A 144,179-nucleotide genomic window follows, 5' to 3' on the forward strand; every position below is an offset into this window, starting at 1 on the left:
AAAATCTCAACACTCAAATACCATTTACTATATTTTTCTCAAGTGTATATGTGTGTGTGTGTGTGTGTGTGTGTGTGTGTGTGTGTGTGTATTTAAAGTAGCAAATTAACTTGCCACTTGACTTCTTTCACTTAGTAAGAAACTGGGTATAGCTTTCCATGCCAGAAAATGTACTTTTATGAAATTACTTATTTTTCCATGTACAAGTGTGTAACAACTTTCGCAGTCAGTTTTGTACTGTTGGACTCTCAAATCACTTCTAGGATTTCTGTGTGTAATAAACCATGCTCCTTGTGGCAAAACCTTTAGAAATGTCCATGTGTATTTATTGCTTCACCATTTGATTTTAATCCTCTAGGAAGAAAAAAAAAAGGGGGGTGGGGAGTTTTCCTTTAAACAGTATATGCTTCTATGAAAGATCAGCAACATCAAGTTAGCGTAGTTTTCATTTCTGAAATTGCCCAGCTTCTAAGGCCCATTGCTTGCAAGATAATTAGCTAAAAATACATAGTCCTTGAGGAGATTATTATCTAGATGCAGGAATAATACATGGTAGTTAATGCCAGATAAAATTTCCCTAGCAAGATATAAAATTCCTTGAAGACAAGCTCCATTTCTTCTGTTATTTCCCAGCCTCAGTAAGAAATGTTTTTGTTACAAGTTACAGAAAGCCAGGCACCAAAACTAAAGCACAAAAGAAAGTTGTTGGCTTGTATTAACTCTCAAAGAATAGATCCAGCTTCAGGCAGGGCTGAGCACAGGCTCCTTACCCCACATCATTTGGTGCTGGTCCTGCTCTTTGGCTCTAGGTTAGCTTCTCTTCTATTGCCTCCTTCTCAGGTAGGTCTTTCTTCACAAAGGCAAAAACAATCACATTAACTCTAGGCAACACGGTTTCAGTTCTAGTCCAGCTGCCACCCTGGAATCTCCTTCGCCGTCATCCTGGGGATTTCCTTTGATGCACTCTTGGGTCAAGATTATTCAATGTTTTCTTCTCCTTCAATTTGCTCCCTCATTTTGGCAGAGCATCCCCTCCATGAACTTCCTGAGAGACGATGTCTTGGAGTTAAATGTTTTGAGACTTTGTATGACCAAAACATTTTTTGTTTGTTTTAGTTTACCCTCATGCTTACTTAATAGTTTTACTGGTGTGAAATCAAATCCCTGTATTATTTGTATCTGGTTCCCCTCTCTTTTCTGGATATAGAAGGGGATTATCCTTACAGTCCCTTTGTAGTCAGGTGGTCTTGTGATGAGTTCTGCCACTGAAATGATGAAAGAAGTACATCACCTGGAGACCTAGGGCATTTAGGATCTTTGGTGCTCCTCCATGCTCTCCTCCCCTGCCACAGGAACGCGGGAGGCCATGATTTTAAAAGGAACATCTCAGGATGGAAAGAGCCTAAATACCTGAGTCACAGGATGGAGCAGAGCCACCTGCCAACCTGCCTTTGAGTAAGCAAGAAGTAAACATTGTGCTCAACTGCTGAGATGTCAGGATTTCTTACTTTTTTCAGTTGTGACATAACATATCTCAGTAAAATAAATATTTCTTAGGTGCACAATTTAGATGAAGAAAAATTCAAAACACTCCTGAGGGACATAAAGAAAACTCAAACATATGGAAATCTTTATTTTTAGAAAAGAAGATTCACAACTAAAGCAATATCAGTAGTGGAAAGTTTTAATTATAAAGGTAATGCAATTCTAATAAGAATCCTGGGAAAATTTTCCTTTTTTTCAGGGAAAACTAAACACTGTGATTCTAAAGTTAAAATGGAAAAGAAAGTATCCAAGAAAATAAAGTTAAGTTCACAACTCACTCCATGATAAAATCTAGTTGATTAAATGGTTAAATGTAAAAAATGAAAGTGTAAAATGTTGGAGCAAAAAATAATTGTTTAGAATCAAATAGGGGAGAGGTCCCTTCTAGATAGGATATAAAACCTAAGATTATCAGAGAAGAGATTGAGTCTGTTTGTGCTACTATAACAAGATACCTGGGAGAGGGTAACATAATGAATGAATTATTACCTCATGTATATATATGATTGCATGACCAATGTGATCCTACAATATGTACAATCAGAAAAATGAGAAATTATACTCCATTTATGTATGATATATCAAAATGCATGAATGCATTCAACTGTCATGTATAGCTAACTACAACAAATTTTTAATTTTTTTTTAAAAGAAGCCTTATGGGGGGCTGGGGAGATAGCTCAGTCGGTAGAGTGCTTGCCTTGTAAGCACAAGGCCCTGGGTTCGATCCCCAGCACCCAAAAAAAAAAAAGTCTATCGGTTAACAGTTTAAGAGGTTTGGATATCCAAAATTGAGGGGCTGTCATTTGGCAGGAGACTTAGTGTTTGCATTATCCCAAAGTGGAAGGCATAAGGGCAAGGGTGACGAGGTTGAACTTGCCCTTTTGTAACAGCTCCAAACCTAATCATAAGGGTGGACCTCTCATGAGCAAATCACCTATTAGAAGTTCCACTTCTTAATCCTATTACAATGGCAATTAAATTTCAATATGAGTTTTGTAGGGTACAAACATTCAAACATAGCACTATACAAAGTGGTCCTAAAATTATGTAAGAAAAAGACCAATAACTTACCAAAAAATGTGCAAAGGATATGAACAGGGAGAAAAGGAAACATATCTGGATCTTCAAAGATGAAATAATGTACAATGTCACTCATAGTAAGTAATTTCACATTGAAACTACCATAAGACATCATTTTCATGCACCAAACTGTGAGTGAAAGATTCCAAAGAGTAATAACACCCTGTATTATTGAGGATACCATGTATTATTGAGGATACCAAGAAAAAGAACAACCATAAAGTACGTGTGGAAGTGTAAATGGGGGCAATCCTTACAGAGCACAATTCAAAAATATCTGCAAAAACTATGCATCAAATATCTTCTGAACCAGCATTTCTCCTTTAGAGATTTACCTATATTTACAGACCTGTGAAAAGATACAAGCATAAGTCTCTTCATGGCAACATGAAAACAACAAAGAAATAAGCTAAATTTCAGTCAATAGGGATGACTTAAATAAATTACAGATACACAGTGAAATATTCACAGCTATTAAAAAAACTCCTTTTGAACACATGTGGATTCATCTTTAATGTAACTGTTTTTTTTTTTTTTTCAGTTGAGAACACGTGCACAATATGCTAATGATTATTCAGGGTTTTTTTTTTTCTTTCGGAGGAAAATTTGTATGACTTTTTATATGTAGAAAAGAATCTCTGAAATGAAGTATTAAAATCTGGTGATTGTGACTGTTCTTAGGAAGGGAACTGGATAGAGGAGGAAGAGGGAGGGAGAGTTTTCATCACTAATACCTGGAATTCTGAGCCAAGTGAATAGATTATCTTTAAAAAATTAAAATAGTTAAATTTACATAGAAAATTGGAAGGGGACATCTTGGGCACTTGCAACCCACCTTTCAGCATCATTGGTTGTGGAACCCCTGGGGCTGAGTCAGTTTTAGGTCACACATGTGAGGAGGGCCACTCCATAGTCCTGTCTCATTTGGCAGTGTTAGGGACACTAATTTCACTGAGGGTAGTGAAACCGCCCCTGCCCACCATAGGACAAGAGTATGGGTTTCGGTTCCCCTTTGCAATATTTGAGGCAATATTTGGCTGTTAAAGCCAGGGAACTAGAGCAATTCCCTCACAATGGCTTAGCTCACCGCAGCTGTAACTAGTAAGAAGGAATGGAAAGACTTCCAGTTGAAGATGGCGGACCAGATGCATGAATTTTCCCCTCCTCCCATGTTAAGTCTTATTGTAGTGACCAAAGAGATCGACAAGGGGGAATGGGTCCTCAGCCACACTGGAAATCTGGAAAGAGTATTTTTAAGAAAGATCAAAATTCCCCCAAATTCTTAAGATTGAAGCAGATGGAATCAGGCTGGTAGCAACTCCAGCATTTATGTCCAGGGCAACTCTGCCAGCGTTACTTCAAAATGAAAGAAGAAATTGTTCTAAAGGTGCTATTCAGAATGGATAATGGGGCTGGAGAAAAGGGTCAGTGCCCTGAGTTAACACCTGCTTCGGGGGGACAAGGAGGATATATTCTAAGTCAAGTGACTCAAAGTAGCTAATGGTCAGCCAGTTCAGTCATACGTCCTGCTCAAAGTCAGCAGGTTTCTATGTGAGTAAAACAGTTAGTTCCAGGAAGTTGAAAACAATTTCTTGAATTAAAAATTGGGTGGATGTGTTTTCACAGAGAATGGCCCTGACTGAACTTCACATCAGAGAGCTGAAAGACCTAGCAAAGGAATGCTTCCAGATCACAATGTGAAACTGGGCGTCAAGGTGAAGGCTAAACAGGTCAGCAATGTGATGAAGGTGATAAGGGTGGAGTAGCTCACACAGGGCTTGGACTGGACTCCTGCCTGATATTCCATTAGCCTTCTGATCTGGGGAGGTCATGAAACCACTCAAATCCTCAGCTTTTCCAGCTGTCAATGGAGACAAGCAGAGGAACTACCTGTAGGGTAGGTTTGAGCATTATGAGGTGACATAAGAAGCTGACTGAACAGAGTAGGACTCAACACTGTCAGCTACTTTTCTATCACTGCTAATATTACAAGAAGACCATTAGACATGTTAGAAATAAGTATGCAGCCACATTCCACTAATAAAGGTAAATTTCAAACAAAATGATGCAGAACGGTTGAAGAATAAATGTCAAAGATAGTCACAAGGAATAGGGAGATCAGAAAAATAGAACTCAAAGTCAAAAGTATTAAGACAAATTTTATACGTAAATAAAAACACAAACACAATAGGGCAGCAACAAGATGTCTGAACAACATTTATTAAAATATATACAGAAAAATGAATTGCTAGTCAATAGTCAAAATGAGAAAGAACTTGGCAACTTTCTCAGAAGAGAACTGATTGAATAGATCAGAACAAGTCCTAGAGGTTTTCATTATGAGAGTATAAACTTGACTCTATAGTAACATATATAACAATTTGAATCCAACATAGAATATACATTCTTGGCTGGGGAGATAGCTCAGCTGGTAGGGTGCTTGCCTTGCAATCACAAGGTCCTGAGTTCGATCCCCAGTACCACAAAAAAAAAAAAAAAAAAAAAAAATACATTCTTTTGTGGGTGTTTTTTGGTTTGCTTTTGCAGTGCTGGGGATGGAACTCAGGACCTGGCACCTGCTAGGCAAGTGCTCTAGCACTGAGCTACCCCCTCAACCCCAGAACACACATTCTTCCTAAGTGCACATGGAATATCTACAGAAATTGACATAGCATTAAACCAGAGAGACTCCCAAAATTCCAAAAAGTAGAAACATTCAGACTAATTTTCTAACTATAATGCAATAAGACCAGAAATTAGACATAACACAGAAAGAAATATCCCCAATCAAAAAAAAAAAAAAAAAAAAAGAAAGAAAGAAAAGTTGTGGGAGATCATCCTTATGTAGCAGAATCAGATTAGGTTGAACCTCAGGACACAGAGGACTGACTTCTTGGAACTGGTAGACTCGGCGGTCTGTCCCAGATTGAGGGGGCTGGGTAAGAAGTGGGGATGTGGCACTGTGGGACTGGTTCCCTGCATGGTTATATGATAGTTTCCCTGAGCAAATTGGCTCCCATAACTCCACCCCATCCTGTTCATCACAGAAGAAGCCCCTCCCATTCTGGGCCCCTTTACCTGTGTGAAAAGAGTGCTGGGCTACTCCATGTTGTTAGAGGCCAGATCTGGTGTGACCCGTCACGTCCCCTCTCATTTAAAAAGTCGTCTTGGCTCTTGTGTGTTTATAAATTGGATAAGTTTATGAGTAATTGATTGATTTATAGCCAACATCATTTTCCAGCAGTTAACCCTTTTATCATCCATTGGGACTGTGGCTGAGAAATCCCCACAGAAAGTTATAAGCATTTTAAGATAAAAAAATAAATAAATAAACAGACTTGGGTTATAGCTTAATGGTAGGTTGCTGTTTAACACCCTGGGTTTTATCCCCAGTACCAAAAAATAAAACAAACAACCACCACACTTCAAAAACCAAAGAGGCATTTTATTACTTGTGGGTAAAATAAGACGCCACAAGTTGGAATTGCCAAGAGTTTGTGCTGGGGCAACAAGTTTTCTGAGCAGATTTGGCACATTTTGGGTGTGGCCAAAATACATGAACAAAGGAAAAGAAAGGAAGAACTCCAAAAGAAAGCAGGACAAAACGTGGAAAATAAACATCTTAAATGATAAATGAAGAAGTTAAACAGACAGGGAAAACAATAGAAATTGATAATCCCCAAATAAAATTCTTTGAAAATAACTAAGAAAAGTCTAAGGGAAAGATTGGTAGCAGCTGTGGGCCTTGCCCCCCCACCTCCCCAGGAATCAAAAGACTAGGCGCCTTAGAAACTTAAAGAAAGCCTGTAGTGGAGAGGCTACTTTGGGGTCCAACACAGAGCCATGATTTAAGCAGTTTTTTCCATCTGTATATAGAAACAAAACCAATAGGATGGAGATATGCACATCAAATATATATGTTTAAATGATATATGGCTTATGTATGATATGATTTCACACACTCACATGAGAAAGAGAAAGAGAGAGAGAGAGAGAGATTTTTATGCAATTGCAGAGGCTTAGTAAATTCAAACTCTGCAGGGCAGGCAGCAGCCTCAGACAGAGGGAGTGAAGGGTTACACTTAGAATACAAATGTAGCCTGAGGCAGAATTCCTTCTTTCTAAGGGGGTCAGTCTTTGGTCTTTGTTCATTTAAGGCCTTCAACCAATCTGATGAGGTTCACTCATATTATGGAGCTTTATCTCCTTTTAGTCAAAATTCACCAATTCAAGTATTTATCTCATCCAAAAAACACTTGGCAGAAACATCCAGAATAAGTTTTGACCAAAATCTGGGCACTGTGATCCAGCGAAGCTGACACAAGCATCGTAACATTCTTACATTGCCCCTAGATACGGGGCTGGAAAAGAAAAGAAAGACAGAAATGGGGACATAGCTTGGTGGTAGAATGCTTGCCTGGTATGCACAAGGCCCTGGGCTTGATCCTTAGCACCAGAGGAGGAGGAGGAGGAGGAGGAGGAGGAGGAGGAGGAGGAGGAGGAGGAGGAGGAGGAGGAATACAGAAAGAGGTGAAGGGAGAGGAAAAAGAAGAGGATCTAAGACCCAGGGATAGGTAGCGTGTGCAAAGGAATGACAATTGAGGTACCCTGTTTCCACCCAGGACAGAAAGTCAAAACCAAGGAAGATCCACTGCACTTGTCAGTTCAGGATAAGTCTCAGGTAGGTGGAGGTGCAGGAACAGGCAGACTGAGGGTGCAGAGGGGGAGGGGGATGAGTTTAGTCAGCAGGCCTGGTATGCATGGATAAGTTGCATAGAGTAAGTGCTGGAAGCCTTGGAATGGATCATTGTTGCCTTAATGATCGGTGTAAAGAAGAGTTAAGCAGAAACACACAGTGTGTATGCTGCTTGGCATGCTTTGAGTCCCAGTGGTATACTAGGTCTAGAGTAGTGTGGGGCACAGAAAGGAAAGAATGGATCAGATGAGGCTGCACTTAAGCCTCAAATGACCTTATGAGGTGGTACTGTTCATTATCCTCACTTTCCAGATGAAAATCTGAGGCACAGAAATGTTACACAGATTTCCCAAGACAACACAATGCTTGATGGTGGTTTCTAGATACCATTAGTATTTAAATCAGTAGATTTCCAATAAAGCAGATTGTTCTCCATATTGTGGATGAGCCTCACCTAATCAGTTGAAGATTTTAAGAGTACAAACTGAGGTTTCCTGCTGAAAAGGAATTCTCTTTAAGATTGCCCCATAGAAACCCAGCCTGGGCCCCCTGGATTCACACTGAGGACTGCGACATTGACTCTTACTCAATTTCTAGTCTGCCAGCTTGCCTGACAAATTAGGGGCTCACCAGCTTCCACAATCATGTGAGACAATTCCTTAAAACAAATCTGTCTCTCTTTCTATAGATCAGCCTATTATATTTATATCTAAATGAGGCTCTGTCCCTTTTTTCTTACTGAAAGTGAGAAGCAGCAAAGAAAAAGACAAAAATCACCATTTTGCAAACTCCAGAGGCACCTGTAGCTTCGGATCTTGTACCAGGAAGGACTTTGAGCAATGGGAGCCAGATCTCACCCTCTGGATAGGCTAGGGGGAGGTCCTGTTCCCAATGGAGAGGGCAACCCCTGAACCACCAACCCAGCCCCAGAGATAGTTTCCTGACCTTGCAGGGAACCTGAGCTACCCAGTCAGGCTCAGAGCCCCCTGCGAGTCTTGCTGCAAGGCACATGGTTCTCCACCCAGCAAAAGACCTGGCAGAAAGCAGGAAATGGACTTTCAGTGAATAGATTATTATAATTGGAGCTTATTACTTTTATAATAAGCCAAATGAGAGGTAAACTTAATTATACATGCTATTTAAGCATAGCAAATGTTGGCTTGTGTATTTTTCTACCATAGTTATTGATTGTCCTGTCTGAGATACTTGTAAGCCATAAGCAAATTACAGAACTCTGGTGGCTAATGCACCAGCTATCAACATCCCATTTCATGGGTTTAGTGGAAAGAAGGACATTGACTGGAGTAGGGACCATATTTATGAGTGCCTTGAGTTCTCATTTTATGCAAATTCTTTCTATGAGAAAGGCTGCAAGAAATGGCATAAAGTCTTACCACAATTCAAGTTTTATTCTTGCCCATGAAACATGCAAGAACCAAAAGAACACAAGAAGGTCATATGTGTTGAGCAATCCCAGAATATTCTGCAAGCAATTAAGAGTGTTTTCTTCGGGAGAAGCATTAGCACACATTTTAGAGGACCACTGCTCAATTTGTAATCTTCTAATTCAGATTTTAAAATATTATTCCTGAAGTAGATTGTTTTTGGGGTCCTCTGAATGAATAGCATTAACCCGCTTTAGGTTCCAAAACAGAACGAAAACTAAGACTGGTCACCAGGCACATACTTCAACATCATCATCTTCCTACAACCAAATGGTAGTCTCCAAGTACCATTCTTCTCATACCGTGGAACAACTAAGAAATCACACAGTGACTTGAGAATGCCCAGAAAATATGCATACCACCAAAACTATTTGTAATTGGCCAAAGGACACAGTGAAACAAGGAGGAAAATGAAACTAGCAAGATAGTACTTTTTAAAGCTTGTAAACACTGAGAATGTTAACATACTTGTTAAATAATTGAAGACTTTGTTCTTGATCTTCAGTGTCAAGGGCACTGCTAGGTTCATGTTGAGTTCCACACCTTGCTTTTTCTTCTGCAATGTATAGGTCTTGTAAGATCCTGTGGGTTTGTTCTGCATTATAACACAATCAGTTAATCATACTTTCTGCAAGTGAGTAAGTTCACCCATTGGTTGCTGCCATTCTTTTATCCTCTAAAGTTAGAACACTGTTTCTGGAAGTTTGGCTATCCTAAATTGTATACAAAAGGATGAACATTACTTGGTTCACATTTTTTCTAAAGAAAATATGAATTATTACTAATTGTTGAAAATAGATAATTGCTTGTCTTGACTAGTAGAGTGACTGGTTTTTCAAAAATGCAAGCTGGTATTGTTCTGAATATAGGAGTTTAGGAGTAAATATCTTTTTTCTTTGCTGTGTTTAAAATGGTTTTCAGGGAAACATGAAGAAGGAAAAGGAGTCACTGTATCCCTTTCAAATGTGGCTTCTTCTTGAGCTCTAAGGGTTGAGCCTCTCCCCTCCCAGTGAGGTGGCTCTTTCCCTGTAATTAAGAATGTCAGGCATCTGTTCATCCCTATTGGCACAAACTGTTTTAACAAGTGGTGTTGTCCATAAGCAACAATAAAATGTGGCTGAAAACATGAGGAAATAGCATAGCACGTCCAGATCCCATGAGCAGCATCACTAGCTGGTGATACTAAACAAAATACCCTCACTTTTGTGTGTGTGTGTGTGTGTGTGTGTGTGTGTGTGTGTGTGTGTGTGTATGTGTGTTTGAGATTGAACCCAGGGCCTCATGCATGCTAAGCAAACTACCAGAGCTACAGCCCCAGTTCCTTACCTCTGCCTTTTACTGAATAAATCACTGGGTATTCCCCAGAGTGCTCTGCAGCATAACTGCTAGGTTTGCACCTTCCTTGCTCTATTTTGCTGGGATGCCTCTGTTTAATAGTATGGGTTCTAAAAATGGTAGGTGGCCTTTTTGTATTGTAAAAAATGCAAGGCTTCTTTGGTGGTTTAGGAGCTGATTTTAAACCCACACAGTGACAGGAAATGGATTTCCTCCTGGAGACAGATGTCGTTACAGTCTATCATAAAGTTTCCCCTCCTGGACACTCTAAAAGGATGAGCTCCATTGAACACAGATGGATGGTCCAATGCTGGAGGGACCTGAGCCTTTGCAAAGAACTTAACATCCTGGAATTAACTAAAAGTTAGTCTTAAACTCTAAATTCTGATCATTGATATAATATTCAGGTGGCAAAAGAATGTGAACATTTTAGAATTTTATTTTTCAAAGCTAATCTTAAAAACAATCTCTCCAATTAAAATTTTATCATATCCTTGCTATTATCTTTCTTTTTACAACTTTTTGACATCATTTTAGAGTCACAGAGAAGTTGCAAAAAAAATAGTACAGCAAATTCCCAGGCAAGGTTTTCTCAATGATAACATCCCACACAACATTCATACGAGGATCAAAACCAGGAAATTGATGTTGGCACAATACTAAACTACAGATGTTATTCGAATTGCACTGGTTTTCACAGCCACTCATTTCTTTTTATGGTGGTTTTGTATTTCTACAAAATTCTGTCATGTGTGTAGATTTGTATAACCACATCAGATTACTTCCTTATCAAATAAAGGAAATAACTTGTACTTAGTAACATTTTACAGTACATAGGAAAGTATTGAAAATAGTAGAAGATTATAGAATAACAGTAGAAACCCACATTTCAACTCTAGATTTAAGAAATGTCAATGTTGTGACACTCATGCTTCAGAATTTTTTAGAGAATTAAATATTTAATATACAGTTATTGCCTAGTATGTATAAGACCCTGGACTCAATCTCCAGCACCTCTTCCCCCAAAGAGAAATAGCTAAAACCCCAGTTCTTCTATTTCCTCTCCCTCTTCAGCCAAGGTAATTTCTTTAAAAAGAAAAATTAAGAAAACAAACAAAACTCAACCTGTGATGGTTCCTTATCTAAAAAGTAAAGTGGTTCCTACAATAGACATTCAACCTGGTTTTTTACTTATCAATATTTTAAATTACAAGGTAAAAAAAATTATCAATTTTTAAGTGCATTATATATTTCTATTGCATAATATATAAAATACAGTATTTTAATTGCATAATATATATTTATATATATCAATATACTGATACATTATGCCTGGCACCTATATTACTGTATTTATTTTTGAATGCATAATATATTTAATTAAATATATAAAAACTAAAGGATTTATTAAAAATAAAGGATTGCATTTGTCTTGTTTACCATAGTGCACAAGGAACTTTGAAGTTGGACAGGACTAACAAATGAATAGGTGAATATTCTCTGATTTGTAAATTTATATTATATTGCAGCCTACAGTAGTATAAGAAATCATTTATAAATATTCATTTTTGCTTATTTGACCTTTTCAGTAGATAGACCACTTTACTGAATGTTATAGGGGCCATGGGATGGGAGTTTACAACAAATCTATGATTCACAACTATCCTAAACACCAAGGATAATTTTTCCACTGAAACAAATCTTAAAATAAATGTAACTGTCATCAAGCTGGAACTCTATGCTTCCATCTTGGAGAAGTGTTGAAGGCAAATGAAGACCAGCAACGAAACACTACTTCAAAATAATTCAAATATTTTTCTTACGATGCCCCAAAACTTGAATGGGTACCCATATACACGGGCCACAGCATTGCAAACAGGGTCCCTCCTTTGCCTCTGTTGCCCTCATTCTTACCACCCCCCACCAACATGTGCTGCCACGCTCCCAGCCCTCTCCCTCTCTTCCTTCCTGTATTGAGCTGACCAGCCCAAACCCACTCTTAGCAACAATAAATCCTTTCTATTTGGAAGGAAGGAGGCTGGGAAATTAGGAGAGGCCATTATAGGGCCCTTTTAGAAGACTGGAAGGAGGGAAACAGCTGAGAAGATTTGCATGCTAATTTTTTTAAATAACAGCTTTATTAAAATATATAGGTCACATACCATAAAATTCACCCTTTGAAGTTACACAATTCAGTACTTCTTTGTATATTCTCTGACACATGAACCATCACAACTATCTAATATCAGTATATTTTCATCCTTCCCCCCCTAAAAAAGTTTGTACATTTCCCCTCTTTCCCTCTGGTTCTAGCTTATGGCCACCACTATTCAGCTTTCTGTCTCTATGGACTTACCTACTGTGGACATTTCATATGAATGAAATCATATAGTATGTGGCTTGGGGGACAGGCTTCTTTCTCTTTCATGAGGGTTTTAAGTTCATCTGTGTTGTAGCATGTATCATTCCTTCATTTCTTTTTATGGCAGAATAAAATTCCTTTGTATGAACATATCACATTTTTAAAAAAATATTTTTAATTTGTAAATGGATACAATACCTTTATTTTACTGATTTATTTTTATGTGGTGCTGAGGATTGAACCCCGGGCCTCACATGTGGTAGTCAAGTGCCCTACCACTGAGCTACAACTCCAGACCTGAATATGCCACATTTCATTTATTCATCCATTGATTGATGGACACTTGGGTTTTTTTTTTTTTTTTTTTTTTCCTACTTTTTGGCTACTATGAATAAGGCTGCTATGGATATCTTACACAGGTCTTTGTGTGGATACATGCTTCCATTTCTCTTAGGCATACACCTAGGAGTGGAATTGCTGGATCATATGGTAATTTTGACATTCTGAAGAGCCATGATCCTTTTTGTGTCTTTGTCTGCAGAATGAAAGCCCAGTTCAATGTTCTATAACCTATTGACACATTATGCCTGGCACCTGAAAATCCTCATTAAAACAAGAAAGATACAAATCTTTCTATTAGACGATTAGAAATCATCCCGCACATTGTGCCAGGGGCTGTGCCAGGATTTCTGCAGCATGACAGACATTTACTTCTGCTTTGTGAGAATTAGGAGAGAAGCACTGCAGGTTTTTAGTAAGATAAAGATCAATGCTGTGTTGAGACTCATTCTTCCATAGTGTGGCTAGGGAGCCTGATATTTTGATTCAACTGTCATTAAGCTTACTACATTTCAGAACAAACCATATTCTTACCTTGGTAATAAAGAAAAATGGAGGTGAGCAGGTAAGGGCAGAACTCCTCCAGATGAGAGCAGAAAGCACAGAAAGCACTTGGGCCTTTGGAAAAAAGCTTCAGGAAAAAATAATCCACTCTCCTCGGATAGCAATCCTGCAAGAGGATCTCTCTGTACTCCTTCAGGGAGAACACCCCGTCATACACCAAGTAGGGGAGCACCTGGCCCAGTCTGAATTCCTTAAGGATCTGCTCTTTGTATCTCACCAGTATTTCTGAGAGCCACTGTTTTCTCTTCTCCTTTTCTTTCTGTGTCCTTGTCTCACAATAATAAAACCAAGACTTAGCTCCTGTCTCAAACATCCTGGCCTATGAAGAGCTGGGGAAGTGTTTCCCTCCTGGCCCTTGCCACTCGGTGGCCTTTGCTGGCAGTGTCCACACCACATGGACACCTGGAAGCAAAGTCACACTGCCACTTGGAATTATTACAGATCTGCAAGGAGAAGGAAGGTATCGGATTAAACCCAGGGAGAAATGCAGTGCTGACTGTCTTGGCTCAAGAGGATTGTGCTATATTAATTAACCCCTGCATTAGTAAACTTTGAAAGATAAACAAGAAACAAAGCTTAGCTAACTGATGTTCAATTTAAATTCCTCTTTTCATCCCCAAATAATCATTTCTCTAGCACCCACATTATTATTTTCATCATTATGAATATACCATGCTCAATCTATATTAAATGGTCACATCATACTGTAGGAAGCTGTATCAGGAAATATGCTGCTCATCTCTGCTCCCCAAAATTGCAGTTTGGAGTTAGACACCTCATTGCAGTAAAGCTACAGACAGCAACAAAAGTAGCCCAAGACAGTTGTTCCATAATAGTGTCTCTCTTTTATTAAACAACCTACTGCATGTTATTTCTTAGCATAGCCCTTTAAAAGGAAAGCAAGGGGGGCGGGGAGGGAAGTTTGACAACTTCAAAATGATGACTTGGACATCTTCTTCTGTGAAGTGTCTGTTCATTTCCTTAGCCCATTTGCAGGCAAATGGATGAAATTGGAGGATATCATGCTAAGTGAGATAAGCCAATCTCAAAAAACTAAAGGACGAATGATCTCGCTGATAAGCGGATGAGGACATATAATGGGGGGTAGGAGGGGTTAGCGTTAGGGTTAGGGTTAGGTTTAGGGTTAGGATAAGGAGGGTGGTAAGAATGGAGGAAGGAAGGACTGTATAGAGGGAAAAGAGGGGTGGGAGGGGTGGGGGGAAGGGAAAAAATAACAGAATGAATCAAACAAAATTGCCCTATGTAAATTTATGATTTTTAATTAAAATAAATAAATAAATAAATAAAAAATGATGACTTGGTTAAATAATGCAATTGCAAAAATGATCCCTCTCCTCTGATCTAAGTCTGGTGTCCACTTAATGAAACCAGATTAGAAGAAGGGATTCTTGCTGACTCTGCGGAGCTGCTGCCACGAATAATGGCTCACTGCAGATTGCATGGCTATAATACGATTGCTCCAAGACAGCCTTCAGGTGTACACTTGCCTGGATCTGCTCAGACCCTGGAGTCACCTCAGGACATCCTCTGGCCAGGTCTGCAATTGTACTGTTCTTTTCTCCGGTGTACTCTCTGCCCTGTTCCTCTGCACCTGCTGATGCAAGTGAGTTATGGCAGCAGAGTCCTTCCCTGCTCATATCTTGTGTGTCTTCTCTTTAAAAGTCACCAGGTGCAGGTAACAAGGAGCGGTTTAAAGGAACTCAAATGTTTTGACTTTTTTTTCCAGTTAGGAAATTGATGGGAAAAAAAGCAATCCATGGTTATCATAATATTCCTCCCAGTTTGGTTAATAGAAGAAAGCAGAGCTTTTTCTATAGCATCTGTGTGGAAGAGTTACTTTTCAAGAAATCAAAAATCCTTGGAGTGCTCTGATAGTAGCCACAAGAAAAATTTTCCTGGCTTTGCTTCTGACCTTGTGTGTGACCTGAGAAAATAACCCAATGTCCTGTACTTCATTGTATTAACCATGTGGTTCTGAGGCTTGAAAGTTTTGGAGCTTTGCTGACTCTGAAAAGACTGCCCCTCCTAGAGTTAGCCAACACTCAAGAACTCTCTGAAAAACTGGCTTTTCATATGCAAACCAACCAACCCAGAGCTGATACCCCTGCTCACATACCCTTTAAAAGGTATATGGGAAATCTCTGTACTTTCTGCTCAATTTTTCCTGTGAAGATAAAATAGCTCTAAAAAATAAAATCTACTTTTAAAGAAAAGAATAAAATGGTCTAAGTAAGACTACAAAATAGCAGTGTTCTTCTTAGAAGTATCCATGAGAGACTCACTATTCCCCGGTCCTGATCATCTTAGGGCTAGGTACCAGACCACTAGGTACAGCGCCTGCTCCCCAAGAACCCACTGAGATGATCAAACTAACCAGTCCTAAACTCCTTGCCCTGCCTCACCTGTTCTTCCCAGGAAACCACAACAAAGGCTCTTCTCGCGCAGCTCTGCCTCCTGACTGACTGGGTGCTCCTCCTCTTGGTAACTGAGTTTGAGCTATCTTCCCAATGGCCATCGTCCGTTGACTTGTTGGCCCCACCACACCTGAGTAATAATAAAATCTGCCTTTACAAACACCCATTGAAAGTACAAACCTGGGGCCGGGCTGTGACAATACTGTGATGCACTCTGAACTTCCTGAAGAAACAGGACACAGGCAATCAGAATCAACTTCCCTAGGTGGATTCCTCACTGGCACTTCTGAGAGAAATACTGCCATCTTGTGGTATTTTGTGATTTCTTAGAACACTTTTAAAAGTAAAAAAAAAATTTTTTTTTTTTAACTATTTTAGGTTCACAGCAAAGTTAAGCAGAAAGAGGGGCTGGGGTTGTGGCTCAGTGGTAGAGCACTTGTCTGGCATGTGTGAGGCACTGGGTTCCATTCTCAGCACCACATAAAATAAATAAATAAATAAATAAATAAATAAAGGCATTGTGTCCATCTACAACTAAAAAAATTTTTAATGAAAAATTTTTAAAAAGTTAAGCAGAAAGGATAGTCTCTGAGAGTGCAGAGACTTCCTATATGACCTTTCCCCTGCATAACATCTCCAGGTATTAACATCTTGCACCAGAGTAGCAGATTTGTGCAACAGATGACCTTACATCACACACCATTATTACCCAAAGCCCATGGTTAATGTTAGGGTTCACTTTAGGTGAGTTATACATTCTATGGCTTTCTAAGGATACATAATGATATTCATCTACCTTTATAGTATACAGAGTAATTTCACGGTCATAAAAATCTGTTCTCTGCCTACTCATTCCCTTTTTCCCCAATCTTTGTCAACCACTGATCTTTTTTTTTTTTTTTTTTTTCTTCCTGTCCTATAATGTCATTAGAGGCATTATTACTCTAAAATTTTCTTTGTTTGGTCTCCTACTTTGTACTGGATGGGTGATATAGAATAATGGTGAATAATAGAGTCAACCCCCCTATTCCAGGTAAGAGGTATAGGTAGGGACAGAAAAAAATACAAGTAGACAAATAAGTGAAATAGTTACAATATAACTGAAAGAGATGCTGAGAGAGAAGGGAGGCAAGGCTACTTTACAGGGAGTGTGGAGATGACACACAAGCTAAAACCTCAGGATGAAGAGAAGTCAGGTATTAAGAGTGATAGAGATTAAACAAGCTGAGACTCGGAATGTATAAAATCCCAGAGGCAGAAAGGAGTTGGATGTATCTGAGGATCTGAGAGCTCCAGGAACTAGTACATGGGGTTTCAGGGTGGGGGGGCGTGTCTTTGTATAATGCTAGACAGACCATGGGGAGTTCAGTTTTGCTAGCCTGGTAGGTCCTGATAAGAAATTGGGATTTTACTCCATTTGCTGTAGAAAGTGCCTAAAGACTTTCCCAAAAGGAGTCGCATCATCTGATCATGTTCTAAGAAGCCTACATTAAGGTTTCATTTTACTCTTTGCTACATCATTTATCCTCACTCCCTCTACAATTTTTTTCCACAAGGATATAAGTTACATACAACTTGACTAAATAATCTAGCTTGCTTTTACGAATAATGGAGACTCTCTGATTTTTTTTAATGATAAGTGTCTTTTTATTTAAAATATGGTATAACAAAAATTTTATAGCTGACACATATATAAAAGTAAAATGTTTGTATATATGGACTAAGAATTAGGTCATAGGTTTTCCGTAAATTCTTTTTTTTATTATTATTTAAACAAATGGGACACATGTTGTTTCTCTATTTGTACATGGAGTCAAGGCATACCATTTGTGTAATCATAAATTTACATAGGGTAATGTTTCATTCATTCTGTTATTTTTTTCCCTTCCCCCCACCCCTCCCACCCCTCTTTTCCCTCTATACAGTCCTTCCTTCCTCCATTCTTACCACCCTTTTTATCCCTAACCCTAAACCTAACCCTAACCCTAACGCTAACCAGTCCTACCCCCCATTATATGTCCTCATCTGCTTATCAGCGAGATCATTTGTCCTCTAGTTTTTTGAGATTGGCTTATCTCACTTAGCATGATATCCTCCAATTTCATCCATTTGCCTGCAAATGCCATAATTTTATCATTCTTCATGGCAGAGTAATATTCCATTGTATATATATGTCACGGTTTCTTTATCCATTCATCAACTGAAGGGCATCTAGGTTGGTTCCACAATCTGGCTATGGTGAATTGAGCAGCTATGAACATTGATGTGGCTGTATCTCTGTAGTATGCTGATTTTAAGTCCTTTGGGTATAGGCCAAGGAGTGGGATAGCTGGGTCAAATGGTGGTTCCATTCCAAGCTTTCTGAGGAATCTCCATACTGCTTTCCAGAGTGGCTGCACTAGTTTGCAACCCCACCAGCAATGTATGAGTGTACCTTTTTCCCCACATCCTCGCCAACATCTATTGTTGTTTGTGTTCTTGATAATCGCCATTCTAATTGGGGTGAGATGAAATCTTAGGGTAGTTTTGAATTGCATTTCTCTTATTACTAGAGATGTTGAACATTTTTTCATATATCTGTTGATTGCTTGTACATCTTCTTCTGTGAAGTGTCTGTTCATTTCCTTAGCCCATTTGTTGATTGGATTATTTGTATTCTTGGTGTAGAGTTTTTTGAGATCTTTATAGATTCTGGAAATTAGCGCTCTATCTGAAGTATGAGTGGCAAAGATATTCTCCCACTCTGTAGGCTCTCTCTTCACATTACTGATAGTTTCCTTTGCTGAGAGAAAGCTTTTTAGTTTGAATCCATCCCAGTTGTTGATTCTTGCTTTTATTTCTTGTGCTATGGGAGTCCTGTTAAGGAAGTCTGATTCTGGACCCACATCTTAAAGAATTGGACCTACTTTTTATTCTATAAGATGCAGGGTCTCTGGTCTGATTCTGAGGTCCTTGATCCATTGTGAGTTGGTTTTTGTGCAGGGTGAGAGATAGGGGATTAGTTTCATTCTGCTGCATATGGATTTCCAGTTTTCTCAGCACCATTTGTTGAAGAGGCTATCTTTTTTCCATTGCATGTTTTTGGCACCTTTTTCTAGAATGAGAAATTGTATTTGTATTTATTTCCATGTCCTCTATTCTGTACCATTGATCTACCTGTCTATTTTGGTACCAATACCATGCCGTTTTTGTTACTATTGCTTTGCAGTAGAGTTGAAGATCTGGTATTGCGATACCCACTGCTTTGCTCTTTCTACTGAGGATTGCTTTAGCTATTCTGGGTTTCTTGTTCTTCCAGATGAATTTCATAATTGCTTGCTCTATTTCTGTAAGGTACGTCATTGGGATTTTAATTGGAATTGCATTGAATTTGTATAGCACTTTAGGTAGTATGGCCATTTTGACAATATTAATTCTTCCTATCCAAGAACATGGAAGATCTTTCCATCTTCTAAGGTGTTCTTTAATTTCTTTCTTTAGTGTTCTGTAGTTCTCAATGTAGAGGTCTTTCATCTCTTTTGTGAGATTGATTCCCAAGTATTTTATTTTTTTCAATGATATTGTGAATGGGTAGTTTTCCTAATTTCTCTTTCTGAAGATTCATCACTTATGTATAAAAATGCATTGGATTTATGAGCATTGATCTTGTAACCTGCTACTTTACTGAATTCACTTATGAGTTCTAAGAGTTTTCTGGTGGTATTTCCAGGTTCCTCTAAATATATAATCATGTCATCAGCGAACAGGGATAGTTTGAGTTCTTCTTTTCCAATTCGTATCCCTTTAATTTCTTTGGTCTGTCTAATTGCTCTGGCTAGAGTGTCAAGGACGATGTTGAATAGAAGTGGTGAAAGAGGGCATCCCTGCCTTGTTCCAGTTTTTAGGGGGAATGCTTTCAGTTTTTCACCATTTAGAATGATATTGGCCATGGGCTTAGCGTAGATGGCCTTTACAATGTTAAGGAATGTTCCCACTACCCCAGTTTTCTCTAGTGTTTTGAGCATGAAGGGATGCTGTATTTTATCAAATGCTTTTTCTGCATCTATTGAAATAATCATGTGATTCTAAACTTTAAGTCTGTTGATATGGTGAATGACATTTACTGATTTCCTGATGTTGAACCAACCTTGCATGCCTGGGATAAAACCCACTTGATCGTGGTGCACTATCTTTTTAATATATTTTTGTCTGCGATTTGCTAAAATTTTGTTGAGAATTTTTGCATCGATGTTCATTAAGGATATTGGTCTGAAATTTTCTTTCCTTGATGAGTCTCTGTCTGGTTTAGGTATCAGGGTAATATTGGCTTCATAGAATGAGTTTGGGAGGGTTCCCTCCTCTTCTATTTTATGGAATACTTTGAGGAGTATTAGAATGAGCTCTTCTTCAAAGGCTGAGAACCTATCTGGTCCCGGACTTTTCTTTGTTGGTAGGCTTTTGATGACATCTTCTAATTCATCACTTGAAATTGATTTATTTAAGTTGTGTATGTCCTCCTCGTTCAGTTTAGGTAATTCATATGTCTCCAGAAACTTGTTGATGTCTTCAAGGTTTTCTGTTTTGTTGGCGTATAGGTTTTCAAAATAGCTTCTAATTATATTTCGTATTTCACTCGTGTCTGTTGTGATATTTCCTTGTTCATTCCGAATTTTAGTAATTTGAGTTTTCTCCCTCTTTCTCGTTGTTAGTGTAGCTAAGGGTTTACCAATTTTGTTTATTTTTTCAAAGAACCAACTATTTATTTTGTCAATTTTTCTGATTGTTTCTTTTGTTTCAATTTCGTTGATTTCGGCTCTGATTTTCACTATTTCCTGTCTTCTACTACTTTTGGTGTTGGTCTGCTCTTCTTTTTCTAGGGCTTTGAGCTGTAGTGTTAAGTCGTTTATTTGTTGATTTCTACTTCTTTTGTTGAATGCGCCCCATGAAATAAATCTTCCTCTCAGTACTGCTTTCATAGTGTCCCAGAGAATTTGATATGATGTGTCTTTGTTCTTGTTTACTTCTAAGAATTTTTTAATTTCCCTCCTGATGTCTTCTGTTATCCATTCATCATATAATAGTGTATTATTTAATCTCCAAGTGTTGGAGAAGTTTCTGTTTTTTATTCTGTCATTTATTTCTAATTACAATCCATTATGATCTGATAGAGTACAAGGTAGTATCTCTATCTTCTTGTATTTGCTAACAGTAGCTTTGTGGCATAAAATATGGTCTATTTTAGAGAAGGATCCATGTGCTGCTGAGAAGAAAGTGTATTTGTTCTTTGTTGGATGATATATTCTATATATGTCGGTTAAGTTTAAACTGTTGATTGTGTTGTTGAGATCTATGGTTTCTTTATTCAATTTTTGTTTGGAGGATCTATCCAGCAGTGAGAGAGGTATGTTAAAATCACCTAGTATTATTGTGTTGTGGTCTATTTGATTTCTGGAATTAAGAAGGATTTGTTTGACGTACATGGATGAGCCAATGTTCGGGCATAGATATTTATGATTGTTATATCTTGCTGATTTATGCTTCCCTTAAGCAGTATGTAATGTCCTTCTTTATCCCTTCTGACTAGTATGGCTTGAAGTCTACATTATCTGAAATGAGGACGGATACTCCAGTTTTTTTTGCTGTGTCCATGTGCATGGTAATTTTTTTCCCATTCTTTCACCTTTAGTCTATGGGTATGTCTTTGAATGAGATGAGTTTCTTGCAGGCAGCATATTGTTGGATTTTTCTTTTTAATCCAATCTGCCAGTCTATGTCTTTTGATTGATGAGTTCAGGCCATTAACATTCAGGGTTATTATGGTGATATGATTTGTATTCCCAGTTATTTGACTCATTTTTGTTTTTCTGGACATGATTTGGTTTCTCCTTTATTTGGCTATTCCTTAGGCTAGTTCCTCCCGTTGCTGATTTGCATTGTTATTTTTCATCTCTTCCTCATGGAATATTTTGCTGAGAATGTTCTGTAATGCCGGCTTTCTTTTTGTAAATTCCTTTAGCTTTTGTTTATCATGGAAGGATCTTATTTCGTCATCAAGTCTGAAAGTAAGTTTTGCTGGGTATAAGATTCTTGGTTGGCATCTGTTTTCTTTCAGGGCTTGGTAAATGTTTTTCCAGGCCCTTCTAGCTTTTAGGGTCTGGATTGAAAAATCTGCTGATATTCTTATTGGTTTCCCCCTGAATTTAATTCGACTTTTTTCTCTTGCGGCCTTTAAAATTCTGTCTTTATTTTGTATGTTAGGTATTTTATTTTTTTATGTTAGGTATTTTTGTATGTTAGGTATTTTTATTTATTTTGTATGTTAGGTATAATAATGTGCCTTGGTGTGGATCTGTTGTAATTTTGTATATTTGGAGTCCTATAAGCCTCTTGTACTTGGTTTTCCATTTCATTCTTCAGATTTGGAAAATTTTCTGATATTATTTCATTGAATAGATTGTTCATTCCTTTGGTTTGTTTCTCTAAGCCTTCCTCAATCCCAATAATTCTTAAATTTGGCCTTTTCATGATATCCCATAATTCTCGTAGATTCTGTTCATGATTTCTTACCATCTTGTCTGTTTGGTCAACTTTGTTTTCAAGATTAAATATTTTGTCTTCAATGTCTGGTGTTCTATCCTGTTGGTTATGCTTTCTATGGAGTTTTTAACTTAGTTTATTGTTTCCTTCATTTCAAGGATTTCTGTTTTTGTTTTTTTTTTGTTCAGTATCTCTAACTCTTTATTGAAATGATCTCTTGCTTCCCGTATTTGCTCTTTTAACTGTTGATTGGTGCTATCATTTAATGCCTGAATTTGCTCTTCCATCTCCTCCTTCAATGCCTGCATTTGCTCTTTCATCTCATCGTTTGCTTCCCTGATTGTTTTAATTATACATTCTGAACTCCCTTTCTGACATTTCTTCTGCTGTGTTGTCATTGGGTTTTATTGATATAGTATGTAGGTTTGTTTGGGACATTTTCTTCCCTTGTTTTCTCATATTGGTCAGATGTCAGTGGGACTCTGAGATATTGCAGATTTCCTCTATTGGCTTATAGTATCCCTGTAGATTTCCAGTATATCACCTGCCAGCCTTCAGTAGCCTGAAATCTTGGAGGAACTTGATAATGCAGTGCTTCTGAAGAAAGCTGCCCCTAGCCCGCTACTGGTTCCAGGGCTTGGAGCTGGCTCTGTGTGGAAAGGCTCTCACTGGGGGGCCTGCTCTGAGAAGCTGGCCGTATGGGAGGAGCCCACCGCCGGAGTGCGCAGGGCTGTCTGGGGAAGACTCTAGCTGCCCTGCCCTGCTCTGATAAGCCACCCCTATCCGGGCTTGCCGCCCAGGCAGAGCTTCACCAGGTGGGGGAGACTCACCCCGTGGCTCTATTTTAGTCCGAGTCTCTCAATGCCTCCCCTTCTTGAATCCTGGGTTCTGGAGCGACTGGAGATGCAATCACCCTCTAGTCCACCATCTTGGATCCCTCTGATTTTGAATATTTTTCAATATCACAAATTCATATTAACACAATATTTTTATCTAATATACGATCCATTTTTCAGTTTTGTCAGTTAGTCTAATTATGCTTTTGTAAAAGTATGTTACCCCCATCAGGATGTAATATGGGGTCAGGTATTGCATTTAATTGTCATGGTTATTTAACTTTCTTTACTCTGGAACATTTCTAGAGACTGTATTTTATGATGTCGACATTTTTGAAGAATAGTTTCTTCCCTTCACTATTTAAACAATATGTACCTTATTTTGGGTTTGTGTGACATTTCTCTGGGATCACACTGGGGTTACAAATTCTAGGTATGAATTCTGCATAATGGATAATATGCCTTCTTTGGAATGTCACATCTGGAGTGTCATGAAGCCCACCTGTTCCTCAGATGACCTTGATTTTGACCACCTGATCAAGGTATGCCTGATTTCTCCATTGTGTGATTAAGCTTTGGTTTTCCCTTGTGACTAACAGTCTGAGGGAAAATGTTTTATAACCATGCAAATATCCTACTACTTTTCAAAACTGGCCCCCACATTGAGTAAGACTGATGTAATCTTTACTCTGATGGTGGCAAACTGATGATTTTCTAATGCTCAAATTCTACTTTTATCTCTGCCATTTAGTCTTTGGCATTAGTCTAAACACTGAGCTTCTTGCGTCTCTCCTGTTTTTCTTCTATTCTTGGTCTGATTCATGAATTTCTAAATTTTTTGTAGTTTATAATTCATTTTCATACTAATTATTTTTGGTTTTTAAATGGTACCAATTTGGCCAGTGGAAATGTCTTCAGGGACATTCCTGTGTCCTTGTGACATGTTCCTACCATTTTTGTAGGGAGTCCTTCCCTAATTTCCAGCAAGACAAGCTGTTCCATGTTTAACTTGAATCTGTGTGGTCCCAGTCTTGTAGTAACCTTTCTCTCAGGACCCTGGTTCTTTATTGGGTAAAGGTCTTAGAGATGAAGACCTTGATGCTAGGTTCTCACTGTTACTGGGTATCTTTTCTTAACTCCTTCAGTATGGAGAATCAGTGGATATATTCACATGTGTACACATGTACATACATATATTTGCCTTTGTATGTATGTGCATCCTTACATGTGTATATAAGAATACAAAGAAGCTTATTTGCAAATGTATTATAAATCATAGGTTTACACAAATCCATCTCAATCCAAACTACCCCATAGGGTTGTTTCTTTCCTTTTCTCATTCCATATTCGTATCTTTCTTGTACAATGAAAACCCTAGATCCCAGTATTGACACATTTACACTCAGTCTTAGAACACATCAAAATAGCTTCAGGATTCTTTTTCCCCCACATCACTACAATACAAAAACCTTCCAAAAAGACTTCAACATTCATTCACAATGCTTTGCCCACCCCATCCAAGACTGGATATACAGTCATTTTTTTTTCTCCCTCTCCATCCCCTTTATTTAAAAAAAATTTTTTTAGTTGTAGGTGGACACCTATATTTTTATGGGGTGCTGAGAATCGAACCCAGTGCCTCACATGCACTAGGTGAGCACTCTACTGCTGAGCCCATCCCCTTTTGTTTGGGTAACTATGTTTCTTTCAGTTTGCTTTCTACTTTAACTTACTCTCTTTTCAAGTCTATAGATTTAGTTTCTGAATATGCAGAAAATTTATATACCTTCAAAAGTCAAAGCTATTCAAAAGAATACACCCAGAGAAGTCCCTCAGGTGTCCCTCACAGTTCATTTCTCCACTCCTGACCCCTTGTAGATAGCCATCATTGTTCTATATATTTTTCTATTTCTTTTGGTAATAATCAGTAGATATATGCATTTCCCTTTGCTTGGTCCCTCATAGATGACCATCATTGCTTTCTAATTTATTTTTCTATTTCTTTTGTAATGATGAGTAAGTATATGCAGGCTTTCTTCTTTTTCTTACATAACATGTAACATACTAACTATATGTGTTCTCTTCACTTCGCAGTATTTCCTAGAAACCACCCCGTGTCAGTTTGTAGTGATATTCCTAATTCTTTTTTGACTCCAGCATAGTTCTCCATTGTGTTTGCACCACATTTTATTGAACCAATATCCTATATGGTATTTTACAATTACAAATAATCCTCCATTGAATTTTGTGATATGCATTTTTATTCTTGGCAAGGCATCTTCAGAATAAATTCCTACAAGTGGAATTGCTGGGTTAAAGGAGAAAAGCCCTTCATATGGCCCTTCACATGGGTGGGTTTTGTATCCATGGATTCAACCAATCTTGGATCAAAAATATCTGAAAAGAGTTGCATCTGTACTAAACATGTACAGACTTTTTTCTTGTAATTATTCCCTAAACAATATAATGACTATTTACATAGCATTTACATTGTATTAGAGATGATGGGTAGATCATATGCAAATACTACACCATACTAAATAAGACTTAAGTCTTTATAGGATATCTGTGGAGGAGGAGGATCCTGGAACACAAACCACCATGGATATAGAAGGACAACTCCATGTAGTTTCATTAGATATTGTTATTGGTTTATCTTGATGTCCTTTCTCTATATTCTTCATTGAGAATTTATTTTCTTTCTTCTGTCTTTATCAAAATAGGCATTGGTAATGAATTTTCCTCTAATTCATAGAATTGTAGTATTTTCATTATTATTATCTTAATTAAAGTCTGTACTTTCTCTGCTTTTCCTTTCAACAGAGTTCTTTAACAGATGGTTTTAAAATTTCCACTTGGAAGGTTATGGAACCTCCTCCTGGGAGCTACTCCGAATTCCAGTTAATCTGATTAGCTCATTCCTCTCAGCTTTTTCTCCCAAACTGATTCTGCTCCTAGGGTGACCTTTGTCTACCTTTCCATCTTTCTGATATCACCCAATCTTTATTTTTTGGAGTAATTTCTCCCTTCCTTAACTACACCAGTCTAAGCTAACTCTCTCATTTCAGAATTCTTATGGTATTTATCACCTGTATCACATCATCCGACATGTTCAGTTACATTTATCAAGGTCTAAAGGCACTGTGGTGTTAGTACATAATCACTGGCATCAGATTGTTTGGGGGGTTGAATCCCAACTGTCATGCAGTTATTGTGTGACCTTGGTCAAGTGACATAGTCTCTCTGTGCCTCAATTTCTTCACCTACAAATGGATATAATAAGAGTATCTGTTGTTGTGTGTTGTTGCGAGAATTTTAAGAAGTTATTATTTGCAAGGATCTTAGAACAGTGTGTTTGCCAAAATTCTAAACCTTAAGAACAGCAATAAAAATCAATTCATGTTCCTGCTCATAGTTGTAAAGCATACAAAGGATATGTGGCCTTTGACCTAGACTGAAGGAGCTAGCAATTTTGTGCTGGTCAGATTTAAATTTTTGTAGAGATCTTCTACGTGCTCTAGTAGGGAGGCCTTTGCCCTGGCCCTGGCATGAAGGCCAAGGAGATCGATTCTCAATGGCTACTTTTTAGAACTTATTTGCAAGGTGAAAACAGTGGTGACTGCAAGAATTCAAGAGAGGAAAGGGAGAAATCCATTGGAAGAGGGAGATGTTGGCCTTGCTAAAGTATTGGACGATTTTGCCAAATGACATAGCCTCTCTGCCTCAATTTCTCCAGCTATAAACGGAAATAGTTTCATCATAAAAAAACAGCGACTGCAGGTAGCACCTGGACATGCTCTGAAGGTTAGAGGAGCCCATTCAGTGGCCCCATTGCCACTGTCCTGGCTCAGGCCATAGTCCCCAACCCTGCAGGGCTTCGAGACTCGGCCCCGCCCCTCTCACTGCCCCGCCCCCGGCAGTGTGTCCAGCCTCGGCCCCACCTCTCGACCCGCCTCCCGCGGCGCGCGGAGCTGCGGCCCTGCCCTGTGGCCTGTACGGGGCTGTGTCGCCCTGTCGCCCTCGAGCAACCGCTAACTCCCCGCGGGGCGTGGGTGTCTGAAGCAGTCGGGCGCCATGGCTGCTGAGGCCCTGGCGGCGGAGGCCGTGGCTTCGCGCCTGGAGAGGCAGGAGGAGGATATCCGCTGGCTGTGGACCGAGGTCCAGCGCCTGAGGGATGAGCTGCTGAATGCGCCCGACCGGTGCCAGGCCGAGGGGCCATGCCTCACGCGCGAGGTGGCGCAGCTCCGGGCGGAGAACCGCGACCTGCGCCACCGGCTCTACCGCCTGCGGCTGTGCCTAGCCGAGGAACTGAGCCACCAGGCCAAGCTGGAGAGCGCGGCGCGGGCGGCGGCGGCGCACGGGGAGGTCGAGCGCGCGGCTGCGGGCGTGCAGGTAGCGGGGCGGCCCGGGCTCGGGGCGGGGATAGTGGGCTGCCGCCTTAGCACTGCGACCTGCGACCTGCGACGGTGCTCACTTAGCGGTCTTCAACACTGCAGGGGGGAGAGCTGCAGGGTGTGTCCACCGTGGCGTACTGCCCGGTCGGCCCAGCTCCCTGCCCCGGTGCCCCCAACCAGTGTGTCCAGGCCTGACCCGAGCCCCAGCAGCGTGTGCTGAGCTCTGGTGCTCTACCCTGGCCTGCTGCGGCCCGGGAACTGCTCGATATCCAGCAATCGTCAAATTGACCCGAGGGTTTAATTTCTCAGCCATTCTGTTAAATAGCCTGCTACACATTTTTTCCGATAGCAGAAATAGCATTTTCATTTGTTTGAAAAAAGGGCCGTGGTGCTTGAGATTCATTGTTCTTTCCTTGGGCATAAAGATCAACAGTTCTGTTCCCTGTGATGGCAGGTGGTTTTGATGTTTTATTTGCTTGTTTGGGGAGTCTATCTTGAGAGAGCTCTATATTTAACATTATTGAATACAGTATTTTATTATTTTAGTTCATAAAAGGACAGATTATTTTCCTGTAAAACAATAAACTTAGTGAGTTCTGAAGGATTTCTGAAACTGTGAGATGTTCTTCAGTTCTACTCTGGAAGATGACTTGCCCATTGCAGGTTGTAAGTTGTGGTCAGGAGAGCCCAGTTCTGAACCTTTAAACATGGGGCACTTGAAGCCTGCTGGCATGTCCCCCTTCTTCCTCAGGTTTCAATGTGTTGTTCTTACTTGTCATTGACATGAGTTGTTTATAACTTATCTTTCAGCCTCCTTCTAGTCAAAGCCAAGAAAAGGACACTAAAAAGAAGAAGTTGAAGGAACATGAACCTGACAGTGAGGTAACATTGCTATGGAAATAATATAAAATACTACCTGTAATTTAAAATATGTACATGCAGATTTTTTATAAGAACATAATTATTAGTTAAATTAATATTTGAGATGTATTAGTGTATTTAAAACTTTTGAGCCTTACATGTGAGATGTAAGAAGTGTGAGAAGTCACACTGTATTTATAGGGCACTTAGTCTAAGTGGAAATAGTAGAGCTCTTACTTTGTATTAAGGAAACCAGCTACTCTGCTTTTTAAATATAAATCATTAAAACAATGAGAAAACATTCATTGAGCATTAACGTTTGATAGATGCAAAGGAGGAATTCCTGGCCTCAAAGAGAGCAGTCTGGTTCACAAGTTGAGATAAACAAAGGAGAAACAACTAGCAAATGAAGTGAGATGGTACATTTGTCCCCTCTGTATCCACAGGTTCTGCATCCATGGATTCAACAAACTAGATTGAAAATGCTTAGGGAAAAAGTTGCGTCTGTATTAAACATGTACAGACTTTTTTGGTCATTATTTTCTAATGTACAACCACTATTTATATGGTATTTATATTGTAAGGTATATTTTAAGTAATCTACAGAGGATTTAAAGTATATAGGAGGATATATGTAGGTTATAATGCTATTTGATTTAAGGGACTTGAACATCCTCAGATTTTGGAATCCATGGGGCTCCTGGAATCAAATCCCCCTGAATACTGAGGGATGACTATATATTAATGAGTGCTGTATTGTGTGCCTCTTCATAAATGTGCTGTAAATACTGGAAAAGGGAGATGCTGGTAGGTGTAGGAGTTCAAGGTGGCTGACTTAGAACTGGACCTGTAGAGCTAAGCAGTTAGATAGTGGAAATGAATCTTCTGAAAGGGGAAGTAAAGAGACAAGGGAGTATGTATGTATGCTGAGAAGGCAGTGGGGTGGGGGTGGTTGGAAATGATTTAGAACTGAGCAGCTAGCAATAAATAGTCTATATGTGTTAATCTCATTGTATTCTAATGATTTTCAGGTGAAACACCCAAATTTTATAAAAGAAAGGCTGGAGCTCTTTGAAACATTGAAAAAAGATCATCAGCTCTTGCATGCTATCGATGAAAAAAAGAAGAATGCAAGCAATGTGATAGCAGTAAGACTGGCTGATGGGAAAACAGTGGAAGGGGAAATTTGGAAAACAACACCTTATCATGTGGCTGCTGAGATTAGGTAAAAAAATTGCATGTGTGCTGGACACGGTGGCACGTGCCTATAATCCTAGCGGCTCCGGAGTCTGAGGCAAGAGGATCTCGAGTTTAAAGCCAGCCTCAGCAAAATTGAGGTGCTAAGCAACTCAGTGAGACCCTGTCTCTAAATAAAATACAAAATAGGGCTGGGAATGTGGCTCAGTGGTCGAGTGCCCCTGAGTTCAATCCCCAAAATAAATATACCAAATAAATAATATACCAAAATAAATAAATAAATAAAATTCTATTATTAAAAAAATACATGTATGTATCTAATATATAGATAGATATGAATAGAAAAATAGTTTGGAGAAGATATTTAGTATTAAGCAATTGTACCAGAGCCTGATAGAAATGTTTTCCTAGAAATAAAAAAAAAAAAAGAAGTGTTTTCCTAGAGATTGCTAAAATATTTTTTTTCCTCATTCAGTTGAATGAATTAAATGTAATGAAATTTTTCCTACTGGCTTCTAAAAAGGTCACTTGAATAAATTTATGAATATCAGAATACAATCTGTTCTTTTCTAAAAGATCCAAATTTTAAAGTTCTAATAAAAATATATAGTAGAAAAAAAATCTGTAATCCTTGACAGGCCACATCATACTGACTTTATTCATCAGCCAAGTAATTTCCATGAATTTTTACAGGTCCTTTAATTTTAGATTGAAGATGTACATGTTAGAGCTGCTTTTAGTCCTGGAATAGTTCTTGGTCTTTTTAGAAATTAGGAAAATTACTGAAGTTATACTGTTTTGATTAATGTTAATTTCTAGCATTAAATACAATTATATGGAAACCATAACCCAAAACTTCCATGTTAATATACTTTTATTATTTAACAAACAAATTGTGCCAGGCACCATGGTGCACGTCTGTAATCTCAGTGGTTCAGGAGGCTGAGGCTGGAGGATTGCGAATTCAAAGCCAACCTCAGCAACTTAGTGAGACCCTAAGCAATTTAGTGAGATCCTGTCTTAAAATAAAATATAAAAAAAAGGGCTGGGGATAGGATTCAGTGGTTAAGCACCCCTGCATTCAATCCCTGGTACCAAAACAAACATTTCAGCAGTTAAAATCCTTAGATTTCTTTTGAAAGCTCTGCATGGCTAGGGCATTTCTGTTTCAGCCTTTATCATGTCCCCTAAATACCCTCCTAACCCAATTCCATGTTTTCCAGGGGAGATGATGCGTTAGAGAAAAATGGATTTTGAGGCAGAAATAAGTTTGTATTTTCTCATGAGGAGTCAGGTTTCATGTTAAATGTGTTTCAGCAGTTCTCAAGTGTGATCCCCAGACCAGCAGAATTGGCATTACCTGGGAACTTGTTAGAACAGCAAATTCTTCCAACCCACTTTCAACCTCTTCATTCAATCAGCTGTCTTGTTTTTATAAGCCCTCCAGTAGCTTCTGATGCAAGCTAAAGTTTAAGAACCATTGAATTTGGCTGCACTGTTGTTAACAGAGACCCCTAAAGACAATGTCTTAAATAAAGTAAGGTGTTGCATTTTCTCATGTAATAGTCTATAAATGACCAGGCAAAGCTGGTGGACTTCTCTGGTCCATGAAGTCATTTATGAGCTCAGGTTCCTTTGGTCTTGGTGATATGCCAGGTCCTATCTGTGGGCTTGTGTGCAAATGAGGGGAAGGGAGAGTGAAGAACAGTGATGCTTTGAAGTCAAGTTTCTGTAATATTGTACTTTCATTTCCACTTACATCCTGTTAGCTCACATTTAGTCACATGACTACACCTAGCTATAAGATAGAATGGAAAGTAGTGCCAACTAGCATGTGTCTCACTAAAACACTTTTACCATGGAAGAGAAGAAAAATGGTTTAGAGGACAACAGGCAGTCTTCCCCGTCAATCCCTCCAACATCTAGATATCTGTGGGTGGTCTTCTTTCAACATCTGACACTCACCCCTTCCCCAGGTGAGACAACTCCAGGTCCCATAACTCAAAGCTCACAGTTCCATGTGATTTGCAGAACACCCCATTAGGCTGACTACTGCATCTTAACAAAGAACAATAATAGACAAGTCTTCTCATACCACATGTATACAATAAACAAGAAAATCACAATTAAAGTGTCTATTTAGACAAAAAGGAGAAATACAGCAGGCAATGCTTTACAGAAGTCATCAGATTCTGCTCACAATTGCTATGCCCACAGTTAGTGCTTGAGGCGACCCATCTGGTCACCTTTTGTTCTGTGGAAGCAGCTTCCTTGTCCACATACCTCTGTGGGCCCTGATTTTGTTCTTTGGGAAGTTGTAGTTGGCTCTTGCCCTTTTTTCCCCACATCTAAAGTGTGGGGAAGTTTTCCCCTTAGGGGCTGTATAGTGTGCACAGCCTAGTTCTTTCAGGTGCACTTTTGGGGTCTGAGGGTCCCTTAAGACATGTCACCAACATTTGTAAATTGGCTTTTATAGTTGATTGGTAATAGAATTCCCTCAAATAGTTAACTATAGTGGGCTTCCTGTCTGTTTGCTACTCATCAGTTGACACGAAGATCATCTCATTTAAAGATGCCTTCTAGACAGAGATTCCTCACCCTCTGTTTCTTTGCTTTTGTACTTGGCTTATTCCTTTCTTCCTCAGTTAAACTGAGAGCATGGAAACAACAGGCTTGTGGAAGGGCAGTGCCCTTATTCTCTAATCCTTGCATTTCCACCGGTCCCTATTGTCTGTCTTTATGTGTGGCCTTTGAGAAGGGCTGTCAGTGCCCATTCTTCCTGCTGTTTGGGATAGAAGATTGTCTTTCAATCTTTTACAGCCCAACATTTTCCGAACTCTTAGTCAATTTGAATTTTAGGTCAGAGGAGAAGAGAACCTTCCTTGGCAAAGCCCTATCCATTGCCTCTCTTTCAAACTAGATAGTGACATGCAAGTTTTATTCTAGGGTTATCTTGTTAAAAGCAACAGGAGTTATCCAGTGTCCTTTTAAACCTGTTTCCTCATGTACTATTGCAACACATGGTTTGCCTGCAAGTTTTTATCAAATGTTTTGTAATGCCATATAAATATTATTGATTTTCCAATATCCTTAGTATCTATTTTCTTTTATTTTTTTAATTTATTTTTATTGTAAACAAATGGGATACACGTTGTTTCCGTTTGTACATGGAGTAACAGCATACCATTTGCATATTCATGCATTTCTTAGTATCTACTTTCTTGTAACCTATTGCCCCTCTGCCAAGCCAGTGCCACGTTTTTTGTTTTGTTTTGTTTTTTAATTACTTGCAAGTCCTTATTTCTGTATTAGCTAAAACATAGCCTGAACTGCTACATGACACCAGAAAAAACTGAGTGGCTTAAATATAGTCCAAGTCTCTTTCTCATGAAGCAGTCTGGAGGTGAGTGGTCCAGGTTGGCAGGTTAGCACGTCTCCACAGTCATTTGGAGATCTAAGTTACTTCCATCTGGTTGCCATGGTCCAGAAGTAACAGCAGCATGTGTGTTTTAGTTCACAGAAAGCAAAGAGGGGGTGGAGAAGTGCCTTCTTTTGTCTTAAGGCTGAACTGCAGAAGTGGTGCATGTCACTTCTGCTTATATTCGTTGTTGGCTCTAGTCATGGTCTCATGGCTACATCTAGCTGCAAGGAGAGTTGGAAAAAGTATAGAATAAGGGAGCCAATGGATTTGAGGAAATTTTTTCAGTCTATCACAGCCAGCAATATGAAAATAAAATTCTGTCATTAGTAACAATATCTAACTTTGATTAAGTTAACATATATAATCTTTTAATTCCTAATATAAATGTATGAAAAAGGCACCATAATTCCTATTTTATAGATGAGAACACTGAGATTTAGAGAAGCTGAGTAAATTGTCCAGCATTTAAATTCAGGTTGGCCTCACCCCAGTGTGGGATCCCAGCAACAATGCTATACTGCTGTCCAAGGTAATCTTAGAAATGCCAATTAAAACATGACATTGTAGAGAGGATATAATTTCATAGTACCTAATGTTATAAAAGTAGAGACAAGGTACCAACTCTGCTGATAGGAAAATTTGGCAATATATTTCAATGTAAGTCATTAAAAATGTGTTTCCCTTGATATAGTAATTTTACTTGGAGTATTTTTCCTGAGAAAATACTTGGGTACTAAGATGTGTGTTCAGGAATTTTCTTGCAACATTGTAACTTCCAAAATAAAACAATAGCAACAAAAAACCAAAACCCACAAAGAAATAACCAAAATGTTATCCTACAGTTGTTAAATAGCATATTTTAGGAATCTGTCGTTAACAGAAAATGCTGTGATTTATTTTTAATCTTAAGAATTAGGTTACAAAATAACATGCATACTGATAATATTAAATATTTTATATCCGTGTATATATGGAAAAGTGTGGAAGGATATTGAATAAAATATTAACTGTAATTGCTGGGTGGTGGGATATGTTTGTTTTTCTTTGTGCTGTTCTGTGCTTTCCAGGTTTCTTAAGTTTGTCAATATTTCAAACAGTAAGTGTTATTGAAAAGAAAAAGATCAATACCTTAGTAGAAAATAGGCAGAGAAAATGGACAGTTCATCAAAATTAAAATTAATCATCAAAGAAATCAAAATTTTCAATATCACATTGACAGATTTAAATTTTTTTCAGGGTGCAAGGAAGTACACTCAGATGATGTTTATCAGAAATCTTTCATGCCTTTTGACCTAGCAATTTTGACCTAGCAATTCCACTTCTGTGAACTTATTCACAAAAGATGCAAAGATGCATGTGTATAGATGTCTATGTGGTGTGCTCTATAAGAGCAAAACTGCAGGTGGCCTAAATGTGCAGAGGTGGAGGTTTTGTTAACAAATATAATACTTCTAGGCTCTTTGGAAGTCTGATGGTGTGGCAGTAAAATTCATGGTATAAAATTATGGTGGCAACTGTGTTTAAGAAGTGGAAAAGGAGCAGGTATAGGAGAAAGACTAGGTAGTCATGCACCAAATGTTATAATAGTTATTTCTGGGTGGTGATGTGTACATGGGGTTTTAATTTTATTTTTTGTGCTTTTTTTGTTTTCTAAGTTTTAAAAATAATGAACATATATGACTTTTACACATAAAATAATTGTTATAAAATAAAGTGTTAACTGTCCTGGAAGTTTACATTTGCATTTTCTATCCACTTTCAAAAAAGAAAAAAACACTAGAAATTATTTTACTCTTTTCTTCTAATATTCATGATAGCATATTAATAAGGCTAATTCCCAAGTGAATTTTCTCTTGCTAGTCAAGAACTGGCTGAAAACACAGTAATTGCCAAGGTAAATGGTGAATTATGGGACCTGGACCGCCCATTGGAAGAAGATTCCACCCTCGAGCTGCTGATGTTTGATAATGAGGAAGCTCAAGCTGTAAGTATTTTAACAACCATCCAAACAATCTTTGGGCATTTATGTTGTAAACTGCACTGGGGAAGAGACCATGTATTAAAGTAAAGAATGATGAGTTTTTTGACCTTAAAGATTTAAAATTACAACTATAGTATTTAATAGATATTTAATAAATCTTTGTACATATACAAATGTATATGAGCTTTATAAGTAGCCCATATTTACCATTTCTTAAAATAATTGTTTCCCTAAGTTAGAATATTTTAGCTGTTAAATAATGTGCATTTGGAATGAATTTTAGGGCTGGGAGTATAACTGAGTGGTAGAGTACTTGCCTAGCATGTATGAGGCCTTGAGTTCAATCACCAGCACCAGAAAAAAAGCAAAATCAAAAAGACTGTTCCATTGTGATTTGCTGAAAATAAAGTTAATTGTAATAGATTTAAAAATTCACCTATCTGATAATCTAATATATGTGGGAGGGATTGAAAAAAATTATCAAAACTCAGGGGCTGGGATTGTAAATCAGTGGTAGAGTGCTCGCCTAGCATATGGGAGGCACTGGGTTCGATCCTTAGGACCACATATAAATAAATAAATAAAACAAAGGTATTAAAAAAAACCCTCAAATATCCTCTACTAGTTAATGTAATTTTCTATAAAATAAATACCAAATTTTTATGTAGGCCTCTGATACACCTTAATTTGGGAATCTCTTTTTAAGTAGTCCATTACCTCCATTAAAATCAAACCTATGACTAACTTAGGTTATATTAATTGTTACGCTTACACTAAATTTCTTAATTTCTTAATCTGAACCATGAGAACTGTATTATAACTTCTGTTTAAAATATGCAAAGTATAACCAGTAAATAGGTAAATAGTACAATATTAAGAAAACAATTTTTAAAAGTGATTCAGAAAGTACAGGTCTACACACTGTCAACCGTCATCTCCCTATATCTAGACATGCCTCTGTTTTGTATGTGCTACTGCCTGTGTGGTGTCACACTTAGATACTGTATAGGAATCTTTAGTTCAGTTGCATTCACTGTGAAATTCTTGATTCTAACCCCAAGGTTTATTTTTTCTTGTTTGCCCATCTCGATATACTACTCCACTACATATCCAGTTTTCTAAATCCAGAACCTTGGAGGTTATGTGTAATTACTTCCCTTGCTCACCTCTAGTCTCCAGCTTATGGAAAGCCCAGTGGATTATACTGGAATCTGTCCATTCTTTCTATCTGCATTGCCATCACCTGGGAGTCTGCACTTACCTTGTTATTCTACCATCCAAGAAACCATGCCAACTTGATGTTTCTTCCCTTAAAATCCATTCCCATACAGCTATAAAACTATGTTTTAAAATGTAAATTGAGGGACTGGGAGCATAGCCCCCATAGCATACGCAAGGCCCTGAGTTTGATCCCCAGCATCACACACACACACACATACACACACTAAAATGAATTGTTTCTCCTTACAACTCTTTAATTTGCCCCCTGCATTTGGAATAAAACCCAGTCTTCCTCATGGCCTGCATAGTCACTGGCCTTTCCTTCCCTCTTTAACCTTTCTAAACGCTTCTGTTGTATTCCCTACATGTTAACCACACAGACCTTCCTGCACCACTGTGAATGTAGGGCCTTCCCTATTTGCTGCAGAGCCCTGTTCATCTTATGGTTATTCCCTTACAGGTTTGTTTATTGCCCATTTATCTTCCAGTAGGCTATAACTGTGTGAGGGCAATTACTATATCTATTTCTTTCACTATTATCTTCCTAGCACTTAAGACAACAAATATCAATAAATATCTCAGTGTGTCCCAAAGAGGAGATTTGGGCTAATGTTGGCACTCAACCTGCTGTCGTGGCAGCAAGCACAAGAGGGGTGCTCAGCCCCAAAGACTGGTTTCTGGGTCTGTGCACAGAACATGTACCAGCCTATTGCTGGGATCAAGATTGTACGTAGTTGCTCAGTCTGCTAACTCTGTCTGCTCTGATTTATTTTTATCAAACAGCTTTCTAATTGTAATGGTTTTTTGTTTGTTTGTTTAATAAAGGGAAAGAAGGTGCAGACAGAAGACTCAATTATCTTGCACCTTTGGCACCTGTATTTATTTGGTGACTTGGTTGGTTTTAGTTTACCAGTAAACTATATATAATTTGTTGATAAACTAATTCTTGATTCATAAACTAAGCTAATTTGGTTAATTTTAGTTACTCATAAACTAATTCCTTGGGAATTTGAAACCAAATCAACTTTCTGAACTTATAGGTCTGATAACCCCCTTTGGACTATGGTGAATTCACCCACATTTATACTGCTCAGGAGTTTCAGGGAATCAGCAGGCATTTTCTGGCAAGACCTTTTCTTCCTAAGCTGTCTTTTAGACTTCCACAGTCACAGGCTATTCAGCATGTAGAGATGGCTGTGGAGATGCAGAATCTTGTTGACTTTAATAATATCCCAAACAGCCACTTGAGCTCTCTGCATCCAGCTACCTTGGAGACAAAGGAAGGGAACTAGTACCTGGCACTCTAGGGCTTTCTTCTCTCTCTGGCCTGAATTGGATTTCCACATGGCCACTCTGCTGGATGTTCCTAGTGCAAGGTCTCCTTCCCCACAGTTTTGTGCACAGGAGGAAATGATGTAGTTGCCCTGCTCAGCAGAACAGCTTTACACTACACCTGAGCACATGGCTGTGGTGGAATGCCAGGAAGAGTGCACATTGAGGATTCTCTTTTCACACGACTTGGCATTTATCCCCTTAAAATATATCCACTTGCTTCCTCATGCTGCTTTAGTACTTATGTCCCATGATGTAATTCTGATAGCTTATTATAGATTCTCTGTTCACACAGGTGTACTGGCACTCCAGTGCTCACATTCTTGGGGAGGCCATGGAAATTTACTATGGAGGCCACTTGTGCTATGGTCCACCCATCGAAAATGGATTTTATTATGACATGTTCATTGGAGACAGGTACCACCACACAATGTTGGCTTCTGAATGCATGTGTTTGTATTTTGTTGTTTTATAATGGTTGCATATTAACTCAGTCATATATATTGCACAGTGTGATTATAAATTGATTAACCACTTATGGAAATTGTTTTTTAATGAGGTTAGATTCAAGGGTAACTTCTCAATGTTTTCTCTCTTTTCCCCAGAAGGACATGAGAAGAACATCTAATCTGGGCCTTACTAGAGTATGCTACTAATTAAGACCAAAATCACAAATTCCTAGAAAGCAGTTAATCAGTTCTGCTCCATGATAAGGGTGCTGTCAACTTCAGCCAGTCATCTCACACATTCGAATGACAGACAGGAATTGCTCATACACACCTCACATTCCATAGGTCCGAGCTTGAAATCATTAGCAACTGACCCGCCCTTGTCCACCTCTGCCATGTATTCCTCATATTCTTAAGGGTACCAACAGCTGTCAAAACTGAAATGTTGGATCCTTCCAGTCCAGCCCCCACCACTCCTCACCACCACCCTACCATAGAGTGGCTCAATCTGGTTATGCCAATTTTATCTCCTAAATAGTTTTTCTCTCCTTTGCTTCTCTCATTTCTTTCTTAACTTAGGTTCATAATATCTCTACCCTAGGTGGGTACAGTACATTTTGACTTTGTCACCCCCACACTGCTTACTGACCCCCATAACTGAGCATCCAGCAGTCTGTAGTTTCTGTTCATAGACTTGCCCAATATGAACAATTTTTACTCAAAACCATGAACTGTGTTTATCTACAACACCTCTCATCCCAAATATGTGTTTTTTTTTTTTTTTTTTTTTTTTTTTTTTTTCCATACCAACAAACTGATTTGCCACCTTTCAGGACACCAGATGGGTGTCCAGCAATTCAGTGGAATCCTGACACTAACTACCTAGAGTTAGGCAAAATTCCAGGTTAAAACTCAGTTCTGCATGACTGCTCCCTCTTCAGACACCAATTGCAAGTCCACACTGCCCATAATTTTGACCCACTGGCTATAAATTGAGTTTCCATGACCTACTCCTTGGGGTCAACAGTTTGCTAGAATGGCTCACAGAACTGAGGATGGTGCTTAAGTCTACTGGTTTATTATAAAGATTATTACACAGAATATAGGTGAAAAAGATGGGAAAGATGCAGAGGGAAAATTACATAGGAAGGGGTGCAGTACTTCCATGCTTCTTTGACTGTCTACCTCCTAGCACCTTGCTGTGTTTGTTGGCTGTAAGCTCTCTGAACCTTGTTGTTTAGAGGTTTTTAATGGAGGTTTTGTTACTTAACCATGTTTTAAGAACTCATTGATTTATGATGATTAACTCAAATCACCAGCTCCTCTCCCCTTCCTGGAGGTTGGGGGTTGGGGCCAAAAGTTCTAACCCTCTAATAATGCCCTGGTCTCCCTGGCATGAGTCCCATTTGGAGCTGCCTTGGGGCCCCCAGCCATCTCATTCATACATAGAAGACACTCTTCCTTCTCCAGAGATTGTTATATCACAGTATCACTCCATTGTCATCTCTTGTCACCAGCACTCCAGGACTCACTTGTTCAACATGGTTTTTCTGACTGCCTGCTGCATGCTTGTGCTTGGTACTGGTGATTCAGCAGTGAACAAGTCTGTCTGTCCTGTGGAGCTGACAGCCAGGCTGGGGGAATACAGACATAAGCAGCCATCTACCATCGAGTGGTAATGAGTGTATTAAGAAAAACCAGGTGTGGGGAGGTGTGTGCCATGCAGGCAGGAAGTCAGGACAAGGTAGAGTATCACTGAAGCAGAGACCAGAATGGAGAGAAGAAATAAACCCGAGGAAACTGGGGGTGGGGAGCAGGCATTTGTGGACATCTGGGGGGAAAACATTCCAGGCCTCTGTGGGTATACATGTTACTTGTTTGAGGAATGGCAAGGAAGCCAGTGGGGCAGGAGGGAAGTGAATCCCCACCAGGAGCCAGTGAAAGGAGGTCAGTCCTTGCACAGTGAGAGTGCTTGTGACTGTATTTCACACACATCTCAGGCTGGGTACCACAGCCACTGAGGACAGGAACATGGTTAGCCCTTAATACAACTCTTTAGAACAAAAATATAAAAGCATGAAGCCTGAGGAAGACCACACAGGAGCTCACTCTGGCTGAGGAGTCCTCTAACAGATTTGTTCTCATGTCACATCAGAGAAAATCTGCAGGCAGATTGCAGCATCAATTGATGCCTCAGTTTCCTTCTTGGAAATAAAGAAGTGCTCTGTGGATGAATGTCTGACTCCAAGTCCTGGTACAACAAATCACCAACTGAATTTAGAATGTGTGTCAAATATTGATGAAGTCTCCAGGGCAACAGACAAGGGGAACTGCACAGGGTCTGAAAGGTCTGTACTGATCCTTGGGAGCTCTCCTTTTCAGAGCGGTGTCCAGCACTGAGTTGTCAGCCCTGGAGAACATATGTAAAACCATCATAAAAGAAAAGCAGCCTTTCGAAAGATTGGAAGTCAGCAAGGAAATGCTTCTGGAAATGTTTAAGGTAACTTGGGGAAATATGGAATGAAAACCTTTTACTAGGTTTTTAATTAACACAGACCAGTATTTTCTCTCCCACCCCACATACCTGTCTGAACTCACCAGATTTTTCCACGGTCTGGGAACCTGTTGTGAGGTTGTTCTAGTCACTTGCTGTACCTCTTCCCTCCTCATCTGTTTCTTAAAAAATTTCCAGCAGACATAGGAAGTTAAGGGCAGGTAAATAATTTTCATATTTGTGTTTACAAAACTGATTAATTCTGAGCATTATTAATGTCTACTGGGAATGCTTATTCTGTCTTAAGAAATGAAGTGTTATCTGCTTCTACAATTAAAAATAAAGCCAATTAAGAGCATTAAACGAAAAAAAAATTACTACTAAATTCACCAGTGTTTGTAATACCACACAAAATTGTTTTTTGTTTTTTTTTTCTTTTTTGGGGGCAGTGTTTTGTTAACTTTCTTTTTTCAAATCCTAGGCCTCGGGGGTGGTAGAATGCTTGCCTAGCATAGGCAAGACCCTGGATTCAATTCCCAGAGGAATTAAAAAAAAAAAAAAAAGCTTATAATCTATGTAAAACTTTCAGTCTCTTTATATTATTTTGAATAATTTACTTAAATACAATCCCTATTTTTATTTTTAAATCATATATATCAGAGAAAGCATATGTTTTAAAAGTATAGTATTACTAGTTTTATGGGCTTGGTAAATTTGCATTTACTGTTTTTTTGTGTGGCAAAATATGTAAAATGTAAAATCGTAACCATTTTTCAGTATGTAGTTCTTCAAGTACATTTACATTGTGCAGACATCACCACCATCCATCCACAGAGCTCTTTTCATTTTCTAAAACTCTCTACCTGTTGAACACTAACTTCCCAGTGCCTCCTCCCTGGACCCTGCAGACACCATTCTACTTTTTGTCCCTATGGGTTTCTTTTCCCTAGGAGCCTCATTTCTGGGGAAACATGCAGTGTTTGTCCTTTGGTGACTGGTTTGTTTCACTCAACATAACATACTCAAGGTTATCTGTGTTGTAGCAGGTGTCAGAATATTGTTTCCTTTTTGAGGTTGAGGTTGAATAAAATCCTTTTGTATGTGTATAATAAATTTTGTTCATCCATTATCCATCTGTGGACATTTGGGTTGCTTCTGCAGTTTGACTCTTGTGAATAATGCTGCTGTGAACATAGGTGTGTGAATTTCTGTTGGAGATATTGACTTCACCCTTTTTGGACATATACCCACAAATGAAATTGCTGGCTCATATGGAAGTTCTATTTTTAATTTTTTGAGGTCCTGTTACACCGTTTTCCACAAAGCAACTGAAACATTTACAATATTCAAGGGTTCCCATTTTTCCACATTCTTGTCAAAACTTGTTATTTTATGTTTGTGTATGTTATTGTTGTTGTTTATAACAGCCTTTCTGAAGGCTGTGAAGTGGTATTTCTTTGTGGTTTCGATTTGCATTTTTCTAATGACTTAGTAATGTTGAGCATCTTTTAATGTGCTTATTAGCCATTTGTGTATCTTCTTTGGAGAATTGCCTATTCATGTTCTTTGCCCATTTTTGAATGAGCTTGTTGGGGTTTTTGTTTGTTTGTTTTTTGTTTGTTTTGAGACAAACTTGTTGTGCTGCCCAGGCTGGCCTTAAACTTCTAGGCTCACGTGATACTCTTGTCTCAGCCTCCTGAGCAACTGAAACTATAGCACACCCCACTGTTGTTGTTTTTAGTTCCTTATGTATTATGGATATGAACTCCTTAACAAATAGATGATATGCAGATATTTTCTTACATCCTGTGGGTTACCTTTGTTTTGAAGCTACTCAGGATCTAATATATCAACGTTTGTGAAGGAAAATGATTTGGTTTGAACATACAGGTATGAAACAGTTAAATCTTACAAATCTGGTTGTTTTTTTCTCCCAACAACTACCTCCTTTAAGTTGTTATTTAATGTAAGTACCTTGTACTGTAATAATGGTGATAAAAGCAGAAAAAAAGGAAGAGGAAAAAATTACATATTTTTGGGTAGGAGGCTACTGGGGATTGAACTCAGGGGCACTCAACCACTGAACCATACCCTCAGTCCTTTTTTGTATTTTATTATTCTCACTGAGTTGCTTAGCACCTCATTTTTGCTGAGGCTGTCTTTGAACTCATGATCCTGCTGCCTCAGTCTCCTGAGCTGCTGGGATTACGGGTGTGCACTGTGCCCAGCTCCATTAGTTTTTTTAATGTAATGACATAATTACTCACCACAAACTTTGTTTTTGCTTTCATACAAATCATAATGTAGCTGGGTCCTCAGAATTTTATTTATTTCGTGTAGTTGAAACTGGATCTTCTAGAACAGTGTTGTCCAGTAGAAATATAATGGAATCTTCAAATCTGAGCCACATGTGTAAAGTGTAATCTCAAATTTTGTGGCAGCTATATTTTATAAATAAAGCAAAGGTGTAATTAACTTCCAATAAAATTTTACTTAGCTCAGTATATCAAAAAGATCATTTCAACATGATATGAAATATCATTTCAGCTGGGTATGATGTTGCATGCATGTAATCTCAGCAACTTGGGAGACTGAAGCACTAGGATCTCAAGTTCAGTTCCAGCCTTGGTAGTTTAGTGAGACCATTTCAAAATTTTAAAAATAAAGAAAAAGGCTAGGGATGTAACTCATGGGTGGTAGAGCACCCTTGAGTTCAATTCCCAGTACCAAAAAGAAAAAAATAAATCATTTCAACATGTAGTCAATATAAAAAAATGATTAAATGAACTACCTTATATTCTTTCCCTCCCCACTACACCTCTGAGGTCCTGTGTGTTTTTCGTTTATAGCACATCTCATTTAAGATTAGTCATATGTTAAGTGTCCATTAGCCATGTGGTCTTAAGGCTCCCACTGGAAGTGCATCTATCTGCTGTGAGCTCCTCGTGTCCTTAGTGTCTCAACACCTCGAAAGCTGTAGATGCCTTTTCAGTGTTACTCAAATTCTCAAATTGATGCTTTATTTTTCATTTAACATTTTGTGTAACATGTAAATATGTTTTTCTTTGTAGTACAATAAATTTAAATGCCGAATTCTAAAGGAGAAGGTCAACACTCCAACTACCACAGTTTACAGGTTTGTATTTATAAATTTCAAACACTGCTCAGTAGTAAACTTGAAGGTGTTAACTGTAGAAGCAGAGTTTGTTTTCTGGGAGCTGGTCTAATGGTGAACTTGCATAACTGATGTACTATTATAGGAAGGAGCCCCAAAATTTTGTTACCAAGGGCAAATTCTTATTTTCTCCTTTGTAGTTATCAGGATAGTAACTGAGACCAATTTTCATTTTTTGGATTTCAGATGTAATCGGATCTCTTTGTGGGTAGGACTATGTCAGCTTGGTGCCTTACATTTTTAGGAGCTGTTAGGAAAAGAACTGTTTCCTCCTTCCACATTCTTAATGACATGGTAGTGGGAACCATACAGGCCATCTTCTCACATGGTGACCCCCTGCCTCATACTGTGCTCCCTGTTGTCCAGAGTTCACGTGTATCAACCTTCAGATGTTAGTAGAATAGTCACAATGAAACAAAAAGGGAACTTCGGGAAAAGGCAAAGTCAGGTGCTAAGAAGTGGATTCAATCCCAGGGTCCCTGAGTTCTGGTAGTTTAAATGTGAGTCTCTTGAGCTCTTTTTTATTTATCTGTCTTTCAAAGCTGCCCCATGGGTAGTTGCTGTTCCCCATTTTTGTGTGTTCTTGCTATTTGGATGCTGCTGGGACCTTCATGGCCCATCTTAGGAGACCTAGTACACAACTACAATCAGAAATGTCATCCACCGGGGCATTATTTCCATAGTCAAGTGCTTATCAGTCTCTGAATTAGTTGTAGTACAAAATAAATCATATCCCTTTTGTGCAAAGCCATGCATAGAGCATCTCTTAAATTATAACATGAACTCCTTGCCATTTCACATGGTATGGGATACCATGTTTACCTTATTTTTGCTACTCTTCAATGACCTATAAGATTTTATTATTTATTACCTATCGTTTAAATAAATATTAGTGTAGCTGTTCTTAAGTTTAAAAATAAATGAAGATGTAGAAAAGATAGGCTTAATTTTTAAGTTCTGGCTTCTAATGATTGAAAATTTGTATTTTTTTAGAACCTTATTTAGGTTAACATGGACACTTCTTAGGATTATTTAAAGATAAGAGTATCAAAAGTTTTCATGCTAATTTGGTATTCCTTCGTTTCCTCTGAATCTGATTTACAACCACCACCTTAGAGAACAGTATTCAAAGCCTTGTCTTTCAAAAAATTAATATTTTTGTGTTTATAACTTCATCCTATTTGCGAAACTATAAGCCAGTCACTTTTTGTCATTGTGATTTTTAGCCTTTTAGCCAATAGGCTTTAAATTTAATTGGGATAGTTAAGACATTACTTTCTTTACTAAATTTTCTTCAGACTGGTTGATGTTAAGTAACTTTCCCTCTGACCTATGTTATTTGCATTTTAATTCTGTTAATATTGTTATGCTTGAAGAAAAGTGTTTACTTAAGATTTGTGAATCCTTGTTCATTATATGTGTAAGGGAATCCCTAGCTACACCCCCTAGTATTTGAACAGTGATGGTATCTCTGATCCTAACTGATGTTTGCATTATAAGTCAATGTTACCATTTAATAAACCCAGAAACAATTAGGCATTTCATCATAAAATCAGAAAGCCTAAAAGAAACAAAGATCTTGACATTTATTTTTTCTCTTTTTTTGTTCTTTGTTTTTTTGTTTTTCTTTACTTTTATTTTCTTTTGACGTTTATATTTTTATTTTTATTTTTATTTTTTTTTGAGAAAAAGGAAAAAGAAATTTTATTGCTTTTATAGCAAAGGAAAAATACAGGGGACTTCTGTCCCAGAGACTGTGATTCTGCCCTTCAGTGGGAACAGGCTTTTAAAGAGGTGATTCAAAGGCTACATTCCATGTGTTCTCTCTCAGTGTTGTAATTCACTTGTTAACTTGAGAGATAGTAATTTCTGAGGTCTTCTGGTACCATCCCCAAAGTCTGGATTACTTTGTTCCTATGGTGGGTGTGTACTCAGGGACAAATAACTCTGCCTAGGATGGGGATGAAAAGTAATCCTGTTTCCCCTGAGATGAGGAAACAGGAGAGATTAGGAAGGAACAGGGATAGAGGAAGAGAACGAAACATGTCCATTTTAAAAATAAGTTGTAGCAGAGCAGCAAGGGCTATATTCAAAACATAAAGTGGACCACTGTTACATTTCCCCACTGTCAATTTCTACATTCCATTTCTATGGAAAAATGGATGATGACATCTCCAAGCTGCTTCCTGCTGAAAGAGAGTGACATTGGAGGAAGTAACCCAAAGTTCTTGTTCTCTGTCAGGTGGGGCATGGACAATTAAGGGTATTCAGCATCAGAGAAATTCAGAGGTCCACAGTGGCAGATGGCAGGTGACTAGATAAGACATACATATGTCAGGGATTATTCTATGACAGCAATAAACAAGACAGCAAAGCATTACTTTTTTGTAAACAATTAGCACAAAAGAAATTAGTATTTCAGCCAGTCTCTGAAAACTGTGAAGACAGTAATTCATAATCATATCAGTGAAAAACAGAGTTTATCAATCTAGGAGGAGTTAAGAAGATTTGTAGGTCTATGAGCTCAGGCTCAAATTAACTCTTGACAAACTTGCAACTCTAGAGTCCTTTGTGATCATTATTATTAGGCACTCACAAGAACCCTTCCTTTAGAGCATCCAGTTTTACTTACTTTTGGTAGGGCTGATACAAGTATACATCTTAAGTTACGTTTTAAAAAAAAACTATTGTTTTTCCTTTTAAATGTCCTCATAGGACTGTGCTTAGGCTAAACTCTCCTGCCAGGTGTTTAAGACCAAGTTGATCAAAACTGACCTTGTTCCTATCTACTCTTAAGAGTCAGCTACAATTCCTTAGAGATTACTCTGGGGGACATGTGCAAAGCATCTTGGCTGTTTTAGCTTTCCTCCACCAGTGATGACACTTCCCAGGATTGGTCGAGGTCTGGCTGACCATATATGACTACTCATGGAAGCATCAGGGACATTTCCATTTCCGGTGATCCTCCTCTTTGCAGAATGTGCATTGGTTGGCTTCTTGTTCTCTAGGGTCTTCTCTATTTCCCTGATCAGCAGATTAGGTGACTGACCAGAGTTGCAGAGCCCAGAGAGGGGTTCCATTGTTCTCTGGGTCCTGGCTGACCTTAGACAACAAGGGCCAAAATATTGGCTGTTCTTTCTTTGGCCCATTTTACTTCCTGGACTTCCGTCTCCAAGTTTTTGGTTTTAACATCTAGCAGGCCAGTTTCACCAGTCTTAAAGTGGGAATAACAGATTATAACTTAAGTATCTATAATTTTACAGTTACCCCTTTCATTTAATTGGGGTCAGTATTAATACTGTAACTCAGCATTATATCTTATTGATTTTATAGGTGATGGCTTATTATCTCAATTTGTTTTATTAGAAGTAGTACCTCTGAAAAACACTAACAGGCAATAGTTATAAAGTTTATAAGGAAAATACAAAATGAAATTAACAGAGCAAAAACATATTCCATTTGTGTAATAACTATGAACCAAGTAAAAAGGTTTTTGTAATCTTAAAATTTTACCTAGTTACATATTATATCCCCTGTTTATTTTGAGATCACAGTAATCTTTACAACTAAATTGGATCTTTTTAACCCAATTCTAAATGAGCTCTAATCTGGCCTGTTTTGGAGCCTTTCTAACATGGAGTAAGGTGGGAAACAGAACCTTATCTCAGGTAAGGCAGGACTTTTGACAAGTAACACAAAACAACATTATATCTAAAACATGAATCAAAGGCTAAGAAAGCTTTTAACTTTCTTTTTGTGGAAATAGTGGTAAAATGTTTTGTGTTTTACAATGTCACCTTTAAATAGATCAGGCTGTCCTTATTACCTTCCAAAAATACATTTAAATTTCTATTCCAGAATGAAAAGTAACTCAAAATTGTATGTATAACTTATGGACAACAGCTTACTTTTTTCTGCTATAAAATACCAAAAGACATGAATAAATGCCAACCAAATTTGTTATTCTATACAAATCCAAGACTATTGCTACAGATAATTTTAGTTTGGAGAAGACCAACTTGGTAAAGTGCTCTCCCCTAAGTTTTACATTTATCTAAGTATAACTTTTAACTTATAAAATACAATTTAGAACCCATGGTAACAATAATCACAGGTCTACAGGGGTTAGCAGTACTAGAAAAAATCAAAGGATATCCTTAAATCTCTTACACATCTAGGAAAAAGTTTATGATCAGAAATAGACTTAGTCAAAGCAAACAGATATAAGACAGGTCTTAAATGATAGTGTGGCCCTTCTACATCAGATACCATGTATAAAGGAAACACTTATTGATTATCTTGTGGGTAAACTTACATAAACTTTCATTTTAAAAGCTTTCACATAACACTTAGACAATGATTAAACAGATACAGTTCTCAGATGCATACATATACTAAGTCACATATATTTAGGGTTTGATATTTATTTTTAAAGTAAAATATCAAGTTAATGTGTTGTGAATAAATTTCAGATGATTTCAGTCCTGAAGATTAATTAGTGTAGAGCAAGGAAATGTCTGATTTTTATGATAAAGGGAGATTTTTGAGAGCCTTGGGTTGTGACAATTGAAAGTGGCATCTCCAGGTGCACACCCATAATACCAGTGATTTCCAAGGTCAAGGCAGAGAATCGCAAATTCAAGGCCAGCCTCGACAAGTTAATAAGACTCTGTCTCAGAATTGAATAGAATAGAGTAGACTGGTTATGTAGCTCAGTGGTAAAGTGCCCATAGTTTCTCTCCCCAGGATGGGGAAAAAAAAAAAAAAAGAAAGAAAGTGACATCTCTTGCGGTTTCTTTCAGAAATTGTTCTGTTGCTTTTGCATTTGAGCAAGGGATAGAGGTGTAGCTTAACACTTGCCTTCCATACATGAGGTCCTAGGTTCTGTCCCTGATATCAAAGGAGAAAAAAAAAAAAAAAAAAAAAAAAGAAGGTAGAAGAAGAAAGGAAGAAAATAATTAAATTTGAACAAATGAGGGCATACTGGGGCCTGAGACTAGACGAGTTAATTACCTCTTTCCCTAAACCTAAATCAAAAATTGCTCCAACACATATAAGTAAGTAAACCCCTTCACTCAAAAAACTATAACTGGGGGCTGGGGTTGTGGGGTTGTAGCTTAGTGGTGGAGCACTTGCCTCACAAGTGTGAGGCACTGGGTTCAATCTTCAGCACCACATAAATAAAGTATTGTGTCCATCTACAACTAAAAATATTTTTTTAAAGTTATAACTGTTTGAGCATGTTCTAAATGTTTCATTATAGGTGTGGTCCACTAATTGATCTTTGTAAAGGTCCCCACGTAAGACATACTGGAAAAATTAAAACCATAAAAATTTTCAAGGTAAGGATTAATTATTTTAATTTATAAACACAGCAAACTTAAGTTGAGATAGATCTTTTATAGCCTGAACATTACAATATTTTAAATATTCCATTCTTATTTGACTAATATATTTTAGAATTTTGATAATTAGAGTACTATATGTAGCTCTTGTTTATCATTTAACTTTATGGGAAGTATTCTAATGCATTTCTTTTTCATATGATATTTTAAAATACTGTTACAGTTAGCACTCTATCTCCACAGGTTTCACAGTTGTGGATTTAATCAACTGCAGAATGAAAATATTTGAAAAATATCACATCTATACTGAGCATGTACAGATATTTTATGGTCATTATTTCCTAAATAATACAGTCCAGCAACAATTTGCATAGGATTTACTTCACTTCAAAATATGCAGGAGGATGATATAAAGTATACACATGGGTTCTATGCCAACATATACCAATTTATATAAAGGACTTGAGCATCCTTGGATTTCAACATTGGTGGGAGGTCCTGGAATTAATCCTCTGTGGATACTGAGGGTCAGCTGCACTGTGGTTTTCTTGAATCACCTAACGTGAATAAGAACATTTGTCTCTGTGTGAGAATAAGGTACTGTAGGAAAAGGAGGACCAGGGAATGTGATGGTGTGGTGTGGAATTGAGAGACACGGGGCTGACTGTGCAGTCCCAACCTTTCTGGGCCTTGTTTTCCTCACAGGTGAAACATAGGACTGCAAGATAGCATTACCTTTTAAAGTTCTTAATCCCTGAGCTACATCAGTGAGGCCAAGATTCCCTTCCCTGAACCTCCTGTCTCTTCTGCTCCCCTCTTGGTGATTGCAGTTCCTGTTCAACTTTCCCTCCATCCAGACTCCTGTCACTTTCTTTCCTAGAATCCACAGCAGAGTCTTTATGTCCTTTACTGATGAGTGCTAGAATTTGGGCTGGGAGGATTTAGTTAGAATCAATTTCAGAGTCTTCCCAGCACTAAAAAAATGTCTATAACTAAGCAATGTGAATGTTACGGTGGAAAATCATGTACCATTTTAGAGTGATTTTATTTTTACCAAATGTTTGACGTGTTTACCAAAATCTTGTTTGGTGTTCAGAATTCCTCAACATATTGGGAGGGAAATCCTGAAATGGAAACATTGCAGAGGATCTATGGGATATCCTTTCCTGATAACAAAATGATGAAAACCTGGGAGAAGTTCCAAGAAGAAGCCAAGAATCGAGATCATAGGAAAATTGGGAAGGTATGCCCTGCATCCTCATCAATAGTGAGACACAAACATTCCTTTGTTGCCTTGAGTTTACATCTCATAAAGCTAAATGTAAAAAATTATATTTCACTGTCCTATTTCCTGCCTTCTATTTTGCTTGCACTCATTGCCTGCTGTTGGGTTTCTTTCATATTAATACCCCAAATGTCTTCTAAGCTCTTTCTTCCCTGTATCTTTTATTAGATTTTTAAAATTATATCCCTCTCTTATTTTCATCATGATATAAATGTGAAATTATTTTAATTTTGTACACTTGATAGCATGCATTGTATTTAGGAGTCAAGGCAGTGTGTAGAAAGAAAGAATGAGATTTGAAAGCAGGTGGTCCTGGGTTTTTAATCTCAGTCCTGCCACTTGCTGGCTGTGTTGTCCTGTCCTCATCTGGGGTAGCCTTGCAGGTTGATGTGAGGACAGATGCAGGGTTAGCTGAAAACCATGAAAATGATCATCCTCACTTGAAGTACACCTCCTGTGGTGAAATTTTCTGGTCTTTTTAAAATCCATGTTTTTCCATGTAAGATTTGTGTTTAAGTGTAACAAGTAAGAAATTTAATAGTAAATGAGAAAGATGACAGAAAAGCCAAGTTAAAAGCCAAATAATTATAAAAATGAATTGTAATTTTACATGTGGTATTACATATGGTTAGGGATAGGTATTGAGGGTTTTTGGAATGCCTATTATTAGATAATTGAGTATGATGTGTTTTTTTCTTAGCATATCATGTGTATGTGATAAATATTATTTAATAAAAGATGAAATTTTAAATGCAGTTATTATTTCAACCTAGGAACAGGAACTTTTCTTTTTCCACGATCTGAGTCCTGGAAGCTGTTTTTTTCTTCCCCGAGGAGCCTTCATTTATAATACACTTATGGATTTCATACGAGTAAGTTAATTTTTAAAATATTTTATTCTTGTTTGACTACATTTTATATTTTACTATTTTCTATTATATTTAAATTATTTCCATTAGTTTTATTTCAGTAATATTAATAAAAATTTCGAACCTAAAAGAGAATTAAGGGATTGTGCCTTCTCATAAAAATGTGATGATTTTTGTTTTCCCTGCATGCTGTTACCTGTTGACTATATAAATCTCTGAACATGTATAATTTAAAGATAAGCATTAGACCAGGTATGGATTTCCCTGTGAAAGAAGAAAGGGCAAAATATCTTCTCTGGCACAAAATGCTAAAGTGCAAAGCATTGCTTCTCAAAAGGTGGCCTCAGGCCACTGGTACTCCTCTGCTGTCTATGGTGACTCCTAGGTGATTTGGCAGCCCTAGAGGAAAGGATAAAAAAATAATTATGTAAAGTACCTACCTATAACACAGTTCATAGGTTGGAAAGTCTTTAGTATTTGCATAATTAGGACTATAGAAATTTTGTTCAGAGGTGATTCATGTGGTGTACTAGGATTACACTTCCATTCTTGCCTGACTTGTTTATCCTTTAACTAAAAGTTAAAATCATCCTCATTGTCACCTGGGCTTTATATCTTCCAGTAGGGACTGGCCAGGGCAAGGAAGTAATAGGAGAATAGAGGGCAGGGAAATGAGATAAGTATCACTGAAGATTATTAGAGATTATTTGGCAGGTGGTGATGAAAAGTCACAGCTGCTGTTTTGGATGTACTGTCTTTGCTGGAAAACCAATACAGTCCCTGGCACGTGGAACTCTCAAGATGAGGGTGGCATGGGTAGAAAATAAACAGAAAGTCTTAGTGGTAGCCTTAAAGGGCTCTCTTACCTCTTATAGATGCAAGACAGACATGGCTGATGGTCAAGCCAACAATCTAATTGTGTGGGTTGCAGAATTGTAAAAGCATTTTAAAAATACACAGGAATTCTAAGGTAAGGGCATTAGTTGAGAAGGTCCCTGAGACTTGGAATGAGAATATTTAGCAGACACACAGGCTGAGTACTTTGAATTCCCAAATATCCTTATGTGCAGAATTAGTTTTACCATGCATAAAAAAGCTTTCAGGAACCTCATCTGTTTTTTGTTTGTTTGTTTGTTTGTTTTTTCCTCTTGGTCTTGCCTCTTCCCACATTTAGTAATTCTTAAATTATATGCCAGATATTATATATAAATAACTATAGAGGATGATATTATCTCCCATTGGAGCATTTACCCTCTGCCAGGATTGAAGACTGATACTCAGTTCAGTCAGAGAGATAGAACTGACTTAGGACTGGGTTTCCATTTTATAAGAATCAGTTTGCTTCTGTTTCTTTCCTGTTTTCCAGGACGTGGCCTTCTGGGTTTCCAGCTGATAAGCTGGTGGGTTTTTGTCTCTTTAGCCCCAAAAGACTACAGGAAAGCCCTTAATTCTGCCCTTCTAATGTGTTCTGTTACTGAATAACAAATTATTTCAATTCTCATCTGATTGCCACATCACTATTCTCCAGTAATATGCCATCTGAATCAAGTCTGAGTGTAATGAGACTTCTCAGGAGTGGTTGAGGCTCCTCAGATGCAAGATTCCTTGGGTGCAGGTTACTAAGTACTTTCGTCTCCATTTCAGACTTGTGAACTAAAGATATAGGTTATCTGCTGATAACCTTTCCCTCCCTTTCTCCCCTGCATTATAAAATGGTAGAGGAAGAGGGATGTAGTAGATAGTTCCCTTCAGAGTGATCAGGAGGGAAGGGAGGAAGCACATAGTAGTCAGCAGTCTAGAAATTCTGATATCTACCAGTGATTCCCTCCTCCCACCTGAGATTTTTCCCATGCTAGCTTCTGTTATCACAGATGAACTTTACCAGGCTTTAACTTCATATAAATGAAATCATGCAGTATTTGTTCTTGTGTTTCTGGCATTTCTTTTGTTCAGCTTAATGTCTGAGATTCATCCAAATTCTCATAATTGTGATGTTTTCTGTGTTGTTTTAATATATTCCTTTTTATGAGTGTAATACATGATGATTCATTTTCAGCTGTACATTTAAGTTGTATCCAGTTTGGAGCTATTATACATGAAGCTGTCATCAACATTCTTGTACATGTCTTTTGGTGCACATAAGTTCCCACTTCTGTCAAATAAAAATTATAGAGCAATTGTTTTGGAACTAAGCCTTTGTACCAGGCCCCTACAGACCAGACTAAAAAAATCAAAAGGAATCACTGATGTTTAAGTTCCAAGCTGAAACTAACCTGTTTATCGCACTTTCAGAGAAATCAGGATTATAGAGATAACATCCAAATTTCCCAAAAAAGCCAGTTTCAAATGGCATGATAATGAAGTTTCCCTGTGCTTTAATCTTTAAGAGAATTATCCTGAAATAACCTAGTGTCAACTTATTAGTTATCTCCTATTGTTCTGTCTCCTTGTCCCCTCCTTACAAGGGAAGTAACTTTGAAATAACTAGTCTTTTGTTTGTTTTGTTTTTGTTTTGATTTTGCTTTTTTCAGTCTTACTTTGTCCATAAAATCAACCTTCTTTGCTTTGATCTTCAGAGCACTTAATTCTTCATGGACTGAAGGGTTGACTCAGTTTTAGAGTAGAAAATAAAGCCAATTAAGATCATTAAACTAAAAAGTTTTCATTCTACTTGGGTACTTAGGAGTGTGATTTCAGGGTCATATGGCAAATTTATGTTAATGTTTATAAGAAACTGCCAAACTATTTTCCTAAGTGACTATTTTTTACATTCCTGCCAGTAGTGTTTGAGGTTCCTTTTGTGAAACTTTCCATAGTCACATCTTTTGAGTTTCCTGCAATCTGCTTGACTTGTCTAGGAGCCATGGAGTGGAGAGGGAAGTGGCTCCTCTTGGAGAATATTTGTTTTCTCTCCCCACAACCTTGGACTCAGTGGATTTCTTTGCAGACATGTGAAGTCTCAATGCATTTACCTGTGCACAGGGTCCTGACACAGGCATTCAGAGGGTTTAACTGAAGAGAATGTAGTGAAGGAAATAGTTACAGAGATACGTGCCCAGTTAAGGTGACTAATAAGGGGTGGATGGTAGAGCACCCAACGGTTACAACTAGCAGGAATTCCTCGCCTTCTACCACTAGTCCTGAAGAGGAAAGGGGAAGCAATAATGGTACCAGAAATCAGAAAGAGCTAGAATTCATGGAAGATAAGCCACCTAAAGGAAGCTGTAACTATAGAACATAGCCAGGACCAAAATAAACCCAAGGCAAGAAAAGACTGGGAAAAGGAAATAAGTACCCTGACCTCTGTCTTCTCCTACCTTCTGAATTCTTTCAGAGTTTCTCATTAGTCAAATTCAGTTAGAATTCAGAAGGCAAATATTAGTCAGAATTATCCAGAAGCCAAATGTGTTAGGGTTCTCTAGAGAAATAGAACCAGTAGGACGTAAAGTGAGGAAGAGACTTATTGTGAAGAATTGGCTAACATGATCTTGGAAGCTGAAAAATCCCATAATCTGCTGTCTGCAAGCTGGAGGCCCAGGAGAGCTGGTGGTGTGATCCCAGTCTAAGTCTGAAGGCTCCTGAGTTAGGAGAGCTGATGATGTAAATCTGAGTCCAAGGGTAGGAGAAGACTGATATCCCAGTCCACAGGCAGGCAGGACACAAAAACAGCGAAAGCCTCCTTCCTCCACAGTTTTGTTCTATTAAGGTGCTTAACAGATTGGATGATGCCCATCCACATTCAGGAGGGTGATCTTAATAAGTCCACCAATTCAGATGCTAGTATCATCCAGAAGAACTCTCAGAGACAAGCCCAGAAGCAGTGTTTAATCGGGGAGCACCATGGTTCAGTCAAGCTAACCCAGAATCAACCATCCCAGCTGGTATGCCGAGTCAGCCGGGGTAGGGCAGACAGTGACAAACAGAGAATGACCAGCATGGGCATCCCTTGTGCCTCCCTGCACCCATTTTTGTGCCTTGTTGGAGTAAAGATAGTTGTTTCTTTAGACAAATTGTATCATCATCATCATCACATTGGTTATGTCATTTCCTTTACACCCAAAATCTAAATTGCGAGTTTAGCCACCATCAGTGCTCTTCATGTAAAAAAGCAGAGAAAAGAAATAATTAAATGTAACATTGCATCCTTAGCCTCTGTTGGTGGACATGGGCCTGAGCTGAGAAACAGAGCTTCCTCCTTCTACCACACCATCCATGTTCTCCATATCCCACCAGCACTTCAGAGGGGCAGTGTTTTAGTTGGTAGGTATGTTAGTTTCCTAGAGTTTTAAATAAATAGTTATAAGTAATAGAAATTTGTAGTCTCATTGTTCAAGAGGCCAGAAGTGCAAAATCAAGGTGTCATCAGGGCCGCGTTTCCTCCAAAACCTCTAAAGGGTCCTTCCTTGCCTCTTCTGAACTATGGGAGTTTTGCCAGTCATCCATGATGTTTCTTGGCTTGTAGAAGCTGTCACTCCAGTCCTCCAATTTCTTGTGGCCTTCTCCTGTTCTGTTTTTACATGTCTTCCCTCTATTCATGACTGTCTCTGTGTCCAAGTTTCCCCTTTTAATAGGGACACTAGACATATTGGATTAGGAGTCATGCTAGTGACCTCATCTTAATTTCATTACCTCTGTAAAGACACTATTTCTAAATAAGATCACATTCTGAAGTACTGGGAGTAAGGACTTCATAATATCTTTTGGGGCAGGATGCAGTTCAACCCATAGTGGCATAGAGCCTAAATCTTCCCACATGATTCAAGTTCTTAGTAATTCTGTCTTTATGGGGTTTCCAGAGTTCCCAACTATTATTGTTGGACACGGGAATAGTTAAAGTTTTTGACTGAATCACAGACACAGTCCTCCTTACCCCACTGTATAACAGCAGCACAATCACCCCAATAGTCAGGATCAGTCATTTTAGCAGAGTAGCAAGGCATTCTCTGCCTGTTAGTTCCCTAAGAAAGGGAACCCAGAATGAGCAAGGGATAGCCTAAACCTCCAACAGAAGCATGTCAAGGTTTACTGGTGCAAACTTTCTCTCCTTGGGCACCAAGACACACATTATTTGAGAGATACCAAAGCTTCAGAGATGAAGAAAAGATCATCATAAAAGTTTCCAGATAGAAAAATCTAGGGACATAGGACTGAGTATCAGAATGTCATTGAAATTCTCAACAAAAAACTAAAAAACAAAGACAGGCACTATTAGTCAGCTTTTTGTCACTATGACCAAAATACCTGACAAGAACAACTTAGAGAGGAGGAAAGTTTGCTTTGGCTCAGTCTCAGAGGTCTTAGTCCATAGATGGCTGACTCCATTGCTCTGGGCCTGAGGTGAGGTAGATCATCATGGTAGAGGAAAGCAGCTCAGCTTATAGTGGCCAGGAAGCAGAGAGGGAGGGCAAGGATGAAGGAACCACAGGGAAGATGCGCCTATCCAAGGCACAACCCCAGTAATCCATCCCCTCCAGCCATGCCCCACCTGCCTGTGGTTACCACCTGGTCAGTCCACTCAAACCAGGATGGACTAATTAGGTCACAGCTCTCTTAATCTAATCATTCCTGCATGAACACAGGAGCTTTCGGGGAACACCTCACGTCCAAACCCTAACAGGCACAAAGCCTTAAAATACGAAGCCAAGAAATCTGTATCCATCTGGACCAAGTTTGCTCCTGGGATTCTCCCACTGCCAGCCTAGTGCAGGTTTCTCAAGTCTTCTGAGGCAATTGTTGCTTGTTTCCTACTTTATAGTTTCTAAGGGATCATAGCACTCATCTTCAATTCTCTTTTTCTCTTTATATTTTTAATTAACACATAAAAACTTTCTTTATAATTATTTTAATGGGGTTTTGGGAAGAATCTGTTTATGTGGAATTGCTTTAGCTTTTGTAATGAGAACTTGCTTGAAAACATTTTTTTTTTTTTTAATGACACTGATACAGGAGCTATTTAGGTGTTTTCAAGTGACCAGACCAACAGATGCAAGAAAAGCTTCAGTACCTTCAGTAATCCAAAACTATCACTTTGTTATTTGTAATTTTAAAATGTCTTTTATATATTTTAAATTCTGTTAACTTGACTGAAGTATGGGGGTCTACATGTGTGCCAGATGTCCATTCGATTTACAAGTGTTGAGAATCTAATAATCAACAGAAATCATCATGTTTATATCTTGAAGAAGAGGGGGAAAAAAGAGGAGATATAAATAAAATAAAAACTTTTACATGATCACTCTCTTCTCCTGTCCCTTGATTTAGTAAAGGAAGCTGTTAATAGGGAAGGAGAGAATTAAGCTTATGACAGTGGATATCAGCTACATAACATGTCAAAATTGAGAAATTAAAATTCTCAATTTCATTTCTGTCTAAAATAAATGGATCAAAACTGTGAAAATGCCTCTAGGCATTCAGACTTATTAAACTATAAAATTATTTTGCTCCTAAATATTAGAGGGGAAAAGCCCTCCTGTTTATAATGCAGGACTTTGGAGTTTTTAGTTATAGCAAGTTTCTATGGATATTGAATTTTAATTAGTAATTTACAATGAGTTGAAACATCCTATATTATACACTATTATGTACACAAGATAAGTATAGTAGTGAACATTTTTTACTGTGCATATGTAAATCTTCTTTTCATGATCCAGAAAACATTACATCTAAAACCAAGGACATGTGAATCATAATCCTGAGTTTAAAAATGTTTGCTCATAGTGTTGCCTTGCATGGAATTGTGATCTCACCTAGCTGATTTTAATATTAAGCACACTTCTTTTAAAGGAGGAGTATCACAAACGAATGTTCACAGAAGTGCTGTCTCCCAACATGTACAACAGTAAACTCTGGGAAGCCTCGGGCCACTGGCAGCATTACAGTGAGAACATGTTTACCTTTGATGTTGAAAAGGACACCTTTGCCCTCAAACCCATGAATTGTCCAGGGCACTGGTGAGTATTAAAAGTGGAGAAGACATTGCATTAAGAGTGCACAGAACACGTCATCACAACTAGCTGTTACTATAATTTTGTTTTATGGAGTTAAATGATTACTTTAATCTGAAGAATGACGGTTGCTAATCATCTTTATCTAGTTATTTCATTCTGGAGAATGAAAATATGTTCACTCTTTGGTAGGCCTGGAATGCTAACTGTGCTTCTCAGAAGATAATATTATGCATAAATTTTATAAATTATATTTGTCTTCCTAATAGCAATATATTTCAAATATACATATTTGCAAATAATTAGTTCTTATGTACTGTTTGGGTTGTTATAACAAAAACATTGAGGTCATAATAAATGGTTTCCTGAATTTCACTGATTGCAAGGTACCTTTTCCCTCCACATTTCAACTTCTCTGAATTTGGAATACATCTTATAATTGGTGGCATCTAAATATTTTGTCACAAAGTAAACCATAGGTCATTCTATTTCTTAATAGTACAGAAAATAAAGGTATATCTTATAACCAATTTGTTTTAGATTCTGTGAGAGAGTGTAATTATCAAAAAGTAGGTATACAAATTCAACCTTGTAAGACAAGCAGATTGGAAGTGAATAGACACAATTCTGCACACACACAAACACACACACACACTCCAACTAATGGCTTTGTCTTATCAACATATATAGTTTCTAATAAATTAACCTTAGAAGCTAACTATTAAAACAAATATCTGAACATAAGCAAAAGATCTTTGCCTTTTTTAGTAAAGATTAAAAGAAGTTTAACCTGAAGATGACAGCATGTTAAAAATATATGTAACTTTAATGTTATGAAAACTGGTGTGTTAACAATCTTCAGTCTCTTTAAACAGAAGGTGAAAGCTAAGCTAGTGCCCCACACTTTTTAAAACATTTGTATTAACACCTTCTCAACTTTGCCATTAGGTACTGTTTAAAACTGTAGCCTGTGATTTTAACTCTAATTATAAGTAAGGCTAAGTGACAATAGAGAATGTATTCTGCATCTTCATGCTTCAGAATAAGGAAGCATGTGGAAATAGAATAAGGGAGTGAGAAGTGCTTTTAGCAGAATAGAATTCAACAGAGAACAGTAGTCAGATGCTTCCTGTGCTTGGTGCTAGAAATGCAGAGGTGATTAAGACACAGTCCATTTCCTCATGGAGCTCACGTGCAGATGGGGCAGGAACATATATGTAGGGAATCACTTATAAAAAAAAGTTAGGCTGGTGCCGTAACAGTCGCATGTCTGAGGTGTTCTTGGAGCCTGAGGAGAGACTGACCAGCCCTGTTTGAAGAAGTGTCCAGTGGGCTTTATTTAAGAAGTAGCTTTGGAAATGAATTATAAACAGCAAGAGGAGATTTACTGGGTGGATGAAGTCAGAATCTCTATAAGAGATAATGAGACTCTTTCTCAGAATGCTGCAGTGATGTAAACTTAGGATTCAGAAATTCCTAGTAGAGGGCTGGAGGCATAGCTCAGTGGTAGAGTGTGTGTTTAGCATGCAGGTGGCCCTAGGCTGGATCCCCAGCACCAAAATAAATAAATAAATAATTCATAGAAGAGCATTTTTAACATAGTGATCTAACAACCAGAATAAGGAGTTTACCAATCTTGAGGCTTAATTGTAATTTCTTAATATTTAGATAATCACTCTTTTCAGTGCTATGTTAAAAACTGTGTATTCATGTATCTTTTCTAGTCTAATGTTTGCCCATCGTCCACGATCTTGGAGGGAAATGCCAATTAGATTTGCTGATTTTGGAGTTCTTCATAGAAATGAACTGTCAGGGACTTTAAGTGGCTTAACCCGAGTCAGGCGCTTTCAGCAGGATGATGCTCACATCTTCTGTACGGTGGAGCAGGTAAACAGTGATACAAGGTGAAGCATGACTGTCCTGGATTCACATCTCCTATTTTAGATTTGTTGTGAAATTAGGTGTTTCATTTAGTCTCCAAGGACTCATTCAGTTCTAACATTCTGTGGTTCCCTAATTTGCACCAATAGGTCAATAATTTCCTGACATGAGATTTATGATTTTTGCTCTTTAGCATTGTTCACTTATTTTATTATCTCAAGTTCTATTAAGTACACTACTTTGAAGGATTTGCTGGTTTTCAATATTGCCTAGAAATTCTTATAGAGTTTACATTTTTCATTCGAATTAAAATTGTTATACAGAGTCACTATCAAACACTTTCAGGTCTAATTATTTATGTAACCTGATTGGCATTTATGGAACAACAGCAGAATATACTTTGAATATTCTTTGAAAGTGTTCATGGAATATTTCCCAAGATATTTTGGGCCATAAAACAAGTCTCAATAAATTTAAAGGAATTTAATTAAAACAAAATGTTCCACTGAATACAATGTAATTACAATAGAAATCAATAACAGAAAATTATTTGGAAAACTTCCTAATATTTGGGAAGTAAATAACATACTTCAAAATAGCCCATAGATCAAGAAAAAACTCCAAAGAGAAATCAGAAAATATCATACACTGAATGAAAATGAAAACAACACATCACAAATTGTGGGATACCATTAAAATGGCACACACAGGGACATTCATAGCACTGAATATCTACATTATAAAAGGTTTCAAAGCAGTTTTTAAGTAGAAATTTCTTCTACTTAAGAAGAGAAAAATACACCTAATGTAAACCAAAGAAAACAATAAAGAACAGAGCAAGAAGTTGTTATGTTTTGGTTCTTAAATGTCCTCCAGAAGCTCACAAGTTGAAGGCTTAGTTCCCAGGCTGATGGTGCTCTTGAAATTTAGTGAATCTTTAGGAGGCGGGGCCTCACTGGAGGAGGTCAGGTCATTGGGGCATGCCCTTGAAGGGGATAGGTGGGAAGTAGGGATAGAATTACCAAGATGGATCATAGCCGAGGCCGTAAAACAAACCTCAACAAATATGAAAGAATTGGAATCATAAAAAGTTTCCTCTAGCTACAATGAAATTAAAGTAGAAATAAATAGAACAATAACGGGAAAATCTGTAAGACCTATTGATCACTATTCCTAAATATAGCATTACTTCCTGAATAGTTGCATTCATTCTTGAATTACCAGCATTCAGCATAATGCTTAGCACATGGGCAGTTACTGTTTGTATTAGGGTTCTGCTGAGAAACAGAACCAATAGAACATATGGAGATATACAGAAGGATATTTATTATGACAATCAACACATGACTACAGAGGCCAGGAAGGCCCTATGATATACCATCTACAAGTTGGAGAACAAAGAAAACTGTTGGTTCATTCCTAGTTAGCAATGTGAGGCCCTTACCCTGAGCACTGGGAGTAGGTGGGACTGAGAGGTGGGACTGGTGTAAGTCACAAATTCCAAGGGCCAAATAACCAGAAGTTTTTACGTCTGAGGACAGTAGAAGATGAATGTCTCTGCTTAGGAAGAGAGAGGGAGGGAGGGAGGGAAGAAAGGAGGAAGGGAGAGAATTTAATTTGCCTTCCTTCTACCCTTTTGTTCTCTTTGTGCTCTCCACAGATTGTGTGGTACCTGCCCACACTGGTGAGGACAGATCTTTACCCAGTCTACTGATTTAAATACTAACCTCTTTCAGTATACCACCCTTAAAAACATAAGAAATACTGTCTTTCCAGCTATCCCTTACCCCAGTCAAGTTGACATATAACATTAACCATCACACTATTAATGAATGAAGGGATAAATACCTCTTAAAGCAATCAAATTTCTTGCATTCTAGCTGTTCTCTCTGGGTTCAAGGCTCCATCGTGTCATTCATTCCTGAACAACTTTACCAGCTTCCTAACAGACTTCTCCTCTAGCCTTGCCAGTCAGTTTCCGTACTGCAAAAACAAAACAAAACAACAACAAAAACACCAATTTGGTTCACATTAGTCCCCTAAACCATTGGCTCCCCATTGTTGTCAGGCAAGCACATCCAGACATGACCCCAGCTTTGTAGGTACTTTATTGTCTCTAGTCCCTGTGTACCTCTGATCTGAGCACATGCCACCCATCCCTTTCTGCCCCTCTTTGTCTTATCTGAGGCTCCCTGACTCAGTCTGCTCCTCTCACCTTGACCTTTACCCTTAGTGTTTCTTCTGCTTGGGCTGGGAACCCACTGGCTAGTCCCTGCCTTTCCACAGAGAACTCTTGCCTGGCCCCTGGCCACAGCATGGCCCTCATTTCCTCTGGGCAGTTCTCTTTACCCCTGCCCCGGGCATATCACTGCCTTTTCACAATGTGGTGCCCTTGTGTGCTTCTTTCTCCATTCCCTGCACTGGCTGGGAGAGTCTGGCATCCTGCTCATGCCTGACACACAAATGAAGATGCAAGTCAGCCGTGGATGGGCAACAGGAACAGTGTCGTATATATTCTATTACAATCAGGCTTTATCTGAAGAATTTTTTTTTTTTATGTTTTAAGATGCCCTAAATAAATTTAATTCAGTATTCTATTTGAATATTTCATTTGCTCTGATTTCAGATTGAAGAAGAAATAAAGGGGTGTCTGCAATTTTTACAATCAGTTTACTCAACATTTGGCTTCTCCTTTCAATTAAACCTGGCAACGAGGCCAGAAAACTACCTTGGAGAGATTGAGATGTGGGATGAAGCTGAAAAGGTAAGGAGGAACAAAGCGCTCTCCTTTCATTTCTGGAGATATGAAAAGCACTCGAGAAACTGCACTTCTATAGAAATTTTAAAATTAGAAGTCATGGGATAAATATGCAGGTTGTAGAGAGTGTTTGTCCAGTTGCTTTCGTAATTATGATCATAGCAAGACATTCGTTTAACACTTAAAAGTTTGTCAGGTTTTCATTTGTGCGCTGGCTTATGTTTTTAAAGAAATCCTCCTATTTGCAGTATGTCCTGGTTTGTGTAGTTGATTTTAAGGCATTACCTGTGGAGCCACCTGTGGAGTCTGACTCAGTCTGAGAGATGTGGGCTCTGTCTGAAGATGCATGCATGTGGCGCTTGAGTCCCCCTCACTGGCCCAGCCTGTAGAGCCCACCCTATGCCTGAACACACCAGGCTCAGACATTACATCTCAGCTTTGAGAAGCCAAGATTAAGGAGCTCATCATGTTTTTTTTTTTTTCTTATTAAACATGAAAAGGTAGGGTGTGTCTCATATGTTTTTATTAAAAATGAGGAAGGTGTTGTGGCCAGACTCCCTGTCCTTCCTGTCAGTCCACCTCTTTCTGGAATCCTCAGGGGAACTGAACATATATACTGTGAGTAATAAGAATCAGAGAAACACTGTATTAATACTGTAACTGCATAACAGTTACTTTTAGGTTATCATTAGGTACACAGGTACATAGAAGCTGTTTAGACTTATGGTCTAAATAGGATCTCTTCCCCACTGCCCCAGCCACTGTTAAACTTTTCTTCCATGACCCCTGCATGAAGAAAGAAAGTCAAATGAGATAGCCTACCCCAGGAAGGATGCTGTCTCAGTTTACCTGCCGGTCACATGGGAGCAGGAAGAAGGAAAGAGGCACAAAGCTTGGTCAGAGCTGTTTTACCTCCTTCCAGACTTGAACTCTGTGGATAAATTATAGATCTTTCAGCATTAGGACTGAGCATAAATGGTGGTGGTATAGTGGTGGTGGTCATAGTGATACTGCTGCTTCATAAGGTAATAGTGAACTTAAAGGGAAGGGAATAATTTACATGAGACACTGAACTTAGTGCCAGGCTTGTGGAAGTGTACAGTGGATGCTAGTGTGTTGTCTTCATTATCATCATCCTTATTGTCATCTCCATTCGTTTGGAATTAGGTGGGATAAGAGATGGACCAGGTTATGAACCTGGCATGGAGAGAATGTGCTGCAAGTCCCATTGTTCTTAATTTTTTTTTTTTTTTTAACTGATGTGGCTAAATAGTCCAGCAGCTGGGCCCTCAATCATTCAAGGAAGGGGCTGTGCCATTAAGGAATGGGCTTGCTTCTACTCCTGGGGATTTCTCTCATAATAACTAACCCTCATCTGAGAATCATTGAGGTGAATATTTGGGTTATTTTGTCTTCAGTGGTATCTGAAATAGTTTGAAAGAGACATATCTTATGTAAATCTAAAGCTTTCTTAGCCTTGGCTTCTTAGCCTTTGAGTCACCTTAGCCTTATGTCCCCAGAGGTCCAGTGAGAAGCATCAATCTCTGCTTTATGCTCTTCTCCAAAAGTTGGCCTTTCTTGGGCTTTGTAAATGCCCTGGGAGCCCCTAGCATTCTTTCCATCACTTACTGCTGTAGCAGAGCCTCGTTTTCTCTGAGAATGTGCATCAGTCTCTTCTCCCTCAGAAACAGTAGAATGAGGGAAGGGACCTCCTAAACCTGTGAAGTGCCTCTAGGTAGGTGGCCTTCCCTGATTCTAAGGAGAAAGGAAGCTGCTTTCGTAGGGTCAGCCCATGAGGGACACTCCCAGACCTCAGGAATGACATCTCTGTCTCTCAAGACCAGATTCTGAACGGAGTCCTGGGAGCATGCCACAACCCCAGTAGTCAGGTCCTTGATAACTCCAGCCACAGGCCCAGCACTCCACCTCGGCCTAGATCTCCTCCGAAAGCACCTCACTCCAAAATGTCAAGCCCCATCCCTAAGGCACAGTACTTTGGGGTGATGACAGGAGTTTGGCTGCTGTTTTGACAGTGTTTGGCCAAGATCTTAGGAATGCCCAGTTTCTTCTTAAGAAAGCTACACTCACAGGAGTATCAGGAGACTCACAGGCCCCCTTTACTGTGGACACCCACTCACCTTTAGTATGGAACATCTTCACCACAGACTGTACAGAGTGTGTGTAGAGGTAGTGGCTTAGGCTGAAGACCAAAGTGGAGCCTATGCCCACACTGCTGTATCATGAGGGATGTCCCCATCCCCAGCCACAGGTACTGAAGTGGAGGAAAAGCTAAAGAGAAGTAGCAAGGCCTTAGCTCTCTCACCCACCCACACAGCATGGAAGAGGGTGCAAGGGCAAGACTCATGTCTTTTCACATGTGGAGGAGGATCCATCTACAAGATGAAACAGATCCTGGACTCTCACTAGGAGGCAGAAGCTGCCAGAAGGAACCTGCATTAGAAGGAGGACCCAAGCATCCCTTCTCTAAACTCTGGACTTCACTGAAACAATGTAGTACATTATCTCTTTTTTCATAAATAAAATGTACCTATGTGTGTTGAGAGAAATGTCATCTTAATCAACTTTCTATAGTCCCTACTGAATATAAAAGATGCTCAACAAATACATGTTGAGCTAATATAGAATATAAGATTGATAGTAATTCACTTTTGTGAGCTGTATGACAAAAAAAGATAAAGTATGTGATAAAATAGAAGCTTAAAATGTTCTCTTCCTTAAAAATAAAATAGCAACTGCAGAATAGTTTGATGGAATTTGGAAAACCATGGAAAATGAACCCAGGAGATGGAGCATTTTATGGCCCTAAAGTAAGTGGATAATATGCATTTAAAAAAGTAAAATTTAAAAGAAAAATTTAAACTGTCTCTAAGCAAACATCATTTAATTTATAGATTGATATAAAAATCAAGGATGCTATTGGCAGATACCACCAATGTGCTACAATTCAGCTGGACTTCCAACTGCCTATTAGATTTAATCTCACATATGTTAGGTAAGTGATTGAATATGATAAAGTAGTACTAATATCCTAATTATTTGTCATTTGAGCATGGAATATATGAATATATAACATTTGTGTATATCTAGTATAAATGCCAAATATTCAATATATATTTGTTTACCTATTTGTAACCTAGTTGGGGATTTTCTTAGTTCATTTTGTGTTGCTATGACAAAATACCTGAAGCGGGGTACTTTATTAAAAAAAAAAGAGGTTTACTCAACTCATGATTCTGGTCACTGGAAAGCCCAAACAGCACGGCACCAGTACCTAGCAAAGGCCACAATCTGGTAGAGAAGCAGAAAGGGAAATGGTAGCATATATAAAGGGGAAAGTACATGGAGTGGCCTTATAATAATCTGCCTATTAGATTTAATCTCACATATGTTAGGTAAGTGATTGAATATGGTAAAGTAGTACTTGCCTCAGAGAACTAACTAGTCCTCTGAGAACTACATTAATCCTTTCCGAGGCTAATGCCCCTATAACCTAATCTCCTCCCACTATGCCTGAATGTTAAAAGATCTACCACATTAGTGGTAGTGCTTACTTAGCATGCACAAAGCCCTGAGTGCCATCCCTGGACCAAGCTTCCAGCACATGAAACTTTGGGGAATACACATACATCCAAACCATAAGAGGGGTGAACTTGAATTCCCCGAAGAAATGTTCTGGCAGAGGAAGAAAGATAAGTAATTATAGGATTAGAAATGTGAACAAAGTACATGAAAACATGATACAAGTTGCTAGCTGTCCCTGAGGCACAGGAGGAAGATTTTACAAAGGGCTGGTGTAGGACCTGTGACTTGGGGATGAGAAGTTGCCAGAGATAGCAGGGGAAAAGGCAAGTTTTCCAAACCAATAACTTTTTGTTGTAAAAACATTTCTTGATGTACAATAAAGCTCTGTGTGTGTGTGTACATGCATGTGTGCAGTTTGGCAAGTCTTAATGCACATATAGAGTGGTATCACTCCACAGTTACGACTACGTCATTCCAGTAAACTTCTTTGTACTGACTGACTGCAGTCACATTTTCTTCTGCCCCTCATCCCTGGTAACCATTGATATGTTCTCTATCACTTTAATTTTGCTTTTTCCAGGATGTCATATAACTGGAATCATGCTATATGTGACCTTAAAAGACCATCTTCTTTCACATAGCATAATGCATAGACATGGATGTTTTTGCATGTTCAATAGTTTGTTCCTATTTGTTGCTGATCAGCATGCCATTGTATGGATGCAGCGTAATTTGCTTGTCCAGTCATTCACTTAAAGACATTGGTTTGTTTGCAGTTTGGGGGGATTATGAATAGGGCTGCTTCAGATGTTAGTGGATAGGTTATGGTGTAAATGTAAGTTTTATTTCTTTAGGGTAAATATGATAAGTGTATGTTAAATTAATAAACAGTTAATTGCTAAACTGATTTCTGTAGTAGCTTTACCATTTTGTATTCTTACCAGCAATGCATGTGAGTTCCATATGTTCCACATCCTTGGGAACACTTGGCATTGTCAGTGTTTGTTTATTTGTTTGCTGTTAGGTGCTAGGGACAGAGGGCCTTACATGCTAGGCAAGCACTCTACCTCTCACTTATATTCCTAGCCCTGTTTATTTTTAAGACACTTGTAAATAAATGCATAATAGTATTTCATTATGTTTTGATTTTATATTTCTTCAGTCCTAATAAAGGTAACATCTTTTCATATACCTGTTTCCCATTTATATATGCTTTTTGGCTAAGGACGTGTTCATGTCTCATCCTCATTTTTAAACTGGGGTGTTTATTTTATTACCCTAGAATTTTGAAAATTTATATCTTTAAACATGTTAGATATAAATCTTTGGATGGATATATGATTTGCAAATATTTTCTCTCCCAATTTATAACTTGCCTTTTTTATCTTTACAGTGTCTTCCCATTCATATTGAGTTTTTAATTTGAATGTTTAATTTATAATTTTTTTCTTTTATGGATTGTGTTTTTGGCATCATGTCTATGAACTCTTTGCCTAAGCACACAGGTCATGAAGATTTTCTCCTATGTTTTATCTTAAAATTTTCTAGTTTTAAGTTTCACATTTAGATCTAAGATCTCTTGGATGTGAGTGTGTAAGATGTAAAGTTTAGGTTAGGGTTCATTGCATCTACATTGTTTAACATCATTCATTGAAAAGACTATTCTTTTGTCATTGAGACTTTGCAAAAATCAGTTGGACACACTATACTGTCATGTATATCTAAAAAGAACAAATTTTTTAAATAAAAAAAAAATCAGTTGGAAAGCTGGGCACACACCTGAAATCCCAGCAATTTGGGAGCCTGAAGCTGGAGGATTACAAGTTCAAGGCCAGCTTTGGCAACTTAGTGAGACTTTGTCTCAAAGTAAAATAGAAAGGACTGGGGATATAGCTCAGTGGTAGAGTGGCCCAGGGTTCAAACCCCAATACCCCCCCACACATATATTTATGAGGGTCTGTTTCTAGGTCTTCAATTCTGTTCTGCTGATCCATTGATTTTACCTTCATTAACACCATACTATCTTCATTACTGTAGCTTTATAGTAAAAGTTATAATTAATAATGTGAATCCTTTAATTTATTTTTCAATAAATGCTTTTAATAAATCTATTTGAAATCCTGGTAGGTGTTTTGATTGGAATTTCATTTAGTCTGGGTAGGTTGGACATCTTAACTCTGTTGCGATCCATGACCTTCTTATTTCTTTTCTCAGTTTTTTAGATTTCAGCATAGAAGTCCTCTGCAAATCTTCTCAGATGTAGAAATAGATGTAGATGTCAAATATCCAAGTGTTTCACTTCTTGGGCGTAATTCTAGGTAGTATTATAGTTTTAATTTTTAATACATATATTCATTGCTCATATGGGGAAAATGCAGATTTTTGTAGGTTAATCATGTGTCCTGAGGCTTTGCTGAACTCACTAATTCTAGGATGTTTTTGTTTTTTCATAGAATTCTCAGGATTCTACATGATTGTATACAATCATGCCATATGCAAACAGGGATGGTTTAACTCTTTATTTCTGATTTTTATTCCTTTTGTTGCCTTCTCTTCTCTTATTGCACTGGATAGAACTAGTATTGTTTTGAGTAAGAGGGATGAGAGTGAACACCCTTGCCTTGTTTCTAGTCTTAGGAGGAAAGCATACAGTGTTTTATCCTTAAGTATACTGTTAACTTGTAGGTCTTTGTAGATACTCTATCAAGTTAAATAAAGTTTCTTTTTATCATGAATGTGTGTTGAATTATTAGATTTGTTAAATTGTTTTCCTGTATCAATTCATATAGTCACGTGATTTTCCTTCTTTAGTCTATTAATATGGTAGATTCCATTTATTTAGTGTATTGAACTAGCACTGCATTGCTAGAATAAAACCCACTTGGTCATATTGTGTCATTGTTTATATATGTTACTGGATTTGATCTCCTATGGCTTGCTGAGAATGTTTGAATGTATGTTCATATAAGATATTGTCTGCAGTTTTCTTTCTTGTACTGTCTTTGTACAAGTATCTGTGAATGCTGGCCTCATAAAACAAGTTGGGAAGTATGCCATTCTGTTCTATTTTCTGGAAAAGATTATATAGAATTGGTGTTATATCTTTTTTGGGTATTTGGTTAAGTTTGCCATTGAAACTATCTATTGCTAGAGTTTCCTTTTGGAAAAAGGGAAAAATTATTGGCATGTTTAAAATTTAATAATCTTTGATAAAATATTTTCCTATTAAAATGCTTAGAATAAATGAACAACCACTCCTCATCCAAGGAGATGTGGAGGAGAAACAGATAAGCCAGCCAGCCATCTGAGGTGTATGTGGACAGTGGATAGAGGGAGAGCAGAAGTAGAGGCAGCAGCAGTCTATGAACTGGATAGAACCAGGTGATGGAGGTGAACAAAGAGGGGGTGTGTCGGGTGTGCTCTAGAGGAAGAACCAATGTGATTTTATTCAGGCTTAGGGAGGAGAGAAAAGCATCAAGGTCATCGCCATGATGGAGTAGGGATTTATCCTAAATTAGCAAGGGAGGTCTTAACGCAGAGTCTCAACCTTTAGGAAGGCATCGGGTAAAGCTTAGCATTCATTCCTGTGTCGTGGGCAGACAGAAATTTCCTTCTTATGATAAGGAACATTTATCAGAAAAGAGTAGTAACACCTCAGTATAGTTGAGAAGAAGGTGATTATGCCTACCATTTGCACTAGTACTCAAAATTATTTTGGAAGTACAAATATTCAAAAGAAAGAGATTAAGTTATTATTATTTGTAGATGTTAAAATGTCTAGAAATTGGCCGGGGATGCAGCTCGGTGGTAGAGCACTTGCCTTCCATGGGTGAGGCCCTGTGTTCAACCCCTAAAACTACCAAAAACAAAAATTCTAGAAATCTGACAGAATCAAATGGAGAAAAATTTGACCTGATAATACAGTGAGTTATTATTATTAAGCAATAAGCACAAAGTACAAATTTCAATTTGCTTCCAAATCCATTAGCAATAACTTGCCTCAAAATGTATTGCAAAAAACATTTCAGAAACAAGAAAAAATGTAAAATATCTAGGAATAAACAACATAAATAGAAATGCATAATATTTACATGAAGTATATACCATAAAATTTTATCAAAAGTTAGTAAAGAATTGTTCAAATGAGAACTCACACGACATTCTTAGAATCAACACTGTAAATACATTAATTATCTTTGAGTTTATCTATGAATTTAATTCTGTGAAAATCTATTGAGCTTTGGGGGAACTTGGTATTCATTCTGATGTTTATTGGATACCATGGGTGTATAAGCAGAGTTGGTGTCACTTAATTGCCCTTAAGTCTATACTTGATGAATCATGGACAGAAATTTCTGGTTGCCAGGGTCCTATGAAGGGGTTATCCTGCTTTTCTTTCATTTCCTATAGAAAATAACATAATATTCAACAATATCCCATGCTGGTTTAAGTTTGTGAGATAAATGATTTCTACCATATATGTCTGCATAGGGCTGGACTCAAACCACCCCCCTCACCAAGCTTTTTGTGAGATATAGACAGAGTTTTGCTTGAAGTTGGTCTGTAATAAACCCTTAGCAGAAATTATTGACAGAGGTGTTATCCAATTTTACTCATTTGAAGTAACTTTAATTTAATTAGTCTCTGTTTTTGTTTGTTTTGTGATTGTTTTAGTAGTACCTAGCTGGTACAATTTATAGATAAAGTTTTCACAAAAGAACCTATTATATTTGTTACAAATAAGTGAAATTTATCTTTCTGAGAAATGTGTACATAAATCTCAGGGTGGTTTAATTCATTTCAATTAACAGTCATAACTTTCTATTTTTTTCCAAAGGGGAGTAGATCATTAAATGTAAGACACATGTCACGAAGGTTTCAGGTCTATAAAGGGAATTTGACCAGTGGACTTCTAGAATAAGTACTAAAAACAATTTGAAAAGTTAGGTTTACTATGGGGGCAGGACAGTGGCAAGAATGGGGTGCACAGGATCAAACAAAGTTGCCTGAGAAGTTAAGAAAGGGATTGTGGGAATTGAGTGCATTGTTTTCTCTACCTTTGTATGTTTTCAGTGTTCTCTAATATAATTTTTAAAAAAATAAATGAAAGAAAAAAGGACACAGCAATCTTTTCTTTTGAGGAAACAAAAAAGCCACCAAAGAAAACAGTGTCAGTGGAAAGACATTCAGAAACATTAATCTAAATCTACAATCAAAATTAAATATAAGAATATAATAAAGTTGTTACATAATCTTAGGAAAATACTTAAATGTATAATTTCATTTTTTAGTAAGGATGGGGATGATAAGAAGAGACCTGTGATCATTCACCGAGCAGTATTGGGATCAGTGGAAAGAATGATAGCCATTCTCGCAGAAAACTATGGGGGGAAATGGTAAGTGACACGAAAGAGAAAAGTTAGATATCTCTTATTTGTAGAAACCATGTCTAATAAGATTAAATTGGTAGGAAAAAATGGCAGCTCCTGCTTTTATAATTAGCAAGTATCCAAAGAATAAATAAGAATTATCGTTCCTTTTGCCAGATCAGAAAACAAAGAAAGCAAAGGCAGAGTGACATAAAACTGCACTGTTTTTCTTTTTGGGAACTCAGTCGTATTCAAGAGTTACCTTTTCACCTGTTTTAAGCCCATCAAAGATCCATTTACTGTCTGGAAAACATTTATCCTGTTTCCCAGGGTACTGTCTCTTGTCACACTGCTGTCCCTTGTTCAACTTGTGTTGCTTACCTTTGGGGGTTCCCTGTGACCACTGGCTGGGAGGAAAACATGTAAACCAGATCCTTGAATGACTGAATAATACACTGGTATAAACCCAGAGAAGGATGGATACAGCATCACAGTCCCATCTAGGGATGACTGTGGAGAAGGGAAATGCACTCCAAGGCAGAAGGTTGAATGGTACATCTTATAGTCCTCTCCGCCTGGAAGGAAAACTGGCCAGAGGTATGAAGTTACACTGATGTAGGGCTCTGGCTACTGCTTTGGCCACAAGATCAGAGATATGGAAATAATTAGATTGGAAAAATAGGTGCCAGACAGATTTGGGGAAGAGGAATATGGATGATTCCTCAGAATAGGCCATGAAGGTGGTATTGCCCACTGTAAGGTGCTCACTGTTGAGGGAGGAGCATTTCAGCATTCAATACAAGAGGGCCCATTCAGTTATCATCAACTTCTTTTTTGTCCCTCATAATTACTTAAGTGGTCATTAGGTGATATGCATGAACTCAATAACATGGATATTCCCTCACCAAGTTCTCTCTTACTACATGTCTTCTGGGGAAACAATTTGCCATTGGTAATGATATATTCTGATCCTGCAGTATGGCAGGGGGAGCAGCCAGCTGTCTTGTGGCAGTTTGATTACATTGGATTCCTTTCATCAAACAAGTGCCAGTGCTAGAAAAGATAGCAATGTTCACTTTCTTTTCATAGAAAAGACTTACTCTGAATTTTGCTTTACTCTTCTTTGCTGCCATGCTTTCTGATAGCAACACTGTGGAGTAATTTTATAGAAAAGAAGTAAGGCCTGAGCTGGTATTGTTGAATTCACTACTATCACTGCTCTCAGAAGTAGCCAGCTTCACTGGCAGTTATAGCACACATCCTGTGAACAGGCATCCTACAACCTGTGAAGATGCGGCAAACCAGCCATGTTTGCCTCCCATCCCATGCTTAAGAAACTGACTATTTGCTCATGTAGTTTGGTTCTGCCTTCAGGATCTACTGCCTCCACCACTATTATTGCTAGGCATAATACCTGCAGCTCCCACTGTGGACACTGGGCACTGGATGCCAGTGCTATATATATATAGTCACTGCCATAGATTTCTCAAAAGACCCATGACTTTGCATCATCCTTGCCAGATGAAGTCCACCTGGAATCTGTGTGCCTCCCTACCCAAGTCAGTGTGGTGTGCTTGTATATCTGACACAATCTAGATCCCATGTGTGCATTCCAGTATTTGTGTCAAGAGAGGCCAGGGAAACAAATTTCTGAGCAGGAATCATAAGGGGGAAATTTCCCTGAGTGTCTTCCAAAGGTACTGGGCAGCTAGGGAGTCTCTGTATATCTGAGATATTTAATTCATGACCTTGGAGAAATATATTGTGGTGTCATGGAGTTTCTAAGCTATTAAAATTGCACAAAAGCCAAAAATATAGGCAAGAATATACAAACTACCTAAGTGTGAGTTAACATGTATGTATTTCTTTCATCTTATACCCAGTATTTCTGTATTTTATCATATTTAATTGTTTAACATATTTGTTATTTTGTTTCTGCAATTTAAGAGAAATACATAAATATATACATTCATAAAGTATGATCTGGGAATTCCCTAAGAATTACAATACCCATTGTATTCCCTTCTACCTTCAAACTAATTATGATGGTACCGTACTGTAGGATCAGTATTTATCACTACTGAAGGCAAACTGTATCCCCAGAAGCCATGTAGTGAGACACAACTTGGTGAGGGAATGTCCATGTTGTTGATTTAAAATCCAGTTGATTTGAAGAGTTTAACATAGGTGAGAAATGGTGGTATCTTACATTAGAATGATAGTGGTGAAAGTGTCAAAAAAAACTAAAGCAAACTAGTGGAACCAGGAGATGAGGTGGGAGACAGGAGGTGATGCCAGTGTGTGGAGTAGGCTGTCCTCACAGGGGTGAACACCTGCTGACTCGCAGGGGAAATGTTTCCAAAAATTAAAAGTAAAAATGGTTACAATGTGGTTCCCTGGGGAAAGTAAGACTGGGGGCAGGATTAGGCCAGAGCACATGTTATACACTGTATTTCTGTGTTTTACATATGTTTAATTATGTTTATCATATGTTGTTTCTACAGCTTAAGAAAAAGATGTATAAATATTCACATTTGTAAAGAATCATCTAGGAATAGACCCATTGCATACCCTTCCACCTTCAAACTAATTATGATGAAGAAAAGGGCCAAGTCCACATCAAACATTGCTGTTACCTACCCCTCCATGTTTTTAAAAAACATGACATAATCATAGGTTCACATGTAGTTTTAAGAACTAATACAGAGAGGTGCAGCATACCCTTTCCCTAGTTCCCCCCATGGTAATACATGCAGAATTATATAAAGTATCACAAACAGGAAATAAGCATTGATATGAACTACCAACCTTAGTTGGATTTCACCACTTTCACTTGCACTCATTTAAGAGTGCATGTATGGGTGCAAGCACACACATGCTTAGTTCTGTAAGGTTTTATCACATGTGTAGATTGGGTAACTGCTATCAGTCAAGACTCACTTTTATAAGGCCTCCTCATAGTGTCTTTTTATTCCCACTAATGCTCTATCTCACTCCTGTCCGCTAATCTGGAAGTCATGAATCTGTTCTGCATTTCCATAATGCTGTTTAAGACTGTTATGAAAGTGGATTCATATAGTATACAACCTTTTCAGATAAACTTTTTAAACTCAGTGGAATAACTTTGAGATCCATTTTTGTGCTGTCAAGTACCAACAGTTGGTTCACTTTTATTTGTTAATGATGTTCCATCATATGGAAATACCACAGTTTGACCCTCCTGCTGAAGGATATTTGGGGTGTTTCCAGCTTTTGGCTATCATAAATGAAACTGCCATGAATGTTAGTGTGCAGGATTTATGTGAACATAAGTCTTCATCTCTCTGGGATAAATGCCCAGAAGCACAAATATGTGATTAGCCTTCCATCTGTGTTCCAACCCATTCTTCCCTCCCTTTTCCTATCAAAATTCCAGATTTCTCCTTTTGTCTACTCTTTTAACTCTTAATGTAGTTTGGTTTGCTTCTACAACATTCCACTGAAACCGCTTTCTTGCAAAGCCATACTTTTAAAAAATCTTTGGTTATTTTTTAACTACATAATAAGTGGTCATTTTGAAATGATTTAAAAATACATATTTAATATATTTTTCAGGCCTTTCTGGCTATCTCCTCGTCAGGTGATGGTCATCCCTGTGGGGCCAACTTGTGAAAAATATGCAGTTCAGGTAAAATTAGAGACATTTAAAGGACCTAATACTTTGTCGTGTATTCTGTGTAGGTCATTGACCTGGAACGTCATTTCTGCTTTAAAATACTGTTTAATACATTAATTTAACAAGACAAGCTTTCAGTTATTGAGAGTAACACGAGTCATGTCCATGTAGCTGAATCAGAATGTTTTTGAGAAATTATTATTTCAAAACATAATGTTTCCATATTCTTTTCCATATGGCTGTATTAGAAAAGAATACCTTATTATCTGTTACTGTATAACAATTACCCTAAAACTAAGCAGCTTAAAACAATAAGAATTTACTATCTCAATTTCCTTGAATTAGGAATCTGGGAGCAGTGTAGCCAGTCCAATCTGGTGCAGTGTCTGAGGCTGCAGTTAGGCTATAATAGGGCTGCAGTCCTCCACGCTCACTCACATGGACCTCAGCTCCTTACCATGTTGACTTCTTCCACTAAACTGCCTGAATGTCTTTACAACATGGCAGCTTGCTTCCCCTTGAACTGGCGATCTGGGGAATTGAGAGCTGCAGTCTTCTATAACCCAGTCTCAGAAGTGTACTGCCATCACTTCTGCCCTCCTCTGTGGGTAACAAACTAACCCTCATACAGGGTGGAGTGAGCTACACAGGAGTATGAGTACCAGATAGGAATAATGAGGGTTGTCCTAGAGACTGTCTACCAAAAATAATGTAATAATGAAAGTATTTCCTGTTCTTCTAGGTATCCAGTGAATTTTTTGAAGAAGGATTCATGGCCGATGTTGATTTAGATGACAGTTGTACACTGAATAAGAAAATAAGAAATGCACAGTTGGCTCAATATAATTTTATTTTGGGTAACTTAAATTTGTTTTTTTTTTTTTTTGGTTTATTTATATTTTTTGGCTGTAATTCCAAAAAAGCAAAACAAGGAATATGGCATAACTACTTGATTATGACAGTTTGTTTAATATCTATATGCAAAGAAGAGTCCTGGGTTAGTTGTTCCTGAGGTACTCTGTTATGTGCTAGAAGAAAAGTTATAAAGTTCCACATGAATCCTGTTGTATAGTATGATTAACAATAGTTAAAATCTCAAATGAAAATGAAAGAAATTTGAGAATAACCTCTTCAGTAGAATTATTCTCCTAATGTTTCAGTTTCGTGGCTGGTCTGAAATATTTTCCCTGAATGAATGAGAAAGATTTCAAATTTGGAAGAGTCAAAAGAAAAGAATTTAGGTGAAAAAATAAAATGATTAGAAGTCTTACCTCAAGGCACTAAGCTATCAAAGAATGAACTCAATGATCATTAGATAGATGATTAGTGATTAACACTGAAGAAAAATTCAGTTAGACTCATGAAACCACTGTTGATTTAATGGTTGATTTATTTCCCTTCTTTTCTACAGTGGTTGGAGAAAAAGAAAAAACAAATAATGCTGTAAATGTTCGAACAAGAGACAACAGAATTCATGGAGAGATTTCAGTAACTTCTGCCATTAATAAATTGAAGAATCTCAAGAAATCACGTACACTAAATGCTGAGGAAGACTTTTGAAGGCCGTTCCTTGTACTTGCTTCTGTGTAACCTAATTTTGACTCTTGAAATGTATTTTTCTTAACTAATTAACATGTTAGAACTTATAAGAACTTTGATGGATCCACTCATGGGATCAGTTAAAAAGGGTCAGTGAATGATTAGCTGATATGTATAAAGTTTAATTCATTAATGTGTTCTGAAGATGATAAGAAGAGAAGCTTGGGAAATTTTCAAGCAATCAATGCCTTCAGGGACCTCAAATGGTGAAATCTTATTCATTGAAAGATGGAAACACTAGAATATGAGGAATATGAAAAGTTACTGCTAAGATTTGTGATTTTCAGCAGGTGGGCTGCAGGGCTGGGGATATGACTCAGTTGCAGAGCGCTTGCCTCCAATGCGCTTGCCTAGAATGTGCAAGGCCCTGGGTTCCATCACCAGCTCTAAGGAAAAAAGGAAAAAAAGATGGGTTTCAAGTAAAAGTTCACAAAGCCTTTTTGACTGAGGGAAATCTTATTTTCTTATGTCTCGGATATTTTTATGGTTGTTTTAGAGTTCACAGTGAAACTTAATCTCATTTAAATGGAGTCATTACTTAATTTAACTAACCAGCAACCATAAGCAAAGCAGGTATTACTAAATATTGAATTACTGACAAAAATCTCAGAAAAATCTAAGAAATTCAGTGTTGTGGAATCTGTTATTTGCACTGTAGTTTAAGAGTTGCAGTTTTAATGCTTCTAATGAATAATTGAGCTTTGTTCATCTTTAGAAAATAATAAGTTCCCAAATAAAATGCATTGCACAGTGTTTCCTGTGTTTTAGCTATAGGTTTATACCAGTAACTAGAGTTAAACTACTTTTTTTTTGTTGGAAATCACATTTCATTGATTTATAAACTCAAAATGATGTCTGATTTTTATTGAAAGGAATAACTTAATTGCTCAGAACTGAATTAAAATGGCTTTATGCAAGTAGAAGATTTAGTTACAAATCAAGAAATAGTTATTGAATATTTATTTGGTTAGGTGCTGTAGAATTAAAAATAAATGCAAATAAGTATATCTTTTCAACATATTAATCATTTAGTTAGCTTCCTGAGGAATGTGAACTGTGAAACAGTTGGTAAACAAAAGTGTCATATACATCAGACCTGTGTAGTCATAGTAGATGAAGTTAGTGATAAAAATTTTAACGCATGTGCCAGGTACTCTTCTGTGTTGTTTTTTTTTTTTTTTTTCTTTTTTCTTTCATTCATCAAAAGTGCAAGTGAAAGAGTGGATGTTACTGGGTGGCAGTACTACAGCTCTGGGAAAGAGGCTAGGCTCCATTGCTATTTGCTCGAGAAATATTCAAATTGGTAGGAAAGCAGGTTTTTTTTTTTTTTTTTAAAGCCAGCTTTGAAGAAAGAAAGAAAAACTTTTTGTTTCAAAATTCCATCTTGGGAGGCTCTGAGGGCAAAGACAGCTTTTAAAAGAGAAGAGGCAGGCAGTGAGACAAAAATTAGGAAATACATATATGCAGCTTTAGTTAGTCTGTGCTAGAGGGCAAGGCAGGGGGCAATCTCCCATTATCCTTGGTGTGTCTTAGGCCAGGAGAGGTCAGCCCTTCAGCCTTTACTCTCAACATGAGGAAGCTGCTTTCAATTTCAGAGGGTCCCCAAACTGAGGCCTATTTCATGGGTTGTCCGAAGACCCCAAAGAGAATGATTCTGTGGCAGATGCGAGGTGTGGGAACAGAGAGGCATGTCAAGGGCACTCCACGAAGTCTCTGCTTGCTGAGAACAGACGTAGGGTAGCCAAGAATCGCTCCCTTCCCTGAGGCTGGCCTCCTTCGAGAAGAGGCTGTGCTAGGACCATCCTTCCGCGTGAAAATCCTATATTGGGCGTTTATCCAGTCCCTCTGGACTTATTCTGCTTTTTCCCGATCGTACAAGAATTTTCTCTAAGTACCACGTATCCTTAAGGAGTTGGCTGGTGGTGAAACCTAAGGCAGGGCCAGTTTCCTCACAAGTACAAATGAAATGTGTTATCAGGACCTCCGCACAGTAGCAATGTCTCTCTCTAAACATACGCCCAACTACATGAAAATCGTGCCCAACTTCCCAAATTTCCAGCCTCTACCTTCAGTCACTTCAGGTGTGAATTTCGGTACCCGGTGACCTTTCCCAGGCTCCAGCAGTGGAAGGAGAAGGGGGTGGGCAGGCGCCTCGTCAAATAGTGTGAGTGGAGCTTAGGGACAGAGCATCCTCACCCGGTCAGACCATTGCACTCCTCCAGGTGACCTTCCGCGAATGCCGAGAAGGAGGAGACCGCGTGGGAACGCAGCCACAGGGCGCCTGCGCCCACGGCTCCTCGGGCCGCGCCCGGGCACGCCCCCTTGGGCGTGCGCCGAGAGCCCCGCCCCTCGGTCCGGAAGTGTGCGCGCGCCGGCAAAATGGCGGCTGCGGCGGGTCCGCTCCTGCAACTATGCCGCTTGTGTCGCGTGCTGCTCTTCCTTTCTCAGTTCTACATTCTGTCTGGTGGTGGTGAGTTAAGAGGTCGGGGGTCGCGCCGGGATGGGCTGAGAGGTTGGAGGATCCCAGGAGCTACGAGAAGCGTTCGGGCCGGGATAACGGAGGCTGCGTACCGGGCGCAGGGCGGCGGGTAGCTGCAGCCGGAGCCTGGCTCGACCTGGTTGGATCGCCCGAGCCCGCGCCTTTGCTCAGTTACCTCGCCACAGAACCCTCCAACGGAGAGGCAACTCTCCGGGGTTCGGCCGGGGAAACAGAAACCGAATTCGATTTCACCTTTGTTTCCTGGTTGCCCGCAGACCCGAACTGGTGTAGACCCTGTTGGTGATGCGCCCTTTCAGTTTTCTGTCTTCTGGAAGTCAAGCCCTGAGGTTTTCAAGAGCAGTTACTGGCTTGGTATAGTCCTTGCGTGTTAACCACACAAATCAAGGTTTTCATATCCCGGCATAACGTGTTTCTCTAATTGTAGGATCCTTAAATTTAGAGCATTCGCAGCCGCTGGCTCAGTCAATAAAGGATCCGGGCCCAACACGTACATTCACAGTAGTTCCCAGGGCAGCAGGTACTAGACATTTTCTATTCTAGTAAATGTGCATTTTTATATATAGTAGTTTCTTTCTGGTTTTGATACAATTTCTGTTAGTATACGAAGTCACTTAATTTTTGACTATGTATTGTATCTTAGGTTATGTGAATTACGGGCAGGTACACAGTCATTTTCAGTAGACAGTTTTGGTATTTGAATACCTTTTGACATTCCTACCTCATCTCTCTTCCAGTCTCATACTCTTCATTTCAGTCTCCTTATTTCTGTTATTTTTCAACATCCTTGATCAAGGTAACCTTTAATCAGTGCTGCTTTCCCCTCAGAAAATTCCTTCTATTTCTAGCACTCTGTTCCTGATGGTGATTAAAAGGTCCCCCAGTGCTGTATGAATTGGAAGAGTAAAAGAGGAATTAATAGAAGTCTTGTTGTGTCTGTTGGTGCTATTGTACCCTTGGGCCTTTGTTTCCTGCCCTTTCAGACTGTGAGGTTAGCTTGGCTGCCTGAATCCATTTCAGCTTGTGTTTCTAAGTGTCCAGACTCTAGCCACGTAGCAAAAGGAACAGTAGAAAAGAAAATTGTATTTTGTAGAATTGACTGCTCAATACAATGGTGTTTAAGAAGGACTGATTTTAAAGGAGTTAGTGTGTTTTGCTAAATGGAAAGTCGTTTTATCCCTTTCGAGTTCCATTATATCAATGACTCAAAACTGGAAGAGGCATTTTACTGATTCTTATTTGAATGTAAAAGTGGTATACTTGATTTAAAATGCCTTTTTTAAAAGAGAATACACAAGAATTTTTGACTCTTTTACACATTTTTTGAAAGCCCCTCTTCTCAAGAATTCTAGTGACTTTTATGCTGTATTAACTGTTAAAAATATATTGCCCAAATGATTGGATTGACTGGAAAAAAAAAGTTGCAACTTGCTGAAAAAATTGTTAAAATATGGAATTATTTTGAACTTTGGTGATATATAAATATAAATAATAGCAAATTATGACTTATTGAAGTATCAATGTAGAATAATGACAAAACATTTTCTAGAGTTGGTACCCCAAGGGTGTCAGTGGCTTCATTTCCTATTCAGTAAATTTGAATGAAGAGAATTTTGGTTTGGAAATGGAGAGATTTGAATTCTGGCTCCATTTTACCATAGATTTCCTGAGATTTTCTACATACTCTACCATGTCTAAGGTTTAGTTCTTCATCTTATAAATGGTAGGTTTTTTGAGCTCCTGTCTTGCACCTGACATTTTTTTCTACATTATTTGTACATGAGCATCTTCAATTTTCATGGCCACTTGGAAGGCAGAACTGAAATACTTTTACTAGTGTACTGCCTACCAGGTCATAGAGCTGGCTGTTGGCAGGACCGTACTTTAATTTTAGGTGTCTCTGTGACTTACTCCGATTTAGTGCTTTTAGCATTCCAGCATAGTGTCTCATTGCTAATGTTTGCATCTCTTCACCTTAGAAAATTGTTTTCCTGTTATTCTGATCAGTGTCGAGAGAATAAGCCACTCTCTCACCTCTCACAGAAAGTACCGAAATCCCACCCTATATGATGAAGTGTCCAAGCAATGGTTTGTGTAGCAGACTTCCTGCAGACTGTATAGACTGTGCTACAAATTTCTCCTGTGTCTATGGGAAGCCTGTCACTTTTGACTGTACAGTGAAACCTTCTGTTACCTGTGTTGTAAGTACTGCAGCTTACCTATGCTAAATAAATGCATTGTAAACTTCCACGTTAAAAGATTTGACTGTTGGAGGGAGATTCTGAAATAGTTTTTGTATTCTTATAACTGCCCTGTAAAGTACACACAGAAATAAATTTTAAAATCCTTTATTCCCTTCCTTATCAAATTGCTACTGTTCCAATTATGTTGGCAACTGACAAACCAGTTGGGGTTGTCTGAAAATGTGCAGGACAGACATGTTGCTTTGTAAGACCTGGAGATATCAGTTTACCAGTGTATCTGAAGTGGGTATATTTCTTGCAGGTGGGTTCTGTGTTCTTGGTAGTGAGAGCTGGTATTCAGAGCCATGAAAATGTTTTTTTACCATAGGTGAATTTGCAAAGGGGTTCTTTGTAAAGAGAAGACTGGGATGACTGGGTACCTCTCTGGGGGAAAAAAATAATCAGCTAAGTCCCTGTTTTGTCCAAAATAAATCCCAGATAGAAATATAGCTGGAAGTAACAGGTAAAAGTGCCCGTTTTTGAGGATAACTGAGCTGCAAGTTAGGAGGAAGATCCAGGTTCCCTGATCCCAGCTTGGTGCTTCTGTAAGCATAGCACATTCCCTTGCTTCTGAGTTCCAGGTCTTCCCTGCCATCTCCTTTTACAGTCTGCACCTCAGGTTTTTTACTCCTGCTCTCATCTCCATGAGCACTTATCATGGTCAGCCAACAGGCAGCCCAACTGAGAAGAGCCACATGACACACAACAATTCAGACTATAAATGCCATGTGGTTGTTCTAAGCTGGAAAGTACTGGGAAAATTTTGGAACTTGGAAGCAAGGCAGTGTGCTATGCTTGTAGAAGCATCAGGCAGCTATCTGTGACTATGACCTTATAAAATAATTTTTCTTTTTTCTGTATTGCTAAAATACATGTACTCTGTTAAGCATCCCTGAGTTCAACCCTGGTACAAAAATAAATAAATAATTAAAATAAAATACATGTAGTCATAAAATAAGTTAATTAGGCAAAAGTAGTAAAATAATCTTATCACCCTGAAATAACTTTTGCTATTTTGATGTGAATTTATGTAGGTTTTTCCCCCCTCTTTGGTAGATAGTGTATATTTGGGTGTATATGTTTATGATTATAAGGTCATACAACATACATTTGTTTTGCATACATATTGTTTTTGTGTCTATTTTTCTGCCACTTACTGCTAGGTCCTAAATATATATATTATAGAAATTCTGTATTATATGACTATGTAGTCTTAAGGACATGATGACAAGCTATCATATTATAACTGATTAATTCTGTGTCCTTCGGTATACAGGATCAAGACTTCAAATCCCAAAAAAACTTCATTATCAACATGACTTGCAGATTTTGCTGGCAACTTCCTGAAACAGATTATGAGTGCTCCAATTCCACCAGCTGCATGACAGTGTCCTGTCCTCGGCAGCGTTACACTGCCAACTGCACAGTGCGGGATCACATCCATTGCTTGGGTAAGTTAGTCAGAGTTCAAGGAAGTTTGTGAACAAAGTATTTATAAGTTTACTTTACCAGAAACTTGAAAATTAAATTATTTTATCATATGTACCAGTTTTTAGATGTGCCAATCCTCATTAATAGACTTGAACTAAAAAAGAAGTTTCTGGAAAATGTACAACTCTTTAAATATAATACTGCATAAAACAAGAAAAAATATCTGAGATCTGAAACATAATAATTGAATTTCCCCTGATTAACAGCTGATTAATTACATGGTTCTGGTACATTGTAACCACCTGAATGTTGACTTTGTCCACTTGCTCTTCCTCCTCCCTAGAGGAAACTCACCTTTTGAATTTCATCATCCACTTCCCTTTTAAAATATTCTATGGTTCTGTTGTGTGTGTGTAATAAAATGTCGTTTCATGTGCTCTTTATTTTAGATTAGATGTAAAAAATAACATCAGACTATGGTCTTCTGGGACTTCTTTCCTCTCAACATAGGGCTCTAATGGGACTTCTTTTATTTATTATTTTTACTTCTGGCAAATAATTTATTATAATATTGTGTCAACAGTTTATCCAGTCTTCTAGTTATGGAATTATTTGCTGTTTTTACCCATTGCAGCAACTCTTAAAATTTCTGTACGTAATCCTGTTTGCACATTTGTAGCAGTGTGTCTGGCATATATTCTCCCTCAGGTCTTATTTTCCAGAATGGTTAATATTCTGGAATTTACATTCCAGTGGTAGCACATAACTATTCTTGATAATCCAGATCTTCAGTATGTCTTATCTTTAGGTTTTGTCTTTTATTAAAGATTTCTGATATTTTATATTCTTGGTACTATCCTTAGGTGACCCTAAAACCCTTTCCCAGATTTTGACTTTTTTCCTCTCTACTTTCCTTAGAGTATCTCTTGATGAACAGAATTTTGAAAATGTGATTAATTTAAGTAATTAGTCTTATAGTTAGCCTTTCCCACCCCAGGTTCATGATTTTCCATATTTTATTTTAAAAAGTTGAAGTTTGATCTTTCACAGTTAATACTGTAATCCACATGGACTTGGCTTTGGTAGATGTTATGAGGCAGATTCACCTTTCTCTTTCCTCCCACATGGATAGCCAATTTTGCAGCCCATCTGTGTCAACCTCTGTTATATGTCAAGTATTTATATATTGTGCTGGTTCTGGGCTAGCTCTTCCTTTTGAATATCTGTGTAGTGCCACAGTTTTATTTATACTTAGCTTCACTGTAAGTCTTGCTATCTGGTAGAGCATTTCATGTTCTTCAAATTTTAACACTAACTTAACTGATTTAAATATTAAATCTGTGCTTATAGGTGATAAGGAATTTTTTGTGTTATTAACTAGAGTAAATGCTAATTGTAAAGAGAGGTGACCTTTTATTCTAAATTACAAGTTATTAGTTATAATGAAGTCTCAGAATATTTTTGTACTCTGGTTTCTATATAGAGTGTTTTCTTTTTTCTTTTTGTAAGGTAACCGTACTTTTCCCAAAATGCTGTACTGTAATTGGACTGGAGGTTATAAGTGGTCGACTGCTCTGGCTCTAAGGTAAGCTTTGGTACTAATAAGTTAAAAATACCATTTGGATTTCTTTGGGATTAACGGAATCTTTCAGACATTGGGCTTAGAGAGACTCATCCTTTACTAAGATCCTACTACTTATGTTGGGTAACGTCTAGAAAACACAGGTGCAGATAGGTAAGATGATCCAGACTGTATCTTTGTAGAATTTAGCTGCAGGCATATTAACCGTTCTTCCAAAATGCCTGCACATTCTAGAGATGACTTAATTGAGGTTTTGTTTTAGAGCATTAGTACTAACCAGGATTCCTATCCTGAACTTAGGTGAAGCTGTAAAATGCTATAGACTAAAATATGAAGGTTTATAAGGTATATTTTAAAACTTTAAGTAACTTTTGTCTTATAAAAAATAATGTGTTCAATACTGAAAACTGGAAAAATGAAAATAAAGAAAATATTACCTATAATTTTATCACCCAGACAATTATAGATCTATAATTCTTACATTAAAATGTTTATATTTTAAACGTTTCATCAGGATTATATCAGTTTTCCCACTAAAGGGAAAGGCAGGTGGGGCCCTGGTTAAAAGTTTAATTAAAAAGTTACACTGTCTACCATGAAGTCTTGGAGTTAGAGCCTGAGACCTGCAGTGTATGATATAGGACAGGAATTTTTTCCCCTGTTGACATTTTGAGCCAAATAATTCTTTGCAGTAGGGCTGTCTTGTGCATAGTAGAAAGTTCAGCAGTGTCTCTGGCCTATACCTACTGCTAGTTGTCAGCCACACCCTATTCCCCCAGTTGGGACAATCAGAATGCCTCTAGACATGGCCAAATGTCTCCTAGAAGGCAAAATTGCCCATTATTGAGAACCATTACATCAGGGTTTGTGCTGACCAGAGGTTTACTGGAAAGTAAAGGAGGAATCCAAGATAGAAAATTAGATATAGCAAAATAAGATTTCACAGGTGGCCATACATAGTTTTTGTTCAAATTAAACTAGCAACTGACTTTAAAAGAAAACTTGTTAATTTAAAGTAATTTTAGGCTTATAGAAAAGTCACAAAGATGGTAGAGTGTTTCTTGCACATCCCTCACCCAGTCTGTGCTACATTGTTAACATCTTACATTAGCATGGTACATTTAAGGACTTAAAAATTATTTCCTTCATAGAGTTCAACATAGTACTTTTAAAATATTCTCTGCAAATGAGATATGCTTCAAAGTACAGTTGTCCCTCAGAATCCTTGGGGTGTTGATTCCAGGGCCTCCTTGGATACTCACATCCCTTTATATAAAATAGCATAATATTTGCATAGAACTACAAACATCCTCCCATGTACTTATATCATCTCTAGGTTATTTATAATACCTGATACAATGTGAATGCTATATTAATAGTTGTTATTCTGTATTATTTAGGGAATAAGGGCAAGAAGAAAAGTTTGTGCATTTTTAGTACAGATGCAGTTTTTTTCCCAAAATATTTTTGATCTGTGCTTGATTGAATATAGATGCAAAACCTTTAGATACAGAGAACCATCAGTCTTCTGCAGTAGGAGGAGGGTGTAGGTGAACAGCATCAACAACAGAGTTGACCACATGAGGATAATCATGAGAGTTGGCTCATGGATACTATTTTCTACTCTTTACTTTCATTTGAGTTTTGAAATTTCTATAATAAATATTGTCCTGATATTGTTAGATCTTAGAATTTGAAGGACTTAAAAATCATTAACCCATAATACTAAATTTTTAGATAAGAGTAACTGAAAAAAGACAACTTGATCTGGGTTTGTCCAATGTGGGATATGCCTCAAGATTCCAGCTCAGGACTGCATGTCTGAACACTTTCTGTCAGACTGGGTCCCTGCTTTTGATTTCATTAAAAAGCAATGAGATTGATTATTTTTCCCAAAAAGAAAACATTAGCTTTCACCATGGTTAAAATTGTATGCTTTATTATTCTTTTTTTTTTTTTTTTTTTTTCTTGGTGCTGGGGATTGAATTCAAGGCCCTGTGCATGCTAAGCTGTATGTGTTTAATTTTGAAAAACAATCTTGCCCATGATTATTTGGTGTTGTGCATTTATGAAATGGTCATTTATGTTCTAATCAGGGGTTGTGATAATTTAAGGCCCTTTCACAAATGTGACTTGGCGTGGTTATTAAACCACAGCTGGCTACACTTACAGATTTCAGCCTGCTTTGCTGTTGCAGCATCACCCTCGGTGGCTTTGGAGCAGACCGTTTCTACCTGGGCCAGTGGCGTGAAGGCCTGGGCAAGCTCTTCAGCTTCGGTGGCCTGGGAATATGGACACTAATAGACGTCTTGCTAATTGGAGTTGGCTACGTGGGACCAGCAGATGGCTCTTTGTACATTTAGCTGTGGTTATGTGCTTCAGAGAGGAGTAGTCCTTAGGAAAAGTTCTGTTGGCTGGTAGTAGCTGATGTGTTGTGAGTGATGTGTTTGTATGTTTTTAATGTACAGCATCTGTACTTTGCTTGCCTTGATAAAGGTAAAATAAAGAAGTAAAACACTGAACCATGCTAACCTGGAGCTGGTTTTTATTTGCCCAACTTATTTTTTTTTTCCATGAAAAACGCATAAACTTAAAGCCAGAAGAACGAATTCTGCAGTGATTGAAAGACTGTTTAATTCCATGAAGTTAGTTTTATTGTTGCTTGGGTCACACTGTTGTTTGTATCTCCAGCCCAAATGGGGTATCTTGAAAAGCCATTCAGCTGCTACTGTAAAGAATGGATGGGCTCTGATTCTGTTATCTAAGTAAGGTTATCTACGTCTGCTTCAGCCATCTGTAAGCTTTGTAGTATAGTCTGGTCTTTATAAAGTAAAATGTAGAACTTTTGTGTCTAGTTGCCATGATTTGAATTTCGTTAGTAATGTAGAAGGTTGCAAGCATATTGAAATTAATAAAATTATACTTTAAGAAATATTGTATACCTGTTTTTATATTAAAACATCTTGAATAGTCATAACAACTTATCTTTTTTTTGGAAGATAGAGCTTACACAATTTATTAGTGGATTTTTTATTGGGTTGGAAAAAGGGAATGAAGTCATTGTTGACCCAAAGCTTTTTTGACCTGAGCAATTAGAATATTGGAATTTCTTCCTTTCTTTCTTTTTTTAATTTTTAATCTTAAATTTTTTAGTTTTTTTATTTTTACGGACTGCATTTTGATTCATTGTACACAAATGGGGTACAACTTTTCAGCCAGAAGACTTAACCATCATACCTGATCTAGAAGCTATAAAATATCTCTTGGGAGTATTTACATAAATTTCATGAGATGAACTCGTATTTTCTTCTCTAGTTTATTTGCTAATTACAGGTTCCCTGAAAAGAGAATTAAATCATTTTGGTGGTAACTTGCCTTTGAGGACTGGGTGTCTTGAAGCCTGGAATATATCTTGATTATATGTAGTATAGGTATGTCTGGGTTTCATCAAGAGCAGTTCAAGCTCTGGTCACTAGGTGGTGTGTCCTCTTTGCATTTGCTTTCCCATTCTACTTCCAAAGCAGCCAATCACAAGTTGTTTTTCCCTAGAAACTTGTCACTGAGCTTGGGGCAATAATTTTTTCACAGTTTGGACTTTTCAAGGGTAAATGAATACTTTTTTCTTAGTTGTGAGACTCATGGTTGAACAGGCATTTCCTTAGAAAAGTGCTTTTTAAACAGCAAAAAGGGCTGGGGAAATAGCTCAGTTGGTAGAGTGCTTGCCTTGCAAGCACAACACCCTGGGTACGATCCCCAGCCCCGGAAAAAAAAAAAAAAAAAAAAAAAAAACCATAGCAGCCCCTTTGTTAACTATAATAAAATTCTCTGAATCTCCTTAGTTAGCTCCATGTAGAATAAAATCTCTAACACTTCCCTGTTGAGCATCCACACATTGTGGAGCCAGGGAATGGGATTGGTGGGAAGTTACTGTCTGTACACATTGCTCCTGGAAGAAATAAGTAGCAGCTTCCTTGACAATTGAAAAAGAAAAAAAAAAAAAAAATATGTATATATGGGTTGGTATTGGGAATTGAACCCAGGGGCCCTCTACCACTGAGCTACACCCCCAGCCCTTTTTATTTTGAGACAGACTCTCAAAGTCCGCTGAGGCTGGACTTCAACTTGCAGTCTTCCTGCCTTAGCTTCCCAAGTCTCTGGGGTTACAGGTAGGTGCCACCACACCTAGCTTTTGGACCTGAGTTAAATAACACACCTGCATTGTTTGCAAAGTGAAAGCTCAAAGATTCAGAATCCATGAAAGGAAATGAATGAACTTGTTCCCAGATCCTAAAAAGTTTGCACAAGGGGCTAACCGTTGGAACTTCAAGTGTAAAAGCCAATCAGGAATGCCTCTATCAAGGATTTGGTGGAGTCACAGGTCTCTGAGGCAGGAAACTATTAGGAAACATGAAAAGATTTTCAAGTGCAGTTTAAACAAATTTATGAATGATGAACTGATACGTGGCTCCTTAAAAAAACTGCAGAATAAAATACTCTTTCAAAGGACACCGGTGAGGGTGGGTGTGAACTGTTGAAACATCCCGTGGGCCTATACTAGCAGCCAAATGCCATGTTTGGCTCTGGCTTCAGGTTCTGTTCCTCTGCTGTCCCTTGTTCTATTTCTGTAGCAGTCCGTTTGAGCTGGTATAACAAAACACCACGAATTGAATGGCTTCTACACCACAACTTTATTTCTCAGGTAATGGAGGCTAGACAGTCCAAGATCAAAGTGCTCACTGATTTAACATCTGGCGAAGGCCCCTTTCCTCAGCACACCTTTTCTGTGTCCTCACATGGTAATTAGTGTGGAGGGCTCTCTGGGACCACTTTAATACGGGCATTAATCCCTCCATGAGGGCTTCACCCTGTGACTTACCATCTCCCTAAATCCCCACCTCTTAATATCATTGCCTTTGTGGAAGGGGAGTAAGATTTCATGAATTTTGGAGTCAGGAACAGACAGACCGAAGTATGTGTGCTAAGAGCTCTAACTAGGGAATATTAGGAAACCTGTTTACACAGGTTGGGGACCATATCAGTCAACCCTCTCTTGATGATTCTCTTAAGATATTCAGGATTTATCACTGCAGCCCGCCATCTGTCATTATGTAGTCTTTATATCTTTACATTGCTTTGTCAGCATTCTTGCATATTATACTCCAGTAATTCCTCACAGGAAGGTGCTGTTTATTTATTTCATTCCCTTCGTCCCTAGCATAATGCCTTGAACACAGAGGCCCCCATATATTTGCTGAGTGAGTTAATGCCCTGAGTGTCTTGGAGGTTTTGAAGCGATCATATAAGACTTCCAGGGCAGTTGATATAGCTGCAGCAACATAATATTCAGAAATTGACTTTGGGTAAATATTTGTCTATAGCACCATGTTACTCTGATTTCTGCAAATGACTGAGGAACCATTCTGCTTTATGGTGCTTATAAAAAGGTATTTTAAAAAGATCGTATGCCTCAAGACTTAAAAATGTAAAAATATCTTCTCTAAGCTATACCATTATGTTTCACTGTGCTTTTTTTATACCTTATGCCAGAATTGCATTTATTTTTGGTGCATCATCAGCTAAAGAATTTGCAAATGATTTTAATTCATCCTGTGAGCAATGAGTGGAAAATGAGCTATATCTGATGCAGCTTTTCAAAAATGACATGGAGAGAGCTACAAAATGAAGACAGATTTCCTTTACCCCTGCTCTTAAGCTTCCCCTCTGTCCATGCCATATCCAGTGAAAGCACTTTTGATTAAGTATGAAGTGTCACAAGAATGTAGAGGGCATGTTAATTTTTTAAAAAATTTGTATCAGTGTGTGTGTGTGTGTGTGTGTGTGTGTGTGTGTGTGTATGTGTGTGTATTTGTGTTGCTAGGCATCAAACCCAGGGCATTTTGCCTGATAGGCAAAGGCTCTACATTGAACTGTGTCCTCCAGCACTTAATTTTTTTTATTGTATATATTTATGATATACATGATGTTTTAATATAGGCAGTGAAATGATTCCTATATATCCATGATTACACGTTTTTGTGGTGAGATCGCTTAAAATCTACTCAGCAAATTCCCGCCATATAATATAATAATTATAGTGCTCATGCTGTACATTATATCTGTAAATTAATTATTATTATTTGTGGTACTGAAGATTGAATCCAGGGCCTTGCTCATGCTAAGTAAGTGGTATACCACTGAGCCATACACCCAGCCCCTCTAAGTTACTATTACAATCTAGGGGAATTTGGTATAGATTCTTAGATTTGAAGTGTTGAAATTATTTTCTATAAACACATTTTTATGCAAAATAAGGAAGTTTTTCTTGAGAGACTTGGGCATAATATATCAAGAGACTCCATGAGGGCAGGCAAGAGTCTTGTTCTCTGCTGTAGTACAGCTTGGACCACCCTACCAGGCACATAGTAGGTACACAGTGACTACTGAATGAATAATGAGGAATCTCCATGAGTAAGCTAAATACCTAAAACTATTGCTAAGAATACTTTTTGAAAAAGTGGAAGAGTGCAGCTGGATCATAGCCTCTCCCTTTTCAAATAAATACACAACTACAATATAAAAGAACCAACAAATTATTCCCACAGAAAAACTAGCAAATGAAAAGTCACAAACAAGCTAAAAGACAAATGCCAAAAATGTAGATGAGAAATAGGAAGGGAAGAAAAACTTATTGCTCAGGTGTTCAGAATTACTCCTTCAAATGGCCCTGGTGAACTGCAAAATCCAGGGACACTCACTGGCAAGACAAGTATATTTACTGGGATAAGGGGAATAATCTTATCTGTGCCCTGTCAGTACTGGAGGAGGAAAGGGCTAGTGAATACCTCGGATGGATTCCCTAGTGCATATGGAGGTGCCACACCGAACCAGAGGAAGAATTGAAGCCCAAGGTGAACCCCCTCAGGCCACAAAAACTACTCCCTAACTAGGGGGAGTAGTCTTGGTTCAAGACAGTTACAAAATGTTAGTAAAGAAATCAAAGACCATATATTCTAACAGATATAGTTTCGGTTGTTTTTGTTTCACCCCAGCTATTACCACAGGATGTTGAAGTGGACACAAAATACAATTTACAAAATACTCAGGAAAAAAAATGAATTTATTGACGCGCAGTTGTTCACGTATAGAACAAAATGAAAAGAGATGATCCACTTAATGCTAATTAGAATGACCATGATAATAAAGAGTAACAAAGATTGGTAAAGATGTACAGAAGATGGAACATTCAGACATTGCTGGTGGGGATGTAAATTGGTCATCTAAGAAAACAGTCTGGCACTTTTTTTTTTTTTTTTTTTTTGGTACTGGGAATTGAACCCAGGGGCACTTAAACACCGAACCACATTTTCAGCCCTTTAAAAAATTTTTTTTATTTAGGGTCTTGCTAAATTTCTGAGACTGCCTTTGACCTTGCAATCCTTCTGCCTTGGCTTTTGGAGCTGCTGCAAATACAGATGTGAACCACTGCACCCTTCTTAAAAATGTTACGAGTTAACCATTTGACCCAGCTATTCCACTCCTTGACCTATACCCAAAGGACTTAAAATCAGCATACTACAGTGATGCAGCCACATCAATGTTCACAGCTTCTCAATTCACAATAGCCAGATTGTGGAACCAACCTAGATGCCCTTCAATTGATGAATGGATAAAGAAACTGTGGTATATATATGTACAATGGAATATTACTCAGCCATAAAGAATAATAAAATTATGGCATTTGCAGGCAAAATGGATGAAATTGGAGAATATGCTGAGATAAGCCAATCCCAAAAAAAGGGCAAATGATCTCACAGGTAAGTGGATGATGATACATAATGTGGAGTGGAAGGGAGGCAAGGATGGAGGAAGGGGGAACTGTATAGAGGGAAAAGAGGGGTGGGAGGGGAGGGGGGGAAGGAGAAAAATAACCGATCACTCCCTGCCTCTGGGGCCCTCACATCGACTGACTGCTCCATGCTGCCAGGACCCACAGACCTCCACCCTATCACCAGGACCCCAGACGGACTAATTGCATCTGGCCTCCAGGATGCCACAACCACACCAAACACACGGGACCTCCAGGACCCCTGCTGGACCAACCGCATCCCATCTCCAGGACCTCCAGCTGACCACGTCCACCCCTGAGCTGCAACTCCCCATTTGCCAACACATTTCGAAGCCAGAGCAGATATCTTGGATAATCCTGGAAGCCGTAGCTCCGATCTTTGGGCGGGGCAAATCCCATCTTGAGACGCTTGCTGGAGGCTTGAAGCTCATTGTCAGGTACTTCTCATACATCAGGCTACTGAACACTGCGAGGTTTCATTAGTATATGACTGCTATACAGTAGATTTTCTTTTTTCTCCTTTTTTTAAAAAAATTTAAGTTTTTATTTCTTTACTTTTCTTGCTCTCTTTTCCTTTTGTTTACCTGTTCCCTCAGAATCTCTTTCTCCCTTTTTTGCATGCTAACATCCGATTTTTTTTGATTACACTCTCACACTTTCTATTTTCTAGAACTTCTGTATATTCTTTTCTTATCCCATTAACAGCCACATTCTACATCCCTCTGCATCCTCTTTGTCCTCCATTAGAAACTGCAGACCTTATTGCAAACCTGTTTGTTTTACCAAAGATAATATTTGAACTCACTTTGTTTATTATGACAATTTTGTTATTGTCCCCATAGGGGCTGTTTGGTCTACGATTGCATAGTGTCTGATTTGGGCACTGCTAATATTGATCTCCCCTTAAAGAAACGGTTTTGGAAACCTATAGGGCCACTATAAGCCTATAGGGGGAAATCTGCAATACCCCAGATCTGCACTGCTAGAGGGGAAGATACATGAACAACATGAAAAAACAAGGGAAGAAAATGATCCAAACAAATTTAGATTCTATAGTAATAGAATCCAATGATAGTATGTTAGAAGAAATGTCAGAAAAGGACTTCAGATTATACATGATTAAGATGATTCGCAAAGCAAAGGATGAGATAAGAAAGCAAATGCAGGCAATGAATGATAATACCAATAAGCTGAAAGAGCACCTGCAGGAAGCAAAAGATCATTTCAACAAAGAGATAGAGATTCTCAAAAAAAAACCAAACAGAAATCCTTGAAATGAAGGAGACAATAAACGAAATAAAAAACTCAATGGAAAGCATCGCCAACAGACTAGACCACTTGGAAGACAGAACCTCAGACAATGAGGACAAAATATTTAATCTTTTGAAAATAAAGTTGCCCAAACAGAGAAGATAGTAAGAAATCATGAGCAGAATCTCCAAGAACTATGGGACATCATGAAAAGACCAAATTTAAGAATTATTGGGATTGAGGAAGGCACAGAGATACAAACCAAAGGAATGAACAACCTATTCAATGAAATAATATCAGAAAATTTCCCAAACCTGAAGAATGAAATGGATAATCAAATACAAGAGGCTTACAGAACACCAAATGCACAGAATCACAACAGATCCACACCAAGGCACATAATGAAAATGCCTAACATTCAAAATAAAGATAGGATTTTGAAGGCTGCGAGAGAAAAGCATGAGATTACATATAGGGGGAGAACAATACTGATAGCAGCAGACTTCTCAACCCAGACTCTAAAAGCTAGAAGGGCCTGGACCAACATATTTCAAGCTCTGAAAGAACATGGTTGCCAACCAAGAATCCTATACCCAGCAAAACTAACCTTCAGATTTGAAGATGAAATGAAATCCTTCCATGATAAACAAAAGTTAAAGGAATTTACAAATAGAAAGCCTGCACTACAGAATGTTCTCAACAAAATATTTCATGAGGAGGAAATGAAAAACAACAATGGAGGTCAGCAAAGGGAGGAACTACCTTAGAGAAAAAGCACTCAAAGGAGAAACCAAGCCAACTTAAAAACCAAAAATAAGCCAAATGACTGGGAATACAAATTATTTCTCAATAAAAACCCTGAATGTTAATGGCCTAAACTCATCAATCAAAAGACATAGACTGGCAGAATGGATTAAAAAGAAAGACCCAACAATATGCTGCCTGCAAGAGACTCATCTCGTAGAAAAAGACATCCACAGACTAAAGGTGAAAGGATGGAAAAAAACCTACCACGCACATGGACTCAGTAAAAAAGCGGGGGTTTCCATCCTTCTATCAGATAAAGTGGACTTCAAGCCAAAGTTAGAAGGGATAAAGAAGGACATTTCATACTGCTTAAGGGAACCATAAGTCAGGAAGACATAATGATAGTAAATATTATGCCCCAAACAATGGTGCATCCCTGTACATCAAACAAATCCTTCTCTATTTCAAGAATCACATAGACCACAACACAATAATTCTGGGCGACTTTAATGCACCGCTGTCACCACTAGATAGATCTTCCAAACAAAATCCAACCAAAGAAACCATAGAACTCAATAACACAATCAATAACCTAGACTTAATAGACATATATAGAATATTCCATCCATCAACGAGCAGATACACTTTCTTCTCAGCAGCACATGGAACCTTCTCGAAAATAGACCATATGTTATGCCACAAAGCAGCCCTTAGGAAATGCAAAAAAATAGAGATACTGCCTTGTGTTCTATCAGATCATAATGGACTGAGAGTAGAAATCAATGACAAAATAAAAAAGGGAAATTACTCCAAAACTTGGAGACTAAATAATATGCTATTGAATGAAACATGGATAACAAAAAACATCAGGGAGGAGATTAAAAAATTCTTAGAGGTCAATGAGAATGATGATACAACATATGAAAATCTCTGGGACACTATGAAAGCGGTACTAAGAGGAAAATTCATTGCATGGAGCACATTCCAGAAAAGAATGAAAAGTCAACAACTAAATGACCTAACATTACAGCTCAAAGCCCTAGAAAAAGAAGAACAGAATAACAGCAAAAGTAGTAGAAGACAGGAAATAATTAAAATCAGAGCTGAAATCAATGAAATTGAAACAAAAGAAATTATTCAAAAAATTGACAAAACAAAAAGTTGGTTCTTTGAGAAAGTAAACAAATAGATAAACCCTTAGCCACACTAACAAAGAGAAGGAGAGAGAAGACTCAAATTACTAAAATACATAATGCAAAAGGAAATATCACGACAGACACCACTGAGATACAGAACATAATGAGAAGCTACTTTGAAAATCTGTATTCCAACAAAATAGAAAGTACCAAAGACATTGACAAATTTCTAGAGACATATGCTCCTCCCAAACTGAACCAGGAGGACATACACGATTTAAACAGATCAATATGAAGCAATGAAATAGAAGAAGCCATTAAAAATCTACCATCCAAGAAAAGCCCAGGACCAGATGGATTCTCAGCCGAGTTGTACAACACCTTCAAAGAAGAACTCATTCCAATACTTCTCAAAGTATTTCAGGAAATAGAAAAGGAGGGTACCCTACCAAACTCATTCTATGAACCTAATATCACCCTCATACCCAAACCAGGAAAAGACACACCAAGGAAAGAAAATTTTAGACCAATATCCTTGATGAATATAGATGCAAAGATCCTTAACAAAATATTGGCAAACCATATCCAAAAACATATTAAGAAAATTGTGCACCATGATCAAGTGGGGTTCATCCCTGGAATGCAAAGATGGTTCAACATTCGTAAATCAATAAATGTAATCCATCATGTAAATAGACTTAAGGATAAGAATCATATGATTATTTCAATTGATGCAGAAAAAGCGTTTGACAAAATACAACACCCTTTCATGCTCAAAACACTAGAAAAAATAGGGATAGTAGGAACATACCTGAATATTGTAAAGGCTATTTATGCTAAGCCCATGGCCAACATCATTCATAATGGAGTAAAACTGAAACCATTCCCTTTAAAAACAGGAACAAGACAGGGATGTCCTCTTTCACCACTTCTATTCAACATTGTCCTCGAAACTCTAGCCAGAGCAATTAGGCAGACTAAAGAAATTAAAGGGATACAAATAGGAAAAGAGGAACTTAAGCTGTCACTATTTGCAGATGACATGATTGTATATTTAGAGGATCCAAAAACCTCCTCCAGAAAACTTCTAGACCTCATCAATGAATTCAGCAAAATAGCAGGCTATAAAATCAACACGCATAAATCTAAAGCATTTTTATATGCAAGTGACAAAACAGCTGAAAGGGAAATGAGGAAAACAACTCCATTTGCAATAGCCTCAAAAAAAATAAAATACTTGGGCATCCATCTAACCAAAGAGGTAAAAGATCTCTACAATGAAAACTACAAAACATTGAAGAAAGAAATTAAGGAAGACCTTAGAAGATGGAAAAATCTCCCGTGTTCTTGGATAGGAAGAATTAATATTGTCAAAATGGCCATACTACCAAAAGTGCTATACAGATTCAATGCAATTCCAATTAAAATCCCAATGATGGACCTTACAGAAATAGAGCAAGCAGTCATGAAATTCATCTGGAAGAATATGAAACCCAGAATAGCTAAAGCAATCCTTAGCAGGAAGAATGAAACAGGGGGTATCGCAATACCAGAACTTCAACTATACTACAAAGCAATAGTAACAAAAACAGCATGGTATTGGCACCAAAATAGACAGGTAGATCAATGGTACAGAATAGAGGACATGGACACAAACCCAAATAAATACAACTTTCTAATACTAGACAAAGGTGCCAAAAATATGCAATGGAGAAAAGATAGCCTCTTCAACAAATGGTGCTGGGAAAACTGGAAATCCATATGCAACATAATGAAACTAAACCCCTATCTCTCACCCTGCACAAAACTCAACTCACAATGGATCAAGGACCTTGAAATCAGACCAGAGACCCTGCATCTTATAGAAGAAAAAGTAGGTCCAAATCTTCAACTTGTTGGCTTAGGATCAGACTTCCTTAACAGGAGTCCCATAGCACAAGAAATAAAAGCAAGAATTAACAACTGGGATAGATTCAAACTAAATAGCTTTCTCTCAGCAAAGGAAACTATCAGCAATGCGAAGAAAGAGCCTACAGAGTGGGAGAATATCTTTGCCACTCATACTTCAGATAGCGCACTAATTTCCAGAATCTATAAAGAACTCAAAAAACTCTACACCAAGAATACAAATAACCCAATCAACAAATGGGCTAAGGAAATGAATAGACACTTCACAGAAGAAGATCTACAAGCAATCAACAAACATATGAAAAAATGTTCACCATCTTTAGTAATAAGAGAAATGCAAATCAAAACTACACTAAGATTCCATCTCACACCAATTAGAATGGCGATTATCAAGAACACAAGCAACAATAGGTGTTGGCGAGGATGTGGGGAAGAAGGTACACCCATACATTGCTGGTGGGGCTGCAAATTAGTGCAGCCACTCTGGAAAGCAGTGTGGAGATTCCTTAGAAAACTTGGAATGGACCCACCATTTGACCCAGCTATCCCACTCCTTGGCCTATACCCAAAGGACTTAAAATCAGCATACTGCAGAGATGCAGCCACATCAATGTTCATAGCTGCTCAATTCACAATAGCCAGACTATGGAACCAACCTCGATGCCCTTCAATTGATGAATGGATAAAGAAACTGTGGTATATATATACAATGGAATATTACTCAGCCATAAAGAATAATAAAATTATGGCATTTGCAGGCAAATGGATGAAATTGGAGAATATCATACTAAGTGAGCTAAGCCAATCTAAAATTCCAAAAGACGAATGATCTCGCTGATAAGCAGATGATGACACGTAATGGGGGGTGGGAGGGGGGCAAGAATGGAGAAAGGAGGGACTGTATAGAGGGAAAAGAGAGGTGGGAGGGGTGGGGGGGGAAGGAAAAAAATAATGGAATAAATCAAACTTCATTACTCTATGTAAATGTATGAATATGCAAATGGTATGCTGTTACTCCATGTACAAACAGATACAACATGTATCCCATTTGTTTACAATAAAAAAATAATAAAATTAATTCAAAGATTAGTAAAAAAAAAAAAATGTTAGAGTTACCACGTGATTCAGCAATTCTACTTGTAGGTATAAGCCCAAGAGAAGTGAAACTACACATACATACACTTAAAAACTTGTTCATAGAAGCGTTATCCCTAAGAGTAGAAAGTTGTAAGCAATCCAAATGTCCTGATGCATACATAAAGCATAAACCAGATGTGGCATATCCACACCGTGGAATATTACTGCATCATAAAAAGATTGAAATACTGACACATACTACAACATGGACAAACTTCAAAATTGCTCTACGTGTTGGGCACAGTGTGCACGCCTGTAATCCCAGTGGTTCTGGAGGCTGAGGCAGGAGGATTGCAGGTTCGAAGCCACCTCAGCAATTTAGCAAGGTCCTACGTAACTTAGCGAGACCTGTCTCAAAATAAAATATAGTAGTACATACACACAATGGAATATAATCCATAAAGAGGAATGAAATTGTAACATTTGCCAGTAAATGGATGAAACTAGAGACTATCATGCTAAGTGAAATAAGTTTATCCCCAAAAAAACAAAGGATGTTCTCTCTGATATGTGGATGCTGACTCAATGTGGAGAAGGCAGAGTCAGGGGAACGGAGGGGGAATGGGAATGGGAAAGACAGTAGAATGAATCAGACATAAATTTCCTATGTTTATATATGAATACACGACCAGTATAACTCCACACCATGTACTACCACAAAAATGGGAAGTTACACTCCATGTATATTTATGTCAAAATACATCCTACTTCACATATAACTAAAAAGAACAAATTTTAAAAATTGAAAAAAAATCTCCAAATTGTAGTCAGATGATGTATCTACAAACAACATGCTATTTATTATGATACAGTGTAAAATTGTGAAATATTTATATTATGCTTACACTTATGCTATGCAAATGTATTTTCTTTAAGAAAAAAATAAGTGGAAAAAAAGACAATTGCACTTTAAACTGCTGACCTTTATGATGTGTACATTATTTATTAAGCTATTTTTTACAAAGAAGTGCCTCAACAACTATATATATGCAGTATAGTAGGAGTGAGAGAACACAGAACAGAGAGGGAAGAAGGAACATAGTGTGCAAAAGAGATGAAGAGCTCATCTCTGAGAAAATGGCCCAAGACACAGATGAGAAGTCCCTGCAAAGTTTTTGTGCTGTAGAACATTTAAGTGCATTTCTTCATTCAGCAGAAATATTGAGCCCCTACCATGTGGCATGCACCTTTCTAGGCAATGAAAATAGAGCAATAAACAAGTTCTTCCTTTCAAGAGCATATATTCTTGTGTAAAATGTAGTCCTGGAGATATTGCCTCCATTGGACCCTTCCGTCATGGAGGGAACATTGATTTGTCCTCATTGAAATTGACACATATTCTGGTTATTCATTGCTTCACACAAAATTGCTTCTAATCAAGGAACTCAATTCACAGAAAAATAAAATGTGCCACCCAGTGTGAGTTTGTGCTGAAAAAGTGGGAAATGACCCCCAAAGTAAGACCAAACTATGATTTTAACCCCTAAATATAAAAATGCACACAGAGTGGGCTGGGGTTGTAGCTCAGTGGTAGAGCACTTGCATAGCATGTGTGAGGCACTGGGTTTGATCCTCAGCACCACATATAAATAAATGAAGGTCCATTGACAACTAAAAAAAATAGTTTTAAAAAAATGCACACAGAACACAGCAATACTCCTTTCCCCCCTAGTTTCTTAGGGTGAAGATTTGTTTAATTGATTTGAGACATCTATTTCTCCTTTTAATGCTGGGGATCTTGAATCCAGGGCTTTGCATATGCTAGACGAGCACTCTACTGTGGGCTCCCTCCTTACTCCTGTCATTTTCTAATGTAAGTATTTAATGCTATCAGTTTCCCTCTAAGTTTTGAGTGCATCTCACAGATCCTGTTGTGTATAGTTAAAAATATAATTCCATTTTTAACTTCCTCTTTGACGCGTTTTTTTTTTTTTGTTTGTTTGCCTTTAAAATGTACTTTTAAATTTCCAAATACACAGGGACTTTCAAGATATATTTTTTTAATTATTCTCTAGTTGAATTTCACTGTGGTCAAAGAATAAAATTTTTATTATTTTAAATCTCAAATTACTTGGTTTGCTTTATGACTCTATCATGACATGGTTGACATGATGTGTCAAGACAATTTATGACAACGTTATGTGCACACTTGAAAAAAATGGGTGTTCTGGTCCAGGTAATGTGTTTTACAAATGTCAGTTGGTCAACCTCGTGGATAGTATATTTTGGAATTTCTATATCCCCGACAATATATCCACTTATTTTTTTGTCAATTACTGACCGAGTAGTGTTGCAGTTTCCAACTACAGTGATAATAAATTTGTATATTTCTCTTTACAGCTATATTGGAAAAAACACATTTGGAATTGTGTTATTTTTTGTTGTGGTTAAAACATATGTAACATAAAACTTACCATTTAACCATTTTTAGGTATATAGCTCTGTGTCATTAAATACATTCATATTGTTGTGCAAATATCACCATCACTCCTACTGGCTCCCTTTCTGCCTCTTCCACGTTCTCTTGCATCTCTGGTTCTTCCTCCTTATTTTTTTTTCCCCCATGTCTATTTTCTCTTTATTGCTCAAATTGGAAATTTCTATCATTCGGTTTTTGAGTTCAATGAATCTTTCCTGTATCATCTCTAAAGTATTACTGAGCCCATTCAGTGAGTTTTAAATTTCAATTATTGTATTTTTTGTTATAAAATTTCTCTTAGTAACTTTTTATATCTTTATTTGGTGAGATTTTCTATTTTTTCTTGTTTTAAGTGTGTTCATAATTGCTCACTGAAGTATTTTTATGATTGTTGCTCTAAAACCCTTAAAAGATAATTCTAATATCTGAGTCATTTCAATGTTACCATCTAACAATTATCTTTTGCCATTCAAGCCGTTGAATGAGAAATCCCCTGGTTCTTCATATGACAAATGATCTTTTTTATTGCATCATGGGCATTTTGGGTAATGTGCTATGAGACCTGTTTAACCTTTTTTCTTATTCTTAAATTCTTTTTTTCTGTTTAGGGATAGTGTGCAGGTCCAGATAGGGGCGCATCTAAGCTCCCGACGGGACTTCACTACATCCTGCTGATTAAAGTGGCATGCAAGAAGGCAGATGGGTGTCACCTAATGATGGGAGTCCTTGAAGAAGGAGCTGCCATGATGAGAGTTGCCTTTGAGGGCAAAGTGTTGGGGAACATTTGTTGACCTGTTGGAGCAGAAGGAGAAGCGCCCCGCTCACCTGTGCTCAACCTTTGTATATAATATACATATATATAATTATATATGTACACACGTATATATACATATACATATGTATATGTATATATATGTATAATAGGTGAGCACTCTATCACTGAGCCACAACCCCAGCCCCTCAACCTTTCTTGAGTGACTGGTTTTTTTGCTTCTGTAAGCCCTAGACATCAACCTCCAGCTTCTTCAGCCCTTGAATGTAGACTTACACCAGCAGCTCCCAGTGGCTTTTCAGGCTTTTAGCCTTGGACTGGGACTATATCACTGGTCCCTCTTGTTCTGAAGCTTCTGGCTTCTTGGACTGAGTAGCTACTGGTTTCCTTGGCTCTTCTGCCTGCAGACAGCCACAGTAGAACTATTCAACCAATCTAATAAATCCCCTCTCAGAATTATGTATATTCTATTGGTTCTGTTCCTCTGGAGAATGCTAATATGTACCTTTCCTTACTCTGCTTCATTCCTTATAATACAAGTTTCCTTCTATTATTTCTGTTCTGTCTGAAGAACCTCCATTAGCATTTTTTCTTTAAAATAATAATAATAGAATAATAATAAAATAATAATAATAATAAAAATAATAAAATTAAAAGGGAACACCGTTACTTCACTTTCTGTTTTGCTGTATATGGAGTTCTTGATGACAACTTTATCTTTGCTCCTCTGTATATAATACTGTCCCTTTTCTCTGGTTGCTTTCAAGCTTTTCTCCTCACCTTGAGCTTTCGGCAGTTTAACTATGATGAGTGTAAATGTAAATGTGGGTTTTGTTGTTGATGGGGTTAGTAGTACTGATATTTTCCTTCCTTTTCTTTTTGGTATTTATTCTTCTTTAGGTCCTCTGAGATTCTGGAATCTTTAGTTAATTATCATTACTTTTGAAAATTTTTTTTAAATATTAAAATATTTCTTCTGTCCTATTCTCTCTCTTCTCACCTTCTATCACTCCAATTATATGTTTGTTAGACCATCTGATGGTGTCCTACAGTCTTTTAATGTTTTGTCACTTTTTTCTCTTTGTGTTTCTACTTAGATAATTTCTGTTGATCCAGTTTTGAGGTTTTTTTTTTTTATTAATCCAAAGCTGTATTTATTCTATTTATGTACCTTTCATAAGAAGTTTTCATCTGTGATATCATATATTTCTAGCATTGCTAGTTCATTCTTTCTTATAATTATAATATCTCTTGGAAAATTCCCTGTCTGTTCATGGTTATTGCCTCTCCTTTCCATTAGATCCATTAGTATATGAATTATAATTATTTGAAATTCCCGTCTGGCTGTTCCATCTTTTTTGGGGGGGGTCATCAAGTCTGTTTCTGTTGATTGCTTTATTTTTTTTTATTTATTTCTCTAGATTGTTTTATTTTACTTTTTAAAAATTGTCATTTTTGATTGAATGCCAAAAACTGTATATAGAAGAATAGTGCAGTCAGAGATAAATAGTATTTATACAGTAAATTATCGTGCACATTCCGAGTGGTGTTTAGTATACAAGACTGAGTCATTTCAGTTAGGAAGTGAGCTGGGTTTGGGTTTTAGTATTGCTCTTGCTACCTTCAGTGCAGCTAAAGCTTCAAGTTTCTGTAAATATGAGATGCTTCTACCTTGTGCTTATATTGGGGACAGGGCTGAAAGATATTTTTTCTCAATGTTCCTAATGTTCCCTTTCCCTCTAGCAGTTTCAGCATGCCTTTACACAGAAGGGCTCTTCTCTCTTCTACAGGGTAGAGTGTCTTTACTTGCTACTCAGTGCTAGGCTTGTGGTGAGAGGGCAGATTCTCTATTGTCCTAGTCCACCCTCTTTCTTAGCTCCTAAGCCTCAATGCGGGGCTTTCTCATCTTTCCTTCCTTTCTTTCCTGTGACAACTAAATTCTACCGTATAACACGGTTGGTCTTAGACAGGTATTTCCACCCCTCCCTCATTGGTAGCATGCCCCTCCTTGGTATTGGTGTAGGATCCTGAGCCCCACATGGTTTCCTGCCTTTACCCAAAGTAAGAAGTTTTTGCTTCTATGTGTCTCACAGTTGCAACGGACCTTTCCCTGTGTCCTTGGGGCCAAAGGCTACCTATCCTCTCCCAGACAGATGGGTTTTATTTTTATTCCTTGAAAAGCAATGGATTTTTCCTCTGTCCTGTAGGTGGGAGCATTTGATACTCCTACCTGGTGTTTTAAGTCTTTTGCTACAGGAAGAAAGGATGCAGAGAAATGGGTGGGACTTTGTACCTGCCTTCCAACAGGGTGATGTTTTCCCACACACCCACAGGCCTGTGCAACTGAGACAGCTCTCTCTAGTCTTCTGCCTGCTCCTGATGTTTCTCTAGAGAGCACTCAATGATTTCACAAGTGAGCATGAACTCCCTGAAGTCTGACTTCTCCAGGGATTCCAAACTTAAATACTGACCCAGACTTGGTCTTTAATTACTTGATAAAAAGTAGCTGATACCTTATTCTTAAAAGTGGCCACATGTGTCCCCTACGCTCTACTCAAAGTAAGATAGGTTGTGTGCCCCATGTTTCCCCAGAAGGCCTACCCCCATCTTGGAATTCAATTTACTTGATTGCCTTACAACCTCAGATCTCTGGAAGACTAAAACCAAATTATAACTTGGTTCCCTCTCCAGATTTTTCTCTTTGTTCTTTACAGACTTCATCCGAATGTGGGAGCAGGAATGAAATGTTTTACATCAAAATCACTAATCATACTATCAAGAAAATTGTATGAACTTTTTCTTTCAATTGCATTTTTCTATATTTATAAAATGATTTTAAGAGTTTTCCAGCCATGTTTAAAAGCTGAAAATGATCTGCTTTTCTTCTCATTTTGTAACCTAGTAACCAAGGTCATTAATGAGAATCATGTTAAACATTTTTCCTTTGAAAAAAATTTAAGATTCAATACATAATAAGAGCGTCATTTTTCTCTTTCCCTTGGAAATTCTTGAATTGTCTCATTTCAAATTTGTATAAACTGTCTGTAACCAATTATGGCCATATCTCCCATGGACTTTAAAGAGAACTTATGATAGGCTGCATTTTTCTTTTGTGCTAGATCTGTTCATCTGGGCTAGTTAGCTCTGGAGTGTGCACATAGTGACAGACATTTTTGTGATTACTTAATGTTCCAGTCTATGACTGTGTAACAAATTGCCTCAAATCTTGATGGCTTAAAACAGTCCTTTATTTTCATAGATACTGTGGATCAGACATTTGGATGAACACAGCAGAAGGGTTTGTCTTTACTCTATGATTCCTGGGGCTGCAGCTGGAACTCAGAGACTGGGACCAGAGGTATCTGAAGGTTTTTAGTCACATGCCTGGAGGTTCTTCTACAAGTGGGCCTCTGCATATGGTCTTTCTATGTGGGTCCAGTTTGCATTTTGCTATGGTTTGGATGTGGTTTGTCCACTAAGGGTTCATGTGTTAGAACCTTGGTCCCCAGTGTGGTGATATTAAAAATTGGTGGGACTTTCAAGGGGTAGTACCTTATGCCTTATGGGAGGTAGTTAGGTCTTTGGGGTGCTGTATTTGCAAGGGTTAAGGTATTTCTTATGGGATCCTGAGTTCATTCTCACATTAGTAAGTTGCTAAAAAGAGTAAGCCTGATCTTAGGTTACTCTCTGACATCCTGTCTCACCATGATATTGCCCTCTCACACGTGTTCCCACTACTGGGATGCCATTCATCTTGAGCTCCTCACCAGAGCCAAGCCAATGCCAGCAGCATGCTCTTAGATTTCTAGAACCATGAGCTAAATAAACCTCTTTCCTATGTAAAGTATCCAGCCTCAGGTGTTTCACAAAAAATGGGCAAGTACAGACTTCTGTGCAGTGTGGTGGTTGGCTACGTGGTAGCTGTATTTTCTGCTCTAAGTCATGCAGTATCACTTGTACCACAGTCTACTAATTGATCCAGTTACAAAGGCCTATCAAGTTCAAGGGGAATAGACATAACCTCTAACTTTATTGAGGAAAATAAGATTCAGGAAAAGCATATGAAATGAGAAATATCATAATTTCCAATTTTAGAAAATAACATTTGCTACAAATAATCTCCAAAGTCTTTTAAGAGATGGGGGGAATGAGGAATAAAAGAAGGTAAGGGAAAGCTGACTACTGCCTTCCTTGGAGTCCCTGCAGAACCCCTTAGAACTATCTAGTTTGTTTTTCCCCATGACTGGGGCATAATAATTTCTAGTTTGTCTTTTGTTTGTAATATCAATAGGTGTCTCTGTTAAGAGTTCTTATTTAATTTGTGTTTTTAAGGATTTGTTAAGCCTGTGTCCTTTCTTGGGTCATCCTATTAATTAGCACTTTATCGAAGTTTTCATCACCCAGCCCTTCCACAAGAGGGCTGGGTAGAAAGAAAGGCCTGGAGTGTGTGTGAGCCCAGCACAAGTATTTTTGTCATTGAACCTTTTCCTTTTTGACCTGGAATTTTAAAAATCTTTTAGGTAGATAATTTTAGAATCTAAATGGAGTTTAGAGGTCTCCTTATGTCAAATAAAGAATGTAGGTCATTGGTCAGGATTTTCTTTTTCAATTTGTTTTAAGATAGCTCTCAAAATAATAATCCTGTCCCTGTCAAGAGTTATCAAAAGTGGAAGTGGTGACTTCAAATTATCATTGGTAAATTATAGTCAGTCCTCCATATCCACAGGTACCACATCTTAGATTCAACCAACTGCAGATAGAAAGTAGGATAAAAATTGTGTCAGTACTGAACATGAACAGTCCTTTGCTTTCTTGTTATTATTCTTTAAACAACACAGTATAACAACTGTTTTCACAGCATTTACATAATACTAGGTATTATGTCACCTAGAGATGATTTAAAGTATGTGGGAGGATATGCAAATGCAAGATCATTTTATGTAAGGGACTTGAGCATGTGTGGATTTCGATATCTATGGGGATCCTTGAAACCAACAAAGGGACAAGTGTGATGTCATTTTCATGTTAGAATTGTTATATGAAAATATGGATAGACAACAGCCAGTTCAAAGATGGACTTAATGAAATATTTGGAGCTCAAACTCACACTTACCTCCAAACAGATGATAATTCCAGGGGTCTTAGATCTGCACGTTATTTTCAATTCAGGGTCCCAGTCTATAGGGCTGAGGGTGTCAGCTGTATCATGGTGGAATCTTCACCTATTGAAGTCTACCAATTCAATTAAGACCGTTAGGGAAATATCTACTATGATTTGAATGTGTCCCCCAAAGTGTTGGAAACTTAATCCCCAAAATAATGTGTTGGTGGTATTTGGCAGTAGGACCTTTGGGAGGTAATCAAGATTAGCTGATATCAGAGAACGGTGATTACCCATGATGGCATTATTGGCCTTATCAGAGAAGAAGAGAGACCTGAGCCAACACACTGGCTCTGGCTCACCATGTGATACTCTTTGCTTTGTTATGATACAGCAAGAAGGCCCTCACCAGATACCAAAAATATGCCAGGGTCATTCTTTTGGACTTCCCAGCCTCCAGAACCATAAGCTAAGTAAACCTATCCTTTACAAATTACCCAGTGTGTGGCATTCAGACATACTAATCAGGAAACAGACTGAGTCAACACCTTTCACCAGAGAGGATAGGTTCTGCAGCTTGCCACAGCAAGGAAGAAACTTCACTCCTGGTACAGCTGAGCCCTCCATGGCACTGACTTTTCACTAACTACAGGGAACTGTTGGATGTAGATATAATAAGAGGTCTCCCAGGGAGCTCGCACTGCACTGTCAGCTGAGCACAGCCACACACAGTCGCAGATACCACTTCTGCTTCCCTGCCTCTGCTTGCCGTGCCGCAGAGGTACAGCACTTGTGCTTTCTCTGAACTTCTAGTTTCAGCTATAATCCCTCTTCTCTTTTGACATCCTGCCCTGGGATCACAGCTGCTTCCTGCAGGCATGAATGTCAGGGTTATTTGAGTAACCCCGATTACTCCTTTTCCCCCTTCAGTCTTCCAACTACATACAGGTTGAGCACCCTTATCTGAAAATATGAAATGCTCCAAAACTTTTTGAGTGTTAACATAATGCTCAAAAGTTTTCAGATTTTGGAGCGTTTCGGATTTCAGATTTTTGGATTAGGGATGCTCTACCAGTACAGTGTGCAAATATGCCAAAAATCTGAAAAGCTCCCAAATCTGAAACGTTTCTGGTCCCAAGTATTTCTCATGAAGGATGCTCAACTTGGATCTGTGTTACCTTCCCTTTTCCAGAAACCTAGTGTGGTTTCTGGGCTTAGTTTTATTTTGTTTTGAACTGAACCAGATACACACAACTCCTTAAGAAGTTATCTGTGTTTTCTCTCCCTCTTTCTTCTTTCCTCCTTCTTTCTGGCTGCTTCAGGGATGCGATAACCTTTGTCACACACCAGGGAGGCAGAACAGAAAGACACAGTGGAGCTGCCAGTCAAGCCCTGACTCCTTTCCCATGAGAGGGAAATAAAATACTTTCTCGTTTAAGCCATGTTCTTTTACTAGCAGCCAAAAGCTGTTCCTAACTGACCTTGCCCTGTGGGGTTGGCCACAGCCTACAGTGGAGAAGAGGACAGCTGAAATGTGGCCACATAAAAAGGGGAAACCTTGGAGGATGTAACTCATTTTTTATGGACTAGTCATGAAAACATGTTGTAAGTAGAAAGTGAAATTAGACACTTCAAAAATCTCTGCTGGTCTGTGACACTGATGATAAAGGCTCCAGGTTATGGGCAAGGTGCAGAGGGCCAGCAGTGACCCTCATCCTCTCACCTGCATTGGAAGGTAATGATGTGAGGGACATTATGGGAGGGTCAGTCTTGACTAGGTGGAAGGCTGTGAAGCAGAGAAAAGCTGGAGCTCGAGAGTTATTCAGTACATCACTGCGATCTTTTACCATGGTGATCTTTTCTTTAAAATTTTAATTAATTTTTTATTTGTTCTAATTTGTTGTATATGACAGTAGAATGCATTTATACATTTTGATAGATCATACATAAATAGAGTGTAATCTTTAATCCTGTTTCTTCATCTGTAAAATGGGGATATGATGAGCAACTACCTCATGGGATTATTGTGGACATCAAATGAGACAATCCATACAGAACACAGCACATGGGTGATTTCATCTTCCTTTATGATATTTATAATCTACTCTAATTTACAAATGAAAATTCACCAACTTCTGTGTTTTTACTCTTCTTAGTAGCAATGACCTTGTCCCTGTTCCCATGGCTTGCAGTGCCGTCCGGGTGATGGTCACTGAATACTAGTGTTTGAGCCTCAGTTTTGTAGCTTCTTGTTCTTGGTTTAATCTAGACCCCTAAAGGGGAATGAGAGGCAGAGGACTGAGTCAGTGCTTCAACTTCTGGAGATGTCAGCAGAAGCAAAGAAAGGTGTTCTGCGCCTTTCCACTGATAAGAAGACAGCTCAACCCAGAAGCAGGTTGGGCTCAGTAAGCTGTCCAGGGGGAAGGACTCCAAGCATAAGGGAGCAGCTGCCATCTGGAGTCCTCCAAGAAACACAATAGGGTAAGAGCCAGTAATTCCAAGAGTCTAGATGGTCTAGAGGGTTATGTTGTGAAAACTCAGCAGCAGTTTGAAGATCTAGTACCATAGCACACACCCACACACCTGTGATCATCCAGGGTTATGAAGCAGTGGCCCATCCCTGCTTCCCTAGTCCTGGCATTAGCCTGCTCTCCGTGCTTCTACAAACTTAAACTAGATGGATTACAATGCGATTGATTATGTGTCAGCTGAAAAAGAGCGTTTCAATTGATTATGGTCAGGTTCACTCTGGCCATATTGCCATAATTGACCCTGTGGGCCTTTGTTAATCACTGCAGCCACATAGTTATGGATGACCAGTAAGAGTACATATGAAGCCAAAAGATGTGGCAACCTGGAGCCATTTCTGTAGGGATCAAATGGGCACACTCACTGTTGAAGTTTTGCTTGTTGTAATCATATGAAATGACCCGGTTTTCACAGAGAGGACCCAGAGTCATTGAAAGAAAATTAAATTGTGTTTTGAATAGTTTGGTTAAGGATAAAAATATTTCCAATAAAATGCTAATTTTTAAGTTAGCGTGATCACAGGGGTAACCTAAGTTATCTGGAAAAAATAGATTTCACTGTTCCCTGCCAGGGATGAATTAATGAGATGTCACTGTAGTAAACTCACTCTTTTATCAAGATCTCCTTTATGATGTATAATCTGAGGGTGACAGACTCACAGCTGCCAGAGTCATTCATCCTGCAATTAACAGATTTGTCTGTGTTTCTACAAATCATTCATCTTTTCAGATACAGGATAAGACTTGTCCTGTGACATTACTGTCACATACACTCACCCACATGCACACATGGGCACAGGTACACACACACATGGGTGCACACATGTACTCCCTTGGGTAGTATGTTATTTTTTCTCTAATAGCGGCTGATTAGAGAGCAGGGCACATACTATAAATGTGGTACACAAGGCCTCACTTGCTGTTTAGTTAATGACAATGGTGAAGAGTCTCAAAGCAAGAAAAAGGGCAGGAAGGAGGAGAGAACTGTGGGGAGACCTGAGAGCCATACCCTGTGGAAATGAGGTCTGATTACTTTCCCCTGCGTGGCTCAAACGTGATGTTTACTTATAGCTCTGGTGTCATACAAATGACAGAATCCTGATGTCGGTTACATTGGGCATCTTCTGGGGCTGCCTTGCATTACATACCTCAAAATACTAAATGGTTATGACAGTTTGGGTTTAAAATCTGGCTTCCCATTGTTGCACCTGCCGATGTGACCTGCCTTGAGATCAGAACATTATCATGGTGAGCAATCAAAATAGATGAGAAAGAGGAGTTTCGGGAAATTGTGCATTCTGTTTAACACTTGTGGATATCTAGTCTTCTAAGAATGTAAGTACATTAATTTAGTTATAACCCTTATTTTGTCCATGAGCGCCCTATTCAAATTTTTGTCCTGTGATCCCAATCAAGACTCCAGGCTGAAAAAGTCAGGCCACTTACTCTTTGAGCTGCACAGCCTGGTGTGAGCTTGGGCAGGTTCACCCCGAGCCCTCAGCCCTGGCCTCCTGCTTTGTCAAGGGGCGTGAACTTTGAAGGTGGGATCCTCAATGAGTCCTCCCAATGTCAAGGTAAGTTACCTCTATAAAACTCCCCACATATTCTGCCTCCTCAGCCCTAGGGAGCAGGCACAGGGCCAGTCCCTCCTGTGTTCCTGCCCCTGGAGGCACTGAAGGCTGCCATCGGGCCCCTTCCTGAGCCTCTGAGTCATCCTGCTGCCATCACTGTGCTGCTTTGCGGCAGGGTAGAGCCTGTCTGCTTGCAGGGAATCTGGGACCAAATGGGCTGGGATGCCCCTCATGAATTCTACCAATGTCGACATGGGCCTCTGAGAGGGTAGGGTCTGAGCTGGGGTGAAGGGAAGACCTGGGCTACCCCAGGCAGGATCTCGGAGTGGCAGGGAAGGCTGGCTGGAGGGAAAGGGGTTTTTCGGATATTGAAATTTTAGGAAGACCCAAGCAGAGGAAATGCTATATCCAAAGCATGACATTTAGAGGGCATGAGACTGCTAATGGGGTTCTGGCCAAGAACCACAGAGCCCTTCTCCTCCTGGACTTTAATCAGATGTTGTTTAGGATCTTGTGTCACTGGGGGCCACAATTGTACAATTATGGCCCTGATGGGGTGTTGGGGGGATGGGTGATGGGCTGAGGTCCCCAAGTAGAAGCCACATCCCTTAGTTGACACAAAATGAGCTCATGTCCTTGTCACCTAGCTCTTCCTCATGGGTTTTCCAGGCAACACCTTCCAGGCTGCTGCTGACACCCACCTGACTACATGCTGGAGGTGTTTGTTTCATTGACCCACACTTAACCTCCAGGCTTCAGAAAATGAGGCTGAGGACATGATAGATGTAAAAAATTCTAAAGCACCCTTCCAGCTGGGTCATTACTGTTTTAACGATGAATGGCACTTCTCCAATGAAAACCAATAGTTGTAATATTGTCTGCAGGGTGTGGTGGAGACTGGAGATGGGGCACCCATCCTCTGCACCCAGAAAGAAAACTACAGAGCCTCTGTGAAGGTTCCCAAACCCACATTGTGCTCCCCAGAACCACCTCCTGTGGCTGAAGCAGGCACATCTGGTATTATTTAGTGGGCACAGTATTTTATACAAATTTGGATATTGAGATATTTAAAATAAAACCTATGTTTTTGTATGTGATTTGCCAGAATTTTGTTAAGGATTTTTGCATCTCTGTTCATCAGGGATATTGGTGTAAAGTATTCTTTCCTTGATGCGTCTTTGTCTGGTTTTGATATCAGGATGACACTAACATCATAGAATGAGTTTGGAAGGGTTCCCTCCTTTTCTATTTCCTGGAATACTTTTAGGAGTATTGGTATAAGTTCTTATTGAAGGTCTTGTAGAATTCGGCTGAGAATCCATCTGGTCCTGGACTTTTCTTGGTTGGTAGGCTTTTGATGTCTTCTTCTAGTTCAGTGCTTGAAAATGATCTGTTTAATTGTGTATGTCCTCCTGGTTCAGTTTGGGAGGATCATATGACTCTAAAAATTTGTCAATATCTTCTATATTTTCTATTTTGCTAGAGTATAGATTTTCAAAGTAGCTTCTAATTATGTTATGTATTTCAATGGTGTCTGTCATGATATTTCCTTTTTCATCACGAGTTCTAGTAATATGTGTTTTTTTTTTTTTTCTCCTTTTCTCTATTAGTGTAGCTAAGGTTTTATCAATTTTGTTTACTTTTTCAAAGAACCAACTTTCTGTTTTGTCAATTTTTTTAATTGTTTCCTTTGTTTCAATTTCATAGATTTCAGTTCTGATTTTAACTATTTCCTGTCTTCTACTACTTTTGGTGTTGACCTGGTCTTCTTTTTCTAGGGTTTTGAGATGTAACATTAAGTCATTACAATGTTAACATTGTAATGTTAAGTTGTTGACTTTTTATTCTTTTAATGTATGAGCTCAATGCAATGAACTTTTCTCTTAGTACTGCTTTCACAGTGTCCCAGAGATTTTGATATGTTTTATCATCATTTTCATTTACCTCTAAGAATTTTTTTATCTCCTCCTTAATGTCTTCTGTTATCATTGCATCATTCAATGGCATATTATTTAATCTCCAGGTGCTGGAGTAGTTTCTGTTTTTTATTTTATCATTGATTTCTAATTTCATTTCATTATGATCTAATAGAATACAAGGCAGTATCTCTATTTTTTTGTATTTACTAAGGACTTCTTTGTGGCATAACATATGGTCTATTTTAAAGAAGGATCCCTGAGCAGCTAAGAAGAAAGCATATTCACTCACTGATGGATGAAATACTCTATATATATCCGTTGAGTCTGAATCATTGATTGCATCATTTAAAAAGATAGTACACCATGATCAAGTGGGGTTTATTCCAGGGATGCAAGGTTGGTTCAATATCCAGAAATCAATAAATGTAATTCATCACAGCAATAAACTTAAAAGTTAAGAATCACATGATTATTTCAATAGATGCTGAGAAGCATTTGATAAAATACAGCACCCCTTCATGCTCAAAAAACTAGAAAAAATAGGGATAGTAAGAATGTACTTCAACATTGTAAAGGCTATCCATGCTAAGCCCACAGCCAACATCATTCTAAATGGAGAAAAACTGAAAGCATTCCCTCTAAAAACTGGAACAGGCAGGGATGCCCTCTTTCATCTCTTCTATTCAACATAGTCCTTGAAACACTAGCCAGAGCAATCAAACAGATCAAAGAAATTAAAGGGATCTGAATAGGAAAAGAACTCAAGCTATCACTATTTGCCGACAACATGATTCTATATTTAGAGTTCCCAAAAAACTCCACTAGAAAACTTCTAGAACTAATAAATGAATTCAGCAAAGTAGCAGGATATAAAATCAACATGCATAAATCTATCACATTTCTATTCATAATTGATGAATTCTCTGAAAGAGAAATTAGAAAAATTTCTCCATTCAGAATAGCTTCAAAAAAATAAAATACTTGAGAATCAATCTAACAAAAGAGGTGAAAGACCTCTACAATGAAAACTATAGAACATTAAAGAAGGAAATTAAAGAAAACCTTAGACGTTGGAAAGATCTCCCATGTTCTTAGATAGGCAGAATTAATATTGTCAAAATGGCCAAAGGCACTATAAAGATTCAATGCAATTCCAATTAAAATCCCAATGACATTCCTTATAGAAACAGAGAAAGCAATCATGAAATTCATCTGGAAGAATAAGAGACCCAGAATTGCCAAAGCAATGGTAAGAATAGAAGACACAGAGACAAACCCACATCAACACAGTTACCTCATATGAGACAAAGGAGTCAAAAACATACAATGGAGAAAAGCTAGCCTGTTCAACAAATGGTGCTGGGGAAACTGGAAATCCATATGCAGCAAAATGAAATTAAACCTCTATCCCCCTGCACAAAACTCAGCTCAAAATGGATCAAGGCTTAGGAATTAGACCAGAGGCCCTGCAACAAATAGAAGAAAAAGTAGACCCAAATCTTCATCATGTTGACTTAGAACCAGAATTCCTTAACAAGACTCTTAAAGTGCAAGAAATGAAAGCAAGGATCAATAAATGGGATGGATTCAAACCAAAAAGTTTTTATCAGCAAAGGAAACAATAAATAATGTGAGAAGAGAGCCTACAGAGTGGGAGAAAATCTTTTCCACACACACTTCAAATAGAGCACTAATCTCCAAAATTTATAAAGAAATTAAAAAGCTGTACACCAAAAATACATCAATAAATGGGATAAGGAACTGGGCAGACACTTCACAGAAGAAGATATACAGGTGATCAACAAATATATGAAAAAGTGCTCATTATCTCTAGTAATTAGAAAAATGCAAATCAAAACTACCCTAAGATTCCATCTCACCCCAATTAGAATGGCGATTATCAAGAATACAAGCAACAATAGGTGTTGGCGAGGATGTGGGGAAAAAGGCACACTTGTATATTGCTGGTGGAGTTTCAAACTTGTGCAGTCACTCTGGAAAGCAGTATGGAGATTCCTCAGAAAACTTGGAATGAACCCACCATTTGACCCAGTTATCCTATTCCTCAGTTTATACCCAAAGGACTTAAAATTAGCATACTCCAGTGATGTAGCCACATCAATGTTCATAGCAACTCAAGTCACAATAGCTAGATTGTGGAACCAACCTATATGCCCTTCAATTGATGAATGGATAAAGAAACTGAAATATACAATGGAATATTATTCAGCCACAAAGAAGAATAAAATTATGGCATTTGCAGATAAATGAAGGGAGTTGGAGAAATATCACGCTAAGTGAAATAAGCCAATCCCTAAAATCCAAAGGCCAAATGTTTTCTCTGATAAGTGGATGATGATATATAATGAGGTATATAATGAGGGTGGTGGAGTGGGGGGATAAGAGAAGAATGGAGGAAATTTGGATTGTATTGAGGGAAATGGGAGGGAGGGTGTGGGGGAGGGAAAGATAGTGAACTGAGACAGACATCATGACCCTGTGCACATGTATGATTACACGAATGGTGTGAATCTCCATCGTACACAATCATAGAAATGAAAAGTTGTACCCCCATTCGTATACAATGAATCAAAATGCAGTCTGTAAAAATAAAAAATAAATAAAATAAGATAAAATAAAACCTAAATTTTCAGTGTTGCATTCTTCATCTCTCCCACCTAATTCCTCAGCATTTGTCTCCTACATCCTCTCACCTCTGGTCTTTGTATCCCTCATTTTTGTGGTCATCAACTCTGCACCCCTGCATTCCTAATTGCTGTATTCCATGGTTCTGTCATCCATCTCTCATCCCTGTGTCCTTCATCCCCCTTTGCCTTCTCTCTCCATTTTTCATCCCTGTGTTTATGAAGTTTTTGTTCCTCTCTCTGAGCCCCTATTCCCTCATTCCTGCATCCCCCATCCTTGCTCACACTCCCTGCACTGTGTATTCCTGTCTCTGCAACATTCATCCCTAGACCTTCATCCCTACATCCCTTATTCTTGCATCCCTCCTCTCTGTATTTCTGCATGTCTGTCTCCTCTTCTTTATTCTTCTTCCTTCTCATCTTCCTCTTTCTGTTCTTTCTTTTTAACTCTTCCTCCTCCATTCATTAGGCTGTTAGCCCCTCAGCAGAAAGCACAGACATAGTAATCCCCTCTGTCAGATGCTCAAAGTCGACTTTCACTGGGAGTTAGGGGATCTTCAGGAACCTCTCTCTTGCATTCTATGAAAGGGGTAGAGCTCATCTAACCTCTTCATGTTCCCCACCCTGCAGGTCATTTCTGGAGCAGGGTTGGCTCACCGTGAGTAACCTGACACCCTTTCAGCACACTCTCTTCCTTGCCTGGTTGATGGTGGAGCCCTCCAAACCTCTGCCCTGGGCTTGATGTGGGGCAGGAGTGGAGAGAAATGGGCAGGCACCCCCTTCTCCACTCATTGTGGGAGGAAGAATGATGAATCCTACTGTTATTAAACTGTCCCTAAAATTCTTAACAAGAATTCCTCTCTCCCCAGTTCCATGATCAGACTTAGCCTTATAGCTCAAAGTGGCATTGAGAGTTCTGTTAACAAGTTTGCCTCAACAGGGTACTGCCTGTTAGTATCTGGTCCTTATAGACCATCTGTTCTCATGTATGGTCCAGCACCTTACAGCTTTTCATCACTATAATGAAATGATCAAGACAGGTAACTTCATAAAAAATAAAAGATTTATTTAGTTCACAGGTCTGGAGGCTCAGGGTCATGGTGCCTCCATTGAATCAGTCCTGGTGAGAACCTCATCGCTAATGGCAAGTGGTCAGTGGTGGTGGGAGTGGTCACATCTAGAGCCAGGAAGCAGACAGAGCTAGAGAGAACCAAATGCAGACTTTTATAACATCTCTTTTATAACATTTACCAAGGGAGTCCCAGAAGAACTACCTCCTGAGGGCATGTCCAGGAAGACATAAGGACCTCTTGCTATGCTCCACCTCCCAACAGATGCTACCTGCAGAACAAGCCTTTAATCACAATGGGTCTTGGGAGGCACAAACTGTATTCAAACCATAACAGACACTGCTCTTACCTCTCAGTGTGGTGCCTCTGTCAGGACACATGCCCCGTATACATCCTCTAATGCACATTTCTGAGATCACTTCTGAGATGTAACAAATCTTAGCAAGTTCACCAGTGTGCTCTGTTCTTTTGAATCATTGTGTGGGTTTCCATTGTTTCATGTTTTATTTAACCAGTCCCTTTCCGGTGAATGTAATCTTGCCATCATTGGCATACTGGGATGAGAATCCTGTGCCTGCTCCTCTGTGCACAGGTGTGAATAGACCTGTAAGAGAGTCCTGAGAGTGACTCCTTAGTTTACTTGCACTTACCTGGTATCTACATGGATACCACCAGTCTGGGCTTGTGAACAGGTACCCACTGGTGGCCCTGTTCTTTTGCCTACTGCATAGCTCCCTGGGTTCCAGGACAGTCCTGTGGAACACAGTAACCCTCACTAATTTTGTCTTCATCAGGTTAAGTGAGGTCAATCTGTGTTTAAGAAGGTCAAAAAGGACATTTAGGGAGAAACACAAGAGATGATAAACTGCAATAGTCTGGTCCAACATAGCTAAGTCAAAGTTGTAGGTGGGACCCTACACCCCAGAAAGGGGAAGTGTGGAAAGGTAATTAGCATACTGCAAGACCTTTAAGCAGTACTGCCCTGTTCTGCCCCCTATTTCAGCCATGTCTGTGTGGAAATGGCCTCCTGACTACAACCCTAAACAACTGCCAGGAGTGTGGAAAGGAGGGCAGCGCCCTGGGAATTAAGGAAGATGCTGTGCTGGGGCCCAGAGGCTAGAACACAGGTGAAGCATGGGGGCACAGAGAGCTGGTTGCTGGGACCAGAACATTTGTGGAGCCTGAATTGCCCTGTGGCACTGGGGCCCTTTTGCAGGCACCAATGCATGGATATTTCTGGAACTCTGCAGGGCATTCCCACAAGTGCCCAGAATAAATTAGTACATCCCCACCTGATGCTGCATGATTGTGTCTCTCTGAGTGAGCACTCTTGCGGGACTGTGGCCTAGGGTTGGGTGAAAGTGTGGATGGCTGCTGCCTCCTCAGTGTCACATGCTCTGCTGGGTTGTCTTCAAGCTGTATGCCCATGTCCCAGTATCTCCCTGGAGTCTAGTGGAAGTTTCTCTGCCTAGTGATCCCAGTTGTCCCCCTAGATCTAGTGGGCCAAGCCTGTTATCTTTTCCTGGCAGATGCATTAGTCCTTATGCAAATATGCAGAGCCATTAATACACTTATGGCAACTTCTGGTGGATTAGAAACACATGTGCCAGTTCTGGTGTTCATGCCGCAGCCATCCACTGGGTGCCCTTGTAACTGGGGCCGAGCCAGCAGGCCCCCCTGTCATGAGGAGCAGGCCCCTCATGCAGATCAACCTAGGCTTTTCTGCTCCCAACTCAGGTGTGCCAGGAGAGAGGAGCAGGGCTGCCCTGCCTGCATGGGCACTTCCACCTAAGTCTCAGCTCTTTTGAACAGCAGGCAGTGAGGAGGCGAGCTGGCATCTCTGCATGTCTGCCCCTGAGCCATTCATGCTTATGTGGTTTCTCAGTCTACTGGCCACTAGAGAAAGTTGGAAGGAGGTGGGGACTACTGGTTAACACAGACATCCAGAGGGAGGTTCTGCTGTCTGGGAAATGCATCAGGTGTGTTTGGCCTGGAAGTGATCACCTGCAGCCCCAGTCCCTGTACAGGTGAATGCCACCATCCTTTTGGGGTCCAGATACCTGGATACCAGGAAGCACTTTTCCAGGGAGCAGGACACTGGGGTGGAGGTCACATGCTGGGCCAGCCCTTGCAACCAGCAGCCCCCCAATCCAGTTTAGGAAATGAGGGTGTGTGCATCTCCTGGTGATAGCAGCCACAGGCACAGCCAGCAATACTGAGGGAGAGAACAAGCTGAGAGCAGGGCCTGCAGTCCCCTACTGTGCCACCAGCAACATGAAAACCAGGGACACTCAACCTCCTGGTGAGCCTTATTTGATGCCCACACCTCTCTGGCCTCCTGTCTGAAGGCCAGCATGTTATCTCTGGGAGGGACTTTCTGACACTTGGTTAGATGTCTGGTCAGGCTCAGCCTTGTTGAGTGTGTGTACAATTGCTGTGTGTGTGTGTGTGTGGGTGTGTGTGTGTGTGAATATATGCTCAGCCCTCTGTATCCACAGGTTCTGTATCCATGGACTCAACCAACCATAGAGCAAAAATGCAAAAAAAAAAAAATTCATCTGGACTGAATGTGTATATATATTTTTTCCTTGTCATTCTTCACTAAACAACACAGTATAATAACTATTCACATAGCATTTATTTGTGTCAGGTATTATGGGATATCTAGAGACGATTTAAAGTTGTGTGAGGGTGTGTATAGGTTACATGCCAATTCTATGCCTTACATGAACAACTGGAACATCAACAAAGTCTAATATCTACAGGAGGTCCAGGAAGTTATCCCCTACAGATATTGAGGGACATATATATATATATATATATATATATATATATGCCCTTTATACATATGAACACGTGTTTATACATATAACTGTATATACATGTATGTACAAGTATACATAGGCAAAAGGTGTATATATCAATGTATTTATTTATTCATAATTTCATCCTCTTTCTTTTTCTTCAGAATAACTTTCTGGTGAATAAAACCTTAGTTTTTTCCTTCTTTCATCTACCTTTCACGAATGAGACCAAGAAAAGGTATATGGGTCCCAGTGTGCTAAATGCCTATGAATGACAGTCACGTTCAGTATAAGCACAGGGGCCCGGCAGGGAGAACTGCTATTATAGTTTGGATATGAGCTGTGCCCCAAAGCTCCTGTGTTAATGAAGGAATCCTCAGAGGTGAAATGACTGGATTGCAAGAGCTGTATCCTAATTAGTCCACCCTAGTTTGAATGGACTGACTGGGTGATAACTGTAGGCAGGTGGGAGGTTGCTGGAGGGTCACTAAGGGTGTGCCCCAGAAGGATGCATCCTCCCTGTAGCCCCTTCCTTTCCCCTTCTCTCAGCTTCCTGGATGCCATGATGAGGCAGTTTTCCTCCACCACGTCCTTTTGCCATGATGTTTTGCCTCACCTTGGGCCCAGAGCGATGAACTTGGCCAAGCAATGGAACTGTGAGCCAACACAAACTTTCCCTCCTCTAAGTTGTTCTTGTGGAATGTTTTGGTCACAGCAACGCAAAGCTGACTAGCACAAAAATGACCAAGGAAAGGCGCATGTGGGCACCAGGGTGCTAAACAGCCTGTGGAGTCACGAGTTGGCCCATTTGGTATAAGCACAGGGGCACAGCATGGAGGACTGCAGACCAGGCTCTTTGGACAGCAAGCCACCACAGGCACAGTCCCGCCAGCTGGTGGGAAGCTTTTTTTTTTTTTTTTATTGTAAACAAATGGGATACATGTTGTTTCTCTGTTTGTACATGGCGCAAAGGCATACCATTTGTGTAATCATAAACTTACATAGAGTAATGTTGCTTGATTCATTCTGTTATTTTTTCCCTTCCCCCCACCACTCCCACCCCTTTTTACCCTCTATACAGTGCTTCCTTCCTCCATACTTGCCCCCCTCCCTAACCCTAACTCTAACCCTAACACTAACCCTTCCCTCCCCCCCATTATGTGTCATCCTCCACTTATTAGCGATATCATTCGTCCTTTGGCTTTTTGAGATTGGCTTATCTCACTTAGCATGATATTCTCCAATTTCATCCATTTGCCTGCAAATTCCATAATTTTATCATTCTTTATGGCTGAGTAATATTCCATTGTATATATATATACCACAGTTTCTTTATCCACTCATCAATTGAAGGACATCTAGGTTGGTTCCACAGTCTGGCTATTGTGAATTGAGCAGCTATGAACATTGATGTGGCTGTATCTCTGTAGTATGCTGATGTTAAGTCCTTTGGGTATAGACCAAGGAGTGGGATAGCTGGGTCAAATGGAGGGTCCATTCCGAGTTTTCTAAGGAATCTCCACACTGCTTTCCAGAGTGGCTGCACTAATTTGCAGCCCCCCCAGCAATGTATGAGTGTACCTTTCTCCCCACATCCTCGCCAACACCTGTTGTTGCTCGTATTCTTGATAATCGCCATTCTAATTGGGGTGAGATGGAATCTTAGGGTGGTTTTGATTTGCATTTCTCTTATTACTAGAGATGTTGAACATTTTTCCATATGTTTGTTGATTGCTTGTAGATCTTCTTCTGTGAAGTGTCTATTCATTTCCTTAGCCCATTTGTCCACTGGATTATTTGAATTCTTGGAGTAGAGTTTTTTGAGTTCTTTATCGATTCTGGAGATTAGTGCTCTATCTGAAGTATGATTGGCAAAGATATTCTCCCACTCTGTAGGCTCTTTCTTCGCATTGCTGATAGTTTCCTTTGCTGAGAGAAAGCTTTTTAGTTTGAATCTATCCCAGTGGTTGATTCTAGCTTTTATTTCTTGTGCTATGGGAGTCCTGTTAAGGAAGTCTGATCCTAGACCAACAAGGTGAAGATTTGGACCTACTTTTTCTTCTATAATCTGCAGGGTCTCTGGTCTGATTCCGAGGTCCTTAATCCATTTTGAGTTTAGTTTCGTGCATGGTGAGAGATATGGGTTTAGTTTCATTCTGTTGCATATGGATTTCCAATTCTCCCAGCACCATTTGTTGAAGAGGCTATCTTTTCTCCATTGCATATTTTTGGCACCTTTGTCCACTATGAGAAAATTGTATTTATTTGGGTTTGTGTCCGTGTCCTCTATTCTGTACCATTGATCTACCTTTCTATTTTGGTACCAATACCATGCCGTTTTTGTTCCTATTGCTTTGTAGTAGAGTTGAAGATCTGGTATTGCAATACCCCCTGTTTCACTCTTCCTGCTAAGGATTGCTTTAGCTATTCTGGGTTTCTTATTCTTCCAGATGAATTTCATAATTGCTTGCTCTATTTCTGTAAGGTACGTCATTGGGATTTTAATTGGAATTGCATTGAATCTGTATAGCACTTTAGGGAGTATGGCCATTTTGACAACATTAATTCTTCCTATCCAAGAACATGGAAGATCTTTCCATCTTCTAAGGTGTTGTTTAATTTCTTTCTTTAGTGTTGTATAGTTCTCATTGTAGAGGTCTTTCACCTCTTTTGTGAGATTGATTCCCAAGTATTTTATTTTTTTTCGAGGCTATTTTGAATGGGGTAGTTTTCCTAATTTCTCTTTCTGAAGATTCATCACTTATGTATAAAAATGCGTTGGATTTATGGGCATTGATCTTGTAACCTGTTACTTTACTGAATTCACTTATGAGTTCTAAGAGTTTTCTGGTGGAATTTCCAGGTTCCTCTAAATATATAATCATGTCATCAGCGAACAGGGATAGTTTGAGTTCTTCTCTTCCAATTCGTATCCCTTTAATTTCTTTGGTTTTTAAACCAAGTCAGACTTTGGAAGCTCTTGAGGAAAGAAAGGGAGACACACAGGAGAATCAGTGGTTGGAGCCTGGAGCAAGAGGGAGCAGGGGAAGGTAACTGGAAATGAGCATGAGGACAGAGACAGGGAGGAGGACAGGGCAGGCCTGGTGGGGGTGACTAGTGGGGGTTTCAGAGGAAAGGGAGTCTCTTCTAAGATTTGCCACAGCCCTACATCATCCACACACACATGCGTGTTCTGGACTGCTACTTCAGGACCACTTAATGCCTTGCTAAGGCACACTGTACCACCAAGATGCCCCTCACACCAACCCCAGTAAATGCCCCTCTTGGTGATGATGCACTGCAAAGTCCAGTGCAGCTTTGCTCCCTCATTAGCTCCAGCTCCAGGCAGGCATCTGGCCAGGATCTTGACCCAGGCAATCCAGCTCTGGTTCAAACCTGTCTCTCCATCGGTGGAAAGCTCTCAGGGCTCCAGAGGTTTTATTTCAGAGATTATTTTGTCCCTGGGAAAGTGGGAAAGTAAGATCAGATGACCTGCCCATGTTTTGTTTTCTCTGGGGGAAGTCTGAGCTATCTGATGGCAGATCCTGTGATCAGGACCCTTAGCCAGTTCCCAGGGATAGGCTTTCCCAGCATGGCTGTGGCACTAAGCACCAGCTGGCATTGCCTCAGCTACAGGATCCTGTGCTGCAGTGGACCTGAAGGAAGACTCAGGGATGTCAGTCCTGCCCTCAGTGTAAGGTGAGGCACAGGCCGGGAGAGGTGGGTGACTGGCTCAAGGACCCTCTGCTGATCAGTAGTGACTTTCAGACAACATGCCTGTCTTCAGTCCCTCATGGTTTCGTCTTCAGTGACTGCAAACAATTGTCACCAGGACAACCACAGCTTGCAGAAACATGCAAAACAAGTAGTTTTGACCCTGCTGGAAAGGGACCTAGCTGCAACCTTCACACTCAGGGCCTGGGATGAGGGATAGTTGAGGTCAGGGCTGAAGACAGGAGAGACAAGGAGGTGGTAAGTGACACCTGCAGCACAGAAACTCTTACCTGTGCCTCCTCTTCCTTCCCAAGTCACACCTCAGCAGGTCATACCCAAGACCTGCCTGGAACCAGTAGGGACCAGCCCTAGTCCGAAGAATGCTCAGCTCTTTGGTTTGTTGCTAAAGGCCCTTAATTTCACTGCTGCGCTGGAGCTGAGTTTTACCACTCAGCCAGAGTCAACTATTAAGTATTCTGGAATTTTTTTGAGCCAGTTATTAAACACAGGCATTATTAACAAGCATTTATATGAACTGGCAATTTCAAATATTTTATTAAAAGCATTATCTCTGTCCAATTATTTTTTCTACACTTTACTATTATTTATACTTGAGGGGTTGTCTGCATCTATTGTATCAATACAATGGGAAGAGTAGATGGTGGTGGCTACCAGACAACCCTTCCCTTGACCACTTTCTGTGCTGTTGTGTTGGTAGCTTGAAATTGGCCATAGTTGGGGTATTTACACCATGGAAATCAGCCAACACTTCAAATTAGGGCTGGCATTATTTTGTTGTTGGTGGTGGTTTTCTAGACAATGATGGGAAAATGTTAATTCTTATTCGACCTAAAAGTAGGTCAGGCCTGGAATTATTCATAGCAGTCTGGATCTAATCAGGAGAGAGACATCACACAGTAGTTTAAACAGTGGAACTTTAATCCAAAATTACTAACTAAAGTAAAAGAATAAGTGTCTGATAAAAGGAAACTCAGAATGGTATTCTAGGGATTAAAGGAGCTACCAAAGTAAAAACAAAGTTGTCAGGGTTTAAGACTTTGTTGGAGAAGGTATAGTTCAACTCCAGGATGTCAGAGAAGTTATCTGGTTTAACAATTACTAGATAACCAGAGTTAGTCTAGAGTTGCTAGGTAGGCAGGGAGCAGATGATCAGCAATGGAAGACAAGGTCTGTGGGTAGCACAGGAAGGGGAAGTTGTGGAGGAAGCTGCCCCTGGTGTGGCCCTTAGGCATTAAGCAGGCTGCAAAGTGGGGCTAGGACAATTTCTGGGTTGAGAAGTCTGTAGACAATCATCACCATGCAAAGTTGCAGAGATGGCATTCTAGACCTGATGGTCCAACAGACTCCACTGGATGCCCTCACTTCTGCATGGCTGACCCTCCTCCAAGACACCCTGGAAAATTCAGGAAACCCTTTCCTTCTGCAAAATCCCTCCAGCATCCTTCAATGTTAAGAAAGCTTAATATTGCATTCACTTCGAAGGAAAAAGTGGTTAAAGGGCTTTGTTCTTTGTCCTAAAGCATATATTGAAGGATGCATTTGGAGCAGAGATGCAATAAACTGACAATGGATAGTATTACTTTCCTGTGACTGCAAATTACCATGAAGTTTGTGACTTAAAACAATGCACAGTTATTCTTTTACAATTCTGGAGGTCAGAAGTCCAAAAGCAGTTTCACCAGAAGGAATCAAGTGTCAAGGAGGGCCACTCCTCCAGAGGCTCCAGGGGGAAAATCTGTCTCCTTGTCTTTTTCAGCTTCTAGAGATGTGTTACTCCATCTTTAAAAGTAGCAGCTCAGCATCTCTGAATCTCTTTCTGCTTTCTCTTCATGTGACCTCTTCTGTGTCAAATATCTGTGCCCCCCCCCCACTTATATAGACACCTATGATTACATTTAGAGCTCACCCAGTTAACCCAGGAAAATATCTCCATCTCAGAACCCTAACCCCAGCAAATTTGTAAAGTCCCTTTTACCATATAAGATAATAATCATAGGTTTAATGGATTAGGACCTGGATATTTTGGGAGTACATTATTTAGCCTACCACGATGACCCACCATTATATTGTAACTCACCCAAAATTTGAGGTATATTCTTCCAGTATCTGAAAGTGATGACTTGATTCAGTGAAGTCACTGATGAATAAGTGAAGTGCCAACATTCATCTTCGCTTTCTCACTTCGGTCTTATTCATTAACATAAATGAAAACATCAATGAACCCATCATGTCTGAAGCGCAGTCAGTCATCAGATGTAACCAAGGGTTGGCTGTGAATACAAGAATTTGGCAAAATTCAGCAAAGGCATTCTGTAGAACCAGTTGGCTCTATGGAGTTTTAATTAAGCATATGGTATACTTCATTATTATTTTTGTGTATACACATTCTTAATAGCAGCAAAATTTATAATTATATGTGTCTTGTTTTTCTATATATGTATAGTCATTCCTCAGTAATATAGATAATGTAATACATAATAATATTTATTATTACATATATATGTGAAATGCTTACAGATAACCTATGCAATCCTTTCTTATACTTTAAATCATCTATAGATTACTTGTAGCATCTAATAGAATGCAAATGCTTGATTGTCTAGAAAATACAAGAAAAACTCTGCTTATGTTTAGCAAGATGCAAATTTTTCTATTTTTGATTCACAGTTGATTGAAGCCAGAGATACAGAATTCAAGGACACAGAGAGCTGTGTGTATACACATGCACACACACACACACACACACACACACACACACAAATTTCTCCCCAGAGAGCCAACTGTTGGGCATTTATGAACCTACTACTACTTAATGTTGATTACTTGTGGGCATAAAGGGAGAACCTGAGACCCCTGCAACAGAGGAGAGAGTTCTTTTCATCCCAGGATGGAGTTTGCAGCTCCCTGTTGTATAATGAGCCCATTACCTGTGGTGGTCAGCTTCCCCCAGCCTCAGAGGATTAAATGTATTGAGGACAGCCACAGTCAAGTGTGACTGTGTTTCAGTGGAAATCAAGGCTTTGAGTTTCCTGTGCAACATATTTGAGTTTTCTAAAAGAGCCCACTGATGAGCTGGACACTCAGCATCTCTACCATCTGTGGCATGCTCCTGTGCCAAATTACTGCTTTCTCCAGTTTTCCACTGCACACTGGTACTCAGCTTTCTACCTGACTTTCTGAAAGTCTGGCCTGTCTTTTCCTTCTTGGGCTCAGGATGACAGGTAATGTCTCCTGAATGAACAGTTGAAAGGATCAATGGGAGCTTACCTGGGGTGAAGTGGAACTTGGGCTGCCAGCTCTGACTGTACCCTTTCTGTTCTGAAAAACACCTAGATTCAATTGGAGGCAGAGGTCAGTCAAAGGCCTGCAGGACAGAGGAAAAGGACTTCATAAACTATGGGTGGAATATAAATGTGAAATTCTGCCTGACATTCTCATCCCTGGGTCATGACAGACATTACTAACCAATCACTGATCATAGCATTCTCTCCCATTAAGTATGAACTTGGTCTTGCCAAACTTCTCAGCAGAGCATTCCAAGCAGCCAGACCCACTGGAACATAAATTGACACTTCTTTGACATCCCTGGATACACTTTGAATCTTGAAATGGAAATAGAGTAGTTAGCCAGAGTTCTGCATCATGCAGGTGAGGTCACTGGAGAATGAGACTGGAAACAGAAAAAGGAAAAGTGAATTAACAAAGCATTCAAGAACATGCAGGAAGAGAAAACAGGACACTAACAAACATAGATTCCTTAGCAGATATGGATTCCTAATCCCCACTGAGCTCTAAATCTATTTCAAATCTTCTGATAACGTAAAAAAGGGGAGGAAATTATGTAAAATAGTCACTTTTCTAAAAAACAGACTTCTTTAGATGTCCCAGGACCCCAGTGAGGAAGGCACAGATTTATTCTTTAGGATTAGGGAGAAAACCTGGAAGCTTAAGCAGGACAAAGCACAGACTATAGGAGTGTATTATCTATCTATCTATGTAAAAAATTCCCCAAACTTGAAAAAAAAAAAAAAATCCAAGCATTTATTATCTCAAGGTTTCTCTGGGTCAGAAATCTGAGCAGGATTTTGCTTGCTGCTTCTGACTCAAGGTCTTTGCCAAGGCTGCAATACTTGTGTCAGGAAGGGCTGTGGTCTAATCTGAAGCCTCAACTGCAGAGGGCATTCTTCCAAGCTGGCTCTTATGGTGGATGGAAGGTGCAGGGCTTAGAGCAGTTGTGGAGAGAAGATGGTGAAATTAAACCAGATTACAATTGACATCAAGAGTTCTGAGAGCTAAGGAGCCTAAAAAGTGGCTGTGAGCCTGGACGAGAACCAGAAGAATGTGCAGTCGTGGAAGGTCTCTGGGAAAAGGGCTTCAAGTAGGAGGGAAAGACCAGCTGCGAACTATTGTGCCAATAGGTCATGTGAGACAAGGAATGAAAATTGGCACTGGGAGTGGCCACGTGGAGTCTGGTGACTTTGCCTAGAGCAGGGGCAGGGGTGTCCAACCACTGTGAGCTCAATTCACACCCGAAGAGGGGACTTGGAGAACAATGCTCATATTGTTCTTCAGTTTTGCCATGGAGAGGAGCAGGGACATAGAAATTTTACCTAGGGAGAACGAGGTGGGGAGAGATTTCTAAGTGCGTGTGTGTGACTGATGGGAAAGATACTGTAGAGGGGAGATGAAAGATGCAGGGGGGAGAGGAGGGAGAGTTGCTGGGAGGTGAAATGATGAAGGGGCTGGTACATGTGCAGGGAGCTGGACTATGGTAGGAGGGATAGAGTGGGAAGGTCGGGCTGGCACAGAGGTGGGTGGGGATCCACAGGAGCTTTCTGACAGTGTCTGCCTTTTCTCTGAAGTGGGAAGCCAGGTTGCAATCATAGCCACTTCCCAGTGAGGGGAAGAAGATGAAGCAAGATGACTCATGAAAATTGATGTTCCTGGTCTGGCACAGAGTAAGGCCTCAGTAAATACATTTCCGTTTTTCTTACCTCAATGATAACATTTTTGTAGACCTAATGTTCAAACCTGCAAGTGGACTTCAGGGGCTGATGGGCATCACTGATTGAAAAGTTAGAATGGCTCAGAAGCATCTGGCCCAATAATTTCCAAGTGGCAAATGAGACAGATACCTAGCATCTATCTTATGTGTAATACAATATATGACATTTCCTTAAAATCTTTTGAAAGCAGATATCATGACATAAAGGAAACATTTTAAGTATCCGGTTGAGTGAGCAGTATCTTTCCACCTGCTTCTGTCCATGTGCTTTTCAGATTTGAAATAATCGTATTATTGTCTACCGCCAAGACACCTTCCTTCCCCATGCTGGATTATAGAAGCAATGTTCCTAACAAATGCTCTTCATTTCATCTGCTGGGGGATTATATTTTTGAAATTTTAGTTATACTTTCATCTTTTGATCCTATAGAATTTAGAAACTCTGAAAGAACACCTTAATTTATATTCTATGAGTTATGTGGGTGAGGGAAGAAGAGGCTGTTCAGTATGTACTGTATTTTTAGTTTTTAAAATCTCCTTCTTCTTTGCAAATATGATGGAATACAGTATTTACCAGCAACTGAGAATCCCTGAGGCAGCAGTGATGATACTGTATGCTGGAGATTGTCTGTTCTGGTGTGGGCAAGGTCAAAACCTTGTATGTGCTCCCTCAGAAGAAGTCAGTTAGAAAGTTGTCAGAGAGTAGGCCCCCTTCCCAGAAATTTCAGTCTCAGTTGTTTAGGGTGCAATGGCTGAGCCCTTATGTACAGGCAGTTATCTGTTAGCCCCATGCTTCTGGGGAGTTCTGAAATCAGGATCTTGACTTATTTACATGTTTATACTTGAAACCCATCAGATTCCTGTCTTCCCAGTGGTGTGGTGGACATCGGTCACTAGGTGTGACAGTTAATTTATTTTTAACTTGACTGGGTTGAAGAATGCTTAGAGAACAGGAAAGCACTTCTGGGTGTGTCTGTGAGGGTGTTTCCAGAGAAGATTGGCATGTAAGGAAGATGTACCCTCAATGTGAGCAGTAGCATCCAATAGCTAAGGGCCAAGATATGACAGGAAAGTGGAAAAAGGGAGATTCTCTCTCCCTCTATCTTTCTCTCTCAGAGGAGGTGTGTTTTCTCCTGCTGCTGCCCTTGGACATCAGATTCCAGGTTCTTCTGCCTTTAGACTCTGGGACTTGTACCAATGCTCATACCAGAGTTCCCACACATTTGGCCTTGAACTGGGGTCTGCAACATTGGCCTACCTGGTTCTGAGCTTCTGGCTTCTTAGAGTGAGCCTTGCTGCCATCTTTTCTGGGCTCTCAGCTCACAGATGGCCTTTATGGAGCTTCTCAGCCTCTATGATCATGTGATCCAATCTAAAAAATTCCCCTCTCATGTAGGTAACCTATTAGTTCTATTTCTCTGGAGAGCCCTGACTAATACACTACAGATGCCCACAATCTTTCCACAAGTGTTCCTTAGATATTTCACGGCCCCCAACTTTGTGAATCCTGCTTTCCAGACCAAATTCATTTCCTGCCCCAGCTTCATGACCGCCCATTAGACACCATGTGAGTTTGTGACTCAGAATAGGGATTAAGGGGCACCAGATCAGGCAAGCACCTACATAGGAATGCCCAGGGCATCAAAGGTGACTGTCCCAGGGGTCAATGACAGTGGGAATGTGACAGGTTTCCGGTACTGTTGAGGTTAGTGAGGGTGGCTTTGTGACACTGTGGTTCTGAAGGCCTAGACCAGAGTCCTTCAGCCCTGACAGGATTGTAAGAGTTTTTGTACTCATCAATAAATCCTTTCCTGCCAAAACTAAATTGTGTGGATTCTTTTGACTCTAATGAGACCCTAAGCTGGTAGAGTAAGTATCCAGGACCTTAGAAAAATGGCCTCTTCACAGACACACCAGGTGTTTAGGGTTCAAAGCTTATGTAATTATAAGATACTTCTAAGAAAACAAATACAAAATCATTGTCTTAGTCATCTTTCCATCACTATAACAAATACCTGAGATAATCAACTTATAAAGAAAAAAGGTTTGTTTTGGTTCATATTTGGATGTCTCAATCCATAGTCAATTAGCCCTGTTGATTTGGGGCAGCAAATCACAGTGGAAATGAACCGTGGACCAAAACTGCTTACCTCATTACCAGGGAGAAAAAGAGATTGGGGGGTGTCATCCCACAATCCCCTTCAAGGGCACCTCCAATCACTTAAAGATCTCCCACAAGGCCCACCTTGCAGGAGCACCAAGCTGGGTGTGAACCCTCTAACACATGGGCCTTTTAGAGAGAAACATTTACTATTCAAACTATGGCAATTATAAGGAGAAAAACTAAGTACAAAAGTGAGTGATTAGTTAGAAAAAATCATAAGAAATCACAAATTCTAAATCCCAAACTCTATAGTATCCTGAAAAATAAAATAATTTTAAAAATTAATTTTCTAGAGGTAATGATATCTCTTTTCTATGGTTTTCGGTGATAACTTTGTACTGACACTTTCTGCAGAGAGAATTGAAAGATAAATGTTAAAACTTGATTAACTTTGATTTCTTTTTGATGGTTTAGAAGTTATTTTCAGCATCGCAATTTGATATTAGTGAAATGTCACATAAAGTTTTGGATTATTTCAAATTTGGGGACACCTTTATCAAGTTTCTGTCATATATGAGCTGTGAGATTTCAGGGCATTTCAAATCCCTTTGCAATGTTCAATTTGAAATATTCTTTGAACTGATGACATTCATTATCCAATTAGTCATCAGTAGTTTTTGTCATATTGCCAGATGAGTCAACACAGTGGGACGTAAACAAATTTTTGAAAGTCATTCTGATACCTGATGACTTCCCATAATTTACCTAGACACAGAAGTGACTATGAATTGCTAAATACAACCCACCAAACCCAAATTAAATGCATCCTCAGCTCCCTTCCTTTTAACAAATCCCCAAAATGTTCACAGCCATTCAAAAATAATCTAATAAGAGGAAATGTAAGATAGAAACCAAATCAGAGGAAATAGAATAGTCATAATTAATTACAATGAAAATCCTTATTTTTGCAAATTTTATAAAAGGTGCAATTGCATGAGCCCAGTTAGGGTCCCTCCTAGGGACTCAGAAGTGCCTGGGACAGTGAGGGTTCTGGAAGGAGAGGGGGCTAGTAATGACTGACATCACTCTCATTCTACCTCCTTCAAAAAATAGTAATGGCTAACTAGCAGTAGCAATAATAATAAATAAAACAATCTGGTCTCAGATTTGTGTAAGAATCAAACCACAAAAAGTTGATTAGGATTCTGAAATCCTCAGCAAATTGTCTTACATTTTCTTGGGCTCTATGCAATGGTGCTGCATCCTAACTGTTCACTAGAATTAGGATAGCCTCTGTCCTGTAAATTGTCCTTGGAAGGAGAGCAATAAAACATGATCATGGAGATTTGCAAAATTCTGAAAGGACAGCATCCTTGTGCTATGATAGATTTTGGTCCCCAATCCTGGGTAAATGAAGAAGAATTCACATTTAAAAATGCGTATTTCTCGGAAAGCTGGTATAAATATACCATCCTTATTTCTCTCACTAAATCCAGTGGAAAACATGGAATGTTATAACTAAAAGCAACAAGGACAAGCCTATGAAAAGTGAAGAGAAGAAGACAATTGGCCTTGAGCCTTGGAACAAGGCACAACACAATGATGAGTTCCCTGGGTTCATTTTTCGCCTCACATATCCCAGACTTGGAGCTTAAGAAGCAGGCAAACACCAGTGGGTATGAACAAGAAAGGCCCAACAAAAGCCTGTTCTCTCCAGCCATGGCTCAGGGAAGGGGAAGCCTCAGAGACAGACAACTTTAAGTTAGTGAAAGTGTCTAACTAAAATGTTGCTGTGCTCCAGCCAAACAACACACACAAAAAGAGCGACACTGCCCTCACCCCACCCAGGCCATGTAGGGGAGCCTCGCCCTCCACCCCCCAGGCGGTAGTGCAAGCTCAGCAGCCCTGCTGGGGTGGTTGGAGAAGGCTGGGTCAGAGCTGGTACTTTACTCCAAGCCAAGCAGGTGCTGGGCACCTGCCAGTCAGGCACAAACCTGTGGTGACAGCAGAGGCCACCTGGGGAGTGGCAGTGAAGCTCTCCTGCCTGCTCCCCGAGCCAGGACCAGTAAGGATCACAACAGCCAGCAGCTACAAGGAGTCTGCCTGCTTCTTGGTGTCAGTGGAGGCCAGCTGGAGAATATGGACCTCATTCCCCACTCGGCAGTAACAAGACAGTGATTTCTGTTCACCTGCCAGACTAGCGTCACAGAAAGCCAACTAAAACAGGATGTTTAAATAGGATCCAGAGGCTCATCACATAATACCCAGTGTCAGGATTCCCACTGGAAACCAGGTCTTATCCCAAGAACCTGGAAGACCTCAACTTGAATGGAAAAGATAATGAACAAAATGAAATGAAAAACATTGACCTGAATGAGAATTAAACTAGAACCTATCAACAGTTGTGAGTGCAGCTAAGCAAGTGCCCAAAGGCAAAGAAATGGCACCACAGCTTATATTACAAAGATCAATAATGAGAAAATTAATGATCTAAACTCCAATCCGAGAATCTAGAAAAAAGAGCAAAATAAAGTCAAAGCATGTAAAGGGAAGAGATACTAAAGGTAAGAACATTGAAAACAGAATAGAAAAAAAATCAATTAAACAAAAAGTTGGTTCTTTGAAAAGACCAATAAGACCTACTTTTTCAAAGAATCAATAAAATTCACCAAGAAAGATCAAAAACTATAATAATGACAAAACTTTAGCATGACTAACAAAACAGGAGAGAAGATACAAATCACCAGTATCAGGAATCAAAGAATTGATATCACTGTGGAATACACAGAAATCAAAATGAAAATAAGAGAATATTATAAACAATATTTATGCATATATGGTGGACAACTAAGATGAAATGTGCCAGTTCCTTTAAAGTTTTATCTACCACAATTCACCCTATATTAATAAGATAATTTGAATAGCCCTGTACTTCTAAGTAGATTGATTTCTTTAAATTAATTTAAAAAATTTTTTTTTATTTTTACAGACTGCATTTTGATTCATTGTACACAAATGAGGTACTACTTTTTGTTTCTGTGGATGTGCATGTTGTAGAGTCACACCATAATCGTGTAATCATAATATGTACATAGGGTAATGATGTCTGCTTCGTTCCACCATTTTTCACACCCCTGCTCTCATTTACCTCTATGTATTCTAAAGTTCCTCCATTCTTCTCTCACCCCCACCTTCCTACCCCCATTATATATCATCAGCCACTTATCAGGGAAAACATTTGGCCTTTGGTTTTGGGGGATTGGCTTATTTCACTTAGCATGATATTCTCCAGTTCCATCCATTTATCTGTAAATGCCATAATATTATTCTTTATGGCTGAATAATATTCCATTGTGTATGTATACCACAGTTTCTTTATCCATTCATCTGTTGAAGAGCATCTAGGTTGGTTCCTCAATCTAGCTATTGTGAATTGAGCTGATATAAACATTGATGTGTCTGTGTTACTATAGTATGCTGATTTTAAGTTCTTTGGATATAAGCCAAGGAGTAGGTTGATTTTTAAAATAAATTAATAGACTTTAATTTTTAGAATAGTTTTAGGTTTATGGAAAAACTGAGCAGAAAGTTCAGAGTAGTTCCATACATTTCTCCTCCCCCAGTTCCTCCTATTACTAGCATCTTGTATTAATGTACATATGTTGCAAAATTGGTGAATCAATATTAATACAATATTACCGACCAAAGTCCATAGCTTACACTAGGTTTTGCTCTGTGTTGTACACGTCTACATTTTGTTTTGTTTTGTTAATAATTTATAAAAAAAGTTTTAGGTTCACAGAAAAATAAAGCAGCGAGTACAAAGTGTTCCTGTATACTCCCTGTCTCCCGCCACTCACACACAGCCTTTCCTGTTACACCATCCCCTCCCTGGCCCACCAGAGTGGTACATTTGTAACAGTTGATTAATCTATATTAGCACATCATTAGCATTCAAAGTCCATAGTTTATATTAGACTCTTTTTCTGTTTTAGTAAAGATGAATTATTATGAACATACAAATCGAACAGGCCACCAAGAACTTTCAGATGGATATAGAGATGAGAATTTAGACTTTGCCAATGGCACATGTTACCATTCATGAGAATGGGAAGTAGTACTTTAAATAAAACCATTTACAATTTTGTTTTCATGTATCTCTCATTAATGTACACTCTAAAGTTTTGGACAAATGTATGATGAATGACAGGTATGCATTATGACACTATCATACAGAATAGAGTCACTGCCCTAAAAATCCTGTGTGCCACCTATTTATCCCTCCTATTTTTTTTTCCTCCCAGGCAACCACTAATCTTTTTTACCATCTGCATAGTTTTGTCTTTTCCAGAATGTATGTCATATAGTTAGAATTATGTAGAATATAGCTTTTACAGATTGATGTCTTCCACCTGGTAATACACATTAAAGTTTTCTCCACATCCTTTCATGGCTTGATAGCCATGTTAATTAACTTTTTGTCACTGTGACCAAAATACCTGACAAGAACAACTTAGAGGATGAAATATCTATTTGGCCTAGAGTTTCAGAGGATTCAGTCTGAAATGGTCAGTTTGTTCCAAGGCAGAAAGATCATGGTAGAAGGGTGTCCTAGAAGAAAAGTTGCTCAGTTTATGGCAACTGGAAAGCAGAAAGGGGAGTGGAATGGGGAGATGAACTCTTCCTGGGCATGGCCCCAGTGACATACATCCTCCAACTAGGTCCCATGTCCCAGGAGTCCATTCAGCCATCAATGAATTAATCCACTGGTGAGGTCAGCCCTTATAATCAATCACTTCCCAAAAGATCTATTTGAGAACCTTGTTGCATTGGAGACCATGTTCTCAACAGGACACTTTGAGGGACAGTCCAGATCCAAACCCCAACAATAGCTCATTTCTTTTTGGTGCTGAATAATATTACATCGTATAACTGTACCACATGCTATTTACTCATTCACCTACTAAAGAAATCTTGGTTGCTTCCAGTTTTTTGCAATTATGAACAAAGCTACTATAAACACCCATAGGCAGGTTTTTGTGTGCAACAAAGTTTTCAGCTCATTTTGGTAAATACCAAAGATCTCTATTGCTGGATCATATGGCAAGACTCGTTTAGTTTAAGGAAGTGCCAAACTGTCTTTCAAATTTGTAGTGTATTGCATTTCTACCTGCAATGAGTGAGGGTTTCCATTGTTCTGCATTCTTGGTAGCATTTGGCATTGTTGGTATTTTGGATCTGGGCCATTCTTGTATATGTATATTGGTACCTCATTGTTGTTTTAATTTTTAATTCCTTAATGATATGTGATATTGAGCATCTTTTCCTATACATGTTTTCCATGTGCCCATCTTTATTCTTCTGTTTTGCTCACTTTTTAGTTGGATTGGCTGTTGTCTTAATATTAAGGTTTAAGAGATGGTTTTTTATTTTGGATGCAAGTCCTTTATCAGATGTGTTTGGGTGTGTTTTTCATCATCTATGGTTTGTCTTTTCATTCTCATAATATCATTAACAAAGAAGTTTTAAATTTTAATGAAATCTATTTTATCAATATTGTCATTCATGGGTTGTACTTTTGGTGTAATGTCATTGCCAAATCCAGTCACCTCGATTTTATGGTTATATTCTAGAAATTCTTACAGTTTAGCATTTTATTTTTGTTCTGTGACCTATTTTGAGTTAGTGTTAATGAAATGTGTAATATTTGTGTCTAGATTAATTTTTGTGTGTGTCCTGTTTTTTCCCCAGCATTTATTAAGAAGAGTATCCTTCTCCACTGAAAACTTTGAACCCCTTTATCAAAGATCAGTTGACTGTATTTCCAATGATATCAGTTGGATTTATTTCTGAGTGTTCCACTGATCTTTTTGCCTGTTCTTTCATCAGTGCTGAACTTTTTTGACTACTGTGCCTTTATACTAAATTTTAATGCTGTATAGCATTAGTCCTCTTTGGTTTTTTTCTTTAATTCAAGTTGGCTATTCTTGTATTGTTTGCCTTTCTATATAAACATTAGAATCAATTTGTCTGCTTTCACAAAATAACATGCTGGAATTTTTATTGAGATTGCATTGAATTCACAGATCAACTGTAGTTGGGGAGAACTAAATCTTAAAACTACTGAGTCTTTCTATCCACGAACATGGAATACCTCTCCATTTATTCAGTCTTCTTTGATTTTTTTCATCAGAACTTTGTCATTTTCTTCATATTGCTCTTACTCATATATCTTTAGATTTATACCTATATAATTAATTTTTGGTGCTAAGGAAAATAATGTTGTATTTTTGTTTCAAATTCCAACTGTTCATTGCTGGGATGTAGGACAACTGAACTTTTTGCATTTCATATACTACATTTGTCTTCTTGCTCTAAGGAGTGTTGTGGTTTTTATCATTGATTTTTCTAAGTTCTCTATGTAGAGAAACATGCCATCTGTGAACAAAGAGAATTTTATTTCTTCCTTCCAAAGCTGTGTGTCTTTTGTTTCCTTTTTCATCTTATTATATTGGATTATATTAAGATTTCCATTACAATCTTACATTGGAATTGTGAGATGGGACATCCTTACTTTGTTCTAGTGTTTGGGGAAAAGTATCAAGTTTCTCACCATTAACTATAAAATTAGTTTGAGTTTTTCATATTCTTCGTCAAATTGAAGACAGCTCCTCCCATTGCTTGTTTGCTGAAAGTTTTTTGATTATGTTGTGATATATAATTCTTTTGATACATTATTAGATTGAATTACTAACACTTTGTTGAGGATCCGTGTATATTAATGTAAGATACCAGTCAGCAGTTTTCCTTTCTTGGCATGTCTTTTCTCGTCTTGGTATGATGGTAATGTTGGCCATACAGAAAGAGTTAGAAAGTATTCCCTTTGCTTCTAATTTATGGGAGAGATTGCACAAAATTCATGTCTTTTCTTCCTTAAATGTTTGGCAGATCTCTCCTATTAAACCACCCGGGTCTAGTAATTTTTGTTTTGCAAGGTTATTAATTATTGATTCAATATCTTTAGTAAATGTAGGCATATGCAGACTGTTTCTCCTTATGTGGGTTTTGGTAGATTGTGCTTTTCTAGGAATTGACCCATTTCACCTGCTAAATTATTTGTAGGCATACTATTCCTTTATTATCTTTTTGATGTCCATAGGTTTAATATTTATGGTCCCACTTTCTGATAAAAATTTTTCCTTCTCATTTTTGTTTGATTAACCTGATAGACTCTTATCAATTTTATTGTTCTTTTGAAAGACCAAACTTTTGATTTTGCTAATTTTCTCATTTTCCCCTTTTCAATTTAATTGATTTATGCTTTTATTATTAATTTTATTCTTTGGATTTAATTTATTTTTTCCCACCTAATTTCCTGTGATGGAAGCTTAGAATGTTGATTTTTGATCATTCAATGCTATAAATTTCCCTCAAAGCACCATTTTCACTGCATCCTACACATTTTAATAAGTTGGGTTTTAATTTTAATTTAATTCAAAATGCTTTAAAAAAGCTCTTGAGGTTTCTTCTTTGATCCATGGATTATTTAAAAGTGTTCTGTTTAATCTCCAAATATTTTTGGATCTTCTCTGGTGGGACTCCTAGAGGTAAAACTCATGAAAATATAGGGGTCCACTAAGACTGAGCCCCCAGGAGTTTATCTTTCAAGCTATTCTACACTCATTCTCAATCAGTCAATTATCCTTTTCATTTTTTTACAAGGTTACAGCAGAGATGAAAAGGTAATCTCAGCTATGATTTCCTATAATCACTTGTGGTATGCCTTGTGATTTTGACTTTTTGATGGATCTAGAAGAGTTGTTAATTTTCAGACTATTCAGTTGTGTTCTTTTGTTTTTGTTTCTGTGAGAATGGGAGTGACAAGTTCCAAGTTCAGAAATCAGGAATTGATTTTTAAAAAACTTTTTTTTTAGTTGTAAACAGACACAATATCTTTTTATATGTTTATTTTCATGTGGTCCTGAGACTCTAACCCAGTGCCTCACATGTGTGAGGCAAGCACTCTTACTACTAAGCCCCAGCTGAGTTCAGGAAATTGATTTTTAACTTAAAAACTCTCAAGAAAAAATATACAGGCACACATGGCTTCACTGGAAAACTTTGTCAAGATATAGGAAATATTCTAAATCAATTCTATGCAATTTTTCCAAATAAAGAAGAGGGAATACATCTTCACTCGTTTTATGAAGCCATTATTGTCCTAATGCCAACACAGACAGACAATCCAAAAAAGGAAAACTACAGATCCATATTCTCCTTTAATGTTGACATAAAATTTCTTAGCAAATATTAGGGAATATAATTCAGAAAATATAGAAAAATAATTCTAAATCATGACTGTGAGATTTATTCCACAGATATGTCTGTTTCAATATTCAAAGATTAATCAATGTAATCCACCATATTATTAAGTTAAAGAATAAATATTGCATGATCATATCCATTGATGTGGAAAAAAACCTTTGACAAAATTCAATAACTTTTCATTTAAAAAAAAACTCCTAGAAAACTTGAAATAGAGCAAACTTTCTCTATTGGACAAAAAGCATCTGTAAAATACCTATGTTTAGCATTATATTCAACACTTAACTGATACACTGAATATTTTCCCTATGAAACTGGGAAAAAGTGAGAATATCCACTCTCACCATTCTTATTCAACATAGTAGGGAAGTTCTAGCCAGTACAATAAGTTAATGAAAGGAAATAAAAAGTATACAAATCAAAAAAGAACCAAATGTGCTCCTGCTTGCAGGTGACATGGTTATCCATATAGAAAATTCCAAGACATCTTTTTTAAAAATCTCAGAATTAATAAGTACATTTATCAAGGCTATAGGAAGATGCTTAATATACATTAGTCAATTAGATATCTTTTTCTTCTTAGTAAATGCACGAATGCTGAGATTTAAAATACAGTATAATTTACAATCATTAAAAAAGAAAAGAAATACTTTGGTGAGAATTTAACAAAACATGTTCTGTTTTCAGGATTTATATGCTGAAAACATATAAATGTTTTAAAAGAAAACTGCAAAACACTGATGATAGAATTCAGAGGAACTCTAAATAAATGGAGAGATATACCATGTTCATGGATTAGAAGTTGCAACATAGTAATGATTCCAATTATATCCAAATTGATTGATTTATTGGTTTGCCTATCAAAATCCCATTAATGTTTTTTAAAAAAAGATATATTCTAAATTTTATATGAGAAGACAAAGGAATTAGAAGAACTGTAATAATATTGAGAAAAAAAGAATAAATTGAAGGGTTGGGATTATAGCTCAGAGTGCTTACCTGGCATGTACAAGACCCAGATATTTTCACCAGGATCACATACAAACACACATAAATAATACATTGATAGGAATCATTCTACCCAATTTCAAGACACATTGCTTAGCAACAGTAATGAGATTTTGTAGTACTGATTGCCATATAGTTCATGAAGCAGAATAGAGTACCCAGAAGTAGACTAATAATGAATATACCATACTAATTTATTACAATGATGCCAAATAATTCAATGGAGGGAAGATAGCCTTTTTGATGAATATTACTGGAGAAAGTATGCACCCATAGGAAAAAAAATGAATGTTGACCTAAATCTCACTCCTTATAAAAAAAAAAAAGAAAGAAGTCAAAATACATCATAGATATAAATCTAACATGTAAAATTGAAGCTTTCAGAAAAAAGTTATAAAGTAAAATTTTTGGAATGCAGAACCAGGCAGTGAGTTTTTAAACATAACATCAAAAGTATAAACTATAAAGAAAATTTTGATAAAATGGGTTTATAAAAAATTAAAACCTTTTGCTCTATAAAACATCCTGGTAAGAGGTGAAAAGGTAAGCTGGATTAAATATTTCAAATCATATAAATGACAAAGGACTAGTGTTCATAATATATAAAGAACTTTTAAAGCTCAACAGTAAAAATAAATAAATAAACACCATGATTAGAAAATGGGCAAAAGAAATGAATGAACATGTAATCAAAGAGGATATACAAGTGGCAAAAAAGACCACGAAAAGATACTAAACATCATTAGTCATCATGGAAATGCAGGTTGAAACCACAGTAAGCTATCGCTGCACACTAACAAAATGACTAAAATGAAAAATAGTTACAAAATCAAATGTTGCAGAAAAATGGTATCACTTATACATTGTTAGCAGAAATGTGAAATGGAATAGCCATTCCATTGGCAGATTCTTTAAAAAGTAAATGTGCAATTATATTACAATCCAGCCATTGCATTCCTGTTCATTTAACTTGAAGAAATAATTCAGTCATTTTATTCAAAACAATCTCAAAATTGAAATTATCCAGATGTTATTCAATGAAAATCATTAAATTTTGGTACATGCATACCATGGAATACTATTCAGCAATGAAAAGGAACAAACTATTGATACATTTAACAACTATATAGAGCCTCCAGGGAATTCTGTTCTGTGAAAAAGCCCAAAAGGTTCCTATGTATAAGTCTATTTGTGTTACATCCATGAAATGACAAAATTAAATGAATAGAGAATATGCAGTGGATTGGCAGCTGCCAAGGGTTAAAGACTGTGAGTAGGAGTGGTAGCTGGAGGAAAGAAGCTATGGCTGTAAAAGTACAACAGTGGGGTGTGATTCTTGCATTAAAGGAAATGTAGTTTCTTGACTGTGTTGATGTCAATTTCTTGGATGAGATATTGTACTGAGTTTTGCAAAATGCTACCCTTTGGGGAAACTGGGTGAAGGTAACATTGTATCTCTATGAAATATTTCTTATAACTTCAGGTGAATCCAAACTTATCTCAAATAAAAAGTTTAATTTTTTTTTAAATCAAGATAAATGCAAATTATCTCATAGCACTTAACTATTGACACAAGACTTGGTAGCTCTCAGTAGGAATTCTCCCTGACATGTCCAGATAGGGCAGAAGATGTGAACTCAATGTAAGTGTATATCACACTTACATATATGTAAGTGTATATGGTTCATTCTCCAATTAAGTATGGAAAAGTTCAGAAGTGGAGTTCTAAGTAAAATGGGCCCTGGCCTGGCATCTTAACCCAGTTTTGTCTCAATCCAGATGAACAACAATGAGTGTAGCAGTTGGTTGCTTTGAATAGCAAGCCACAGAATATCACAAGCTATCATTTGGATGTGATTTGTTCATGTGCTGAAGACTTGGTTCCCACTGTGGCAGTATTAAGAGGAGACAGAATCTTTAAGAGGTGGTTAGGTCACTGGGGGCACTGCCCTTGGAAGGGATTAATGTAGTGGGTCGTTAAAAATGAGTAAGTCTGACTCCTGAATCTTTTTGGCTTCCTCTCTTGCCATGCGGTCTGTTCTGCACATGTTCATGCCATTATGATGCTATCTGCCATGAGGACGTCACCAGAGGTCAAATAGATGGGGCTGCCTGGACTTGAACTTTCAGCTTCCAAAACTGAGCTAAACTGCTTATCTTTATGACTAACCCAATTTTGTTATAGTCAGAGAAAATGGACCAATACATAACACCATTTCATATGAGAGTTGTTACCTAACCTAACAGGAAGCAGGGAAGTCAGCAGTTTCATGGTGGACCATTGTCTCTCTATTGGCTTTTATGATCTAGATAGTCACAGCAGCTCAAAGCAGCATAATACCATAAATACAAGGCTGGAGAGAAGGGGACAAAAGAAAAGGAATATTTTCCCCTCATAACCCTCTGTAATGAGGGAGGAAAATGAGTTCACAATTTTCTAGCAGACTTACCCTTATATTTCATTAGCAAGAACTGGTCACAGTCACTGGTAGAGAAATTCATTCCTTGTTTCTGAATATCTTGCTATCCAGACACAGTCAGAATCCTGTTAGCAAGAAAGAATGGAGAAGAGCTGTTGCATAGAAAGCTGTTGCATAGAATAGGGCCTGCCATAGTAGAAAGTCAGCCTTTGCCATATGGGATGTTCTGAGACTTCTGGTTGAAGGGTGTGCTATTTATAGTCTTCCCTTAGCTCTCCTGGAGAGGCTCTCCATATGGTGTGTGTGTGTGTGTGTGTGTGTATGTGTGTGTGTGTGTTCATGCAAACACTATGGCCCTTTCTCCACTAAGCAAAGGAGAGTGGCCACATCAAAAAAGAAGGGGACATCCTTGACAAGACATCTGGCACTGCTATTAGCCCTCCCACCTATATTTCTAAGCTAGAGAAACACAAGTCCTCTGGCTTCATAAGAACTCTTCTGCAGTAGTATCAGGCCTGCTGAGGTGGCCTGAGGACCTCGTAATGGATGAGCATCAATGAGATTAGCAGAAGTAAGGACGAGATGAGCTGACTATTGGTAAGTACACCTCATCTCTCTATCTCAAGCAAAATCTTTGAGACATTCTTCATCCCTTCCCTGGGGAGCTAGGAAATGACCAGATTCCCCCTGTATGTGTGTGGTTTAATATAAGTGCCCGTTAAATTTCTTCTGCAATTTAGGAAACTATATCTGGTTGGTTGTCTTGGTCAGCTTTAGGATATTGGTTTGGAAATGGGTCATAAATTTTATTTTCAATTTTGTTTCTCTGCCTTTTATACTTTAATATGCCCCTGCAGACTTGCTGAGCCTGATGTCCGGGTTAAGGAGAGAAATGGGTACTAGAGAAGAGTCCACCCCAGGAAAGGATTTTCAACCTGAGTAAAAGCCCCTCTTTCCCTTTGTGGGTGTCAGACACTGGGGTTTAAATTAGTGTGTGGTGTTATTGAAGGTGCATGTGTTTTTTTCTGGCCAGTTGTTTTGGGGAAGCTAACTCTTCTTCCTTCTCTCAATTGAGATGGGCTTCATCCTTTGGCTGTAGGGTTTGACATGATTCAGATTCAGCCAATCAGAGAACTCCACCCCTTGGGATAGGGAGGAACAGTCAAAGCCAGGCTAACCATAGCCTTCCTTGCAGGTGCTGGGCAACAGGCTATCCATGTCCTGGGTCCAGGTGTGCCCAAATCTCAGTGCTTCCCCAGAAGTTCCCATTATGCTGGCTAAACAGTCTAACCTTTGTCTCCCATTTGAACTTACAAGATAGTTTGTGTTGGCGTTCTGTGACTTGCTACTGAGAAAGTCATGAATAATATATGGGTCCTCTGAATACAAAATCTGGGTGTGCATTAAGTGTTCCCCAGGACATCAGCATAGGCCCCCGCTCCCTGTTCTTCCTCCACAGAATGGTGTTTGAACAGTGATGAAGGGCTTAGTGGTTCCCTTCCACTCTCTCTACTGTCCATCTGCCAGGAACATCCGAAGATAATCCTTTCTGCCCCAGCCCAGATATTCTCTTTTACAAAATGAGTTACCTACTCGTATGAGAATTAAGTTGGAAGCCAGAAAAACACACTGCCTTCCAATATCTGACAATCCATTGTCTGTATTTCCCAAGTCCAAAGAACTCTGAAATGCAAGGGTTTTTCTCTAACTTTTTGAATGGCCAAACCCTAACCCCATCTAAATGAACTCATGTGTAGCTATCCATGGTCTATCAAAGTTAACTCCTCTATACTTTGGGTCTGTTTATATCCTTGGGTTTTCCCGAAAGTACTTCCAGCCAGATCCACTCCTACACATGCTGAAAGTCATTATTGTTCATGTGGCTACCACATCATTCAGCAAAAATTACCAAGCCTCATGTTCTGTATAGAGAATGCCAGGCCTTCCCTGTCTCCTGTCTTCAAAATGACCCCTCTCTGTTGTTCTCTCTGTTTTTTGCACACTCACACATATTTACACACTCCTGGGACGGGAGAGTATACTACA

At 38.5% G+C, this 144,179-nt stretch overlaps 2 protein-coding genes across 5 annotated transcripts; both read left to right on the forward strand.

The window, feature by feature from the left end:
* The first annotated feature begins 27,117 nt into the window (after positions 1–27,117).
* TARS3 (threonyl-tRNA synthetase 3) lies at positions 27,118–78,075 on the forward strand. Its single transcript, XM_079122095.1, has 19 exons — positions 27,118–27,548; positions 28,361–28,432; positions 29,443–29,636; positions 34,890–35,013; positions 37,859–37,980; positions 40,395–40,512; positions 43,578–43,642; positions 48,945–49,023; positions 50,123–50,269; positions 51,085–51,183; positions 57,964–58,130; positions 59,849–60,011; positions 62,632–62,769; positions 65,514–65,591; positions 65,676–65,776; positions 71,598–71,702; positions 75,270–75,342; positions 76,073–76,187; positions 76,742–78,075. The coding sequence occupies exons 1-19, from the start codon at positions 27,231–27,233 to the stop codon at positions 76,888–76,890; spliced, it is 2,427 nt and encodes an 808-aa protein (XP_078978221.1). The 5' UTR covers positions 27,118–27,230; the 3' UTR covers positions 76,891–78,075.
* Positions 78,076–79,254: 1,179 nt separating this feature from the next.
* Positions 79,255–87,204, forward strand: TM2D3 (TM2 domain containing 3). 4 transcript variants are annotated; one of them, XM_079122318.1, is made up of 6 exons: positions 79,255–79,399; positions 79,854–79,946; positions 81,470–81,627; positions 82,946–83,120; positions 84,610–84,685; positions 86,862–87,204. In XM_079122318.1, the coding sequence occupies exons 1-6, from the start codon at positions 79,309–79,311 to the stop codon at positions 87,043–87,045; spliced, it is 777 nt and encodes a 258-aa protein (XP_078978444.1). In that variant the 5' UTR covers positions 79,255–79,308; the 3' UTR covers positions 87,046–87,204. The 4 variants fall into 4 exon arrangements, with proteins under 4 accessions (XP_078978444.1, XP_078978445.1, XP_078978446.1 ...); XM_079122319.1 differs by having other exon boundaries at positions 86,880–87,204; XM_079122320.1 differs by lacking the exon at positions 79,854–79,946.
* Positions 87,205–144,179: the final 56,975 nt, after the last annotated feature.

This window comes from Sciurus vulgaris (genome assembly GCF_902686455.1).
Source record: "Sciurus vulgaris genome assembly, chromosome: 2".
Classification (NCBI taxonomy): Eukaryota; Metazoa; Chordata; class Mammalia; order Rodentia; family Sciuridae; genus Sciurus; species Sciurus vulgaris.

Excerpts from the sequence above, each read along its gene's own strand:
- TARS3 (XM_079122095.1), top strand. The coding sequence starts at position 27,231 with ATGGCTGCTGAGGCCCTGGCGGCGGAGGCCGTGGCTTCGCGCCTGGAG. Across the intron at positions 27,549-28,360 it reads GCGCGGCTGCGGGCGTGCAG|CCTCCTTCTAGTCAAAGCCA; the intron begins GTAGCGGGGCGG and ends CTTATCTTTCAG. Across the intron at positions 37,981-40,394 it reads GACATGTTCATTGGAGACAG|AGCGGTGTCCAGCACTGAGT; the intron begins GTACCACCACAC and ends TCTCCTTTTCAG.
- TM2D3 (XM_079122318.1), top strand. The coding sequence starts at position 79,309 with ATGGCGGCTGCGGCGGGTCCGCTCCTGCAACTATGCCGCTTGTGTCGC. Across the intron at positions 79,947-81,469 it reads AGTAGTTCCCAGGGCAGCAG|AAAGTACCGAAATCCCACCC; the intron begins GTACTAGACATT and ends CACCTCTCACAG. Across the intron at positions 81,628-82,945 it reads AACCTTCTGTTACCTGTGTT|GATCAAGACTTCAAATCCCA; the intron begins GTAAGTACTGCA and ends TTCGGTATACAG.